Source organism: Rhinopithecus roxellana, chromosome 7, assembly GCF_007565055.1.
Source record: "Rhinopithecus roxellana isolate Shanxi Qingling chromosome 7, ASM756505v1, whole genome shotgun sequence".
Taxonomy (NCBI): domain Eukaryota; kingdom Metazoa; phylum Chordata; class Mammalia; order Primates; family Cercopithecidae; genus Rhinopithecus; species Rhinopithecus roxellana.
Genome location: NC_044555.1, coordinates 151170088 through 151312647, shown reverse-complemented (window position 1 = coordinate 151312647; position 142560 = coordinate 151170088). Strand labels below are relative to the sequence as shown.

The 142560-nt window shown below is 42.6% G+C and overlaps 7 protein-coding genes, 1 non-coding gene and 1 pseudogene across 11 annotated transcripts; 4 read left to right on the top strand and 5 right to left on the bottom strand.

Annotated features, from left to right (window-relative positions):
• Positions 1 to 14966: 14966 nt before the first annotated feature.
• LOC115898729 lies at positions 14967 to 19235 on the bottom strand. Of its 2 annotated transcripts, none has more exons than XR_004058419.1 (3): positions 17146 to 17243; positions 16632 to 16678; positions 14967 to 15179 (listed from the first exon to the last, which is right to left on the bottom strand). XR_004058419.1 is itself a non-coding variant. In XM_030934518.1 (3 exons), exons 1-3 carry the CDS (start codon positions 19018 to 19020, stop codon positions 14981 to 14983), a joined length of 756 nt encoding a protein of 251 aa, XP_030790378.1. In that variant the 5' UTR covers positions 19021 to 19235; the 3' UTR covers positions 14967 to 14980. The 2 variants fall into 2 exon arrangements, 1 of the variants encoding a protein (XP_030790378.1); XM_030934518.1 differs by lacking the exon at positions 17146 to 17243 and adding an exon at positions 18511 to 19235.
• A 13028-nt stretch (positions 19236 to 32263) lies between these two features.
• Positions 32264 to 35965, bottom strand: LOC115898730. Its single transcript, XM_030934519.1, has 4 exons — positions 35913 to 35965; positions 35331 to 35505; positions 33744 to 34764; positions 32264 to 33381 (listed from the first exon to the last, which is right to left on the bottom strand). The coding sequence occupies exons 3-4, from the start codon at positions 34296 to 34298 to the stop codon at positions 33301 to 33303; spliced, it is 636 nt and encodes a 211-aa protein (XP_030790379.1). The 5' UTR covers positions 34299 to 34764; positions 35331 to 35505; positions 35913 to 35965; the 3' UTR covers positions 32264 to 33300.
• Positions 35966 to 38142: 2177 nt separating this feature from the next.
• Positions 38143 to 44338, bottom strand: HNRNPH2 (heterogeneous nuclear ribonucleoprotein H2). 2 transcript variants are annotated; one of them, XM_010359648.2, is made up of 2 exons: positions 44157 to 44338; positions 38143 to 40347 (listed from the first exon to the last, which is right to left on the bottom strand). In XM_010359648.2, exon 2 carries the CDS (start codon positions 40292 to 40294, stop codon positions 38945 to 38947), a length of 1350 nt encoding a protein of 449 aa, XP_010357950.1. In that variant the 5' UTR covers positions 40295 to 40347; positions 44157 to 44338; the 3' UTR covers positions 38143 to 38944. The 2 variants fall into 2 exon arrangements, with proteins under 2 accessions (XP_010357950.1, XP_010357951.1); XM_010359649.2 differs by having other exon boundaries at positions 44169 to 44338.
• An 8-nt stretch (positions 44339 to 44346) lies between these two features.
• On the top strand, positions 44347 to 53940 carry GLA (galactosidase alpha). The gene is made up of 7 exons (XM_010359651.2): positions 44347 to 44766; positions 47759 to 47933; positions 49948 to 50125; positions 50984 to 51075; positions 52798 to 52959; positions 53177 to 53374; positions 53644 to 53940. The coding sequence occupies exons 1-7, from the start codon at positions 44573 to 44575 to the stop codon at positions 53932 to 53934; spliced, it is 1290 nt and encodes a 429-aa protein (XP_010357953.1). The 5' UTR covers positions 44347 to 44572; the 3' UTR covers positions 53935 to 53940.
• A 2005-nt stretch (positions 53941 to 55945) lies between these two features.
• LOC104659583 (60S ribosomal protein L36a) lies at positions 55946 to 60658 on the bottom strand. Its single transcript, XM_010359652.2, is given in 6 exon segments — positions 55946 to 56018; positions 56287 to 56409; positions 59754 to 59821; positions 60013 to 60118; positions 60529 to 60558; positions 60560 to 60658. Coding segments are annotated over 6 exon segments (432 nt in total). The 5' UTR covers positions 60644 to 60658; the 3' UTR covers positions 55946 to 55997.
• Positions 60659 to 65392: 4734 nt separating this feature from the next.
• BTK (Bruton tyrosine kinase) lies at positions 65393 to 102415 on the top strand. 2 transcript variants are annotated; one of them, XM_010359645.2, is made up of 19 exons: positions 65393 to 65550; positions 76619 to 76789; positions 77314 to 77412; positions 80863 to 80931; positions 82482 to 82563; positions 89453 to 89581; positions 89904 to 89971; positions 90709 to 90896; positions 91314 to 91376; positions 92094 to 92148; positions 92735 to 92814; positions 92994 to 93121; positions 93853 to 93927; positions 94483 to 94654; positions 95174 to 95390; positions 96736 to 96800; positions 97456 to 97574; positions 98095 to 98252; positions 101910 to 102415. In XM_010359645.2, the coding sequence occupies exons 2-19, from the start codon at positions 76649 to 76651 to the stop codon at positions 101979 to 101981; spliced, it is 1980 nt and encodes a 659-aa protein (XP_010357947.1). In that variant the 5' UTR covers positions 65393 to 65550; positions 76619 to 76648; the 3' UTR covers positions 101982 to 102415. The 2 variants fall into 2 exon arrangements, with proteins under 2 accessions (XP_010357947.1, XP_030789802.1); XM_030933942.1 differs by lacking the exon at positions 89453 to 89581.
• A 460-nt stretch (positions 102416 to 102875) lies between these two features.
• Positions 102876 to 106203, top strand: TIMM8A (translocase of inner mitochondrial membrane 8A). Its single transcript, XM_010359646.2, has 2 exons — positions 102876 to 103332; positions 105192 to 106203. The coding sequence occupies exons 1-2, from the start codon at positions 103201 to 103203 to the stop codon at positions 105351 to 105353; spliced, it is 294 nt and encodes a 97-aa protein (XP_010357948.1). The 5' UTR covers positions 102876 to 103200; the 3' UTR covers positions 105354 to 106203.
• Positions 106204 to 111055: 4852 nt separating this feature from the next.
• On the top strand, positions 111056 to 114916 carry LOC115898651 (annotated as a pseudogene).
• An 11426-nt stretch (positions 114917 to 126342) lies between these two features.
• LOC115898846 lies at positions 126343 to 126449 on the bottom strand. Its single transcript, XR_004058510.1, has one exon. It is a non-coding gene; the product is annotated as a U6 spliceosomal RNA (small nuclear RNA).
• Between the last annotated feature and the right edge of the window lie 16111 nt (positions 126450 to 142560).

Sequence of the window (142560 nt, the reverse complement as noted above, 5' to 3'; positions counted from 1 at the left end):
TCTGCCTGACTCTCACTTCCTGACCTAAAGATTTTCACTGAAAATAGGTGCATGTTCTCCAGATGTTTCTGTACATGTAATTTACTACTGTATAGCTACATATAAAGAAAAATATTAGGAGGGGGTATAGCTCAGGGTTAGAGCACTGGACTGCAGACCAAGAAAAATATTTACATAAAATATACAAAATACACATATTCTTCAAAACTGTAGTCATGTTATACATATTCTTCTGCAATTTTCCTATTTCACTTAATATGATACCTCTGATTTTCATTGACATTTCATTAGCTAATGTTTACTGACATAAATATTGCTCTTTCAGTGAATTTTCTTTTGACATCATTGACCCACTGTTGGTCAGTAAGTCTGCATAACATATCACAAATATAAGCCCCATTAGTTTGCAAATATTCTCTCTACTTTCTTTTTCTTTTTTTCTTTTTTTTTTTTTTTTTTTTTTTTTTTTTTTTTTTTTTTTTTTTTTTGAGACGGAGTTTTGCTCCTGTTGCCCAGGCTGGAGTCCAATGGCACGATCTCGGCTCACCGCAACCTCCGCTTCCCAAGTTCAAGCGATTCTCCTGCCTCAGCCTCCTGAGTAGCTGGAATTACAGGCATGCACCACCATGCCCGGATAATTTTTTGAATTTTTCGTAGAGATGGGGTTTCTCCATGTTGGTCAGGCTGATCTCGAACTCCCGACCTCAGGTGATCCGCCCACCTCAGCCTCCCAAAGTGCTGGGATTACAGGCGTGAGCCACCATGCCCGGCCTATTCTACTTTTCACATAACTTTTACCTTTTTTTCTGCTATACACAGTGTGTTAAATTTTTCAATAATGTTAATTAAAATTATACAGCTTTGTAAATTTAAAATTATTACAAAATAAAGTTTAGCTTTAAAAATAAATAATAAATCACACCCATTAGGATGGCTATTTTAAAAAAAGAGAAAATAATAAGTGTTGGTGAGGACGTGGAGAAATTGGAATATTTGTGTATTGCTTGTAGGAATGTAAAATGGTGCAGTCACTGTGGAAAATAGTATGGCAGTTTCTCAAAATATTAGGCATAGAATTACCATATGATCTAGAAATTCCACTTCTGGGTATGTAGCCAAAAGAAGTGAAACAGAGACTTGAACATATATTTGCACACCCATGCTCACAGCATTACTCACAATAGCCAAAAGGTAGAAACCACCAAATATCCATGAATGGATGAATGGATAAACAAAAGATAGTATATCCATACAATGGAATATTATTCAGCCTTCAAAAGGAAGGAAAGTCTGTTACATGCTGACTTTGAAGACATTATGCTAAGTGAAAGAAGCCAGACACAAATGGACAAAACCTGTATGATTCCACTTACATGAGCTACCTGGAGTAATCAAATTTATAGAGACAGAGAAAAGGATGGTTGTTGCCAGGGTCTGAGGAAAAAGAGAATAGGAAGTTATAATTTAATGGGTATAGAGTTTTATTCAAAATGAAGAGTTCTGGAGATGGACAGTGGTGATGGTTGTACAACAATGTGAGAGTACTTAATGCCACTGAGCTGTACACTTTAAAATGATTAAAATGGTAAATGTTATGTTATATTGTATAAATAAATAAATAAAACAGTTCATTATAACAGAAATTGAGCAATACCCTGGAGAGCATCAAGTGCCAGCACCCAGGGAAATTAGAGCATTCAGAGCCCTGGAGGCTTCAGGACACAAACAGAAAAGCTTTAGAGTAATTTCAGTTTTCACTATTTAAGCCTCTCCTAACTACCAGCCCACACTCAAGGATAGGGATTATGCAAGTGCATGAACACTAGGAGGCGTGGCTCATTGAGATCATCATCTTAGAGGCTGCTTACCTCATTTGTCCATGTCTTTATATTGGCTACTGGGAAGGCTTCCTATATCATAAGAATTAGTCACATATATTAATAGTTTGCAAATATTTGCTGTCATCATTTTAGACAAGCTTTACTGATTTTTTGCCATATATTGCGTTTTAAATTTTTTAGTAATAATATAATTTAAAAGTAATACAGTTCACGATTTTAAAAAATTAAGCCATACCCTGCCCAGCATCAATTACTCAGACAGATTGGAGTACTTAGAGCCCTGGTGGATTTCAGACACCATGGGAAAAGCTTTAGAGTAATCCCAGGTTTCACTACTAAGCAAACATTTATAAGACAGTTTCCCTGATTTACTTAACATCTCCTAACTTCCTATACCCTGATCTGAATTACAGATTTAATAATAAGTAACTTGAATAGCTAAGATCAAGGGAGATCCCAGGAGCCTGGAGCTTAATCCCTCACCCACCAGGCTCCCCAGGGTAGGAGATGTGATGAAATCACCAATGCCCACACTAGCTGTTCTAAGGACCAGTGACTGGTTCCCTTAACATTTTAGGAGAAAGATATAGTGTCACCCCCTGCCTGAGTGAATGGCCCATGTCATGGGCCTGGGCACACTGCAAACTCTGACCCCTTTGCTTTGACTCCAGGCCATGTACTTCCACCAATCCTCTCAGCTCAGTGCAATTCTCTGTGTACCTTGTAAAGAATGAATGCTGTTTTGTTTATTTGTTTGTTTGTCTATTAGCCAGATCAGTGGTTCTCAGACTGTGGTCCCTAGAGTGGTAGCATCAGCATTACTAGGAACTTCTTAGAAATGCATATCTTTGGGTCCCACCCAGATGGTCTGAATCAGAAACTCTAGGGGCAGGGCCCAGCAATTAGTGTTTATACACCTACAGATGATACATGCTGAAGTTTGAGAACCTCTGCTCCACTCCATAAATGACTGATAGAGTTTTATATGTTATCACCTCTCATGAGCCTCAGTCTCCTCAGTGAAGGTGACAGATCCCCCTGCTTTACCACAGTGGCAGGAAAAAATGGGAAAACCTGTGCAGATAGTATCTGGTGATACTTCTGCATTGTAAGAGTAATTACCTTCTGGGGCTGAGAAAAAAAATAGAAAATCCCTATGCCATTTCCTTGTTTAAAAAATTATGTTTTCTTGTCCTCCTTATTTTACCTTTTACATGACTCTAAAAGAGAATATAATGAGAAAATCAACAAAGAATGTCTGGCACATAAAAGGACTTCAACAAATGTTAGTCCTGGTCTACCCTGCTTTCTTTCTCACATAAAGAGAAGACTTTGATATAAACTGCATAGAGCTATTATAGCTATTATAGCTACAGAGCTATTATAGATAGCATCTGGAAATGTAAGCAAGAAATGAAATACACAGGTAGGCCAGCTTCGTGAAGGTCCACAGGCACTCAGGCACCCAAGCACCTGCCCTCCCCACTGCAGCCATTGCCAAGATTTATAAGAAGAAAGTCAATTAAGCTAAAGAGGTGCTAAATAAAGAGCCCAAGAGAAGATCTGAAGGTAGTAGTTCAAGCCTGCTCCTGCAGAAGTTAAAATTAAATCATAAACAAAAGGCAAAGTGAAAGCATAAACCTTAAGTAAAAAGTACAAACATAAGGGAAAGGAAGGTCAAAAGGGAAACTCACTGGAGTGGCTAAACAAGACACTAAAGATGGCAAGAAAGGGAAAACATAAAAGGTGAATCCAGCCTCTGATGCAGCAGGATGAAAAGAAGTCAAGTCTGAATAGCATATTTACACCCAGTATTATCAGGGGTCCCAATACTTACTTCTACAATATGGGGGAATGGTTTTTATCAAGGACTTTGAAAATCCAAGTTTTTTAGTAGCTCCAAGGAACACATTTTTAAGAAGGAAGAGATTCTACCTCATTCCATTTTTATTTTATTTATTTTATTTTATTTATATTTAGGTAAGTGTCAATGCTTTGTTTAGAAGAGGAAATCATGCACTAGCTGCCTATTTTTCTGTAAAGCTAGAAATTAGTGGGATGTTGAGCCGGGCACGGTGGCTTACGCCTGTAATCCCAGCACTTTGGGAGGCCAAGGCGGGCAGATCAACTGAGGTCAGGAGTTCGAGACCAGCCTGGCCAACATGGTGAAATCCCGTCTCTACTAAAAATACAAAACTTAGCCGAGCGTGGGGGCAGGTGCCTGTAAACACAGCTACTCGGGAGGCTGAGACATGAGAATTGCTTGAACCCAGGAGGCAGAGGTTGCAGTGAGTGGAGATCACACCACTGCACTCCATCTCAAAAAAAAAAAAAAAAAAAAAAAAAAAAAAAAAAAAAAGTGGGGTGGGCGGCTATTGAATTAAAGGAAGCTTTGACTGTCTTATGTGTCAACTTAATTTTCCATAGGTTGGATGCAAGGGTAGTTTTTATTTCCCTTTATATGAAGCATAACGAAATGGTAATTTAGAATCACAATTTTGCAGTTAATATGTCATAAATATTTCAAATTACTTATTTATGTTATTTTACTAGTTACCAAGCAAGAAAGCTATCAAAGGCTATTGGGGTTGTGTCAAAAGCATTCAGGAGCCAACTTTAAAATGATTGCAACAGCAAATTTTAGCATCATTAAAAATAACAACTGCAATGAACTGATGAATCGAAACACATCGAATATGTTAAAACTCTAAGAATTCATAATAATACCAAAAAAAAATCTTTATTGGCCATCTTTGAAGGATGATGCTAAGGGAATCCAAATTGCCCCTCACAGTGACCAGTTATTGAGAGAAATTTTCTATTTATAGAAGGTTTTTTAGGCCAGGCACAGTGGCTTATGCCTGTAATCCCAACACTTTGGGAGGCTGAGGCTGGTGGACCACCTGAGGTCAGGAGTTCGATACCAGCCTGGCCAACATGGCACCCCGTCTCTACTAAAATACAAAAATTAGCTGGGCGTGGTGGTGCACACCTGTAGTCCCAGCTACTCAGGAGGCTGAGGCAGGAGAATCACTTAAACCCGGAAGGCAGAGGTTTCAGTGAGCCAAGATGGCGCCACTGCACTCCAGCCTGGGCAACAGAGTGAGACTCCGTCTAAAAAAAGGGGGTTTGGGGGGTTTCTGTTTGTTTGTCTTTGAGACGCAGTCTCGCTTTGTCACCCAGGCGAGGGTGCAATGGTGCGATCTCGGCTCACTGCAGCCTCCGCCTCCCAGGTTCAAGTGATTCTCTGCCTCAGCCTCCCGAGTAGCTGGGATTACAGACATGCACCACCACACCCAGCTAACTTTGTATTTTTAGTAGAGATGGGGTTTTGCCACGTTGGCCAGGCTGGTCTCAAACTCCTGGCCTCAGGTCATCTGCCCACCTCTGCCTCCAAAAGTGCTGGGGTTACAGGAGTGAGCCACTGCACCAAGGCTTTTTTTTTTTTTTTTTTTTTTTTCTTTTCCACTAATAAATGAAGAAGGAATTACAGAAATTGAATATCACCATCTTACAATTCCCTAAGGAAATAATGAATCTAGGCTATGACCATTGATGGCCACTAACATCTCAAAAAAAAAAAAAAGAGCTTCAGTCAGGTAGTATGTACCTCTTGAAAGAAATACAAACAACAATTATGAAATATTCCTTCCAGAAAATCAACCCTGAGTCAGAACAAGCCTCTAGATCTCCCAGTTTACAGGAAAATAGGAAACAAAAGAATATGTTAATCAATACCACAGGGATGCAGTCAGCAAATTCCAGAATGTGGAAAATTTTACAGGCTAAACAACCTGTTTTCTTCAACAAAGAAGTTGAAATAATTTTAAAATAAAGCTGGGTGTAGTAGCGTATGCCTGTAATTCCAGCTACTTGGGAGGCTGAGGCAGAAGGATCACTTGAGCCCAGAAGTTCAAGACCAGTCTGGACAACATAGCAAATCCCCACCTCAAAGTAAAATAAAATAATTTTAAAATAAAAATACACAGAGAACCAACAAATCAAGAGAAACTTTTAAAAAGTCAATAAAATACAATATACGGACTTTGAATCCTGTTTTAAACAAATTATAAAGGAAAAATTAGACAATTAAGAAAATTAGAACACGAAATGAAGATTTAATAATTTTAAGGAATATTGTTAATTGTTTGATGAATAATAATAATACTGAAGTTATGGATTTTTAAGTCGAAACTCTTTAGAAGGATTAAATGAGATTACTTATGAGTTTATAATTGTTGAACTTGGTTGGTGAGAATATGGCAATTCATTACCATTCTATCTTTATGTATGTTTGAAAAAGTCCACAATAAAAAGAAGTACATATCTATAGTACTTTAAAATTCAACAATCAAAAAACAACACCATTAAAAATGGGCAAAGGACATGAACGATACTTCTCAAAAGAAGATACCTATGAGGCTAGCAAATAGATGAAGAAGTGCTCATCATTACTAGTCATCAGAGAAATGCAAATGAAAACCACAATAAAATACCATCTCATACCAGTCAAAATGGCTTTTGTTAAAAAGAAAAAAAAAGAAAAACAGGTGTTGATGAGGCTGCAGAGAAAAGGGAATACTTATACACTGTTGGTGAGAATGTAAATTAGTTCAGCCACTATAGAGAACATTTTAAAGATTTCTCAAAGAACTAGAGTTGAACGACCATTTAACTCAGCACCCCATTACTGAGTATATATCCAAAGGAAAATAAATTGTTCTACCAAAAAGACACACACACCCATATGTTCATTGCAGCATATTTACAATAGCAGACATGGAATCAACCCAGGTACCCACCCACCAATGGTGGATTGGATAAAGAAAATGTGGTACATATTCACAATGGAATACTACACAGCCATTAAAAAAGAATGAGATCATGTTCTTTGCAGCAACACCAATGCAGCTGGAGGCCATAATCCTAAGCAAACTAATGCAGAAACAAAACCATATATCTCGTATTTTGACTTATAAGTGGGAGCTAAACATTGGGTGCACATGGACATAAAGATGGAAACAACAGACACTGGGGACTACTAGATGGGAGACTGGAGGGGCATGAGGGTTGAAAAACTACCCATGAAGTACTATGATCACAATCTGGGAGATGAGATGATTTATACACCAAACCTCAGCAACATATAATTTACCCATGTGACAAATCTGCACATGTACCCCCTGAACCTAAAATAAAAGTTGAAAAAAAAAGCATTCATATTCATATATCTTCTTTTAATACACAAAATCATAATAAACCATGGAGGAGCATTATCTTTTTGTGCCTTTTTTAAGATGCACATTGTGATAGTTGTGTAATTCTTAAGTAGATTATAAATTATCTTTAAAAGAGTTTAGTGGTAATAATCTAAAATTGTGTCATTACTACAAATATGCTCTTTGTGGAGTATCTAATAACATGCTTTGCTTAATAACTTGAAAGAAAATACAAAAAGATTCAATTAATGTCCTTACTAAGATTTAAGCTCATCACAGACATAAATGCAGCATTGGTCTAGTTTGATGGAAATGATTTGGCAAAAGCTTAATAATGGGAACAGAAAAGAGAGTATAATTAAATGTGTTCTGTAATTAAATGTTTGCCCTACTTGGAGACTTAGGACTGTCCACTTCCACTCTAATTCATAACTTACTGCCAAAGCACCATGTTTCCTATTACCTTGGGTCATTTGTACCTGCCATTCCTTCTACCTGGAATCCTCTCATTTGTCCTCTATATTTGATGGGCTAACTTCTGCTTATCCTTCAAATCTCTTCTTACCCATTGCAATGGACTAAATGTATCCCTCCTTCCCTCAAAAAATCCACATGTTGAAATCCCAATGCCCAATGAGATAATATTAGGAGGTGGGGCCTTTGGGAGGTAATTAGGTAATAAGCATGAAGCCCTCATTAATGGAATTAATGCCCTTACAAGAAGAGGCCAGAAAGCTAGTTTGCCCTCTTTCTACCATGTGAGAGTACAGTGAAAAGTTAGCAGTCTGCAACCCTGGGAAGAGGGCCCTCACCAGAGTCCAACCATGCTGGCACCCTGATCTTAGACTCCAGAAAGGTGAGGATTAAACTCTTGTTGTTTACAAGCCACCCAGTCTGTGGTACTTTGTTATGACAGCCCAAATTGACAAAGACATTTACTTTGGGAAGGATTCGCTACCTCAGTGGTGTGCCAGAGTCAGCTTGGCCTGACTTACAAGAGCCAATTATGAACAACTCTTCCCAATTCTTTGTTCAGTTGCATCAATATAGCACATTGAAATTGGCCATGATGAACAGGGCGCGGTGGCTCATGCCTGTAATCCCAGCACTTTGGGAGGCCGAGGTGGGCGGATCACGAGGTCAGGAGATTGAGACCATCCTAGCTAATACGGTGAAACTCCATCTCTACTAAAAAAAAAAAAGAAAGAAAGAAAGAAAAGAAAAGAAACAAACAAACAAACAAAAAATAGCCGGGCTTGGTGGTGGCCACCTGTAGTCCCAGATACTCGGGAGGCTGAGGCAAGAGAATGGTATGAACCCCGGAGGCAGAGCTTGCAGTGAGCCGAGATCACACTACTGCACTCCAGCCTGGGCAACAGAGTGAGACTCCATCTCAAAAAAAATAAAAAATAAAAAGGAATTGGCCATGATGGAAGTATTTACACCATGGAAGTCAACAAACACTACAGATCAGAGTTTCTATTTTTTTTTTCAGAGAACTGATTGTTAAACATTTTCCAACACACCACTGCCCTGCTCCTTCCCCACCCCATCCCAAGTGTGGGTTAAATGGCTCTGCTCTAGGCTCTGATAATGCCCTAAACTTACAACCATCACTATGTTCTGTAGATTACTTGTCAGTCTTCCCCTCCAGGCTGAAATTTTCTTGAGGGTGAAGATGCTATATCTCTAAAATCTTACTTAGCATCTGGCTTACAGAGATATATAGGGAAGTTTAAACTTTCTAAAGCTCTTCATGGTCCAGGCTCCCTCTCTCTCCTCCCTATCAAACAGCAGATGCCTATCGTACTTGCCTCTCTGATTCACCCTCTTCTAGGCTGCCATTGCTCATATCTTCTCACAACTAACATCAAGGGACTGCAATAGCATGCAGATCCAGTAATACCTGGCATAGCAGATTTCCAAATCCACTCATATACAGGAGATAGAAGTGGTACCACAAGCAGAGTTCTGGCATAGAGGAGAACCCCTGTAAAACAGATGTGACCAGAAGCCTCAGAGTTCTAGCTCAGCTAGCCTTCCTTGTCTGTGACTATAAATTCTTAGACTGCTAGAAGCACCCCGGAAATTCCAAGAGTATTTAAGTCTTGCTACTCCAGTCTTGCTACTCAAACTATGATATGAAGACAAGCAGTATCAGCACCACGTGAAAGCTTATTAGACATGCAGCTTAGGCCCCACCCAAGACCTATTGGATAAGAGCCCGCATTTTAACCACATACCCCAGGTGATCTGTTACACATTTCAGTTTGAGAAGCATGGGTGTATAGAACATCAAATTTACTGAAACCGAGCAATTAGGGGCTTAGAGCCATGGAGTTCAGAGTATTAATGTTAGTGGCCCTTCATAATAACAAATACTATTTTTGTGTCATGAAAATATGGTAAAGATTTATATTCATTTTGGCATTGAATCAAAAAAGAACTCTATGACTTAGCAAGCTCAAATCAATGTAACCCTGAATCTTGAAAGCACACCATCTCAAAATGAAGCACCATAATAAACACCACAGTTAAACAAGCCTGGATTTAAGTCCTTCCTGCTCTACTCACTAGTTGAGTGATCCTAAAAAAAACTATCTAACCTTTCTAACTGTTCATCTCCTCATCTGTTAAAATGGTGATAATAGTACTTTATTTTCAGGCTGGAAATGAGAATTAGATAAGAAAACCTATATAGTAACCGGTGTGTTGTAGGTGCTCATTTAGTGTAAGTTCTCTCCCTCCCTACTACCTGCTTTCTGAAAAAAAAAAAAAAAAAAAAAAAGAATCATAATAAAACCAACAGCCCAGCTGGGTGTGGTGACTCATACCTATAATCCCAGCACTTTGGGAGGCCGAGGTGGGTAGATTCCTTAAGGTCAGGAGCTCGAGACCAGCCTGGCCAACATAGCAAAACCCCGTCACTACTAAAAATACAAAAATTAGCCAGGTGTGGTGGTGCACGCCTGTAATCCCAGCTACTCAAGAGGCTGAGGGAGGAGAATCGCTTGAACTCAGGAGACAGAGATTGCAGTGAGATGAGACTGCACCACTGCACTCCAGCCTAGGTGACAGAGTGAAACTCTGTCTCAAAAAAAAATAATAACAAATAAAAATAAAAAATAAAAAAACCAGCCCAACCATGTCATGGAGAACCTCTGGAAATTTAACAGCAAAAAGGAAAATAAACAATATTTTGTACATTATGTGATAATACTATTTCTGCATGATATAACAAGTTGTTCTAATGGGACAAGGTGTGAAAATAAAATATAAAAGCCGTTGGAAGCCCCAAGACATTAAAGGCTTGAGAGAGATGTAACTATGATCTGAGTCATGTAGCATGTATTTATAACTTCTGCTTCTTAGATTACAGATTAACTCTCTTCCTCATTGTTCTTGTTCTGTAAATAACTAGGGAAGATCAGAGACTAGACTTCCCCCTTCCGATCACTGATCTTTGTTAGAGACCAGTTGCCTCCTTTATTGTCCTGCATCTAACTCAGATCGGATAACACACCCAAACGGGTATCCCATGACAGTTATATCTTCAGTGTGGAATGTTAAATAAACCTTTCCTGAAATAAAAAGACCACCTCGACCAGTTGTATCATTGTAATTACACATTAAGGCTTCCATAGAAAGACACTGAAATTCTGCTAAACTTCCCCGAACCTTATCTATATAAACGATCTTGAACTTCTACTCTTTGGAACACTGACTTGCATTCTTTGAAATCTGTGCTTCCTGGGCAGGCTGTCCTCAACCTTTTCACTTGAATAAACTTCCAAACTATATTGTGATCTTTTTGGTTATTTTAGGTTGACATAGAGTTGAAAGAAAAAACATTACATTCTTTTTAAATGAATTGGTAAGATTTCCTTTCATTCTTTGGACTTTCTAGATCAGTGTCCGGAGTAAATACTGTATTCATTCATGCTCTCTGGGAAGCACACTTTGGTCTTGTGTCTTCACCTATCGAAATACATACATGGAGAAGGACAGGGCAAGATGGCTGAATAGAAGGCTCCACTGATTATCTCCCCAACAGGAACACCAAATTTATCAACTATCTACAAAAAAGCACCTTCAAAAGAACTAAAAATCAGGTGAGCACTCACAGTACCTGGTTTTAACTTCATATCACTGAAAGAGGCACTGAAGAGGGTAGGAAAGATCATCATGAATTGCTGATGGCACCTTTCCCCCATCCCCTGGCAGCAGCCATATGACATGGAGAAAAAATTCACGTGCTTGGGAGAAGGAGAATGCAGTGATCTTGAGACTTAGTATTGAACTCAGTGATGCCCTGTCATAGCAGAAAGCAAAACCAGGCTGAACTCAGTTGATGTCTGCCCATAGAGGGAGCGTTTAGACCATCCCTAGCCAGAGGTGGTCAGAACTTGAGTTCTGACAAGCCTTGTCACCACAGGCTAAAGTGTTCTGGGGCCCTAAATAAACTTGAAAGGTCATCTAGGCCATAAGGACTGCAATTCCTAGGCATGTCCTAGTGCTGAACTGGGCCCAGAGCCAGAAGACTGAGGGTCCCGTGATCTATTGAGACACAAGCCAGGGAGGCTTAGTGAATGCTTATGCCACCCCACCTCCAACCCCAGGCAGCACAGCTCACAGCTTTAAAAGAGACCCTTCCTTCCATTTCTGTAGAGGAGAGGGAAGAGTAAAGAAGACTGTCTTGTATATCGGATACCAGCTCAGACACAGTGGGATAGGGCACTGGGCAGAGTTGTGAGGCCCCTATTCCAAGCCTTAGCTCCCAAATGACATTTCTAGACACACAGTGGGCCAGAAGGGACCCCACTCCCTTAAAGGGAAAGACCCTGTCCTGGCAGAACCCATCACCTGCTGACTGAAGAGCCCTGGATCGCTGAATAACCAGCAACAATATCCAGAAAGTACACTATGGGCCTTGGGTTCTGAGATGTGCTGGTTTCAGGAGAGATCCAGCACATTCCCAGCTGTGGTGGCTGTGGTGAAAAACTGCTTCTGTTTAAGAAAAGCAGAGGGAAAAGTAAAGAGAACTTTCTCTTGCACCTTAGGTATGAGCTTGGTCCTTGGAAGTAGAGCACTAAGTGGGTTCTTGGGGTCCCTGATTCCAGGCCTTGGCTCATAGACAGCATTTCTAGACCTGCCCTGGGCCAGAGGGGAGTTCACTGCCCTGAAGGATGAGTCTCAGGCATGGAAGCCCTCACTACAAGCTGACTGAACAGCCCTTGGGCCTTAAGTGAATATTGATGGTAATCTGGAAGTACTTCCCCATGGGCCTGTGGTGGCAGTGACTATGGAGTGAGGCTTATGTGCCTGTGGGAAGGGGAGGGAAGACAGACACAAGTCTAACTGGCTTTGCCACCTATTGATTGTAGAGCCCTAGGGCTTTGAGCAAACATAAGTGGTAGCCAGGTAGTGGTTACAGAGGGCCTTGGGCAAGACCCGGTGCTGTGCTGGCTTCAGGTTTGACCCAGAAAATTATCAGTGGTGCTGGCCACAGGTGAACTTTTGTCACTTAACCCCCAGCTCCAGGAGGCTCAGTACAAAGAGAGAGAGAAAGAGACTCTGTTTGTTTCAGAGAAAGGAAAGGAAGAGAAAAAGAGTCTCTTCCTGGTAATCCAGAGAACTCTTCCAGATCTTATCCAAGACCACCAAGGTAGTACCTCTAATGGGTATGCAGAAGCCATAGTGTTACTGGGCTTAGGGTATCCCCTAATGCATACAGCTTAGATCACAACATCCAAGTCCTTTTGAATACCTGGAAAGCCTTCCCAAGAAGGACAGGTACAAATAAGCCCAGACTGTAAATAATACAATAAATACCTAGTTCTTCAATGCCCAGTCACAGATGAACATCCACAAGCATCAAGACCATCTAGGGAAACATGACCTCACCATACAAAATAAATAAGGCGCCAGGTACCAATCCTGGAGGAAAAGAGACATGTTGTCTTTCAGACAGAGAATTCAAAATAGCTGTATTGAGGAAATTCAAAGAAATTCAAGATAACACAGAGAAGGAATGCAGAATTGTACCAGATAAATGTAACAAATAAATGGAAATAATTTAAAAGAATCAAGCAGAAATTCTGGAGCTGAAAAATGCAATTGGCATACTGAAGAATACATCAGAGTCCTTTAATAGCAGAATGGATGATGAAGAAGAAAGGATTAGTGAGCTTGAAGACAGGGTATTTGAAAATACAGTCAGAGGAGACAAAAGAAAAAAGAATTTAAATAAATGAAGCACAACTACAGGATCTATAAAATAGTCTCAAAAGAGCAAATCTGTTATCGGCCTTAAAGAGGAGGTAGAAAAAGAGATGGGGTAGAAAGTTTATTCAAACAGATAATAACAGAGAACTTCTGAAACCTAGAGAAGGTACCAATATCAAAGTACAAGAAAGTTATAATGGTGGTTTGACCCAGGCAAAGTGGCTTATGCCTGTAATCCCAACACTTTGGGAGACTGAGGCAGGAGGTTCACTTGAGGTCAGGAGTTCCAGACTAGCCTGGCCAACATGGCGAAACCCCGTCTCTACTAAAAATACAGAAATTCGCTAGTGTGATGGTGTGCACCTGTAATCCCAGCTGCATGGGTGAGGCACAAGAATTGCTTGAACCTGGCAGGGGGAGGTTGTAGTGAGCCAAGATCACACCACTGCACTCCAGCCTGGGTGACAGAGCAAGACTCTGTAAAAACAAAACAAAACAAAACAAAACAAAAACGGCCAGGCGCGGTGGCTCTTGCCTGTAATCCCAGTACTTTGGTGGGAGGCCGAGGTGGGTGGATCACGAGGTCAGGAGTTCAAGACCAAGCTGGCCAACATAGTGAAACCCTGTCTCTACTAAAACTACAAACATTAGCTGGGCATGGTGGCAAGTGCCTGTAGTCCCAGCTACTTGGGAGTCTGAGGTAGGAGAATCATTTCAACCCGGGAGGTGGAGGTTGCAGTGAGCCGAGATCACTCCACTGTACTCCAGCTTGGGCAACAGAGTGAGGCTTCATCTCAAAAAATAAATAAATAAATAATAAACAAAACAACAACAACAAAAAAAAAACCTGCAATGAGATACCATCTTACCCCAGTTATACCCCAGTTAAACTGATTTTTAACCAAAAGACAGGCAATAACAAATGCTGGCAAGGATGTGGAGAAAAGGGAACCCTTGTACACTGTCGGTGGGAATGTAAATTAGTACAACCACTATGGAGAATAGTTTGGAGATTCCCTCACAAAAGTAAAAATAGAGCTACTTTGCGATCTAGCAATCCCACTTCTGGGCACATAATCAAAAGAAAGAAAATCAGTATATTGAACATATATTTGCACTCCCATGTTTATTGCAGTACTATTTATAATAGCTAAGATTTGGAAGCAACCTAAGGGTCCACCAACAGATGAGTGGATAAAGAAAATGTGGTACTTACACACAAAAAAGAATGGGATCCTGTCTTTTGCAACAACATGGATGGACCTGGAGGTGATTATGTTAAATTAGCCAGGCACAGAAAAACAAATATTGCATGTTCTCATTACTTGTGGGAGCTAAAAATTAAAACAATTAAGCTCATGGAGATAGAGTAGAAGGATGGTTACCAGAGGCTGGGAAAGATAGTGTGTGGTGGGGAGGAAGTGGGAATGGTTAAGAGGTATGATAAAATAGTTAAAAAGAATGAATAAGACCTAGTATTTGCTAGCACAACAGGGTGACTATAGCCAAAAATAATTTAATTGTACATTTTAATAATAACTAAGAGTCGAACTGGATCATTTGTAACACAAAGGATAAATGCTTGATGTGATGGGTACCCCATTCTCCATGATGTGATTATTACATATTGCATGCCTGTATCAAAACATCTCATGTAACACATAAATATATACACCTACTATGTATCCACAAAAACTAAGAATTAAAAAAAATTAAAAACCAGACACAAGCATAACAGACAGGAGGTAGTAGACACTGAATGCTGGGTGGGCAGCCGAGCTCCCAGACAGCCTTTTGCAATTCAGGGCCACCATCATCTAAGCATCTTCTCTTCACATGTGTTTGTTTCATTATCAAATTGTTGTCTGACCACCTCTTCACCTCCCACTCTGCTCTGTAGACATCAAGAGAAACCTTGTCAGCGTTTAGTCGATGTTACTGTTATTTCCTCACCACTGGATCCTTTGGATTTAGCATAGGACCCAGCACTAAGTAGGCATGTTCAGAAAATATTTGTTGAATGAATAGGTAACAGGTAGGTAAAATTAAGGGGACTGTGGTGATTTAAAAAAGATGTACAAAATTATTTGATATTATTCCCTCTAAAAGTGTACGCTAATCTCCTTCCCCTTAAGTGTGGTTCGGACTTAGTGACATGCTTCCAACTAATAGAATTTGGCAAAAACAACAGTGTGTGACTAGATCATAAAAGACATCACAGCTTTCTCCTTTATCTCTCTCTCAGATCACTCCTTCTGGAGGAAGCCAGCAGCCATATCATGAGTACACTCAAGCAACCCTGTAAAGAGACCTACATGGTGAGGAACTGAAGCATCTTGCAAACAGCTCTGTGCGCTATCTTGGAAGTGGATCCTTTAACTCCAAACCTTCAAATGACTTCAGTTTTGGCCTACCTCTTTTTTTTTTTTTTTTTTTTTTTTTTTTTTTGAGCCCAGGCTGGAGTGCAGTGGTGCAATCTTGGCTCACTGCAACTTCTGCCACCCAGGTTCAAGCGATTCTTCTCCCTCAGCCTCCTGAGTAGCTGGGATTATAGGTGCCTGCCACCATGCCTGGCTAATTTTTGTAGTTTTAGTAGAGATGGGGTTTCACCATCTTGGCCAGGCTGGTCTTGAACTCCTGACCTCATGATCCACCCACCTCAGCCTCCCAAAGTGCCGGGATTACAGGTGTGAGCCGCCACACTCGGCCTCAGCTGACCTCTTAATTGCAACCTCATGAGAGACCTGAAGCCCAAAACACCCAACTTAACCACTCCTAGATTCCTGACACTCAGAAATATATGAGGTAATAAAAAAATTATTATTTTAAGCAGCTAAGTTCAGGGGTAAGTTGTTATGCAACAGCAGATAACTCATAAGAGACTTTCAAACAAATTGCTCCCTTCAAAAGGCAGATATATACCACTACAGATACTAGTGGAAGCAATGTAGGAAGTTGCCATTCTATGCCTCCTTGTTTTATTCTGCCCACAGCATATACTGCATGTCTATGCTTCTTCATGTATTACTCAATCAGCTTCTGTGAAGGCCCTAGCATAGTTTACGGTAAAATTGAATGAGCAAAATGAACACACTTGCTATATGAGACCATCAAAAGGGGACTAAAAATCTGCTCAAAAAGAACCAAGAGACAAGAAATCAGAGTGGCTGAAGAAATAAAAAGTGGTTTCAAAGAGGAAGTAAAAACATTTTCAGTATATTCTGCAGAGAATAAAATTGTTTTCCTAATCAACAAAAACATAAACTAATATCAATTGAGAAATACTAAATGGGAAACAAATGGAAGAGTCAACATTATATGTAGGAAATGTTCCTATCCAACTCACATAAGCTTCCATAAATTTGAAGATGGTGCTATCAGCAGTAAGGTCTTCTGCAACAGAAGGAAAAAAATGTAATCACAATCAATAAAGACAACTGTCAATTGGAAATAAACATGTGTTATGTGCCTACTACGTGCCAAGCAAGGGAATCTGCGTGGGGAAAAGTGGCTCACTTTTTAACTACATCCAACTTTGTAGCTACCACCCAAGTACAGAACTCTCCTCCCCAGGGTAGGCACCACATACCCACCCTCTCCTCTTTTCCCTCCTCACATCTTCCCTCCACAAAATAGATAGGGGTAGGGGAAAGGAATCTGGAAATAGAGCTGGAGGGGCAAATTTATGCCAATGCTGCTAATGAGACTTCATAATAATAAACACCATTTATGTAACTTGAATATGTATTCAAGATTTATATTCATTTTGTCATTTAATACCAAAACAACTTTATTCCTCCACCCTTCTCTAATCTCCAGCAATCTGTTTCTTTACCAAAGACAAGGCTGGCGTGTCTTACCCTCCCCAAGACTTGTTTCCTTCTCCTCTAAAAGTAGGTATCAATGCTCTTTCATGGGTTTGATCTGAGGATGTGGTGACATCATGTGTGTGCCAAGGCCAAGTCCTGTGAAAATTCAACCCTAGCATGTTAAAGGATTGTGGAAAATGAAGGAGTCTTTTGAGGGAGCAGAAAATGGTGCCGTTCGCCAAGAGCACAGAGTTCTTGGAAAACAGGACTGAAAATGTGGTCTTGATCCACCATGGGGGGAGCTTTGACTGCCAGCCCAGTACTCTACAAATAATGTCAGAAAACCCAGGATAGCAAATATACCATTGGCTAGGGTTGGGGATACTTTGGCATGAGAATGCCAAGAATAGTAATATTTCAAATGATAATGATGTAGAAATGGTATCTTTTGTGTCCTTCCTCTTATTTCAAGATCTTACTTCTTATGGTTAAAATACATCATGTCTTACATTCTAAAATTTTAACTCCTAAATTTAATCTCAAATAAAGCTGTGTACATATAAACATCTGCATTTTGCCCACAACTTTTTGACAGCAATGTTATTCCAAGAGCTTGGAGGATGGGGAAAGAGACAGCCAGGGCAAGCAGTATGTCCTTCTGTTGGTAGTCATAGTGATTATAGTCAATAATAATTATTGTATACTTGAAATTTGCTAAGAGAGTAGATCTTAAGTGCCTTTACCACACATACACACACAAAATGGCAACTATGTGAGGTGATGAGGTTGTAATTAACTTGATTCTGGTAAATATTTCACACTGTATACATATATCAAATCATCACAGTATATACTTTGGATATACACAATATTTGTCACTTATACCTTAATAAAGCTGTGGATAACAGAGAAATTATTCTGACACTTATTGAAATGGTAAGGAAGACTTTATTCAAGACTATTACAAGAGGGAAGAGAGATTGCATTCAACTCCAAATTCAGCAAAAATAGCTATAGATGTATTGCCAATGAGAAGAATGAAAAGGTCAGTGGATAGAGAATTAACAAAAGGAGATATCAAGGGTAGAGGGATTCTTGCTAAAATTGTCTAATAGGATTCTTGGTAAAGGGAAGCTAAGGACTTAGACATCAAGGGTGGGGAATAAGAAACTTGATCTCATATCAAAGGTGACTAGATATAAAAGGTGGGGAGATTCTCCCTAAAATAACTTAGCAGGATTCTTGCCTAATGGCAGGTCCTGGTTAAGCAGAATGCTCAGATGAGCCCAATTAAAGTTTGGTCAAGGAAGGTGTCCTAGTCTGTATATGCTGTTATAATGAAATACTTAGATTGGGCTGCTTTGTAGATGCCGCTAACACACAGAGACCTCTGCCACCAGCCACAGTCAAACCCACCATGTTCTTCAACATCGCCACCCATGGTGAGCCCTTGGGCTGCATCTTCTTCTGTTTGTAGACAAAGTTCCAAAGACAGCAGAAAATTTTCATGCTCTGAGCACTGGAGAGAAATAATTTGATTATAAGGGTTCCTGCTTTCACAGAATTATCCCAGACTTTATGCGTCAGGGTGGTGACTTCGCATGCCATAATAGCACTGATGGCAAGTCCATCTATGGGGAGAAATCTGATGACGAGAACTTCATCCTGAAGCATACAGGTCCTGGCATCTTGTTCATGGAAAATGCTGGACCCAACGCAAATAGTTCCTAGTTTTTCATCTGCACTACCAAGATTGAGTGGTTGGATGGCAAGCATGTGATCTTTGCCAAGGTGAAAGAAGGCATGAATATCGTGGAAGCCATGGGGCACTTTGGGAGCAGGAATGGCAAGATCGACAAGAAGATAACTATTGCTGACTGTAGATAACTCTAATAGATGTGACTTGTGTTTTAACCACCAGATCATTCCTTCTGTAGCTCAGGAGAGCACTCCACCTCATTTGCTCACAAGTATCCTATAATCTTGGTACTCCCACTGCAGTTTTTTGGGTTCCATATTTTCCTTATTCCTTCCATGTCTAGCTGTATTGCAGTTAAGTTTATGATTATGAAATAAAAACAGGCTGGGCGCGGTGGCTCAAGCCTGTAATCCCAGCACTTTGGGAGGCCGAGATGGGTGGATCACGAGGTCGGGAGATCGAGACCATCCTGGCTAACACAGTGAAACCCCGTCTCTACTAAAAAAAAAAATACAAAAAACTAGCCGGGCGTGGTGGCGGGTGCCTGTAGTCCCAGCTACTCGGGAGGCTGAGGCAGGAGAATGGCGTAAACCCGGAAGGCAGAGCTTGCAGTGAGCTGAGATCCGGCCACTGCACTCCAGCCTGGGCGACAGAGCGAGGCTCCATCTCAAAAAAACAAAACAAACAAACAAACAAAAAAAAAAAACAAACAAAAAAAAGAAATGTGGTGCAGGCTGGGCACGGTGGCTCACGCCTGTAATCCCAGCACTTTGGGAGGCCGAAGCAGGCGGATCACGAGGTCAGGAGATCAAGACCATCCTGGTTAACACAGTGAAACCCCGTCTCTACTAAAAATACAAAAAATTAGCCGGGCGTGGTGGTGGGCGCCTGTAGTCCCAGCTACTCAGGAGGTTGAGGCAGGAGAATGGTGTGAACCCAGGAGGCAGAGCTTGCACTGAGCTGAGATCGTGCCCCTGTACTCCAGCCTGGGCAACAGAGCAAGACTCCGTCTCAGAAAAGAAAGAAAAGAAAAGAAAAGAAAAGAAAGAAACATGGTGCATAAACTTTTGTAATACCAAATGTGGGGCAATTTTTTAACTGCCTGTCAGTGAATTAGGAAACGCTGAACTGGGAAGGAAGTGTAGAATACAATAGAGCCAAAAAATGATGCTCAAGATGGGATGCAGAAAATATGTATTGAGAGCCACCTCTGTGCAAGGCGCAGTTAATCTTTAATCCATACCTAAGTCATAGTGATACGTGTCTGTACTTGTTTTTGTTTGCCTTATCCTGGGGAGTGAGACCCAACTCCTTCATTCCCCCAGGTATACATCCTCACAGCCCCTCTGAAATGGCAAAGAGTTCCAGTCTGAAGTCTGACCTTCCCAAGTGAACAAGCTGTTCTTAAAGCTGGGAGGAAATAAACATGTGCCAAAAAGTAGGTTTTGGATACAGAGACAAGCATGACCATCTAAGACCCAGGAGTGCAAGGAATGGAGGGCAGAAGCTGAAAGGGGAACATCTGAGGCTTAGACCCTTCAGAGAAGCCTTCCAAGATGCTGCTGCCTAGAGCTGAGAACTAGGAATCCTCCTGGCAGTTAATGAACTTCCCAGGATCCCATGAATAGGATACAATCCATACTCTCTAAATATTTATTTTCTTCCTTCTGAGACTCTATCCTCACTTCCTATACTAACCTCAAAGCTGCTTGCTAGTAACACAGGTCCCTAGCAGGGCCATGCCTCATTTGTGGGAGATAAATAGTTCTACTCTAGGATCAACAGCAACCCCTCACACGATGTCTAGCAAAGAGTCAATGCTCAACAAATATCTGCTGAATGAATGAACAAATGGATAGATGGATAGACAAAGGTTTGGTTAAAGCCTTGTCTGGAGATTATGGGCCATCAGTGTTTGATTTGCTTCTGTGGTTAGGCTGAGTCATTTTGGTTTCAAGCAGATAGTTGGTTAACAGTGACTGCAATAGGGCTAAGACAGAGAAAGGCTAGACTATTTGTCACACGCTCTTTAAATCTGAAGCAAAAAGAAATAAAATCAATGGATGGGGATAAGGGATATTGCTTCTGTCACATATTAGCTGAGTGGTGGTCTAGAAACTGGTTCTCTTTTCCACAATCAAGTTTTCTCATTCTCCAAAATCCAATAGTGTTTATTACCTCAGAGTTGATTAGACCTCCTTAAAAACAACTAGCCCTATGTTTGACACAGAGCAATCATTCAGCAAGTATCAGTTTTCTTTCCACCAAAACTTCCCTACAGAAGATAAAACTTTGTGATCAACTAAATAGTGCAGCTAGCTAAAAAGCTCTCAAAAATGAGTCAGTAAGGAGAGAAATAAATACGCATCTGTGTTATGGTTGACATTCACTGTTATTCCTATGTAGTAGGAATGAGTCATCTGGTAGAGTCTGCGGTAGGAAGAAAAACCATAGCCCTATTTTTATTTACTCAGATGTCTGTAATGTCTTATTACATCTGCTCAAGGAAAGATATAGAACATTTGTCAGTGCCAGACCTATCACCATACAAGATATAAGACCTTGGTGAACTCAAGATGCCTCTCCTGTCTTCACCTCGGTAACAGGATAGCAACAAGTAGCTGTGTCAAACCAACCATCCAGGAATGTTGTGGAAGCCAATAAAAAAGCCTTCTCCATTCTTATATGGTAAGAAACATGTTATGTGAGCCCAAGGACAGATTTAAGAGTCATATTGCAAGTATAAGTCCTCCCCCTAGTTGTTATAGTAGTAACAATAAAAAGAGTTATTTAATATCTAATGGAGCAGGGCTAGATGTCAATCCAAGAATCAAAAGTCACGAGTTCACAATCTTTGGAAATAAGAAAGCCATCCAAAATTAAGTGGCCTCTGTGTGGCAGGCAAAGTGCTTTACCAATATTATCTCATTTAATTCTTAAGACAATTGGCTGGGCATGGTGGCTCATGCCTATAATCCCAGCACTTTGGGAGGCCGAGGTGGGCAGATCACCTGAGGTCAGGAGTTTGAGACCAGCCTGGCCAACATGGTGAAACCTCATCTCTACTAAAAATACAAAAATCAGCCAAGCGTGGTGGCGCATGCCTGTAGTCCTGGCTACTCGGGAGGCTGAGGTTGGAGAATCTCTTGAACCCAGGAGACTGAGGTTGCAGTGAGCCAAGATCACGTCATTGCACTCCAGCCTGGACGACAAGAACGAAATTCCATCTCAAAAAAAAAGACAATCGAGGAGGTAGGCATTATTACACCCACGCTCTGGATGAGAAAACTGAGGATCATAGAAGATAAGTCATTGTCTCAGGATCAAATAGCTAACAAGTGGTGCAGCAGGGACTCAAAAGCAAGTCTGTCTGATTCTTATGACACCAGTTCTTTTTTTTTTTTTTGAGACGGAGTCTTGCTCTGTCGCCCAGGCTGGAGTGCAGTGGCTGGATCTCAGCTCACTGCAAGCTCCGCCTCCCAGGTTCACCCCATTCTCCTGCCTCAGCCTCCCGAGTAGCTGGGACTACAGGCGCCCGCCACCTTGCCCGGCTAGTTTTTTTTTTGTATTTTTTTAGTAGAGACGGGGTTTCACCGTGTTAGCCAGGATGGTCTCGATCTCCTGACCTCGTGATCCGCCCGTCTCGGCCTCCCAAAGTGCTGGGATTACAGGCTTGAGCCACCGCGCCTGGCCGACACCAGTTCTTAAAGAAATACCACAACAGAGCTGGGCACAGTGGATCATGCCTGTAGTCCCAGCAATTTGGGAAGCCAAGGCAGGAGGATTGCTTGAGTCCAGGAGTTCGAGACCAGTCTGGGCAACATAGGGAGACCCCCCCATCTCTACAAATAACTTAAAAAATTAGCCGGGCATGGTGGCACATGCTACTCGGGAGGCTGAGACAGGAGGACTGCCTGAGTCTGAAAGGTTGAAGCTACAGTGAGCTGTAATCACACCACTACACTCCAGCCTGGGTGACAAAGGCTCTGTCTCAAAAAAAAAAAAAAAAAAAAGGAAAAGAAATACCAGAACAGAAGTGAAGGCCCGAGGATACATATCTAATTCAAGTGCAAGGGAAAAGGAAGAAATGTTCACTCCTAAGAGCTATTCTTTAACCACAGACTTCTTCAATCCTACTTTCCTGAATAAACTGTACAGTTGAAGGGATATGAACATTTAATTGGCAGGGTTAAGTGTAGAGTCAGCATGAGTGCCTGATGTGCCATCAACTCTCTCTCAAAAGGACACAAAAAGTAAAGAACAGAGAGGAATGGAAAGAAAAAGAAATATAGGAAAGGGTCAAGGGAAAGGGAAAGGAGACTGACAAAAGGAGCTAACCTTTGTCTTAACCTTTTTACTGAGATACAACATTCACAGAATAACATGCACAAATCTCAAATGCACAGCTTAATGAAATTGATACATGTATAGACTGGTGTAACTAGACCAAGATATAGAACATCTCCATCACCTCATAAGATTCCTTCATGCCCCTTCCTAGTTAATCCTCACCTCCAGAGGTAACCACTGATCTGAATACTGAAAATGCACATTAATTTGCATTTCCTATAATATATAAATGTAGTAATACAGCATATACTCTCCTTTTTAATCTGACATATTTCACCCAGCATAATTATTTTGAGATTTGTCCATGTTGGTGTATATATGAAGGATTTATTCCTTTTTATTGCTAAGTAGTATTCCCTTGCATTGATATACCACAGTTTATCTACTCACTTGTTTACGCACATTTGTCTGTTTCTAGTTTGGGGCAATTATAAATAAAATTGGTAAGAACATTGGTGTACACATCTTCATATACACATAAGCTTTCATTTCTCTTGAAATGAAATTCCTAGGAATGGAGTTGTTGAGTTATAGAATGCTCTACTTTGGATATAGTTTGTCCTCACCAAAACTCATGTTGAAATTTGGTCCCTGGTCGGGCACGGTGGCTCAAGCCTGTAATCCCAGCACTTTGGGAGGCCGAGAGGGGTGGATCACGAGGTCAGGAGATCGAGACCATCCTGGCTAGCACGGTGAAACCCCGTCTCTACTAAAAAAATACAAAAAAAAAATCTAGCCGGGCAAGGTGGCGGGCGCCTGTAGTCCCAGCTACTCGGGAGGCTGAGGCAGGAGAATGGGGTGAACCTGGGAGGCGGAGCTTGCAGTGAGCTGAGATCCAGCCACTGCACTCCAGCCTGGGCGACAGAGCAAGACTCCGTCTCAAAAAAAAAAAAAAAAAGAAAAGAAATTTGATCCCTAATGTGGAATGTTGGGAGGTGAGGCCTAATGGAAGATGTTTGGGTCATGGGAGCAGATACCTCATGATTGGCTTGGTGCCATTCTCACGGTAGTGAGTGAGTTCTCCCTCTTTCAAAACCAGATTCATTCCCTTAGGAATAAATTAGTTCCCCACAAGAGTAGGATTTTATAAAGCCAGGATGCCTCTTGGGTTTTGCCTCTTCACATGTGTTCACTTCCCCTTTGACCTTCTTTGCCACGTTATGATATGTCAAGAAAGCTCTCGGCCAGGTGTAGTGGCTCATGCCTGTAATCCCAGTACTTTAGGAGGTCAAGGCAGGCAGATCACCTGTGGTCAGGAGTTCGAGACCAGCCTGGCCAACATGGTGTAACCCCATCTCTACTAAAACTACAAAAAAAATTAGCCAGACATGGTGGCGTGCACCTGTAGTCCCAGCTACTCAGGAGGCTGAGGCAGGAGAATTGTTTGAACCTGGGAAGTGGAGGTTGCAGTGAGCCAAGATTGCACCACTGCACTCCAGCCTGGGCGACAGAGCAAGACTTTGTCTTGAAAAAAAAAGAGAGAGAGAGAGAGAAAGCTCTCACCAGAAGCTGAGGCCATGCCCTTGAACTTCCCAGTCTGCAAAACTAAATAAACCTCTAAATAAACCTCTTTTCTTTATAAATTACACAGTCTCAGGTATTCTGTTATAGTAACACAAAATAAACTAAGACACAGAGTAAACATGTTTAGCTACAGTATATTTTAAAAACACTGAGTCTTAGACCTCTATTCCCTTCCTAGCCTGGCTTTTTTATTTTACGGATGTTAACTTTATTTTTCCCCACAAAATGAAAATTATATGTACTCTCTATAGAAAATTGGAAAATACAGCAAACTAGAAGGAAAGGAAATCAAAACTCTTGTAACCCAGGGTTCAAATAAGCTCTCTCCTTTCTGAGATTTGGCATTGACTCGAGAATGCAGCTACAGAGTTTCTGGAAAAGTCACTGGACAGACCATCAAGCATAGAACCAACTTACAAATCCATGGAGATGGTCTCTATGAAAGAGTCAGAGTCTAATATACTGAAAGGCTTGATTTGAACAGAGCCTCTACTCAGGCCCAGAAAGGCAAACAACTCCATGTTCACTGCCAGCCTTCCTAAACATTCTTACTACATAGCCCAGTGGGCAAAGAAACACAAAGCACAGTTTATCCCTATTCTGGCAACTGAGCTTGTGCCTACTGAAGAAAAAAAAAATGCTTAGATCACCTTTTAACATGTGCTACACCCATACAATAGAATGCAATGTAGTCCTTAAATGTGATTATACAGATCTATGTTTATCAATGAAAAAGTATGATCAGGACCTATTTTTAGGATATATTTTAGAGTGATGGTTAAGATCATAGGCTTTAGAGTCAGACTACCTGGCTCCAAACCCAGCTCTTTGTCCTTAAACAAATGACACAACTTCGCTGTACCTCCATTTCACCATCTGTGACAAGGGGGTAATAATAATAATACCTACCTCATAGAGCTGCTTAGGGGATTAAATAAAACACTAGAACACTTAGAGAAGCACTTAGAAAAAATAAAGCTTGGCTCATAGTAAATTTACCATCAACAACCAGAAGTGAGCCATCAACATTTCTCAGCAGTCCTTCTATATTTCTCTGGTCAACCTACAATCTGCCCTCACCCTTACAACTTATTGAACCTTCTCCATTCTCTTCAGCCTTCCAATTCCTCCTCCTTATTATCTCTACATGCAGATGACCACACCCTCATTTACAGAAAAAATAATGGGGTTGGGGGACTCTTCAGAAGGAAGTTATCTCTCATCTTCCTAACACCAAAATAAATCAACTATACCTGCACACATCCTACCAGCAGTTAGTTCCTCAATTAAGACAGATACTCTTGCCTTCTAGTGAACACTAATTCCTCCACCTAAGCTTTCGATTCCAGATGATCCTCTTTCTTAACAAATGTACACTACGATTTATCCTATCTCTCTGCTGTATTTTTAACCACTCACTCCCTACAGACCCTTAATTGTAAACTTTACACATCCACAAAATTTCTCCCTATTAAAAAAAGTCTTCAGCTGGGTGTAGTAGCTCAAGACTGTAATCCCAGCACTTTGGGGGGCTAAGGCAGACAGATTGCTTGAGCCCTGGAATTCGAGACCAGCCTGGGTAACGTGGGGAGACTCCGTCTCTACAAAAAATACAAAAATTAGCCCAGCATGGTGGTGTGCGCGCCTGTAGTCCCAGCTACTCAGGAGACTGAGGTGGAAGAATTGCCTGAGCCCAGGAAGTCAAGGCTGCAGTGAGCTGTGACTGTGCCACTGCACTCCAGCCTGGGCAACAGCGTGAGACCCTGTTTCAAATAATAATAATAATAATAAATTCAAAAGGCCTCTCTTGACCCCTAGTCTCGCTTCTGCTTCTACCCTGACTTTTCCATGCCCTTCACAGCCAAACTGCTTCAAATAGTTGCCTATACTCTTTGTTTCCATTAAATTGCCTACTGGCCGGGCGCAATAACTCACACCTGTAATCCTAGCACTTTGGGAGGCTGAGGTGGGCGGATCACCTGAGGTCAGGAGTTCGAGACCAGCCTGACTAACATGGCGAAACCCCTTTTCTACTAAAAATACAAAAAATTAGCCAGGCATGGTGGCGCGCGCCTGTAATCCCAGCTACCTGGGAGGCTGAGGCAGGAGAATTGCTTGAACCTGGGAGACGGAGGTTGCAGTGAGCCGAGATCACACCATTGCACTCCAGCTTGGGCAACAAGAGTGAAACTCCGTCTCAAAAAAAAAAAAAAAAAAAAAAAAAAAAAAAAAAAAAAAGTGCCTTCCTCTCTCTGCTAACCACACTCCAATCCATTCCATTCTAGATTTCTGCCCTGTCATTCCATGAAAATAGATCTGTCAAGGACACCAGTGCCTCCATATTCTTAAATTTTACCAGTCTACATCTTATTTGACCTCTGAGCAGCAATGGACATTGTTAACAGTCCATTCCCTACTTCTTGAAACAGTTTCTTTTTTGGCTTCAATGACACAAGTCCCTTCTAACTGTCTTTTAAACCTCCCTGCTGCTGTTTCCCAGTCTCCTTTGCGGCCTGACCCTCCTGTACTCAACATGAAATACTGGAGTTTCTCAAGCCTCCCTCTTTGATCTCCTACATTCTCATTCTGATACTCTCTGGCCTAGACAACCTTATCCCCACACATGGCTCGAATTATCACCTATATCCATATAGCACACAATTTATATATCCAGTATATAGGCCCCTTCTGAGCTCTAGATCCATCCATCCATCTATATAACTTCTCTTGGGTGTTCTCAAAGATACGTCAAACACATCATGTCTAAGACTAAACTCACAATCCTCATACCTGAACTTAGTATTCAATGTGATCTTAAAGGTCCTGCTTCTTAATGCTGTTACTCCAAACATCCAGTTGTACAAGCCAGAAACTGAGAAGTCACCCTTGATCGCTCACTCTCACTGTAAGATATAGGGGGGTGGGGGTAAACAAAGTGCGGATTTTCCTATACTCTCTATTTAACACAGAATGCTTCTGTAGCCCCAGATGTATGGAAGAATTTTCCCGTATATCAAGCAATCAATTTTGCAGTGGATGCCAGCTGGATGTCATCTAATTGAATTCAGTTGTCACTACCTACCTGGAGATAGTGTCAGATCCCACAGTTTGAGAGCTCAGGCTCACAAGACTGCTCTCCACTTCAGATGCCAGGTTGTAAGCTGTGCTTCTGACTGACCCACTATAAATCAGGGTTACCATGACCCTCTCATCGGGTTTGATTAATTTGCTAGAGAGGGTAACAGAACTCTGAAAAACATGTTTACAGGTTTATTATAAAGGATACTACAAAGCATATAGATGGACAGCCAGATGGAACAGTCAATAGGGCAAGGTACAGGATAAGGGGCACCAAGCTTCCATGCCCTTTCCAGGAACAGCACCCTCCAGGAACCTCCATGTATTCACTATCCAGAAGCTCTCCAAACCCATTTCTTTCTCGTTTTTATAAAGGCTTTACGGCCAGGCACGGTGGCTCACGCCTGTAATCCCAGCACTTTGGGAGGCCGAGGTGGGCGGATCACATAAGGTCAGGAGTTCGAGACCAGCCTGGCCAACATGGCAAAACCCCGTCTCTACTAAAAACACAAAATTAGCTGGGCGTGGTGGTGCATGCCTGTAACCCCAGCTACTTGGGAGGCTGAGGCAGGAGAATCGCTTGAACCCAGGAGATGGAGGTTGCAGTGAGGCGAGATCACACCGTTGCACTCCAGCCTGGGCAACAAGAGCGAGACTCTGTCTCAAAATATAAAAATTAAAAATTAAAAATAAATAAAATAGAGGCTTTACTACGTAGGCATGATTGATTATATCATTGGCCACTGCTAGTCAATTTAACCTGCAGCTCCTCTCCCTTCCCCAGAGGTTGGGGATGTGGTAAAAAAGTCTCAACTCTCTAATCCTGCCTTGACCAGCCCCCTATCCTAAATCTACCTAGGAGCCTCAGCCACCAGTTATCTCTTTAGCATGCAGAAGATACTCTTTTTTATTTCTATTTTTATTTTTTTGAGACAGAGTTTCGCTCTTGTTGCCCAGGCTGGAGCGCACTGGCACGATCTCAGCTCACTGCAACCTCTGCCTCCCAGGTTCAAGCGATTCTCCTGCCTTAGCCTCCCAGGTAGCTAGGATTACAGGCATGCATCACCACACCCAGCTAATTCTGTATTTTAAGTAGAGATGGGGTTTCACCATGTTGGTCAGGCTGGTCTCAAACTCCTGACCCCTGGTGATCCACCCACCTCGGCCTCCCAAAGTGCTGGGATTACAAGCATGAGCCACCACACCTGGGGCAAAAGATACTCTTATCACCTCAGAGATTCTAAGGGTTTTAAAAGTTGTAATACGGGAAAATGAGGATAAAGACTACCATGGTTTGAATGTTTGTCTTCTCCAAAACTCATGTTAAAATTTAATTGCCCGATGGGCATGGTGGCTCACAACTGTAATCCCAGAACTTTGGGGGGCCGATACAGGTGGATCACCTAAGGTCAGGAGTTCGAGACCAGCCTGGTCAACATGGTGAAACCTTGTCTCTACTGAAAATACAAAAATTAGCTGGGCATGGTGGTGGGCGCCTGTAATCCCAGCTACTAGGGAGGCTGAGGCAGGAGAATTGCTTGAACCTGGGAGGTGGAGGTTGCAGTGAGTTGAGATTGCACCACTGCACTCCAGCCTGGGCAACAGAGTGAGACTCCATCGCAAAATAAATAAATAAATAAACAAAATAAAAATAAAAAATTTAATTGCCATTATAATGAATCCACCTTTGCAAAATTATAACTGAGGAAATTATGACAGTGAAAGAAATCAGACCTAACCAACTCCACCTTGCTTCTAACCTTTAAGCTGTCCTTGTTCATTCTTGGGCGTAGGTCAAACTAACTTTGGGAAGGAATTCAGTTTGTGGTTTGATTCTGAAACAAAATGAATTATAGGCCTTTCCCAAAGAAAAGACCCCCTTCTTGCCTGGGGACTAGTCTGCCTTTGCAGGACTAACAAATTAGCTACAAGATTAGAAATTACAGTTTAGGGGTCATGCAGCCTCTGGCTCCAAGAGTCTGAACCTCCCCAAATTGCTCCTGGGGATAACATCACTATTGTAAAACCTAAAATCAGTGCTTGAGATACTTTTCAGACCCTACAGTCCATGGATCAGCTGACACCACCCAGACCTGTAATCTGGCTCAACCAGTTCTGCCATCCCACCCAGGAACACAAAACTGCAAGAAAGACTAACTTCAACCCCCTATGATTCCATCTCCAACCTGACCAATCAGCACTCCGTACTTCCCAAGCCGCTACCTGCCAAATTATCTTTAAAAACTCTGATCCCTGCCAGGCAAAGTGGCTCACGCCTGTAATCCCAGCACTTTGAGAGGCTGAGGTGGGCGGTCCACTTGGGGTCAGGAGTTTGAGACCAGCCTGGCCAACATGGTGAAACCCCATCTCTACTAAAAAATACAAAAATTAGACTGGCATAGTGGCGGGCACCTGTAATCCCAGCTACTCGGAAGGCTGAGACAGGAGAATCGCTTGAACCCGGGAGGCAGAGGTTGCAGTTAGCCGAGATCACACCATTGCAGTCCAGCCTGGGCAACAGAACAAGACTCTGTCTCAAAAATAATAATAATAATAGTAACTGATCCCCCAAATGCTCTGGGAGACTGATTTAAGTAATAATAAAACTCTGGTCTCCTGCACAGTCGGCTGTGTGTGAATTACTCTTTCTCCATTGCAACTCTCCTGTCTTGATAAATCGGCTCAGTCTACGCAGCAGCCAGGTGAACCCACTGGGCAGTTACAGTAACAATGTTAAGAGGTGAGACTTTTAAGAAGTGATTAAGTCATGAGGGCTCTACCCTCACAGGTGGGATTAATGCCATTATAAAAGGGCAAGATCGGTCTCCTCTTGCTCTATCTCTTAGCCCTTCTTTCTATCTTCTGCCATGTCACGATCTAGCCTTCCTCTCCTCTGGAGGACACAGTGTGTGCAAGGACCATCTTGGAAAAAGAGAATGGCCTCACCAGACACCAAATCTGCCCACACCTTAACCTTAGACTTCCTAGCTTCCAGAACTGTGAGGCAATAAATTTCTGTTTATAAATTACCCACTCTCAGGTATTGTTATAGCAGCACAAAACAAACTAAAATAAAGACTAAATGTGTACTTCACAATATCACACTCTCACCCTCCCAATTCCAATCCATTGCCAAGTCCTGCAGATTTTACCTCCTAAGAAACCCTAAAATATACCAATCCACTCCATGTAAACCACAGCTACTGTAGCGCAAGGTACTATTACCTCTACTCTAGATTGCTGAAATGGCTCCTAATGAAACTCTCCAGTACATTCTGACTCCTTCCCAATCCTTTATCCACCACACTGTAGCCAGGGCAATATTTTCTTTTTCTTGTCTTTTTTTTATTTTTAAGACAGAGTTTTGCTCTTGTTGCCCAGGCTGGAGTGCAATGGCATGATCTCAGCTCACCACAACATCCGCCTCCCAGGTTCAAGTGATTCTCCTGCCTCACCCTCCCGAGTAGCTGGGATTACAGGCATGAGCCACCACGCCCGGCTAACTTTTTGTATTTTTAGTAGTGACAGGGTTTCACCATGTTGGCCAGGCTGGTCTCCAACGCCCAACCTCAGGTGATCCGCCCGCCTCAGCCAAAGTGCTGGGATTACAGGCATGAGCCACTGCGCCTGGCCCCCAGGGCAATATTTTCAGACAAATCTGATTCTTCTCCCCATCCCACAGGACTTCCAATGGTTCTCAGGATATAGATTGAATGGCTTAAGGTGGCTTGTAAGGCCCTGCATGCCCTGACCCCCACCATACTGCTGTCCCTACTGCCTGTTGAACTCCAGCCACTTTCATTCAGTCTCTTTTACTCACCATGCCATCTCTGAACACATAGCCTCAAACCAGCTCCTCCAATTCTCACCTCCAATCTCATTAGCCACTATTCTTCCTTTAGCTCTCAGCTCAATAATTGCTTCTTTGAAGCAATTCCTGACCACCTTGACTAGTCGAATACCCCTATTTTATAGGCTCTCATTGTACCATGTACCCTCCTTTTCATACTTGTCTTCATTGCAATACACTTGTATGGCTATTTGCTTGCGACTTGGCTCCCCACTGTACTATGAGCTCTTTGAGGACAGGGACTTAATAGGTATTTTTGCTCAAATTTCCTCAGCACCCAGCATAAGGCCTAGCAATAAATTGGTGTTTTTTTGTTTTGTTTTGTTTTGTTTTGTTTTTGAGTCGGAGGCTCACTCTGTCACCCAGGCTGGAGTGCAGTGGTGCAATCTTGGCTCATTGCAACCTCCGCCTCCTGCATTCAAGTGATTCCCCTGCTTCAGCCTCCCAAGTAGCTGGGATTACAGGCGCACACCACCATGCCCAGTTAATTTTTGTATTTTTAGTAGAGAAAGGGGTTTCACCATGTTGGCCAGGCTAGTCTCGGACTCCTGACCTCACGTGATCCACCCGCCTTGGCCTCCCAGAGTGCTGGGATTACAGGCATGAGCCACTGCACCCGGTCAATTGGTAGACTTTTTAAAAAGAATTGTACCCCAGCAGGTCAGGCTAATATATACTACTAGAAGCACTGTCTGAGAGTGTCTTCTGCCAAAGGGAAACAGAGCCAGACACTAGTCAAAAGCAGTAAAGACGTAAAGACATATTTTGAGTACTATTGTAATAGGGGAAAAGAGACTTTAGTATAGAATTAAGCTCAATCCAAAGACAACTAGGACAAGTGTGGATTTACAGTCAAGCAGCAGAGTGAGGGAACCAGTAGAAAGAAAATTCCTAAGGGGAGAGAGACATCAAGGGTAGGGGGATTCTTGCTCAACTGACTAAACAGGATTCTTGCTCAAGGCAGGACAAGGTGATCAGATATCAAGGGTGGGGGAATTACTTAGCAGGATTCTTGCTAAAACTGGGCTAGGCAGGCCGAGGACAGGGCCCAAGGACAAGGCATAGTTGAAAAGAAGGCTCAGGGGAGCCTGTCCAAAGTTCGCTCAAAGAGAGAGTCTTTGTTACTTCCTCAGGCCAGTGTATGTTTCTTTATCTTTACGTCTTACTTTGCTGCTAGTCTCCCCACAAAATAGATCATATCCCCACTACTCTTTACTTATTATTCCATAGGCATTTTAAGAGCTTGAGTTATAATTTATATTTCATAAAGTTCTCCCCTTTTTCAATTGCAAATTCAATAGTTTTTAGTAATTTATAGAGTTGTGCAAACAATCACCACATTTTCATTATCTCTAAAAGACGCTCCATGCCCATTTGCAGCCACTCCCAGTTCCCACCCCATAGCTGCTTTTGAAAGCCATCATATTTGCCTGAGGATGAAAGGTACAGCCTCACTGGAAAAGCAAAAATCAAAACTACCACGCGTGAAATAATTTGAGAACCACCAAGCACTAATTGTGCATTTCTGATTATTTGCTCAAAAACATTAAAAGACAAATCAATGTGAACTAAGGAGTGGGAGGAGGTTTCAAGGAAAAGGTAGAACATTTTAAGGTTTTTCTGCAGAGGAAAAAGTGCGCAAAAAAAAAAAAAAGGAAAAGGAATTTGAGTTGAAAAATACTCCAACGAACGAACCAACATGTTTTCAGAACTTTTTGAAGTTCCAATATGGTGCTGTCATGTTCGGTGAGCTGTCTGTCCTTGATCCAGCAAGCAATGCGAGTTTCTAGAACAGAAGGATAAGGATTTATCGCAAGCCATAAAAGTTGAAGAAACACTCAACTGAAAATAAACATGTATTGAGCGCCTACTGTGTGTCAAGCAAGGAGCTCTGCGTAGGATAAAAACGGCTCCCCGCAGTTCCCCCTGCCCCGGCCAGGTGGCTGCATGCCCCCTTCCACCTACTCCCTGGACTGCCCTGGGGCTGAGAACGCCCCTGGCGCGAGAAGCTGGACTCCCCCAGGGACCGGCCCGAGATCACTCGGAGCCCGGGCGCCCGGCACAGGTCAGACGCAAGGGGGACATAGCTGGGGTCGGCCCTTCCTTCCCTTCTCCTGTCGCACGACTAGGCCTGCGCCCGGTCCCCACCTGCCGCCCTCCCCCTCCTCCCAGTGAGACCGAAAAGAGCCTGAAGGGCCTGGGAGGGCGGGTGAGATTCCCAGGCCTTTCCAGATGCCCTGCCATGTTTGGCAAAGCGATTGTCTTCCCTCTAGGAGCTCCGCGGACACCCGACCCCTCTTCCTCTCCTTCGCCACTTTCCGTCATTCGCCACGCTGGCCACTTCCCCTCTGCTGCCTCCCGCTGAAGCCCCAGCCCGGCCGCGGCCGCCATTTCCCGGCAGCCTCTTCCCTGTGCCTTTCCCTGAAAGGAAATGTACTGGGGCGGGGCGGGGGGCGCTGTGTGAGGGTCTCCGGAAAGCCGCCGGGGAGGAGAGATGTATTTTTTCCAAACTCTCTCCGCTCTCCCGAAGCCCCCTACCTCACCCTTTCTCCCCGCCTTCTTGTGGGCTTGGGAGCAAGAGAGGAGGAACTGGTCCCAGCACTGGTCACCGCCACCCTCACCCCACAGATCCTGGGGCACGGGTACCCTTACACCACCCCATAAGGATCCCAGCCATGTCCTCTGTCCTTTGCCAGAGCTCATTTCCTCCTCTCCTCCAGCTTCCTGCCCTTTCCCCAAGACAAAGTTGATGTTTACCCTCCCTGAGACTCAATTTCCTCATCTCTAAAGTGGGATGACACGTAAAGACATCTTGTATATGTGAAACATGCCCTGTGCAAAAGAGGGGGAGCAGGAAGAGGGATGGAGGGAGAAAAAGGGCCCTGGGAAAAGGGCCCTGGAATGTACGGGTAGACGTTGTAAAGAATGTATGGGTCAGAGCATTAGGATAGGTCAGTGGTTCAGAAAATAATTACTGAATATATTATTTTGATTCTTAGATGTTAGCTCTCAGTACTTATCTCTTCTTTCAGAAGCCTAACATTCTCTTCTCAGAGGGCCAGAGCAATGTGTGTTCTGTGCATTTATCTGTGCTGACCACTGCCGTGACGGAGGTGGTGGGGCATCCATTCACAGGCTGCAGGCACAGGGACAACATAACTGTGGAGTCCTAATTAGAAAAAAGAAGTCAGGCTGGCTGGAGCAGGGGAAGGCAAAAAGAGAAAGCAAATAAGCTACAAATTTGTCTTTCTTCATGGTCCAGAACATGTAAACAAAAAGAGGAAGCAGATAAGCTATAGGTCTGCTTTTCTTTATAGCCCAGGATATGCGGCTTCCTGCACAGATAACATACATAACTCACAAACTTCCTGCTCACTATCAAACGCCTCAATTTATTAAACACCCCAGCTGACAGAAGAATGCAAGTTAGCTCCCTACTGCCTTGGCTTTCTCAATCAGCCCAAAAACCATCCTGTAAAATCTCCAGCAAGCCTTTGTTTCTTTGCAGTCAGCTCCTCTCTTGCAGGCTGCCCGTTGCCTTCTCGAAATGTATTTTCCAACTTTCTCTAATAAATCTGCCTTTCTTTACCTACAACTGTCTTGGTAAATTCTTTTACCCCTGCACCACCAGCCCAGTTAGTCGACACTCCCCCGCGACGATAACCCCTCACCTTCCCAGCGGAGTCCTGCACCATGTTAACCTGAGCCCCTTGGACTTGCCTGCTTTGCACTCACGAGAAGACAATTTTGGTCAGTGTGGGAGCAGCTTGTAAAGGGCTCTTGTGACACTCCCGGCCTGGTATAAGGCACAGCAAGTGGAATTTCCTTCCATCAGCAGCTGTTTTGCAATAGCCCTGGAGGCCCATCTTGAAGACATCTTCATTTTAGCTGACAGCGCTAGGAATTCTACCTGATGGAAAAGGAGCTTGATTTATAAACACGTTCACAATGCATTTTCATATCACTTTGCTGGGTAGAGAAGGCAGAGAAGATACGCCATGCTTACACATGGAATTGTCTTTGTTTTGGTTACCTCCTTTAGGGTTGGATGAGTGAATGCAGGAATCAATGAATGGGTGGATAAGGAAATCCATGTATCCATCAGCCAGTAGTTTCCTGCAGCAGAACCACCCTGAGCACTTGTTAAAACACAGCTTATTGGCCAGACAGAGGTTCACACCTGTAATCCCAGCACTTTGAGAGGCCGAAGCAGGAGGATCTCTTGAGCCTAGGAGTTCGAGACCAGCCTAGGCAACATAGTGAGATCCCGTCTCTATAAAAATCATTTTAAAAATAACTGGGCTTGGCGGCACTCACCTGTAGTCCCAGCTACTCGAGAGGCTGAGGTGGGAATATCGCTTGAGTCTGGAATTCAAGGCTGCAGTGAGCCGAGATCGCACCACCGCACTCCAGCCTGGGCAACAGAGCGAGACCCTGTCTCAGAAAAACACAAAAAACAAAACACAGCTTGTTGGGCTCCACCCCCAGTTTCTGATTCAGTCGTTGGGGGAAAGGGGATGGGGCGGGGGGGCAAAAAAGGATCTGCATATCTAACCAGGTGGAGGTTCATGCTATTACTGATTGGGCACCACACCCAGAGAACCACTGGCACAAGCCATCCGATACTCTTAGGCCATGATAATTGTGGCTGCAAATTTTCTGCCTGATCCTGCCAAATAGCTCACACACGCAGTTGAAAATAAATCCTCTGACTCAGTGTTTGGGGGGGTGTTGTGGGTGGGCTGCCCACTCTACCTCCCAGCACTTTCCTGGGTAGTAGTGTTAGATGTGAGTGTTGGAGCATGAGTGGTGTTGTGTGTGCACATGTGTGCACACCAGCTGTACTGCTGTCCCTTTGGAACCTCTAGTGCTGACCACTGACCTTCTACAGGTTCTCTCCTTTGCTCCCCAGAGCCCTTCTGAGTTTTCTTATCCAGCGAAGAAGAGTAAGTGAACATCTAAGATCACAAGGAGCCCTTTATTGTCTCCTGGGATTTGGTGCCATCTAGTGGCTAACTTGAGAATCTTTGCTCAGACTTAGAGAAACTTCTGGAAAATTAACTAAGTAGCCTGGGAAGGCAAAAACACCTACTTGTTTACCCTCTGAGAAAGGCTTCCTGGACAAGGACTGGCTCAACATGATAGGAGTCAAAATGGGTTTCTTGCTCTCCTGAAAGCTGTGATAAAAATTAGAAGTCATCAAAGAATCTCAATCACGTCCCACTGCATCTTCAGCTTGAATGATTTTCCAGAATTGATTTTCATTTCCTGAATGAAATGGAGTCAGGTAATACCAACTTGGTATTTGCCTCCTATCTCATTTCTCTGGGCCCCAAGCTCTGAACAGCCCAAGTATAGCAATACAGTTCCCGAGGGGTCAGTGAAACTATAAAGAGATCTGTAGTTCAAGGTACAGTTGGTACTGATCAGAGGGACATCAGGGTCTTAAAGTCATTGAGGGGTGGAATTGTTAATGACCACTGTGATCCAGACAAAAATCTAAGATATCAGCACACAATGCCACAGGTGCTCAGAATCCTCATGAGAGGTGCGAGGTATTGTAAACATGTGGTTTGGACTTTAATAGAAAACTTAAACTACTTGTTATGGGAACAAAGGGGAGGCGATCAGGGATCATAAAGGAAGCTGCTCCTTAAAGTTGCTGTTTGGGAAACTGTGATGGGTCTCAAAACGTGGTCTTGAGACCAGCAGCATCAGCACGTTCTCAAGCAACATCCCAAAACTACTGAATTGTAAACTCTAGGGATGGGGCCTAGAAATGAATGTTTAAACAATCCCTGCAGATGATTCTGATGCACATGAAAAGTTTGAGAACCGCTGGTTTAAGATAAGCTTTAGATGCCCTAAAATACACCTGAGAGTGTTTAGAGAATCTCCTAATGAATTCATGGAGGAGACAATTTATTTCCTTAACATAAGCCTGCTTCTTTTTTATGTTTTGTTTTTGACACATAATAATTGTAAGCCTACTTCTTTTTTAACATACAAAGGTGTCTTCTAGTTTGTGATGAAATACAAAGGATTATTTATTCTCTTTCACTTCTTTGGATTTTAGAGAATACTATCTTGGTAAGTGGCTCCAAAAGTCCTGTAGACATGGTAAGTTTTTTTAAAAAAGAAGAAAATGTTCAACTTTAATATTAATCAAAAAAATACAAATTAAAATTGCAATGAGATATCATTTCTCAACTAACAAACTGGCAAAGATCACAAAGAATAATGTGCATCAATAAGGAGGGCATAAGGGGTAAAATAAAGCACACACTCCAGGTAAAAAGATAAAGTACCAGAATCTTTCTGGTAACACAAATCAGAAGCCTTAAAAATGAGTATATCTTTGACTCAGCAATCCCATTTCTAGGGATGTATCTTAGAAATAATTAATGATATATACAACAATGAACATATAAAGATGCTAAATATATTGTTTATAATTTTAAAATTAAAAATTTTAATTTTGAGGGAATTATAAAGTCAATCAGTGTGCCCATATGACAGAACAAAATAAAAATCAATCAACACAAGATTTTTTCCAGTTTTTAAAAGGAAGATTTATTTAACAAGTTTCACTTAGTACAATACATCTAAATGGAAATCACAATACAAGGAAAGATTTAAACCAAAGCCTCAGAATTTCATACAAACGACACGACCAAACTTCTAAAGTATTGGTATTACATCTTAAAATTGTCCCGTATCCTTCAAAAAAAAAAAAAAAAAATGTACACTCACGTGCCTTACAGGATATTAAACCAAAAAGCTAGAATTAACAAACATGCCAAATGTTTTCACTTTGAATCGTAGACACAGCTCCTATATTTGAGTTTTACAGAAAAGCATGTTTCTCAACATGCATCCGAAGTTTTCAATGTATTTGTGGTATAAGAGCAACATTTAACATAAGTGAAACTGCATTAACCTAAATACGCTTACTGCTTAGGTACACTCCTACAACATAACTAACTTGAGGAAAGCTAAAAATTGTTTTAACAGTTATGGTCAATACTGAACTTTGTTATTATGTCCTAGATGAATGTTTCAGTGTTCAAAATTACTGAGCTTGAAGTTTTAAAATAATCTCAACTTCCACTTTACAGTAAGCATGAATCACAAGCCTGTAATGCAAAACTGTTAAACTTAACTCTTGTTTTCTTAAAAAAGGAGAAAGAAAGATAAAGAAAGAGAAGCTGACCAAGAGTGATCAGAATCAATTATATTTCCCATTTACCAATCATACTGGATATACTAGACATCCCTCCCATTCTATTCAACTCCCACAAATGTACAGCTTTTATATATGGAGTAGCTGTTTGGTGCTCCTTCTCTACCTAAGCAAGGTTTGACTGATAGTCACTGGAGTTTTCCTGCAGAACTTGGTCATATCCACTCATACTGCTCTGACCACCATAACCACCTCCATAACCACCACTCAGCTGCTGGCTAGCAGGACCTCCATAACTAGACTGGTTGGATAAGCCCATCCCTCCCATCATTTGGCTACCATAAGCGCCACCACTTGCCCCTGCTGTGGAATTCAAAAAAAGTTCTACATAGCTGTGATCGTAAGCACCCCCACTTGTTCCTGCAGTAGAATTTAAGAAGAGCTCCACATATCTGTGTTGCATATTAGCTTTGTCTTTTGCCATAGCTGCCACAGCATCTTCATGAGTAGCAAATTCAACATCTGCCTCACCAGTAACTCTGCCATCGGGTCCAATTTCAATATGTACTCTCATGGGATTAAGAGGTGAGAAGAAATTATAAATATCATTCTCAGTGGCTCTGTAAGGTAACCCCCTCATGTGTACACAGTGCCCTGTGGTGCTCTGGAAACTGGACCCACCATCTCCGTATCTATGATCAGACATTCCTGAAAAACAGTAATTGAGGTCTCTTCCAAATCTATCAGACCCAAAGCCATATCCATCATTATAGCCACCATAGTCATCATAGCCTCCATACCCTCCACCATAGGCACCACGCCTCATCCTTTCAAACCCAGCTCCTCTGCCAATGCTATTATACCCTCTGCCAGCCCCCGGCCTATCATAGGGACCTGGCCGCTGCATAGCCATGAGCTTTCGAGGGGGATCATAGTGGGTTCGAACTTCAGCTCGGCTACTCTTGAAGATCTCAATGTACCTGTGCCCTATTCTTTCCTTGTGTTTCTTTAAGGCCTTCTCAGCTATCTCCTGCGAAGCAAACTGCACAAAGGCTTCCCCTGTGCTTCGCCCCTGAAAGTCCACTGGCAGTGTCATCCCATTTGGCACAATTTCCAACCCTGAAAAGAACTGAACAATCTCTTCCTTGCTACAGCCAAATGGGAGTCCTCTAAGCCGGACGAAGCCATCGTTGGCAGTATCAGGGCTATTCGGACCTGTATGCTTCAACACCCAATCCATTTCAACACTGTTAGACTTGAATACTTCAACGTATCTGTGTCCCATGGTTTCTCTGTCCTTCTTCAAAGCCAGTTTCACTTCCTCTTCAGATTCAAGTTCAACAAATGCTTCACCACTTGGTCTGCCTTCTCTGGTGTAGATGAAACGAATACCTGATGTGCCATTTTGGATCTTGCAATCAGAGAAGAAGCGCATCACTTCATCAGCTGAGCAGGACCAGGGTAGGCCCCTGACCTTCACCACGAACCCCTCCCTGCCTTCCGTGCTCAGCATCATGGTGACTGTTGGGCTCTTGGTGGCAAGTTTGGCTCAATGCAATTTTAGTGTAGCTGAAAAAAAAAATTAGAAGACTACTGTCATGGAAAAATGCCTGTGATATAGTAAGATAAAAAAGCAAACTATTAATAGAAAATTCAACTATGCTGACAACTTTTCTGTAAGATGTCTGTATAAACAAAAAGAGTTCACCAAATTTTTAACTCATTCATTTTTTAAGTTATTTATTCAACGCCTATTACGTGTTGGATACCATTAAACATTAATAGCAATTGGCCGGGTGTAGTGGCTCACGCCTGTAATCCCAGCACTTTGGGAGGCTGAGGCGGGTGTACCACCTGAGGTCAGTAGTACCACCTGAGGTCAGTAGTACCACCTGAGGTCAGGCGGGTGTACCACCTAGAGGTCAGAGACCAGCCTGGCCAACATGGTGAAACCCTGTCTCTACTAAAAATACAAAAAATTGGCTGGGCGTGGTGGCAGGCGCCTGTAATCCCAGCTACTCGGGAGGCTGAGGCAGGAAAACCACTTTTATGTACCCAGGAGGTGGAGGTGAGCTGAGATCAGGCCACTGCACTCCAGCATGGGCCACGAGAGCGAAACTAAGTCTCAAAAAATAAATAAATAAATAAAATAAGAGCAACAAATCAGTAGGATAGGTCAACAAATAAAAGATGGCTATATCTGAATATATACACATAAAAAACTTCACTAGATCAAAAGATTAAACAACAATTAAAACATTAAAACACAAAACACAGGTTATATAAGTTCTTTATATAATATCCTTATTATATACAAATGTATGCAAATCAAAATCAGGGAAATATTTGGGCTTCAGAGATAAATGAAAAAAAGACATTATTGGGAAATCACACATTCATTTTAGAAACATTTTTTAGTTGCCACATCCAATACTCAGCTCTGGCATACAAGAATCAATAAGCCCAGAAAGGGCTTATGATCCTACAGGGGCACCAAATATCATTATTAAAGATGTAAATGCAAATATACATTATACTTGCCATGACCCTCTGGGTGGGGTATAAGCATAGTATCAAGGAGAGACTAGTTGATCAGTTCTATTGGTTGGAGGTCAAATGGTTAAATGAAACAGACTAACCTGCCCAGGGATCCATAAACGATTTTTTAAAATTATGATAAAGCACAAATAGGAGAGGGAAAAGCAAGAGAAAAGGCTGGCAAGGCATAGATCAGATCCCAAAGACTTTTATGCAGCACTAAGACTGCATAAAAAAATTGGAAAAATAACATGGAAAATCCATAAACCTACCACTCAGAGTAACCACTAATATGTTCTTTCTAACTTAAAAAAAATCCCAGTACAGCAAATTTAAAGAATTAAAACTGTACAGAAGTATATACACAGTATATACACTAAGCACCTTTTAAGACTTTTAAACCAGGGAGTATGGGATGACTTCACCAAAACTCTTTCAGACAGATCACCCTGGCAATAGTGTGGTACTCAGAGGTGGAACTAGGGAGATTAGTTAGAACTTGTCTCTTAAATATATGTTAAAGGAATCGCCTAAGGCAACAGGAGTAAAATGGAGAAAAGCTGTATCTACACATACCAAAAAAAGTGGAATCTGCGGGACTTGATAATAGATTAAGTATGAGAGAATACAGGTATAGAAGGATACAGGAGAGCAATCTGGGAAATGTTCAAATTTAATCAATCTTCCAGCAAGTTAAAACCAGAACTAATCATTATTTTTCACCCATCAAGATAATGGAAATTAAATGGTGACAGTAAATCAGTGCTATGCAGAGTTCACAAACTAATAATACACTACTAGAGGAGTGATAATTGATATAAACTATTTCCTTTTTGATAAATCCCACTATATCCTGAAAGCAATTTGATAATACGTATCACGCCTTTTGACAGCAAATACACTTCAATTATGTGCCCTAAGGAGATGATCTGAAATTCAGACAAAGATTTATGGAGCTATATATTCTTTGAAAAGTACTTTATTAAGAAAACTGGAATATTATGCATTTAATTTTAAAAGTTACAAAAATATTTAATAATATGAGAAATTACTTATGCTATAATTATAAGTGACCCAAGAGCACAGCTGCTTTACAATCTCAACTATGTACAAAATACATGTTCCCATACCCTTTGACACTGCTAGAATCCTTCCAGGAATCTAGTCAACAGAAATACTTACAAATGTTCCTTGCAGCACTGTTAGTAAAGGCAGAACATTGGAAACCTAAATAGCCATCATTAGAGGAATGGCTGAATGAATTATACCTTATCCTTAAAATGGAATGCAATGCAGCCATTTAAAAAAAAAATCTATCTGCCTTGACCCAGAAAGATCTCCAAAATACATTAAATGAAAGAACATACATAGTATGATCCTACTTATAGTAAAAGATTAGCATGCATGTATATACGTATGTAAATAAATAAAAGAAGATCTGGAAGCAAACTTGTTTTTGAGAGAACTGAAGGGTAGGGGGAGTGAAGTGGGCTTTTCGCTTTTTACCCTATATACTTCTATACAGTTTTAATTCTTTAAATTTGCTGTACTGGGATTTTTTTTAAGTTAGAAAGAACATATTAGTGGTTACTCTGAGTGGTAGGTTTATGGATTTTCCATGTTATTTTTCCAATTTTTTTATGCAGTCTTAAATTTCTACAGAAATAATTACTTTTACTTCAGCAAAAAAGTAACATAAAACAAATTAAAATGTTTGCATTTCTGGGATTTGGTATAGGAAATTTTATAAAATTGTCCAATTTTGAATGTGGATGGTTATCTGATATGGTCTGGGAGCACTGGGCCTCTTGGAAACAAAGTACAAAGTGTAATAACGGCCATAAAACTACACTGAGGAAACGATTTAACATTTACTGATTGCATATTATGTGCCTAGCACACTGCATATGCAGTGATAACAGTTTTCCTATTAACCATCCTAAGGTCTCAGTGACAGATTTACAGGCTGTTTTTTATTACATTTTGTACGATTTTTTTTTTTTTTTTTTTTTTGCTTGCCTTATTCCTGAGATAACCCATCCCATTTAATTCCCTGCACCACTCTCTCCCTTAAGAGCCCTTCTGTAGGGGCAGAGAGGTTCTACTTCATTACTGCGTCTCCTGGGAAGGCCATCAGGACTGCTGGCTCAAGTGGGAACCAGGACTCTTTGTGAGTTAAGAATTTGTGTATTCATATGCGTGTTACACACATTTTTAAAAAAAACTGTAACGACATAAGGTTTAGTCGTCTCTGGGTGGTGAATTACGTGTATTTTTAAATTTTATACTATATTGTTATTTTTCAAATGTTCGAAATTGAGTATGTAGATTGTTGTTATCAGCAGAAAAATAAACATTATTCGAATACTCAATTCAGTAAAGTAATTTATTGGGCGCCTTTGTCAAGCACGCATTTGCCTAGATGTGACTCTACAGATAAAATTCACTTGGGGCCTCCCCCTACAGACAATCAGGCAGTGGAGACTGAGTGCCTGAATAGATAGACCAGCACTCAGACCACTATTTTCAGTATCTGTTTTTCTTAACTCAGGCCTGTGGTTTTCAAACGTTTTTTGCCTTACGGTCACCCTTAGGGGTCACCCGAGACCGGCCCAGATAGACAGATATACAAAAACACATACACAGTCATGAGCGTCCACCATTTCCCCACCAGGCGCAGCACAGGCGGCTTCCCGGCACTGAGATGGGGGGGAGGAGGGAAGAGAGCGCGAGGGGGGAGGGGAAAGCAGAGAACGAAAGAGGCGGAGGCGGCCCCCGAACCCCGCTTTGGTCTTCATCATCACCACCCCTGGGTCCCCAGTTCCCACCCACACACCAACCTCTAACGATACCGGGTAATTTTCCTCCTTCTTCCCTCAAACGGCTATAGCGAGACGGTAGACGACGACCAGAACTACTTCTGCTCACGTAAGCGAGTAATCACGTGAGCGCCTACGTCATGTGAGATCTCGGTCACGTGAGCAACTCTCGGCTTAAACTCGGGATCACTAAGGTGCCGCACTTCCTTCTGGTATGGAAATAGGGCGGGTCAATATCAAGAAAGGAAGAGGGTGATTGGTTAGCGGAACGTCTTACGTGACTGATTATTGGTCTACCTCTGGGGATAACCGTCCCAGTTGCCGGAGAAACAGTAACGTCATTATTTAATAAGTAATTGGTGATTGGTCCGCCCCTGAGGTTAAACTTAAAAGCCTAGGTTACCCGCGGAAATCTATGCTGTCTGATCACTGTGACAATGCGGCTGAGGAACCCGGGACTGCATCTGGGCTGCGCGCTTGCGCTTCGCTTCCTGGCCCTTGTTTCCTGGGACATCCCTGGGGCCAGAGCACTGGACAATGGATTGGCGAGGACGCCTACCATGGGCTGGCTGCACTGGGAGCGCTTCATGTGCAATCTTGACTGCCAGGAAGAGCCAGATTCCTGCATCAGGTATCAGATATTGGGTACTCCCTTCCCTTTGCTTTTCCATGTGTTTGGGTGTGTTTGGGGAACTGAAGGGTCTCAACGGGAACAGTTGAGCCCGAGGGAGCGCTCCCCGACCCGACTCTGCCGCTGCTTTTTTATCCCCAGCAAACTGTCTCGAATCGGGACTAGCCCTAAACTTTCTGTGTGACCTTTCCTGGGATGGGGGTCCGGCCAGCAACCCCTGTTTGTTTCTCTCTCTCTCTCTCTCTCTCTCTCTCTCCCCCCCCCCCCCCCCCTTTCTCTTTCTCTTCCTCTTCTCTCCTCTCTCTTTCTCTCTCTCCCTGCCCGGTTCTCCTTTTTCACTGCTCCTTGCAGAGCAGGGCCACCCCATAGGCAGTGTGCCCAAAGTAGCCCTGCCCGGTTCTATTCAGACCCTTCTTGTGAACTTTTGTTCTTCCTCTGCCGGATGCTAACCGTGAGAACATCTAGGATGGGTAGGAGGAATGGGGGCTAAGATTCGTGCCATTTTTTCTCCTTTTGGGGTCGTGCATTTCTCGGCAGTATCTCGAGAGAGTTAGAGAGACCCTAAGGTCGCTGAGATCTCTCCCACCTCGCCTATGAGCGTGGCATCAGGCTGGAAGGTTGGCATGAAGGAACTTTATACATTTACACCTTTGGGTGAGGGTTGAGGCTGAAATAGATAGGTATTGAACGTGTCTGACCCTCACAATCCTTAACTGTACATTGGGATTACAACCTTTTAATTTCAGGGAGCTGGCAAAAAAAGATCTGAAAAATAGTTCTTATCTCACACAGGTGAACTTTCAAGGAGATAACCTATTTAAAGTACATAGCACAGTGCTTGACCATTCAATTGCGCGTACAGAGCAAATGTTCCCTAACCTGGAATCGATGGGAAAATGAATGTAAACCTACAAATCTGAATGAATATGTGTATTTTTCTGGAGAGAGGATATTTACCTTTCTTCAGATTCTCAAAGGGCTCTGTGACTTTAAAAAGGTTAGGAATCACTGATAGATATTGGTAAAAGGTGGCAGTCACAGTACATTTCTGTGTTCTTAAGTTATTCGTATGAATATCTTTACAGATTAAGTCAGGATGTTGGTCAGACCTCACAGAAGAAATTGGCCTTCTAAGTTTCATGTGACCCTGTGGTACAGTATGTGTGGCAATTTTGCCCGTCACGGATTTTTTTTTTAGTGGTATTTGCATCTGATTAGAAAACTAATGCATAATCATTGCAAAAAATGTAGATAAAGAAGAGCAAAATGAAAATAAAGATTTCCCCCCACCGTTCCACCACCCAGAAATAATCATGGTTAAAATGTTAATATACAACCTTGCAATTGTTTTCTATATAAATGAAAACATAGATTTCTTTTTTCATTATTTTCCATAAAAAATGGATCATGTTTATGTCATGTTTGGCTAATGACAAGATCCTGGCACCCAGCCTGGGCTCAAATTCTGCCTCGTTGTTACTTAACCCTGTGACATTGGGTAAATTACACTTTTTTTTTTTTTTTTGAGATGGAGTCTCCCTCACACAATTCTCCTGCCTCAGCCTCCCGAGTAGCTGGGACTACAGGGGCCCGCCACCACGCCTGGCTCTTTTTTTTTTTTTTTTTTGTATTTTTTAGTACAGACGTGGTTTCACTATGTTAGCCAGGATGGTCTCCATCTCCTGACCTCGTGATCCGCCCACCTCAGCCTCCCAAAGTGCTAGTGCTGGGATTACAGGCGTGAGCCACTGCGCCCGGCCTTAGGTTTTTTGTTTTTTTTTTTTGTTTTTTTTTGAGAGGGTGTTTCACTCTGTCACCCAGGTTGGAGTGCAGTGGTGTGATCTCTGTTCAGTGCAAACTCCACCTCCCGGATTTAAGCAATTCTCCTGTCTTAGCCTCCCGAGTGGCTGGGATTACAGGCGCGCCACCACAACCAGCTAATTTTTGTATTTTTAGTAGAGACGTAGTTTCACCATGTTGCCCAAGCTGGTCTCGAACTCCTGGCCTCAAGTGATCTGCCCACCTCAGCCTCCCAAAGTACTGTTATTACAGGCGTAAGCCACTGCGCCCAGCCTTCCTTTATCTTTTAATTAATGTGCATGTATGTAATCTTTTAGGTGAACCTTTTGTGATGTTGTGCCACACCTATAATCCCAGCATTTTGGGAGTCCGAGGCAGGTGGATCACTTGAGGCCAGGAGTTCAAGACTAGCCTAGCCAAAATGGCAAAACCCTGTCTCTACTAAAAATACAAAAATTAGCCAGGTGTGGTGGCACATGCCTGTAATCTCAGCTACTCAGGAGGCTGAGGCAGAAGAATCACTGGAACCTGGGAGGCAGAAGTTGCAGTGAGCCAAGATGGCGCCACTGCACTCCAGCCTGGGCAACAGAGGGAGACTCCATCTCAAAAAAAAAAAAAGATAAAAAAGAAACCTAAGTACTTTTGGGCTTTGTTAAGGATTTTGTTAAATATATAAAGGATTGCAGGGAGAATTAACTTATTTTTAATATTGAGTATGCTTATCCAAGAGCAAAATAATATTTGTCCATTTATTCAAATCATTTAGAAGCATCATAGTTTTAACATATGAGCCTTGCACATATCTTAAATTTATCTGTAGGCATTTTAGGTTGTTCAGTTGTTCTTGTGAATGGGATCTTTTTCTCCAAATAGGATTATTGGTGATATCTGTTGATTATGTTAACTTTGTAGTTTCTTACTTTACTGAACTGTCTTCTTAGATCTAATAATCTTTTCAATTTCATCATATATTTCTCATTCCTATTTTATTTGAAGTTTTTAGGGCAGAAGTATTAAGGGGATAAGAGAGACAAAAGAAAATCTGGAAAAACAATTCATTTTACCTTACATTGCTTGTGATTACTACCACACTATTACTGGATTGGAAAAAATTGTGAAATTCCAAGGTGCCTAATAGGTACCTAAGTGTTCACTTAATGAATTGTAATGATTATTGGAATTTCTCTTTCAGTGAGAAGCTCTTCATGGAGATGGCAGAGCTCATGGTCTCAGATGGCTGGAAGGATGCAGGTTATGAGTACCTCTGCATTGATGACTGTTGGATGGCTCCCCAAAGAGATTTAGAAGGCAGACTTCAGGCAGACCCTCAGCGCTTTCCTCATGGGATTCGCCAGCTAGCTAATTATGTGAGTTTATAGATAATGTTCTTTTTCATTCAGAGGACTTTAAGCACTTCTGTACAGAAGCTTGTTTAGAAACAGCCCTCATGGCCGGGCGCAGTGGCTCACACCTGTAATCCCAGCACTTTGGGAGGCCAAGACAGGTGGATCAGCTGAGGTCAAGAGTTCGAGACCAGCCTGGCCAACATGGTGAAACCCCGACTCTACTAAAAATATAAAAAATTAGCTGGGCATGGTGATGGACGCCTGTAACCCCAGCTACTCGGGTGGCTGAGGCAGGAGAATCGCTTGAACCCAGGAGGTGGAGGTTTCAGTGAGCCGATATTGCACCATTGCACCCTAGCCTGGGCAACAAAAGCGAAACTCCATCTCAAAAAAAAAAAAAAAGGCAAGAAAAGAAAAGAAGAAAAAGAAACAACCCTCATGACACTTAGAAAGTAGAATAGCTGGCTGTTATCTGAACATCAAATTGTAAGGCTTATCGTGGACTTTGCATTCCATCAGCAGACATTTTTTTTTTTGAGACGGAGTCTCGCTCTGTCGCCCAGGCTGGAGTGCAGTGGCGCGATCTCAGCTCACTGCAAGCTCCGCCTCCCGGGTTCACGCCATTCTCCTGCCTCAGCCTCCCGAGTAGCTGGGACCACAGGTGCCCGCCACCACGCCCGGCTAATTTTTTGTATTTTTAGTAGAGATGGGGTTTCACCATGTTAGCCAAGATGGTCTCGATCTCCTGACCTCGTGATCCGCCTGCCTCAACCTCCCAAAGTGCTGGGATTACAGGCGTGAGCCACTGCGCCCGGCCTACAAATGTTTTGCAATAGCTGTTGAGGCCCATCTTGGAGTTCTCCTTCTGCTAAAACGACTGAACTCTCTAGGAGGAAAAAGGAACTTGGTTCTTGACATAAGCGTGCATGCATTTCCATATAACCTTTGGGAAGCTATTGCAATGGTACTATAAACTAGAATTTTAGAAGACAGAAGGAAAATATTCTGGAGATCATTGAAGAGAAATAGAGTCCAACACTAGTTAAAGATGATGAAGACAGATTTTTTTTTTTTTTTTTTGACAGAGTCTTGCTCTGTCACCCAGGCTGGAGTGCAGTGGCACAATCTCAGCTCACTGCAACCCTCCACCTCTTGGGTTCAAGTGATTCTCCTGCCTCAGTCTCCCAAGTAGTTGGGACTATAGGCGCACACCACCAAGCCCAGCTAATTTTTATATTTTTAGTAGAGACGGGGTTTCACCATATTGGCCAGGCTGGTCTTGAACTCCTGACCTTGTGATCCGCCCACCTCGGCCTACCAAAGTGCTGGGATTTCAGGCATAAGCCACCACGCCCAGCCGATGAAGACAGATTTTATTCAGTACTACCACAGTAGAGGAAAGAGCCAAGTTCAATTCCAAATACAACAAAGACAGGTGGAGATTTGTAGCCAATGAGCAGATTGAGGGGGTCAGTGGATGGAATATGTAAGAAGACATCAAGGGTAGGGAGCTTCTTGCTAAAGGCAGACCGTGAACTTAAACATGAAGGGTGGGGAATGAGGGAAATTGATCAGATATCAATGGTGGCAGTATTGACTTAGCAGGATTCTTGCTAAGGGGGCTTGCTAGGACAGACATAGGAAGCCAAGGTGGAGGTCTAGTCGAAAAGAAGGCTCATCAGAGAAGTCTAACCAAAGTTTGGTCAAGGAGAGTCTTTGCCAAGGTAAATGTATCATTGCCCTCAAAAGGTAACTTTCAGGATCCCATCAGGAAGATCAGCATGGCTGCTAGCTTCCTCCTCAGTTCTGGGCTATAGCTCACACGCATAGTTTGAACTAGCGCAGCAGAACTGGGGGATTTATTCTTTGTCTGCCAACAAACTCATCTGGGTGATTTTGGGGGTTTGTGGGAAAAAGCCCCCAATACCTGGTGAAGTCACCTTGTCTCTTCCCCCAGCCTGGAATGGTTCTCTCTTTCTGCTACCTCATGATTGTGCTTCTACGATGGTGACTCTTTTCCTCCCTCTCATTTCAGGTTCACAGCAAAGGACTGAAGCTAGGGATTTATGCAGATGTTGGAAATAAAACCTGCGCAGGCTTCCCTGGGAGTTTTGGATACTATGACATTGATGCCCAGACCTTTGCTGACTGGGGAGTAGATCTGCTAAAATTTGATGGTTGTTACTGTGACAGTTTGGAAAAGTTGGCAGATGGTATGTTTCATTCCAGAGATTTAGCCACAAAGGGAAGAACTTTGAGGCGAAGGTAGCTGAGCCAAAGAACCAATCTTCAGAATTTTAAATACCCTGTCACAATACTGGAAGTAATTATTCTCCATGTGCCAGAGCTCCCATCTCTTCTCTTTCAGTTAATTAATTAATTAATTCATGTACAATCCATGCATGCCTAACCATAGCTAATATTGTGCACTTATAATTCAAGAGGGCGCTAAGAGTTAATTAGTGATTGTAACTCTCTATAACACCATTTAGGAGAGTCCAGGTTGTCAGTTGGTCACAAAGAAAGAAGCATCTTCATTCCTGCCTTTCCTCAATATACACACCATCTCTGCACTACTTCCTCAGAACAATCCCAGCAGTCTGGGAGGTACTTTACACAATTTAAGCATGAGCAACTGCCTGTCCCTGCTGCTAGTTTAAACATGAACCTTCCAGGTAGCCTCTTCTTAAAATATACAGCCCCATCCGGATGTGATGGCTCATGCCTGTAATCCCAGCACTTTGGGAGGCTGAGGCAGGTGGATCACTTGAGGTCAGGAGTTCGAGACCACCGTGGCCAACATGGTGAAACTCCGTCTCTACTAAAAATACAAAAATTAGCTGAGTTTGGTGGCACATGCCTGTAATCCCAGCTACTTGGGAAGCTGAGACAGGAGAATCCCTTGAACCCGGGAAACGGAGGTTGCAGTAAGCCAAGATCGCACCACTGCACTCCAGCCTGGACGACAGAGTGAACTCCGTCTCAAAAAATAAAAATAAAAAAAATATATATATAGCCCCAGCTGGAAATTCATTTCTTTCCCTTATTTCACCCATTGTTTTCTCATACAGGTTATAAGCACATGTCCTTGGCCCTGAATAGGACTGGCAGAAGCATTGTGTACTCCTGTGAGTGGCCTCTTTATATGTGGCCCTTTCAAAAGGTGAGATAGTGAGCCCGGAATCCAATAGAACCGTGCTGATAGACAGAACTTGACAACAAAGGAAACCAAGGTCTCCTTCAAACTCCAACATTACTTAATATCATCCTACCATCTCTCCCAGGTTCCAACCACTTCTCACCATCCCCACTGCTATAATTATAGTCTAAGCTACCATCACCTGGAAAGTCATCCTTGTGTCTTCCCCTTTATTTCACCATTCATGTCCTGTCTATCAACAGTCCTTCCACCAGTATCTCTAAAATATCTCCTGAATCAGCCCACTTTCTTCCATCTCCACTACATGCACCCTGGCCTTCTATCGGCTACTATCAGCTCTCACCCAGACTGCTGTGACAGCCTGATCTCTCTGCTTCCACTCTGTCCCAACCCCCATCTATTTTCCAAGCAGCACTAGAGTTATCTTATTAAAATGTAAATATCAGTTGTTGTTTTTTTTTTTTAAGAAAAAACCCTGAGACTTAGCAGAGTTATAAAAAATATAAATGGCATCATCAGTTCCCTGCTTAAAACACTTAACTGGCTTCCAATTGCACTTGGAATGAAACCAAACCGCACTGATCCAGCCCTTGCCTGCCTCCCCAATGTCCAAGGGGTCATGGCTCTTTCCCTGGCTACACTGGTTTTCTTTCTGTCCCTCAACACTGCAAGCCTATTGCTGCCCCAGGGCCTTTACACTTGCTTTTTTTCTGCCTGAAACAGTTCTTCCCCAAATATTTTTAAAGGGCCGGGCTCCTTAACATCGAAGTCTCAGACCAAACGCCACATATGCAGACAGTTCTTCTCTAACTACTTTAAAATAGCCCTCTGTCCATTCATTCTTTATCACATTAACCTGTTTAATTTCCTTCTCAGAGCTCTGCACTATTTGGAAGTATTTGTTGACTTGTTACCATGTCTCCCCACTAGAGTGTAAGTTTCATGAGGGCAGGGACCTTGTCTGACTTTGACTGTATCCCTAGCATATGGTTAAGTGTTGAATGGTTATTTATGGAATGAATCCCTATTATTCCCTCGTCTCTGCAAAACAGTCTTTTTTCTCAGCATCTTAAACCTGATATCCCACCTGCCTATCTACAAACTTTTTTTTTTTTTTTTTTTTTTTTTTTTTTGCGACAGAGTCTTACTCTGTCACCCAGGCTGGAGTGCACTGGCACCATGTCGGCTCACTGCAACCTCAGCCTCCCAAGTAGCTGGGATTACAGGCGTGCACTACCACATCTGGCTAATTTTTGTATTTTTAGTAGAGACAGGGTTTCACCATGTTGGCCAGGCTTTTCTCAAACTCCTGACCTCAGATGATCTGCCTGCCTTGGCCTCCCAAAGTGCTGGGATTACAGGTATGAGCTACCGCGCCCAGCCTCTACAAACTTTTTATTCCATTAACAAACTATATGCCTAGGATTTAAGTTTTCTTAATGCTTGATGGAGTCCTATGTAATTTTGCAGCTTTTAATTGTACTCATTAAGATCATTTTAGTTCTGATTATAGAAGTAAATTAACTTTAAGGGATTTCAAGTTATATGGCCTACTTCTGAAGCAGACTTCTTACAGTGAAAATTCATTATAAGGGTTTAGACCTCCTTATGGAGACCTTCAATCTGTAAACTCAAGGCTACAAGTGCCTCCTTTAAACTTGACTGTTTTCATCTCACAAGGATGTTAGTAGAAAGTAAACAGAAGAGTCATATCTATTTTCACAGCCCAATTATACAGAAATCCGACAGTACTGCAATCACTGGCGAAATTTTGCTGACATTGATGATTCCTGGAAAAGTATAAAGAGTATCTTGGACTGGACATCTTTTAACCAGGAGAGAATTGTTGATGTTGCTGGACCAGGGGGTTGGAATGACCCAGATATGGTAAAAACTTGAACTCTCCTTGTTCAAGACCCTGCAGTAGCCTTGTTTCCTATTTTGATATTCAAGGTAAATAGAGGTAAAGTTCCTGGGAGGAGGCTTTATGTGAGAGTACTTAGAGCAGGATGCTGTGGAAAGTGGTTTCTCCATATGGGTCATCTAGGTAACTTTAAGAATGCTTCCTCTTCTGTTGTTTGAATTATTTCATTCTTTGTCTCAGTTAGTGATTGGCAACTTTGGCCTCAGCTGGAATCAGCAAGTAACTCAGATGGCCCTCTGGGCTATCATGGCTGCTCCTTTATTCATGTCTAATGACCTCCGACACATCAGCCCTCAAGCCAAAGCTCTCCTTCAGGATAAGGATGTAATTGCCATCAATCAGGACCCCTTGGGCAAGCAGGGGTACCAGCTTAGACAGGTAAATAAGGGTATATATTTTAAGATGGCTTTATATACCCAGTACCAAGTTTGTCTTGGGCCTAAATCTATTTTTTTCCCTTGCTCTTGATGTTACTATCAGTAATAAAGCTTTTTGCTAGAACCATTATTTTCAAAATAATGCTACAGTATCATTTTAATTTTTCCTACAAGTGCTTGATAGTTCTGACATTAAGAATTAATGCCAAACTAACAGGGCCACTTATCACTAGTTGCTAAGCAATCACACTTATTTTCTTGGTTTTTCAGGGAGACAACTTTGAAGTGTGGGAACGACCTCTCTCAGACTTAGCCTGGGCTGTAGCTGTGATAAACCGGCAGGAGATCGGTGGACCTCGCTCTTATACCATCGCGGTTGCTTCCCTGGGTAAAGGAGTGGCCTGTAATCCTGCCTGCTTCATCACACAGCTCCTCCCTGTGAATAGGAAGCTAGGGTTCTATGAATGGACTTCAAGGTTAAGAAGTCACATAAATCCCACAGGCACTGTTTTGCTTCGGCTAGAAAGTACAGTGCAGATGTCAATTAAAGACTTACTTTAAAATGTTTATTTTGTTGCCAACTACTACTTCCCGTCCACCTTTTTCTCTATTCACTTTAAAAGCTCCCTTTCCACCAGGCTCAGTGGCTCATGCCTGTAATCCCAGCGCTTTGGGAGGCTGAGGCAGGCATATCACCTGAGGTCAGGATTTCAAGACCAGCCTGGCTAACACAGTGAAGCCCCGTCTCTACTAAAAATATAAAAATTAGCCAGGTGTGGTGGCGTCTGTAGTTCCAGCTACTCAGGAGGCTGAGGTAGGAGAATCACTTGAACCCGGGAAGTGGAGGCTGCAGTGAGCCAAGATCATGCCACTGCATTCCAGCCTGGGCAACAGAGTGAGACTCCATCTCAAAAAAAAAAGTTTTATTTCCTTGAATAAAATTTTCCAATGTTGAAACTTTGGTACTAAAACTATTAAACCCGTATTTACTCATCCAGATACCCACCCCCCTTGTTGAGATTCTCTCCCAATTATCAAAATGTGTAACATATTTAACTACAAAGAGCTATAAACATCACTAAGACTGAAATGTAATAAGGATTTATAGCCCAGGTGCGGTGGCTTACGCCTGTAATCCCAACACTTTGGGAGGCTGAGTCGGACAGATCACGAGGTCAGAGGATCTAGACCATCCTGGTCAACATGGTGAAACCCTGTCTCTACTAAAAATACAAAAATTAGCCAGACGTGGTGGCAGGCACCTATAATAATCCCAGCTACTCAGGAGGCTGAGGCAGGACAATCACTTGAACACGGGAGGCGGAGGTTGCAGTGAGCTAAGATTGCACCAATTGCACTACAGCCTAGGCAAGAGCAAAACTCCGTCTCAAAAAAAAAGATGTATAATTTGGAACTGTTAGGAGGCATTTTAATGAATGGTTGTCTCTTAAGATTCTTCCACCGAGTTTAGCCAGACATGGTGGCTCACACCTGTAATCCCAGCATCTTGGAACACTGAGATGGGAATTTCACTGAAGGTCAAGAGTTCCAGACCAGCTGGGTAACAAAGAGAGACTCCCACCAAAAAACCAAAGTAGTCAGGTGTGGTGACAGGCACCTCTAGTCCCAGCTACTCAGGAGGCTGAGGCAGGAGGACCACTTGAGCCTGCAAACTCAAAGCTGTAGCAAGCTATGATCCATACCATTGGCATTCCAGTCCACATGAGAGGGAGACCTTGTCTCAAAAAAAAGAAATTCCACTGGAGAGTTTCATACACCAGAAAACCTGTTCTTTGTAGTTATTTTGGCATAAATATGTCTACTTTAAAATGTGAGGAGGAATGTCAAAATGTTTAAGAGTGTAAGACCTGGCCGGGCGCGGTGGCTCAAGCCTGTAATCCCAGCACTTTGGGAGGCCGAGACGGGCGGATCACGAGGTCAGGAGATCGAGACCATCCTGGCTAACACGGTGAAACCCCGTCTCTACTCAAAAATACAAAAAACTAGACGGGCGATGTGGCGGGGGCCTGTAGTCCCAGCTACTCGGGAGGCTGAGGCAGGAGAATGGCGTAAACCCAGGAAGCGGAGCTTGCAGTAAGCTGAGATCCGGCCACTGCACTCCAGCCTGGGCGACAGAGCAAGACTCCGTCTCAAAAAAAAAAAGTAAGACCAAGTCCATAGACAACATTATATATATTACACAGCGTAACTGTGTCTGGAGAACAATGCCAAAAGTCTTTATTAAATTAACTGTTATACCAAAGATCTGAGACTTAACTCTTAGCAAAAACATCTCATATTCACTATGAATGTGTAGTACTGACTTCTCACTATTAACCTGAAATGTGTCTACTCACATAACCAATAACCACTGCATAACGGCAAACTGCATCTCATAAGGCCCCCAGTGATTAAAGTGCCAAATTAGAAAATTGCAACATACGATGTGAACTCAACCAGTCAGCTTCAATCCAAAACAAGTAGTACCAGGAAGAGGCATAAATTTCCCCACAGGCAGAATTGTGTTGATGGCTCTAGCTTATTCCCTCCCAAAAGATGAATGGCAAACAAATGAACTGAACATAAACTCAAGATTTTATTGTCTTCATAATAAAAGATGACACTTAGAACTGGATCACTTGGCCCTGTAACAGAACAGAAAAAAGTTGAGTTTTGTATTTTGCCATTAACTACTGCCCCATCAAGAACATTATCTGTTCCTAAAATGTTCACCATGCTGTTAAGCTTCCTCATTTTTCCTTTCCTCCTTGTAGCAGAAAACCTCACATACCTTTAGCTATAGATCTAGTATTTTTAGAGGATTACCCCTGAGCTCTATGCCACAATGAATGTTCACCTTTTCAAATAATAAAGCTATGAAAAATATTGCACCTTCCACCCGCAATTATATACCTTTCTCTTCTTATCTCCTCCCAGTTCAAAATGCTTGCATCTTTTAATAGCCAGCATTCTCTTAGATCTGCAGTTGGGCTCAACGCACTCAAGCCTTAGCACAATCTTCTTTGTAGTTTTAGCCTGGAAAAAAATTAAAGCCTTAATAAATAACTATAGAAGATCACTTTCTTCAAAAATGACTGCTTTAAATAGTACTCAGTGTACTCTTAAGCCATAGGGAGAAAATAATCTAAAAATCAGTGAATTTAAGAGAAAATGTGTAGAACTTGAGGACTAAAAAAAATAAAGGCTGGGCACAGTGGCTCATGCCTGTAATCCCAGCACTTTGGGAGGCCAAGGCAGGCAGATCACGAGGTCAGGAGTTCGAGACCAGCCTGACCAACATGGTGAAACCCCGTCTCTACTAAAAATATGAAAAGTCAGCCGAGCGTGGTGGCACGCGTCTATAATCCCAGCTACTCGGGAGGCTGAGGTAGGAGACTCACTTGAACCCGGGAGGCAGCGGAGGTTGCAGTGAGCAGAGATCGAGCCACTGCACTCCAGCCTGGAGAGACAGTGCAAGACTCCATCTCAAAAAAAAAAAAAAAAAAAAAACTCTCTATATATAAAAAGAGAAAACGTGGTAATAGCAAAGATGGCATGTCATCCAGTTTGAATCCAAACCCCATTCAGATCAAACATCCTAAAGATTCCTATCAAATGGGCCACCCTGAACTTGTGGCCATTCAGCAGCTCTGCACAGTTCTTTAATCCCAACAGTTTGTGAGGCTGAGGCAGGAGGATCACTTGAGCCCAGGAGTTTGAGACCAGCCTGGGCAACACAGTGAGAACCCCATCTCTATAAAAGATCAATAAATTCTAAGACTACCTAGAATTTATGTGCATTCAACTGAATTATTTAACTCAAACTACACTCCCCACTAATACTCAACTTTTTTGATTGTTCCTTTTTTTTTTTTTGAGACGGAGTTTCGCTCTTGTTGCCCAGGCTGGAGTGCAATGGCGTGATCTCAGCTCCTTCTCCTGGGTTCAAGCAATTCTCCTGTTTCAGCCTCCTGAGTAGCTGGGATAACAGGTGCCCACCACCAAGCCCAGCTAATTTTTTTGTTATTTTTACTAGAGACGGGGGTTTCATCACGTTGGCCAGGCTGGTCTCAATCTCCTGACCTCAGGTGATCCACCCGCCTCGGCCTCCCAAAGTGCTGGGATTACAGGCACTTAGTCAGCCACCACGCATGGCCTTGATTGCTTCTTTTTACCTCAACAGAACTATTGTTTACAAGTTTCGTATTTACCAAAAAATTGCAAACATGCTACAGAGTTCTCATAAACCTTACAACCAGTTTCTCATCTTACATTAGTATGACTCATTAACAAACCAACACTGATGCCTTATTAACTCAAGTCCATGCTTTTTAAAATTTCCTTGTATTTTCCTAATGTCCTTTTTCGGTTCTAGGACCCCATCCAGGACACAACCTAACATTTAGTCATCATGTCTCTAGACTCCTTTGGCTGTGGCAATTTCTCAGACCTTTTTGATGATCTTGACAATTTCAGCACTACCGGTCAGGTATTTTGTAAAATGCCCCTCTTGGGATTTGTTTTTCTCATGATTAGATAGGGTTATGGATTTTTTTTAGTGTCATTTTCATCACACCTTATCAAGGGTATATATCAACATGACTCATGACTGTTGATGTTAACCTTGATTACCTGGCTGAAGTAGTGCTTGTTAGGTTTCTCCACTGTAAAGTTTTATTGCATTTTTTCTTTGAGATACAAACAATCCAATTACACTCTAAGTTATTTTAAAATATGCAACTAAGTTATTGACTTTAGTCACCCTGTCATGCTATCAATTAGTTGGTCTAATTCATTCTAATTTTTTGTACCCACTAACCATCCCCACCTCCCCCCACTACCCTTCCCAGCTTCTGGTAACCATCCTTCTACTCTCTATATTCGAGTCCACTTGTTTTGATTTTTAGATCCCACAAATGAAAACATGTGATGTTTGTCTTTGTGTGCCTATTTCACTTAACATAATGATCTCCAGTTCCACCCATGTTGTTGTAAATGACTGGATATCATTCTTTTTATGGTTGAATAGTACTCCATTGCGTATAGGTGCATTTTCTTTTTTTCTTGTTTTTTTTCTTTTTTGAGATGGAGGCTTGCTCTGTCGCCCAGGCTGGAGTGCAGCGGCGTGATCTCCACTCACTGCAGCCTCTGCCTCCCAGGTTCCAGCGATTCTCCTGCCTCAGCCTCCCGGGTAGCTGAGATTACAGGCCCGCACCACACGCCCAGCTAATTTTTGTACTTTTACTAGAGACGGGGTTTCACTATCTTGGCCAGGTTGGTCTCGAACTCCTGACCTCAGGTGATCCACCCACCTCGACCTCCCAAAGTGCTAGGCACAAGCCACTGCGCCCGGCTGCATATAGGTACGTTTTCTTTATCCATTCATCCCCTGATGGACACTAAGGTTGCTTCTAAATCTTAGCTATTATAAACAGTGCTGCAACAAACATAGGAGTGCAGGTATCTCTTGGATATGCTGATTTTCTTCTGGGTATATACTCAGCAGTGGGATTGTTGGATCATATAGTAGGTCAATTTTTAAATATTCAAATTTCTTAATAAGCTTGCCCCTTTAGCAAGAGTTCTGCTACTGCTGCTAGCTTGCAGTTCTTAACAGGCCAAAACCTAGTTAGAACCTGTCTTCTAAACAAGTTATCCAAATGTGAAAAGGTATAAAAAGCATTCTTTCTGCCACCCTGAGACCAAACCACTTACTGCAGCCAAATGAGCACTAAAGTCATTCCTTAATACTTTCTGGAGCTAAACTGCATGAGAGGCAAAGTGCCAAAAGAAATGCTGTGTTGGAGAGAATGCTCGGTTCCAATCATCGTGCTAATAATTACTTTAATGGTTAGCCAAATCACCTAAGGTTTGAGAATAAACAGAAACTCGCTCAGCCTGAGAATATAGAATTCAGGAGGCTAGCAGACAGGCCTAAATGGCTATTCTATAAGAGTTTTAAGACTTCACGAGAACAGGTAGCTGACTGCAGGTTTCTGTGATGAGAAACAACAGAACTTAGTGCAACCAACAGTCGAGGATTCAGACATGACAACAGATAAGGAACAAGGCAAATGAAAGGACTTACAAGCGTACTCACACCTCAGTTCTTAGGAAAGCAGGGCACATTCCTCAATTTTTTGCCTCTTCAGAAGGGAAAGGATAAAAAATCGTAAACACTGAAATAGTGCAGTATTGTGGACTAATCAGACCTGAGTTGCATTCCCAGCTCCATCACCTACTAGATATATCACTGCAGTCAACTGTGAAAACTTCGCTAAACTAACGCTATACCTTTATCATGAAGTGTGTGGACTAGAGACAAGTATACATCCTTACTGCAATTAAGTGGGAAACGTCAAATAGTAATTACCACTCACCTTTTTCCGGAAAATCGGCTTAGTTTGCCCACCATAGCCACTCTGCTTCCTGTCATAGCGCCGCTTTCCTGGGAAAACGAATTGGTATTTGTTATAAAATACCGAAGATCAGCAAGTAATTCTTACAGATTTTATCTTAATTTTGCAGCAGAAATATTAACGCTCAAGTCGGGCGTGGGGGGGGAAGAGACCTGGACCCGTATGTTACTCTACAACACAAATGTCACAGTAACACCAAATTATGCAGAATCCATCTTACCCTGGGCATACAGAGAATCCTTGCCCTTCTTGTACTGTGTCACTTTGTGGGGTTGGTGCTTGCCACACTTCTTACAGAAAGTCCGGCGGGTTTTAGGGACGTTAACCTAGTAAAGAAACCGTTCAGAACGTGCAGTGTTATTTGACCACAATGGCACAACGCCCTACCTCACCCAGCTAAAGCTAAAGCACTCCACGAGTACTCCTCACTACATGCTAACTCCGACTACAGGGTGGGTCAGCCCCATGTGCTTCAAGCAGAGCTTCCTCCCTCCGTCGAGCACCAAAGAGGGAAAAGATCTTATTAACTCCACCCCCGGCTAACTCTACCTCTTTGAACCCATTACTTCAATTCCTGGCCCGGTAGCCCGGTCCCTTTAGGGTTGATCCCGGCAAAATTGGGTTGCTCCGGTATATCGAGTCCACACAGGAGCCTGGACCCATCCCGGCATAGCACCGGCGACGAAGGGGGGAAAGATTAAGCTGGATGTTACCCGGCCCCACCAGCAAGCCCTACCATGCTTGCAAGAGCGATATCGACACGGGAAGAAAGAAAGAAGCCGCGCCGCAAACGGAAGTATATAGGAGGTTCCCGATCGCACTTCCTCTTGGGAGTCGGTAGGAGCAATCATAGAGTGTAAGGCTCGGCGCAGCGCCCTCCGGCTGCTGAGAGGACTCAGTTCCGAGCCGCGGGCGGGAGCTTAAGGAAGGACTCCGCCTAAAGGGTGGTCCACTCACCCCAACTTCCTCCCGCCCCGCAGCTTTGCAGCGTTTCGTCACTTTATCTCTTTTGGTGGACACTGCTACATAGTGGCGTTCAGTGAAGGGAGCAGTGTTTTTCCCAGATCCTCTGGCCTTCCCGTCCCCGAGGGAAGCTAGGACTAGGGTCGAAAGGAGGGGTCCTCCACCTCGACGTTCCATTCCTGTTCCACCTCAAGGTCACTGGGAACACCTTTCGCAGCAAACTGCTGATTCAGTGAAGGCCTGGAGGGAGCCAATTGCTCTAGTTCATCAATCACATGGCCAGTTGGTCCATTCAACAAATGGTCATTAGATGCCCATTATGTGTGAGGCACTGTTCGGGGGAGGGATACAGTAATCTAATAGGCTTATAAATGTACAATTATGAACCAAGTACTTTGAAGAAAAGGAACAATGATTGGCGTTAAAGCAGCACCCTTCTGTTGAGGGAGTAAGTCAACTGCTCTAGGTTCTGAAAAGTGACAATGAAATTGTTTGGCTCCTGTAATAGCAATCATCAAGCCTAGAAGTAGAAAGTATCCAGTGGCTCTTCCCTTCCTTGCAGACCTGACAGAAGGCATATACTAGGTTTCAAGAGAGTCCAGCATAGAAAGACTGCAGGGTGCTAAACATTTTTTTTTTTTTTTTTTTTTTTTTTTTTGAGACGGAGTCTTGCTCTGCCGCCCAGGCTGGAGTGCAGTGGCCGGCTCTCAGCTCACTGCAAGCTCCGCCTCCCGGGTTGACGCCATTCTCCTGTCTCAGCCTCCCGAGTAGCTGGGACTACAGGCGCCCGCCTGGTCGCCCGGCTGGTTTTTTGTATTTTTTTAGTAGAGACGGGGTTTCACCGTATTAGCCAGGATGGTCTCGATCTCCTGACCTCGTGATCCGCCCGTCTCGGCCTCCCAAAGTGCTGGGATTACAGGCTTGAGCCACCGCGCCCGGCCTTGCTAAACATTTTAAATAGATTGTGTCATACAATTCTCACAGTAATTCTAGGAGACAGGTGGTACTATTATTCCCATTTTACAGGTTAAGAAATTGAGGTCGTAGAATGTTAAACGATTTTCCCAATGTCAACAGTATTTAGTGAATCTAGGATACAAACCCGGGTAGACTGGCTCTAGAACCTGGGTTCCTTTAACATTATAAAATACTGCTGTTGTGGCCTGGTAATTATAATAGCTAAAAAAAATATATATATATATATATGGCGCACTTACTATATGCCAGGCATTCTCCTAACCACCTTACATACTACCCCTTTTAATCCTGACAGCAACCCCAGGAGGTATGTACCAGTATTAGTATTTAACAGGTGAGGACACTAAGGCACAAGAGATGTTAAGTTTACTTACCTGAAGTCACACAGGTTGTTATTTTTTTTGTGGAGCTGGAATTTGATCCTAGGTAGTCTAACACTACAGCCTTGCACTTAACCACTACATCATACAAAGGAAGCAGGGGCATCTGCAGTGTAGAGGATGGTGAGGAGACAGAATTGGGCTGAGACACAGGAGGAGGTGGCAGTGGAGTAGGGACTGACGAACCATGACAGTCTGGGGTATCTTGCTTGCACAACCCTCCAGGAACACGCGTGGGACCTGAGCTGATACTCTGATCATCCCCTTTTTTGTTGGGTGGTCTCTGGGAATGAGATAATAAAAATATTACCACTACCTGCTACATTTCCTGAAAGTTTCTTTGCCAAACTTCCAGCATTTTCTTTTTCTTTCCAGATTCTTAAGCAGTCTCACTGGCCTTTAGGGGTTTATGTTAGTAACATGGAAATATGAAGACCATGAACATGGCCCCTCTTCATTTAATCAACCTTAGTTCTTTCTATCATACCTCGTGTTACTTGGCTTTGTGGGGTTTTTGCTTGTTTTTGCTTACTTAAAAATATTTAATTGACAAAAATTGTTTATATTCAAGGTGTACAGCATGATGATTTGATATGTGTATACACTGTGTAATGATTACCACAGTCAAATTGATTAACACATTTATCATCCATCACCATCCATAGTTACCATAGGGGTGGTGAGGACACTTAAAATCTGCTCTCTTATCAAATTTCAATAATACAATGTTATTGACTATGGTCACTATATTGTACATTAGATCCCCAGAGCTTATACATCCTATAAGTGAAAGTTTGTACACCAATGCTGACACTGAGGTGGGAGGATCACTTGAGCTGTTCTCTGTTTTGGACATGTTCCTGCTCATTAATTTCCCCTAAGACAAGGTACTCAGAACTGGATGCAGGACTCTAGGTGTGGTCTGGCTTTGCAGAGTAGGTGGCATGTTACCTTCCTCTGTCTAGATATTTTACTTCTGTAAGGAAGCCTCAGTGTCATGTTGGCTTTTCTGGAAGCCGTGTTAACTGACATGACATGCCTTTTGATTACTATCAGCAAAAACCCCTGAACCATTTTCACAAATGCTACTGCTACTCCACTTTCTCCTGGAGTCATTTGAAGTTCAAATTTGGGGCCCAATTGTGATACATCACCTTTAGCCCCGGTAAAATACACTTTGTGGAATTTGGCTTCTCACACCAGGTGATCAAGATCTTTTTGGAAACTAATTGCCCTCTTCTGTCATCCAGTCTAGCACACAGAGCCTTGCACCATTCATAAACTAACTGGGCTACTTTTTATATTTTCCTCAAAGATCATCAGCAAAAATGTTGAACAGGATAGCACCAAGAATAGAACCTTATATTGCATTGGGAATCTGTTCAGGTGACACTCAGCTGTTCATTTGTGCTATCTGAGTACAGTCCTCCTGTCAGTATGGATGAGTGTGCTAGGGGAGTGGTCGTGGGCAGAGGGTGAAGAAGAGCCTACGTCTACTTGCTCTTTTCCCTTGTGCTCCTCTCTCTCTTGTTTAGCTCTCCCACTGGATGCCTCTCACCTCCCAGTCCCCACCCCAAGATGGACCTTGAGAAGGGACAGGGCATGTGACAACAAGTGACATAAGATGAAGAAAAGAGGAGGGAAGGTGAATGCCTGTGACCAACCCTCAGGCAGGTGAGTGGAGCAGCTATTGGGGGTGACTAGCAAAAGGATAGAAGTTGTCAATAAAGTAAGGCAATCGTACAACACATGCTGTCCATCTATCTTGTGCAAATGTGAGGATCAACAACTATATCATCAGTCTACAAATGCTTTAAATGTTTTTATTTAAAGTCCTGTTGGTGACCGGGAGAGGTGGCTCACCCCTGTAATCCCTGCATTTTGGGAGGCCGAAGCAGGAGGATCGCTTGAGCCCACGAGTTTGAGACCAGCCTGAGCAACATAGTGAAACCCCACCTCTACAAAAAATACAAAAATTAGCCCAGCACAGTGATGTGTGCCTCTAGTCCCAGCTACTAGGGAGGCTGAGGTGAGAGGATCGCTTGAGCCCAGGAGACGGAGGCTGCAGTGAGCCATGATCATGTTGCTGCACTCTAGCCTGGGCTTCAGAGCAAGACACTGTCTCAAAACAAAACAAAACAAAACAAAAAAAAAAAAAAAAAAAAAAAAAAAAAAAAAAAAAAAAGGTCCCAGGGCCTGTTGGGGGTTGGGGGTGAGGGGAGGGATCTTAGAGGATGGGTCAATAGGTGCAGCAAATCACCACAGCACACGTATACCTATGTAACAAACCTGCACCTTCTGCACATATATTCCAGTTTTTTGTTTGCTTGTTTGTTTGTTTTTTGGACTAAATAAAGAAAAAAAATAAGGTCCTGTTGACTTAAAAGCTCGGATGACCTTGTAGTGGGACCTGTGATCTGTTTCTACACTAGGATACAGTGCCATGGGGCAAGGAAATATGGTAGTGCCCAAGATGTCAAGGTGGGCAGGCAGATCAGTCAGCAGGGGCTCCAGTGTCATGGCCTGCATTCAATACTGGCTGCATTTCCTAGAAGAATCCCTGGGGGAAACATTGCAGTTGGAGCATAAAGTAGGGGGCCCCTGAGAAAACCTCCAGGCTTCAAGTGACACTAGTCTGCTTTACTGGTTTACACGACTCAAGAGAAAGGTGTACATTGAGAGATAATCCCTGAGGCTGAATCTTAAAAGAAGAAAATCAACATCCACAGAAAATGGGGAAGGGCACATTTTTATCTGTAGGGGAAAAATGCTTTCTTAGAAAATGACTCAGCAGGAGGAAGTCTTGTCTCTACCTCTGTCTGGCTCTGTCCTTTGGGGTCCCTTCACTATCAAGTTCAACTGTGTGTCCCTGAGACTCCTCTGCCCCGGAGGACAGGAGACTCGAAAACGCTCTTCCTGGCCAATCTCTTTGCTCTGTGTCTGCCAGCCCCTAGCATCTCTCCTCTTTCCTGTAAGCCCCTCTCCCTGTGCTGACTGTCTTCATAGTACTTCAGGTATGTTGTCCCTTTACCTCTAGGAGGATAGCTTGATGACCTGTCTGTTCAGGCCAGCCCCATCTAGAGTCTCAGTGGCCCCAGTCATGTTGAGAAAGGTTCTTTCAGAGACAGACTCAAGATAGTAGTGTCAGAGGTCCCAAGCAAATGAAGGGCGGGGACAGTTGAGGGGGTGGAATAGGGACGGCAGCAGGGAACCAGATAGCATGCTGCTGAGAAGAAAAAAAGACATTGGTTTAGGTCAGGAAACAAAAAAAGGGAACTGAGTGGCTGTGAAAGGGTGGGGTTTGCTCAGACTGTCCTTCCTCTCTGGACTGTAAGAATATGTCTCCAGGGCCAGTGTCTGCTGCGATCGAGTCCCACCTTCCAAGTCCTGGCATCTCAATGCATCTGGGAAGCTACCTGCATTAAGTCAGGACTGAGGTGGGTCTGGGGTATGGCAGGGGCTGGGCAGCAGCAGCAATGTACTTTTCTTGGGACCCCTAAAAAACAGAGAGACAGCATGGCTGGTGCCATTTATCAGCTAGCAGAGGAGGCTGACGGAGGGTGGGAGTGTCATCAGCACAAGGCCCTGGCAGTCCCGTCTGGTGATTAGAGTGGCCGAAAAGGTCCTTTCCGACAAGAGCTGTGGGTGGGGTGAACAGGAAGAGAAAAATGTGACATGAGGTGACCATCCGAACAGGTAGCAAATGTTAGAAAGGGGTACCGCTGGCAAACTTAGTGGAAAAGTAATATTGCAGGGAGCAGTCAGATAAAAACAAGCTCTTCTGTCAAATAGTGCTTGAAGACTCAATAGGGATACATGGGTCAATGAAGCCCTTAGAAAAAGAAATACTAAGAGGCAGATTCTCTGAGAACATGGTGAAAGCTCATGCTCCACATTATGCAGTTGACCTTTGTGAGCTAGGGAAAGGCCTGGCTAGGCCAGGGTGTAGGCTACCTGCCTTGAGCTGTACCAGGCCAAATGTTGCCAGGATCAGAGCCGGCTTGTTGAAAGGACTGTGTGAAAGCTGTGCCAGCCTCGTGGTAACAATGAGTAAAAGACTGGGCCAGGAGAAAGCAGCCTCTGCCTTAGCCCGGACAGTGCGGCCAACCCCTGAGGTTCTGGCAAAGGTTTCTCCTCTTATCATTGCCCTCCATGTGCATGGTTTGCTTTTCTCTTGTCTTCATTATTTCTCCTTTCCTTTCCTCCTCTCCAACCTCCTCCTCTTCCCACTCGTCCTCCTTTCTCTACCTGTATCCCTTCTTCACTATACCCTCCTCTGTTCTGTTGATTACCATAGACTCTGACATACAGTTAGCACTTAATAAATAATTGCTGAATTACATTGACTTTTTCTTGCTCCTTTCTTCCCCTGCTCTTTTCCCTTTTCCTTTCCCTTTCCCTTTCCTCCTCCCTGCCTGCCTAGTACCTTCCCCATAAGGTGGTTGTGAGCAGTAAATGTGCAAATACATGTAAAGCATTTAGAACAGGGCCTGGAAATGGTAAGTGCTGGATCTCAGTATTTGCTATAATTTTTACTCTGCCTCAGACCTGCCAATGTCCCCCAGAGGGTCTACCTAGAGCAAACTAGAGCAAATTATAGGACATTTAGAATAAAAGTGATTGGTGACCCCAATCAAGACATCCTTGGATGAGTTGCCCAGACTCCAAATGAAATTCCAATTTCTTGGCCACCTAGCTCTCAAAGCTGAAAGTCTCTGTCTCATGCCTTGCATGTCTAGAGGCAGGGCAGCAGCAAGGCCCAGCGGCTGTGGGGGGTCTACACAGCTCAGTGGCTGTCATCTTTGCTCATGTCAACCTAAAGCATTATACCCAAACAGTGTCCCTTAGGGCTTGCCCTATCTATTCTGATTCCTTTTATATTCAAACTATTTAAACTGCTTGCTTGTGTTGAAGTCCAAATTTCCACTGCATATGGCTGTTGATGCTTTTGTTTGGAATTCTTTTTTTTTTTTTTGACACGGAGTTTTGCTCGTGCTGCCCAGGCTGGAGTGCAATGGCACGATCTTGGCTCACCACAACCTCCGCCTCCCGGGTTCAAGCGATTCTCCTGCCTCAACCTCCCAAGTAGCTGGGATTACAGGCATGCGCCACCACGCTAATTTTGTATTTTTAGTAGAGACGGGGTTTCTCCATGTTGGTCAGGCTGGTCTTGAAATCCCAACCTCAGGTGATCTTCTCGCCTGGGCCTCCCAAAGTGCTAGGATTACAGGCACCAGCCACCACAACCAACCTGAAATTCTTTGTAAACTCCTATGGTGTGAACTAATGTAACTTTCCATCCACTTATGGGGGATTGGTGCAATTTTAAATTATCACTATGATTTGCTATTTCCATTCGAGCAAATTTCCTATAGAGTTTCCTTTCAGTGGACTAGACCCATATCAGGAAGTGACTTAGGTATAAAGGGAAGATATAGCTTTCAAGAACCAAAGTTTGGGTGTTCTCCAAAGAGTTATCAGATACCCCCTTCTACTCCCGCAATGATCTGATTGCTGAGATCTGATTGCTAACTACTGAAAATAAGGAAGAACTAGAATTTTCAGTGACACAGTGCTCAACAAGAAGCTAGAAAAGAGGCCTTGACATATTTGACTCCAAAGCTACTTGGTTATGCATGAAGCCATCTGGGGAGGGGAAGGAGGAGGGAGAACTCCTCTGAGGACCCTGAAACAATTGGGCCACGTGTGACTTTCAGTTTCTATGGAGATTCATGTGCAGTGGCTGAGGGTGATCTGAGAGCATTGGAAACCTAGAAGCTTTAATCCCAGGCTCTTCTATCTGCTCTTAGAAAGTTCTCACAAGATATCTTTAGGATTATATTGGTTATTTGAATCTCAAGGAGAAGCTGATCTCACTGCCCTACCTCCCTGAACTGAAAACAAACTATAGTCTGTTAGCTCACCCTAGAAGAAGGAAATTCTAGGGTCAAGAGAAGTTAAGTTTTAGACAAGTTGGAGGTTGGAATATACTGGAGTTTAAGATCATTGACTCAATAAAAAAAAAAAAAAAAAAAAAAAAAAAAAAAAAAACAGACTTGTCTGCAGTAAAACCAGAGTTTTAAAAATGATTAGAGGCCGGGCGCGGTGGCTCAAGCCTGTAATCCCAGCACTCTGGGAGGCCGAGACGGGCGGATCACAAGGTCAGGAGATCGAGACCATCCTGGCTAACCCGGTGAAACCCCGTCTCTACTAAAAAAATATAAAAAACTAGCCGGGCGAGGTGGCGGGCGCTTGTAGTCCCAGCTACTCGGGAGGCTGAGGCAGGAGAATGGCGTAAACCTGGGAGGCGGAGCTTGCAGTGAGCTGAGATCCGGCCACTGCACTCCAGCCTGGGCGACAGAGCGAGACTCCGTCTCAAAAAAAAAAAAAAAAAAAAAAAAAAAAAAAAAAAAAAAAGATTAGAAATGGACCAGAAAAGAGATAAGGATAATGAGAAAGGGGGTTCTCTAAAACTATTTGGAGCTGAAATTGGGACAATGTTTCTGGAAACTATTTTGGCAGTATGCATCAAAATGCAAAATGCACATACTTTTTTGACTTGGGAAATGATGCTTGTATAGAGATCCTAATAACATGGGAAAATAATTAGGAATAATGTTAAATAAGAATCTTAGATATTTTTTGGAAAAAGGTACCTTGAATGGATGGATAGATAGATAGATACATACATACATACATACATACATACATACATACATACATAGATGTTACGAAAAATAGGTAAATTAACTGAATGTGCAATATGATCTCAAATATTATAAGAAACATGCACAGAAAAACATGGAAGGAAATATGCCAAAATATTAATGCCTCTGGATGAGTTTATAATTGATTTTTTCTTTTTTATATCCCTGTACTTGACATATTTTCTACAATACGCATGTTTTATTTTACTATATTTTGTTTTGTTTTGAGATAGGGGGTCTCCCTATGTTTCTCAGGCTGACCTTGAACTCTTGGGCTCAAGCGATCCTCCCACATCAGCCTCCTAAGTAGCTGGGACTACAGGTGCACACCACTGCACCCAGCTGCGTGTGTTATTTTGATATCTATGGAAAAAATAAATAAAATGTTTAAGCCAAGGAAAACAAAAACTAGGTTGAAAAAGAAGGCCAAAGGGGCACACAAGTCCAGAGAGAAAGACAGACACCCCAGCAGTCACCTTCAGAGCAGAGGGAACATATTGAAAGTATTACCACCGATCTGATCTGGCACTGACTATAAAATTGCAGATTGGCTCTCTGGCTCTCCTTCCATCATCAGTTGGCCAGAATATATTGTCGCTAGTGCAAGACAAAAAGAAAAGATGAATCACAGAGACCTAGAAGTTTCCAAAACCACAGAAGAAAATGTAAAATGCTAAAAACATAAGGCCAGGCGTGGTGGCTCAAGACTGTAATCCCAGCATTTTGGGAAGCCACGGCAGGCGTCATGGTGTGCGGCTGTAATCCCAGCTACTAAGGAGGTTGAGGCACGAGACTTGCTTGAAACTGGGAGGTAGAGATTGCAGTGAGCCAAGATTGCACTACCGTACTGAAGCCTGGATGACAGAGCGAGACTCTGTCTCGAAAATAAATGAATGAATGAATAAATAAATAAATAAATAAATAAATAAAACATGAACTGCTATGGAAGAACCAGAGAGCCCTACGGCCTCCTGTAAATGACTATAGCAGGAGAGTTTCCCTGGTCAGCATGCAGCCAGAAAATTGAGTTTGGCATGATGCCTTCATCACACATTTGGCCCCCGGTAGCCCTGACTATGAAGCTTATCATAAAATAATTAGGTTTCACTGGGGCCCGAACAAAAGCATCTTGGGAATTTAACAAGATTAATTAGGTTGCTTTGTTGCTGTGGTTATGATTTTTTTCTTTTTTCTTTTCTTTTTTTTTTTTTTTTTTGAGATGGAGTCTCACTCTGTCACCCAGGCTGGAGTGCAGTGGCACAATTTCGGCTCACTGCAACCTCCGCCTCCTGGGTTCAAGCGATTCTCCTACCTCAGCCTCCTGAGAAGCTGGAATTACAGGCGCGCACCACCACGCCCGGCTAATTTTTGTATTTTTAGTAGAGACGGAGTTTCACCATGTTGGTCAGGCTGGCCTCGAACTCCTGACCTCGTGGATCCACCTGCTTTGGCCTCCCAAAGTGCTGGGATTACAGGTGTGACCCACCGCGCCTGGTCGGTTATGATATTTTAAAGAAGACTTCTCTTCTGGTCCCAAGGCCAAGGAATTCTCAATTGAAATCTCAGTTAGAACCTGAAGGATGCTTCTTGGGACTGGGAAGAGATTTTCTGTAGGCCAAATTTAGGCTCCCACTAGAGATAGTTGATAATTCTACCACATTTCATAGTGAAGCATCGGGAAGACAGGACTGAAAAGGCAAGAAGGAATGATGCAAAGTGCATAGTCCAACAGACAAGCTGGACCTGGGTTTGCCACTTTGTCTAAGTAACTGAGAATTCATTCTGAGATAAAAAAAATCACAATAATGTTCACAGCAGCATGGTTTATCATTGAAAACAAACAATCTAAAGTCCATCAACAGGAGAATGAATAAATAAATTGGAAGGTATTAATCATATAGAATATTTTATGCATATAAAAATGAATTAAAACATATGAAGTAGAACTACCCAGATAAATAAAATCTAACATATTATATTGAGGGGAAAAAAGCAAGTTGCTGAAGAATGTGTACCATATATATATATAAATTTATATATATAAATATATATATATATAATTTTTTTTTTTTTTTTTTTTTTTTTTTTTTTTTTTTTTTTTGCGACGGAGTTTCACTCTTGTTGCCCAGGTTGGAGTGCAATGGCGTGATCTGGACTCATTGCAACCTCTGCCTGCCGGGTTCAAGCGATTCTCCCGCCTCAGCCTCCTGAGTAGCTGGGAGAGTAGCGTTGGCCCAGCTAGTTTTTGTATTTTTAGTAGAGACAGGATTTCTCCATGTTGGTCAGGCTGGCTGCTCTCGAACTCCTGACCTTGCCGTCCACCCACCTCAGGCTCCCAAAGTGCTGGGATTACAGGTGTGAGCTACAGCACCTGGCCATATGTAAATTTTAAACATGTAAACCAATACTATATATCTTTTACAGATACTTACATCTGTAATAATAATATGAAAACATACTTAGGAATGATAAACACCAAATTCAAGATATTGGTAATCTCTGAGGAGGGAGAAGACTAAGATTTTGGAGTACATAAAGGGGTCTTGATTATATAGATAGTATTTGAGTTCTTAACACCTGAGGCAATATGGCACAATGTTAGGATTTTGTAGAGCTAAGCGGTGAGTCCATGATTGTAATGTTATAGACTCTGTACTTTCTGTTTGAAATATTTCATAATATAAAACAAAGTATATTTGAGGCCACGTGCGGCAGCTCACACCTATAGTCCCCGCACTTTAGAAGGCTGAGGCAAGAAGATCACTTGCATCCAGGAGTTTGGGACTAGCCTAGGCAACAAAGTGAGACCCGTGTCTCTAAAAAAAATTTAAAAATTAGCTGGGTGTGGTAGTGCACACCTGTAGTCCTAGCTACTTGAGAGGCTGAGGTAGGACGATCGCTTGAGCCTGGGAGGTGGAGGCTGCAGTGAGTGGTGATCCTGCCACTGCACTCCATCCTGGGAGACAGAGTGAGACCCTGTCTCAAAAAAAATAGAAGGTATATTTGATCAAAGTTTTATATTCACAGTAAGCAATAAGAACCCTAGGGACAGAGAAGGGTGGATGTTCCACCTAAACACTGTGCTTTCATTCCATCAACAATGAAACATCCAGGAAAGGAAACAAGCAACTCTAGAAATTCACTAGTTAGACAGAATCTCCTTGGGCATGATTTAAAGAGAGAAAATGTAAGAAAACCTGGAAAGACTAAGAAGAGTTCTCATGTGGAAAAAAATATAATTGACAGTTAACAGGGACAGATCATCCTTACCAGCCTGGAGGAATACTGCAGAGGAAAGAGCTTAGGATGTTAAATACTCTCTTATCTCCTGTATTTACCACCATTTCCTCTCTTGCTGAACACTCCTAGAAAATGGAAAGGAGTTTGTCCCAACTGCTCTTTTATGATAGCCCCAAGGCAGATAGCATCAACTTCATCAAAGACCAAAAAACAAATAAACAAACAAAAATCCCTCCAGTAGGCAATGAAACACCACAAAAAGAGCAAGGGCTATAGATGATATACCAAGAGCTATAGATGGATGAGGTTGGACAAGTCACATAACCTCTGTGAGTGTCAGTTTCCTCATTTGTTTGTTGTGAGGAATAAATGAAATAATACCTGTAAAATGCCTGACAGGTAGAAGTCACCAAAAGGAACAGAAATTCCATTCCATCCCCCTAAGGAAAGACAGGGAATGGCCAGAATCTTCCTAACCAAATGAGTAGTAGTTTCAAGGAGAGATCAAGAGAAAACACTACTTCTTGGATATTTTGGCTAAGTAGTTATTTGAAGTACAGTTGACTGGTTATTTTAAGTCATATCTCATAGACTCTTCCCAATCATAGTCTGGCTGTGTAGTTTTCTGAATTGCTCTGGTATTCTTCTTCTTCTTCTTCTTTTTTTTTTTTTTTTTTTTTTTTTTTTTTTTTTTTTGAGACTCCAGGCTGGAGTGCAGTGTCACGATCTTGGCTCACTGCAACCTCCGCCTCCTGGGTTCAAGTGATTCTCCTGCCTCAGCCTCCCAAGTTGCTGGGATTACAGGTGCCTGTCACCATGCCTAGCTAATTTTTTGTATTTTTAGTAGAGACGGGATTTCACAATGTTGGCCAGGCTGGTCTCTAATTCCTGACCTCAAGTGATCAGCCAGCCTTGGCCTCCCAAAGTGCTGGGATTACGGTCATGAGCCACCACACCTGGCCTTATTATTCTTAATAGTATTTTATCTTATGAGCAAAGATAAGAGCCCAAGATGGTTTAGTTTACTGATTCTGCAAGTGCTATTTCTATTAATTCTTTGGCACAGTGCAGTTTGTATGATGAACTCTTGTTAATAAGCTTCGTCTTTCTGAATCCTGCTGCTCCATAGGGAGCTAGGAGGCTGCAAAAGGTGGCCATGTAAAAATCTTTGCATTTATAGTTTAATAAAGAGAACATTATAACACTGGAACTTTATATTTTAAATGAAGAGCTGTGTGTCTGTTATTTCTCCTCCCCCATTTCTTTCTTTCTGTGAACAACAGTGGCGTGTGTGTGTGTGTGTGTGTGTGTGTGTGTGTGTGTTTGAGACACTCATGTCACTTCCATTTCCACCCTTCACCCCGAGTGGAGCTCAGGGTCGGCATATTTTGTGGTCAAACTGACTCTGTAGGCTACTGAAATTGTTTTTTTTTTTTTTTAAATGGGGCCTTTACTGGCCAGGCATGGTGGCTCATACCTGTAATTCCAGCACTTTGGGAGGCCAAGGTGGGCAGGTCACCTGAGATCAGGAGTTCAAGACCAGCCTGGCCAACATGGGAAACCCTACCTCTACTAAAAATACAAAAAGTAGTCAGGCATGGTGGCATGTGCCTGTAATCCCAGCTACTTGGGAGGCTGAGGCAAGAGAATTGCTTGAACCCAGGAGGTGGAGGTTGCAGTGAGCCAAGATTGTGCCATTGTGCTCCAGACTGGGCAACAAAGCAATACTCCGTCTCAAAAAAAAAAAAAAAAAAAAAAAAAAATGAGTCCTTTAACAATAAGTACCCACAGAAACTTTACCCTCTAACTACTTTTTAACTCAGAGCTGTGTGTTACACACCAACCTTCTGGAGGACTCAAAGATGGATCCGTTTCCTTTCACATTATTGAGTGATGGACCAGTGGCGCCTAAGGAAGAGCTACCACATTTTCAGGCTGTGTGAGTCTGGACTGGATCACAAGAAATAGGAGAAAGGCAGTCAAAGAAGGTGATACCAAATCATGGCAATTTTGGTAGACCTCTAGCTCAATGATCTAGAGGTGGAGGCCATTTCACCTTTTGCTCAGAGGGGCGATGGCTAGTGAGAGACTTGCTTACTTCCTCATAGTCAGACCAGCACCAAACCCTGCCCCAATACAGATACTTGAGAGAGAGGAAGACTTCCTCTTGTACAAACTGGATTTGTTCTAAAACAGAAAAAGAGTAGAGGCAGCTTCCAGAAGGACCTGTCTTATAGGAAGTAAGAGCAGGGGCCAAGAATGAAACAGATGGTGGGTCTAAGCAGGAAATGTATCCACTAAGAGCCTACAACAAAACTAAAGGTAAAATGCTGCCTGCGATCTATTCAACTAAGAGAAGTACACCAGACGTGGTTTGCTGGGATGCTTCTGACCCCCATTTACTGGTCATGGTACTCAATTTGTTTAGGGTTTTATTTTTTATCCTGTAATTGGAGTCTTTGATTGTGAAGAGGTACTTAATTATAATTTGCCACAAGAACGATTGTGGTATGATTACAGGGATCTCAATGAGTTGGTAGTTCCTGAGAATAGAGTAGTATTATTTGGTTACCACTATTCCTGAGTAAATGCATAATTGTAATGTTAAAATGAACCTCTTTGAGGTTAGAGCTAAAACTGAGTGTTGGAAAGGGCTGATTGTAAACTCATCAATTTGTCACTCCAGTGAGAGACCATTTAAACTAGGGAGTCAGGGTGTGTGGCAGGGTGGAGGGAAAGGTTTGCACTCTTGCCCAATTTTTCTCGAAATCTAATTTACAGAATATTGAATTAATCCACCTCCAGAAGATGGTGGCATACACATGGTAGATAAGTGGCAAAGCGATCGTCCAGAACACCCCTGGTGTTCCTTTGACCTATTTTCGTCTCCCCAGCATGAGAATAGAACCTCCTACACCACAGGAAAGAGCAAAATAACAGTGTGGATAGCCCCCAGGCTTTGATAAAATTCACTCCCTTGCTTTCCTAGTGTGAGCAATAATCTGCTTAAAAAGTAGAAAATAAAAAACCAAAAACTGCTGACTTTATTCATTCTTCTTCCATGGTGCCACCAAAAGCATAAGGAGTTACTGAAAAAAAAAAAAAAATTCCCACCCCCCACCCCGCCATAGGAAAAATCCCTACCTCTAATAAAACCTGAGTGGAGGGCTGGTGGTTTTTTCATTACTTACTTAGTGTTTTTTGTTGTTGTTGTTTTTGGTTTTGTTTTTTGAGACGGAGTTATGCTCTTGTTGCCCAGACTGGAGCATAATGGCACAATCTCGGCTAACTGCAACCTCTGCCTCCCGGGTTCAAGCGATTCTCCTGCCTCAGCCTCCCAAGTAGCTGGGATTACAGGCACCCGCCACTACGCCCGGCTAATTTTTGTATTTTTAGTAGAGATGGGGTTTTGCCACGTTGACCAGACTGGTCTGGAACTGCTGACCTCACAGGTGATCCACCAGCCTCGGCCTCCCAAAGTGCTGGGATTACAGATGTGAGCCACCAAGCCCAGCCTAGTGTTCTATTTTTATGACAGCATTTGTTTTCACTTTATCTTTCCAATGAAAGTTTGGAATTAGTAATAATATAACATTGTGCATAAACTGTAAGTGAATAACTGATATGAAGTGTTGCTTGGTGTGAATAAAAAAGCCAATGGTGACTTTGGGGATTTTATTTGTCTTTCTGTGTTTCAGTTACCTAAATGGAATCCTTCTGGAGTATTGTAGGTTTGGGGAGGCTAAATAAGTTGCGTTTCATAAATGAACAGAGGTGGCATTTATATCAGTAAGACAGCTAGTTGCATCAATTTTGTCTGATGCTGTCTAAAAGAACTAATTTAAGCTAAATGGGGAAAAGGTCAGAAAACAACAACTACCCCCCCCAACACACACACACACCAACAACAACAACAAAAAATATGTTTTCAACTTTAGAACAAAGCTTCTATTCTTTGTAGCTCTGTCAGTGTGTATGGGCAAAATCAGTTGGGCAGCAGTTAGTGTGTGTCCATAACTGCAGGTGCAGCCTCCATATCCTTATTAGTTCCCTTGGTTACAGACCCCAGTGGGACAATGTTTGAAAAATTACATTCACTGTCTAGGAAATTGGGAACTGAAAGTCCAATATTTGCCTCAGTGGAGTTCTGGCACCTGCATTATCCCTTCTGGGTATATCAAGATCAACAGCTGCATAGATACTTGCTTTTCACAGATTCTACACATATCATATAAAGGTGAATAGTGTAAAGCTACCTCTACACCTTACTAAGCACACAGGTGTGTGCCATTTAACATCTAGAGCATTCCATTGCCTTATACAAGAACCCAGTTTATATGAGCTCACAACATCAAACCAATCCCCCTAATTCAGTGTGCATCCATTATACCTGAAACCTGACAGAGCTGGGGGCTGTGGGAGGAGGGTGGTAGGAAGAAATTATTTTGTGAGCTGTGCACATTTTTGTTCCATTTGAAACTAGGTAGCTAGGCTGAGGGGGAACCAAGAGGGATGAGGACTAATGTCCTGGGTCCTTAGGAACTTTCATTATCAACAGCACACAGGTGAGCTCCAGAAAGAAGAAGCTATGGCCGCAGTGATTCTGGAGAGCATCTTTCTGAAGCGATCCCAACAGAAAAAGAAAACATCACCTCTAAACTTCAAGAAGCGCCTGTTTCTCTTGACCGTGCACAAACTCTCCTACTATGAGTATGACTTTGAACGTGGGGTAAGTTTCTCGACTATGAAACCTGAGTTTCAAGATGTCAAGGACTTGGCCTTAGATCTTTCTTGGGGAAGAGGTAAATTTTCATTGGTAGGAAGAGGGGGGTAGAATGGACCTAAGTCCCTTCAAATTCAGCAAAGTATTTCCTAGCCTATAACTAGCTAAAGCCGGCAAGTCAAAGGTCCTAAGAAGCCACAAGGAAAATATTACCGTGGAATCTTGGAATTGATGAGCACTCATGAAATGATTATTGAGAATGAAATCGAAGAGTTGGAAATTGCTTCCTTACTTCCTATGAGGAAGGCACATACAGTCATTCACTCTTCCATGGTATTTGCCCTCCATTTGGTAGTCAAAGATTAGATTTATAGATCTGGAAGGATTTTTTTTTCCCCCACATGACAGGTCCTGATGTAGCCTGTGGGTGCCACCTCACTATGTTGAATGATTAGATAACAAAATCTAATCATCTGGTTGCTTAATCTCTCTTAATCTTTCTCCGTTTTCTTCCTCATTCTATTTCTCAGAGAAGAGGCAGTAAGAAGGGTTCAATAGACGTTGAGAAGATCACTTGCGTTGAAACAGTGGTTCCTGAAAAAAATCCTCCTCCTGAAAGACAGATTCCGGTAAGAAGAGACCAATGTCTGAGACGGGGAACAGCAGATTTGAAGAAATTTGCAACATTTAAATTCTCTGTAAATAGACTGGTGATGCTGTGCAATGTGGAACACAGTCAAGTTTCCTTTAAAAAATCTTCACTCTACCACATTGGTTATAAAGAATCTTAGCTTCTTTCTTTCAGATTCAGAACATCTCACTAAACCTGGAAAATTTGTTAACACAAACTTTTAAATGATGCTATATCAAGTTTTCAAACTAATCAGAGATCATTGGTTTTATTCCCTCAGTTACCAGGATCAGATTTAGAGGCTTGAGTATGTCTGAATGCCAGAATCCTAGGGCTCTGAGTCACATGATATTCTTTAATACCTTACTATTCATTCTCCTCTCACTTTCCAGAGCAAGAGGCATAAAACCTACTGACTTTTGAGTTCACTTTTAAAAAATATATATCAATTTCAGTATTTCTTTCTTTCTTTTTCTTTTTTTAAACAGAATCTTGCTCTGTTAGCCAGGCTGGAGTGCATTGGTGCCATCTTGGCTCACTGCAACCTTCATCTCCTGGGTTCAAGCAATTCTCATGCCTCAGCCTCCCAAGTAGCTGGGAGTACAGGTGTGCAACACCATGCCTGGCTAATTTTTCATATTTTTTTAGTAGAGACAGAGTTTCACCATGTTGGCCGGACTGGTCTCAAACTCCTGGCTTCAAGTGATCCGCCTGCCCCAGCCTCCCAAAGTGCGGAGATTACAGGAGTGAGCCACCCACTGTATCTGACCATTTTCGGTATTTTCTTGATCACAAGAGAATTGCATATTTATTATAGAAACTCTGGAATATATAAAAAACACAAAAAGATTAAAATGATGCATAATCCTGTTACCCAGTTAAAACAACTATTAACATATTGGTGTACCTAGACTTACAGATGTTTTTCTTCACTAAGAACACATACACATACACTTATATATATGTTATACATTTAAAACATAGACTCATAGTACACATCTTGCTTTGTAACCTACTTTTTCAATGTAACGATACGTGGGAAACTTTTCCTCATGGCAATAGATATTCTCTAATAACATGATTTTAATGACTGCATGGTATTCCCTATTATGGATGTATTGTAATTTGTTTAACTAATCTCCCATTATTACACATTCTGTTTGTCTACAAGTGCTTGATAGTATAAACCATGTTGAGAGGAACAATCTTGCATACATCTTTCTGTACTTTTTTTATTCTTTTCCTTATGATAATTTCCTAGAAGTAAAATTTTGTTCTTCTCTTTAAGAAAATCTGTGCACTTTGGTTATTTTTATCTTTTTATTTCATTTTCTAGAAGTGGAATTGAATTTCATACACACCTACAAGCTATATATGAGAGTGCCTGTTTCTGTACATTTTTTCCAACACTTGATATTTTATGTTGTTGTTATTATTATTATTTGAGACGGATTCTTGTCTGTCACCCAGGCTGGAGGGCAGTGGTGCGATCTCTGCTCACTGCAACTTCCACCTCCAGTTCAATTGATTCTCTTGTCCCAGCCTCCTGAGTAGCTGGGACTACAGGTACCCACCACCACACCCGGCTAATTTTTGTATTTTTAGTAGAGATGGGGTTTTACCAGGTTGGCCAGGCTAATCTCGAACTCCTGACCTCAAGTGATCCTCCCACCTCGGCTTCCCAAAGTGCTGGGATTACAAGCGTGAGCCACTGTGCCCGGCCCAACACTAGATATTTTAAATACTAGTTAATTTGACAGCCAAGAAAAATAGCATTTCAGGCGGGGCACGGTGGTTAACGCCTGTAATCCCAGCACTTTGGGAGGCCAAGGCAAGTGGATCATGAGCAGGAATTTGAGACCAGCCTGACTAACACGGTGAAACTCCGTCTCTACTAAAAATACAAAAATTAGCTGGGCATGGTGGCGCGAGCCTGTAATCCCAGCTACTCGGGAGGCTGAGGCAGGAGAATTCCTTGAACCCCGGAGGTGGAGGTTGCAGTGAGCCGAGATCGCACCACTGCACTCCAGGCTGGGGGACAGAGCAAGACTCCATCTCAAAAATATATATATAGCATTTTATTGCTAACTTATTTTGCAATTTCTTTTATTCATAAAGTTGGTCTACTGCTCGTTTATATTTTGTGAATTGCTCATTAATTTTTGGTCCTTTTTTTTTTTTTTTTTTGAGACGGAGTCTCGCTTTGTCGCCCAGGCTGGGGTGCAGTGGCCGGATCTCAGCTCACTGCAAGCTCCGCCTCCCGGGTTTACGTCATTCTCCTGCCTCAGCCTCCCGGGTAGCTGGGACTACAGGCGCCCGCCACCTCGCCCGGCTAGTTTTTTGTATTTTTTAGTAGAGACGGGGTTTCACCGTGTTAGCCAGGATGGTCTCGATCTTCTGACCTCGTGATTCCCCCGTCTTGGCCTCCCAAAGTGCTGGGATTACAGGCTTGAGCCACCGCGCCCGGCCCTTTTGGTCCATTTTTTACATTGAGATGTTTACCTCATTTCTAATACTTTTAAAGAGATCTTGATATAAGAATATTTATCCTGGCCGGGCGCGGTGGCTCAAGTCTGTAATCCCAGCACTTTGGGAGGCCGAGACGGGCGGATCACGAGGTCAGGAGATCGAGACCATCCTGGCTAACACGGTGAAACCCCGTCTCTACTAAAAACTACAAAAAACTAGCAGGGCGAGGTGGCGGCGTCTGTAGTCCCAGCTACCCGGGAGGCTGAGACAGGAGAATGGCGGAAACCCGGGAGGCGGAGCTTGCAGTGAGCTGAGATCCGGCCACAGCACTCCAGCCTGGGTGACGGAGCGAGACTCCGTCTCAAAAAAAAAAAAAAAAAAAAATAAAGAATATTAATCCTTTAACTGTAATGTATGCTGAAAATGTTTTTCAGTTTATCCTTTATCTTTCAATTTTGTTTATGATGCTTTTTGCCATATAGGGATTTAAAGTCTATGTCATCAAATTAGTTCAGCTTTTTCTCAATAGTTCTAAGTTTTATCATTATGTTAGAAAAAGCTTGCCTCCCACAAGGTTATATAAATAATTGCTTATATTTACTCTCAGTCATTCATGGTTTTATTTTTTATATTAAGCTCTTGAATTTATCCGGAATTTTCTTTGGTGTATGGTGTAACATAGCTACCTAACTCCTCTCCTCCCCACAACATTAGTGGTTAAATATTTGTCCCAACAACAATTTTTTAGAAACCTTCATTTTCCCAATGATTTGAAATACCTGAGTCTCTCTTGACTGGGTATGCGCTGGGTCCTATTGGATATGTGTCCCTTTTGACCTATAGAAAGTAATCACTAAGAATCAGCCTTGTCTGTGCAGGAGAAACTTCTGAAGCCACAGCAAAAGGCTTCCAGCACCTAAGGAAATTCAGAAAAGAGTAATGCATCAACCAATAGCCATTTTTTCTTATTTCATTACAGAGAAGAGGTGAAGAGTCCAGCGAAATGGAGCAAATTTCGATCATTGAAAGATTCCCTTATCCCTTCCAGGTGAGTTACTTTCTCTTACCAAGTCTTGAAAGGCCCCTGTAACACAATTAGAAGGTGTGGTGGGGTGCAGGGCAGAGGGAAGCCTACGAGCACCCAGTGAATAGAAGTTGAGGTGGACAAGGATGCTGAACCAAGAAATGAGACCGGCATGGGTTGAGAATGTTTGCTTTTCTATTTACCTAATCTAATATAGTTTCTTTTAGTCTCTATACCTCAAAAAGAATACATAGCAGCACCAATTCTATCATAGTCTGTCTTGTCTATGATAACTGCATTGAGAAAGATGCTCTGCTTGTTGAGTGAGCATTTCACTTCCTTCTGGTTCTGATTATCTGTCTAATGGTGGTCATGTGGGTTGAAGACAGAAAAGAGGAGTAGTATTAGGAAGTTCAGTATGAGGAAGACTTATTAGACTTATGCATAAACCTAAATTCTGTTGTAATCTGGAAGAGCTGAAGTGCCACATATGCATCTGTTTAGGAGAGCAAGAACTACAAATTTGGTCTTCAGTTTGGCTTGCTTACATCCTGAGAACTCTGTTAGGCCACATGTCATGTATATAGCAGCCTCTGCAACAGTGAAAGCCAGAAAAGGAAGTGGAAAGTCTCAGGGGAGGGGGCTTTCTGTCATGGATTTATGAGCACAGCAAGACTAACAAGCAAAAAGAAAAATGTAAAAGGATCTTGTTCATGTCCCTGACTATATCAAAATTACAAAACCTTTGAAAGAGGGGTATTTCAGACACAGTTTTTACTACCAATGCCTTTCAACAAGATGACATTGTTTGGCTGCACTAGTGAATAATGCTGAATAGCAGATAATTTTAAATTAATTTATATTTGACTTTATAATTTATTATGTGATGTCTATAAACTCTGTGAGGGTTGGAATCACATCTTATATATTTCGTGCATCTTCATAACACCTAGCATGATGCCTATACATGGTTAAAAAATACTATTTGACTTGATGATATTGCTTATTATATAACTTGCCCTTTTTGAAGTAGGTTTGTAGTTCCAAATTTGATTTATTTTGGCTAATATTGGTGAGGGGAGGCCACTAGGTAGTGGAGGTGGAGGTAATTAGCCATGAATTAAAATTTTACTCCATATTATCCAAGTGAATAACCCATATGTACTAATCAAGACAATTTATATAGATTATCACTTCAATTATCTTCTATACAAAGTCAGAATTTAGTAATAAGATAAAATACCCTTTGTTGGATAAACAAAAATGTTATGTCCAGCAAGGGCAGACTGAGACATTATAAAATAAGTTTATGCATGAATTGAAACACAAGTCAGGAGGGACCTAAGAGAATGAAAAATTCTAAGAGCTTTCAAATGCTACATCCCTAGATATGAAGAGTTCAGGAATCCTTCAGATAGTTCACATAACCTGAACACCACTGCTGACTGAATATTCTGCCTTTCTTTGTTTTCTACAATGAATATACAAATTGTCCCCTAAGATTAGTACCTTGAAGGTCTTTCTCCTTTTTTTCTGAATCCTAACCGCTGAAGTCTGTGTTTTCATTGATCCAGGTTGTATATGATGAAGGGCCTCTCTACGTCTTCTCCCCAACTGAAGAACTAAGGAAGCGGTGGATTCACCAGCTCAAAAACGGTGAGAATTATTTGGAAAATAAATGTTTCCGAAGAAAGAAGGAAAGGAAGGAAGAGGAGATAGGTGGGAGGAAAAGGAAAGAAGGAAGAGAGAAATGAGAAAGGAAAAGGAGAAACGTAGAGAGAAAAGAAGAAAAAATGGATAGAAGGGGAGAAAAGAAAGAGAGAGGGAGGGGAGGAGGGAGACAGGAAGGAAGGAAGCAAGGAAAGAAGGAAGGGGATGAGGGAGGAAAGAAAGACAAATATAAAAGAAAGAAACAAAGGAAAGTTTGTATTTTGCTTCAGTATTAGTAATACAACTGAGCTTAGTATTCTATCATATGAATAAAAGATAAAATATTAGACTAAGAGTTTCCCAGTTCTACCACTATCTCTCTAGTGCAATTTTGTAATTGTGGGCACTTCCATTTCTCTATTTATTAAAAAAAAAAAGTCCTATTTTTCACACTGAATACAAGGGTGATGTGGCATTCAATGGTTATGCAATATTTAGAATCCTAAGCATAAAATACCTAGCTCCAAAAAATTAAATAGATGATGTATGAGAGTGCTTGAAGTCAGAGTCAGAGAACCTGGTTTCAAGCCCTCTTTTACCACTTACAAACTGGGTGATTTCTGGCAAGAAGGTCAACAAGCTTCTTTGATGCTCAGTTTCTTCTTCTCAAAAGAGAATAATGGTAATTCATGCCACACCTACCTCTGGGGTTGTTGTAAGGATCAAATGAAGTAATAATACATGTAAAAGCACATGGAAAACTGTAAATCACTGTACACGAAAGCACTGTACATCTCTTTGTTGTGGATAAATATTTCCCAAGGAAATATTTTATATTCCTTGCTTTGTGAGGACCTAAACTTGAACAGTTTCAGCATTTCACATCAACCATACAGTGTGTTCAGATAAACTTGACTGTAAATGCTTGCAGCACAGGATGCATGCACACATATTTGCGTATATATATAGCCACATGTCAAGTGACTGAGAGATTAACTGGTTGAGTTGACATCAGGAAAGGCTGCCTAGAGAAACAGGAAGGATGGCAGACTGATAATGGTATGGTTGGGTTATTGCATGACAGCTCTTTGTCTTAATAAACATTTAGATTCTGATACTCACTGGCTGTCTATACCAGCCTTGTACACTCCTTTGAATGCAAGTTTGATTGGTCAAAATTATATTAGTCAAGTCTTTCAAACTGAAAGGGAACAGGAGGAATGAAGATGAAGGATCATCTATTCAGTTATTGCTATATGCCAGACGTTAAGCTAAATACCTTGTATATATTATCTCATTTAATTTTCACAACCTTGGGCTAAAAACAACAACAACAATAACTAACACTTAATGAGCACTTACTATGTAGCAGGCTCTGTGCCTAGTGCTTCAAATGTATTACTTATTTGATCTTTGCAATAGCCTTAAGAAGTATGTATTATTCCCCTATTTACAGATAAGGAAACCGAAGCTCAAAGATGTTATGTAACTTGCTCATGGGCACACAGTGAATGGTGGAGCCTGAATTCTTATCACATCCCTGTGTCTGTATAACTCCAAAGCCCAAGCTCATTACATAGTTTTGTGCTGCTTGGTTTCCAAGTCCAGAAATTTCACATGTAGTCGGTTGCAAAATATTCTATTGTAAAGCTATGTTGAATATTACAAATAGGTGATATCCTGCACTACACAGTTCAGTTCTTGGCATATTTTAAGATAAGGGGTCTGCTTTAGCCCTTGGGCTACAAAATGAGCAAACTCTTTAATACTGCTTATTGTGATACAGGCTCTTCTTTAAGTTCTTTACATATATTAACTTTGTATTGACCATTTGAGGCAGTTATCCTATCATCCCCACTTTACAGATAAGAAAACTGAGGTACAGAGAGGTTAAGTAACTTGCCCAAAGGCACTCAGTAAATGGCAGTGTCAGGCTTTGAATTCAGGCTCCAGACTCCATGTCCTGAACCAGTATACTATTTCCAGCCAGAGAAATAATTTGCAGAGACTGGGATAGGAGCTCTGCAGGACATATATATTTGTACTTCTTTAGTTCTCTCCATAATACCTCATACAGCGCCTTGCACACAGAAAGGGATCAATAGTTGTGTTAACTGATTTATCCGTGGGAGTAAACAACCACCACCAACTTGGGCTCCACATCGATAAATGGCTAGGTTTTAGCCTGGAAATGGGGAAATGTAAGGCAGACTAGCTGAAGGAGAAATAAGGGAGAAACTGGCATGCTCAAGTTGGTAACTTCTTTACACTTCATATACTAATTTCAAAACCAGTCATAGTTTAGTCCAACAAATATTTATTTATTTATTTTGAGATGGAGTTTCACTCTCGTCACCCAGGCTGGAGTGCAATAGCACAATCTCAGCTCACTGCAACCGCCGCCTCCCAGGTTCAAGCGATTCTCCTCCCTCAGCCTCCCGAGTAGCTGGGACTACAGGTGTGCACCATCATGCCCGGCCAATTTTTGTATCTTTAGTAGAGACAGGGTTTCATCATGTTGGCTAGGCTGGTCTTGAACTCCTGACCTCAGGTGATCCACCCGCCTCGGCCTCCCAATGTGCTGGGATTACGGGCGTGAGCCACTATGCCCAGTCAAGCTTGGTTTCTTAACTCAGATATTAACCTTACAATCTTGATTATATGCTGCTCTTAAAGTTCATTAGCTAAGTAAATTTACAACAGGCTAAAAATAAAGCCAAAATAAATAAACAGAAACACCACCACTTCAGCTGGGTCATCAGTGTGACCAGGGAGTATGGCTAGGCACATCTTTGCCTTCTCTTCCCTTATGTTTCAACAAAGGCATTTTTTTTCCCCCAGTAGTTCCACCTGGGTACAGTCTTATTGAACCCTCCTGGGCTAACAACAGGAGCCAAAAAGTAGGCACCTTCCAACAAATACCATGACTGCTGGGAGATTTAGGTGCAAGTCCTAACAATCCCAGGACAGTCCCAGGTGCTGCCAATGTCAATAGTGAGTCACCCTAGGAGCCACAAAATAATGATGTTATTCCACTCTTTTTATTTTTTGTTTGCTTTTATGTTTTTATTATCCTGCTCTTGGGTAAAATGCACCAATAAGAAATCATTGACATGAAAAGGGGACCTCATGAGAATACTGGTTACCTTTGCAGGGATATTGACTGAAGAGGCATGAGGTGCTGGATCTCAAGGAGGTTAAATGGGTGTGGAAAAATATGGTTTGCTATACACATTAGATCTGTGCACTTTATTATATGTAAATTATACCTCAATTTTATTTATTTATTTTTCTTTATTTTGAGACAGAGTCTTGCTCTGTCACGCAGACTGGAGTGCAGTGGCACAATCTTGGCTCACTGCAAACTCCGCCTCCTGTGTTCAAGTGATTCTCCTGCCGCAGCCTCCCGAGTAGCTGGGATTACAGGTGTGCACCACCAAGCCTGGCTAATTTTTGTATTTTTGGTAGAGACAAGATTTTACCATGTTAGCCAGGTTGATCTTGAACTCCTGACCTCAAGTGATCTGCCTGCCTCGGCCCCCCAAGGCGTGAGCCACTGCACCAGGCCTATACCTCAATTTTAAAAGCACAGTCTCAGATACCTCATATCCAGCTGCCACATTTTCTCATTTCTCATGGTGCTTGCCATGCAAATGTTGTATTCCTGAGGGCTTAACCACAGACTCTGTCTCCATTTCCTTAAATATGGCAGTGGGCCCTTCTATGTTCCAGCACCACAAATATTTGCCTATACTTATTCTTGAATCTTTGTTTGGTCAAGCTCAATAGAACCTATCCTAATTGCAAATTCAAAAGTAGGCAAATGACCTGACCTCACCAAAATGAATAGAAGAATGGCGTTGGCAAATCTCCAACAAACAGTATGAAAAGGAATGATTCATGTATGCCTGAAACAGAATTTTAGACATTAACCTGATAAATACGGATAGAAAAGACCAACCCATCAAGCACTTGGAGAATGTGTACTATTAGGGCTTCCCAATAGGGCTGGCCATGTGCATTAGTGAAGCAAGCAGTCTCCCCTAGCCCTCCCACTTGGACACCCTGCTTTTGCGATCCTTTCCTAAGTAGCTGGAAATACCAGTTTTGGATTAGCCAACAAAAGAAGGGGTGTCATCTTCAAGGGACCTCTTAAGAGGCAGACATTATCTGAGAATGTAGGGAGGTTTCTTAATGAGTGTGCTAGGGGTGGGGAAAGCAAGAAGTCTTATTTCCCCTCATTATCGTATTAGCAAGCTTAGTTTATTAGAGTGGCTAGTTGTCAATTAGGTATTCTTTGGCATGTCTACTGGTGCCCAGCCCTGCAGAAGACAGAGCAAACCTGAGGGTCTTCAAATCCCTAGGTGACGGGGAGTGGCATGGGGGGAGGGGCCAGAGGGTGGATGTGGTAGGATTAATCAATCCTGGCAGGGAGAAGTATCAATGACATTGTTCACAACTACCAGTGCTTAGTAATAACAAAAGGCAGACTTTGGGTTGGTTTTACTATTGCTTTAAAATTCCCTCTAGTGGCTCATGCCTGTAATCCCAGCACTTTGAGGGGCGGGGGTGGGGGTGAATCACGAGGTCAGGAGTTCCAGACCAGCCTGGCCAATATGGTGAAACTACGTCTCTGCTAAAAATACAAAAATTAGCTGGGCTTGGTGGCGCATGCCTGTAGTCCTAGCTACTCGGGAGGCTGAGGCAGAAGAATCGCTTGATCCCAGGAAGCGGAGGTTACAGTAAGCTGCGATCATGCCACTGTACTCCAGCCTGGGCAACACAGTGAGACACCATCTCAAAAGAAAAAAAAAAAAAATTCCCTCTATGCAGTGCAGTCCCTTATAGTCTGCACTCTATCTGAACAGCTCCCACCATTCTGTCCTTGGTACATTGGTGAAGAGGAGTGCTGAAAAAGTCAGGGTGAGGGTGGGCAGGGGAGAATGGTCTCCAAATCTATGTGGAGAAAAGCATCAAAATGGCTCTTAAAAAAAAAAAAAGAACTTTTGTTCATTTGCCTGCAAAATGCACCGGCTACTAGAAGCTTTTAGGCTTTCCCGCAAAGCCTTAAGTGAATGAAGTGTGACTAGCAAGTCATTAAGGATTTGAGTTGTTTCTTTTTCTTTTCTTTTCTTTTCTTTTTTTTTTTTTTTTTTTTTTTTTGAGATGGAGTTTTGTTCCTGTTGCCCAGGCTGGAGCACAATGGCGCGATCCCGGTTCACTGCAACCTTCGCCTCCCGGGTTCAAGAGATTCTCCTGTCTCAGCCTCCCGCATAGCCGGGATTATAGGTGCATGCCACAACACCCAGCTAATGTTTGTATTTTTAGTAAAGATGGGGTTTCATCATATTGGTCAGGCTGGTCTTGAACTCCTGACCTCAGGTGATCCACCTGCCTCTGCCTCCCAAAGTGCTGGGATTACAGGCGTGAGCCACCACACCCAGCCGAATTTTAGTTGTTTTCTACAGTGGAAAGTTTTGTTTTGCTTTTGTCTTTTTTTAAAAAAGTTATGCCAGCCACTGGACCTGGTGGTGAGTGCTTCTAGTCCCAGGTATTTGGGAAGCTGAGGTGGGAGGATTGCTTAAGTCCAGGAGTTCAAGGCCTGCCTGGGAAACACAGGAAGACCCCTCATCTCCAAATAATAATAATAATGATAATAATAATAATAATGATGATGTTATGTGCGATTCTTCTTAGCCGTAAATGCTGAAATGTGTATGTTCTCAAATGTGCATGTTCTTGGACCAGCCTGGGTCTTTGCTCCAGTGTTTGCTGCTGTCAATTATTTCAGTTGTCTTTTCTTATCTCAGTTATCTGACACTACGAACCCTGGGTGACTTTTCTTTCTTTCTTTTATTTCTTGAAACAGAGCCTCGCTCTGTCACCCAGGCTGGAGTGCAGTGGCGCAATCTCAGCTCACTGCAACCTCCGCCCCCAGGTTCAAGCGATTCTCCTGCCTCAGTCTCCCGAGCAGCTAGGATTACAGGCGTGCTGTAATTTTTGTACTTCTAGTAGAGATGGGGTTTCACCATCTTAGCCAGGCTGGTCTTGAACTCCTGACCTCATGATCCACCTGCCTCAGCCTCCCAAAGTGCTGGGATTATAGGCGTTAGCCACCGCGTCTGGCCGACTTTTTTAATTGACTTCATGTTAAGGTTCTTGATATGCCATAGTATTATAAACACCAATACTAATTCCTCCTCTCTGCATCCGCTCTATTCTTTGCAAAATACTTTTATTCTGGGAGATCTTTTGGGCCTCACAACTCCATGAGGGAAATGAAGCTGCTGTATTACCTCTGGCAATGAGCTCAGTCTACTTCAGTGGCCCTAGGAAGAGTCAAATCATGTTGATTCTAGAGGCAAAGTCACCTTCATTTGCCCTTGAGATCAGCTCTGTTGACTATTCTATATAGAAAGCCTCATGCAGAAGTTCTCACTGAGGCTAATTATCTCTAAAGGATCACTCAAGGAACTGAGAAATCAGTATTACAAGCTGGGGAGATTGGCTTGGGCACATTGTTTCCCTTATCTGGGAAACAAGCACCATGATGAATACCTGCCTTATAGGAAGATTGTAATGGCTACTGGGAAAACATAGATAATATATTTCTGTTATTGGGCTCTAGAGCCATCAGATAGTCTTATCTCGTTGCTTGGGAGATAACTCCTCATCACAGACCACTAAAGAAAACTGCATAGGAAGTGTCTGGGACCAGGGCACAGTTAGGCAGGCCAGTCATGTGAGCCAACCGGTCCTGAGATCTGCTTTCCTTCAGGTTGGCCAAGGAGGAGAGAGTTGTTTGAAGTTCACCACTAAGCTCAAAGAGGAAAACATGCAAATGGTGGCTTCTCCTCCATGTCAGACATGATCTCTCTCTTCTCTCCTACTACAGTAATCCGGTACAATAGTGATCTGGTTCAGAAATACCACCCTTGCTTCTGGATCGATGGGCAGTATCTCTGCTGCTCTCAGACAGCCAAAAATGCTATGGGCTGCCAAATTTTGGAAAACAGGAATGGAAGTAAGATATCTGATCAATGTAATTTCTTCCTCCTTTGACTCTGTTTCTATCACTCTCCCAAGGGTCTGTCAAGCCCAGGGACATAGCATAAGGTTGTACATTTTGGGTGCTAAACAAAGGGTCCTGGGGGAGGGAGGAGGTACATGGGGGCTGAAATCCAGTTGGTAATCTGCTCTCCGAGCTATGTGACCTGGCATGCCTAGCTACTTTTTCTAACTTTCCTAAAGGCACTCAATATGGACGGCAAAGTCCCTAACCAAACCTGTCCTTGGGCCCTTTCCTAAAGTACATTCCATATCATCACTGGCTTCTTGTTTTGCAGGCTTAAAACCTGGGAGTTCTCACCGGAAGACAAAAAAGCCTCTTCCCCCAACGCCTGAGGAGGACCAGGTATACAGGGAAACTGGGTGCTGCCACTGCTTAAATGGAAATTTAGAGTCAAACTCTGAGAACACTCCAGAGTCTTAGAATTACCCTGGGACTTGGCAGTGTTAATTGGTATTCTTGCTAAGACAGGGAATTTGTTCTTCTAATTAGGATTTTCTCTTCAGTGAAAAGATAGAAGGCTCTATCTTTAACCCTGTAATCCAATCACCTGTTTAGAACAAAGCCTGATTTTTTTAATGGAAAGTTTTCTGGTTTTTTTGTTTCGTTGTTTTTGTTTTTTTGACACGCAGTCTCTCTCTGTCGCCCAGGCTCGAGTATAATGGCACAATCTCGGCTCACTGCAACCTGCACCTCCCAGGTTCAAGTGATTCTCCTGTCTCAGCCTCCTGAGTAGCTGGGATTACAGGCACGCACCACCACACCCAGCTAATTTTTGCATTTTTAGTAGAGATGGGGTTTCATCATGTTGGCCAGGCTAGTCTTGAACTCCTGGCCTCAAGTGATCTGCCCGCCTTGGCCTCCCGAAGTACATTAATTATTAAACGCTCCATAGATGGTCTTTATATGCATGCAAGGCTGAGAACTCCTGCACTGGTGCTTAAAAATAGTTGTTGAATGACTGCTGAGTAATATTTTATTATGCCTGGTTTGAGTGTCTTGAGTAAGCAGAGAGTTGGGAGAGAAAAGAAGAGTACTTGATATCTAGACAAACCCTCCTACCTTTTCTTCTAACTACACAGATCTTGAAAAAGCCACTACCGCCTGAGCCAGCAGCAGCACCAGTCTCCACAAGTGAGCTGAAAAAGGTTGTGGCCCTTTACGATTATATGCCAATGAATGCAAATGACCTACAGCTGCGGAAGGGTGATGAATATTTTATCTTGGAGGAAAGCAACTTACCATGGTGGCGAGCACGAGATAAAAATGGGTGAGTTCACACCAGCCCTTCCTGAGCCCGGTCCCCACCCATTCCCTACACGTGAAAAGTGCTGCAGCATAATTCCCCTGACCAGCATCCTCATCAAAGACTGTTCTTCCCACACCAAACTGAATATGCTGTCCCTCCAAGTACTTCCCAGTGTGCAGCTCTCTATACATGGCCTCTACCACCTCTCTGAGCCTCTGTTGTTGGGCACATATAACCAATGTGACATGTGCAGAAGCTCCGCACCTCACTGGCTCACTGCCTAACCATACATCAGAGACGTGGTTGTCTTTGAGGGAGGTGCATGATACATATACCTCCATTTGAGATTTGTTCTGAGCTCAGGGATGTGGGCATATGAATCTGTCTCCTGGAGGATGGGGAGATGCTGGATGAACTGCCACATTGTCTTCTTCACAGGCAGGAAGGCTATATTCCTAGTAACTATGTCACTGAAGCGGAAGACTCCATAGAAATGTATGAGTAAGTATGTTTATGTCAGTCCACAATCTTCCAGGAGGAACTCTCTCTCTCCCTCCATATATATATATATATATATATATATATATATATATATATATCTCACACACACACAAGTGTATATATGTATACATACACTGGTGTATATATAGGTATATTATGTATACATACACAAGTGTATATATATACACTTTTTTATACTTTGAACATTTTTTTTATTTCAAGATATATATTAAAATTAATGTCATCTGAATCAAATGATGCCACCACCTCAAATTAGTGTGTCTGTCTTACCTTTACCCCCCAAACACCCTCCACTTATGAGAGCTGGAGAGGTCACCATGCCCTCAAATTCAGAAGAATCACACTCAAAGAAAAAGGAGTTGATGACCTGATGAAAGAATTAAAATGTCAAACTGCTACTGTTGTTCTTTCCTCCCTAATCATGGAAGTGGATTGTTCTCAGGTGCCCCAGTCCCTGATCTCTTCCCTGCAACTCCCTGCTGCCTGCCTTTGCCTGCTACTCTCCATTTCCATGAATCTTCAATGCCAACCTGGGTTTGGGAAAGCGATACAGTGTGCTATGCATGTGACAGATGGTCAGTAAATAGGGTTTGAGTGAGTTGACTGAATCACCGGCATGGACAAACCCTGGAGGGTGCTGTAACCTCCAATCTGCTTATGACCAGGAGCCACTCAAGCAGCACTCTCCCTTCACAGGTGGTATTCCAAACACATGACTCGGAGTCAGGCTGAGCAACTGCTAAAGCAAGAGGTAAGTGTGGAGCCACTAGCACACAGCATTCTCCTTGCATAAGTGAGGATCTTGAACTGAGGGCCTGTTCTGCCCCCCACCTTTGGACAAGGCAGTGTCAAAGCTGCCATCGTCTGGGGTCCCAATTACACCATTTTTTTTTTTTTCTGAGACGAACTGTCAGTCACCCAGGATGGAGTGCAGAGGCGCGATCTGGGCTCACTGCAACCTCCGCCTCCCGGGTTCAAGTGATTCTCCTACCTCAGCCTCCCGAGTAGCTGGGATTACAGGCACAAGTCACCACACCCAACTAATTTTTGTATTTTTAGTAGAGATGGGGGTTTCACCATGTTGGCCAGGCTGGTCTTGAACTCCTGACCTCACGTGATCCACCCACCTCGGCCTCCCAAAGTGTTGGGATTGCAGGCATGAGCCACCATGCCCGGCCTGCACCTTTTAATATTAAAAGCAATGAGGCTGTAGCTCAAGCGTGGAACTTGGCAGTAAAATCAGGGGTTGTTCTATTTTCTCTCTCAAGTTTGGGCAGGTGGGATGCAGGTGTGAGCACCACTTCCTCCTACAGACAGCTTCTTTTTTGTTGTTTCAGGGGAAAGAAGGAGGTTTCATTGTCAGAGACTCCAGCAAAGCTGGCAAATATACAGTGTCTGTATTTGCTAAATCCACAGGGTGAGTGCTACTATTCCAAGGCCCTGAGGACAAAGAAGAGGGGTACCCTCCCAATAGCTCCTTGATAGTGTGCCCGTCCCACTTCCTCTGTCTCTGAAACTCAAAACTCATCTCACTTCACTTCCTGGGTTCTGCTGACCTTTGTGCCCAAGTTACTGACTAAGCATCCACTTCTTCAGGGACCCTCAAGGGGTGATACGTCATTATGTTGTGTGTTCCACACCTCAAAGCCAGTATTACCTGGCTGAGAAGCACCTTTTCAGCACCATCCCTGAGCTCATTAACTACCATCAGCACAACTCTGCGGGTGAGTACCAGGGGCAATTGAGAAGGGGGTTACGGACACCAGGATAAGCAATGTAAGACAAGGTGATAAGAGAAAGAATCCACCTCACAGGACAGTGTGAATTCACTGTGAAGGGAAATACCTGTGATATTGGGTAGAAGCTGGTAAAGAGGTGGTCAGAGGCAGGCCTACACCCAACAGGGACTGACTCTTTATTTGGTGACTGATGCTCAGTGTTAAGAGAAGACACAAAAGAGGCTGGTGGCTGATTCATCAGCAAGTATTCATCGAGTTCCTACTGTGTACTCAGCGATGTCCTCAGTTCTAGAGGAGAACACAGGAACATTCTGAGTTGAGGTCCTTGTCCTCAGAACATACAGGTTAGACAACATCAGAAGAAAGTTTCTAAGCACTGTAAAAATTCTAAAAACTGAGAGATCAGTGAGGGCATGGATATGGGGGAAAACTTCATCAAGAGGGTAGGATGTGAGCTAAGCCTCAGCTGGGAGGTGGGAATATATTCAGTTAGGCGGTGTGTTTCAATTAGTATTTTTTCTTTTTTGTCCCTGAAAAGTATTTTGTGAGAGGAGAAACCTCTGGAAATATGTGGGTTCACAGAGGTCTTCTGGGATTCAAAACGTACTAGAAAGATACACACCAGAAGTGTGAGGCTTTAAGTGAGGAGGCACTTAAGTGTGAGGCATCCCACCTCCTACACCACGCCAACAGCATGACCTCTATCTCTGTTTCAGGACTCATATCCAGGCTCAAATATCCAGTGTCTCAACAAAACAAGAATGCACCTTCCACGGCAGGCCTGGGATATGGTAACTCCTTATTTCTCTGGGATAGGGTGGACTGGCCAGTTGCAAAAACTACCTTTGCTGGCCTTGCCTTAGGGAGTGTCCTTGAGGTACCCTGTTCTGCATCAACTGCCTCGAGGACGCTCAAGACAGATCCAAGCAAAGGTTATTCACTGATTTTCTTCCTCTAGTGGCTACTACTGGGACTGCAAAAACATAGATTCATAAAGGGCTTTGTCGTTGTCTTGGGTCTTTTTGTCTTTTATTTTTAATTGTGGAAAAATTTTCAGTACTATCCCTGAGTTCATTAACTACTATCACTGACATAATCATAAAGGGATTTGGGGAGGTTGCTTAGTCTATCTTCTTGCCTTATGGCCACCTTGAACCTAAAATTCCCAGATTCCTCTAACCAGTTAATCCCCTGTCTCTGAGATTGACTTAAGCAAACACAGATTAGTACTTCTAAAAATTTCCCTTTTACTACTTTTCCTATTTCTACCCCAGTAGGGATTCTTATCTATTGTAAGAATTATACATTCATGACCCCAAAGAATCACACCAAGACTTTGTTGTTAGGATCATGGGAAATTGATCCAAAGGACCTGACCTTCTTGAAGGAGCTGGGGACTGGACAATTTGGGGTAGTGAAGTATGGGAAATGGAGAGGCCAGTATGATGTGGCCATCAAGATGATCAAAGAAGGCTCCATGTCTGAAGATGAATTCATTGAAGAAGCCAAAGTCATGATGTGAGTTATAGCCCAAACTCAACTCTCAATCTATTTGCTGGAGTCTAGGAATTCACACAACAACCCACTGAGGTTTAAAGATGACTTACAGTGAGAGAGGTTTGGGATGAGGGATTGAAGTTAACCTTCAACTGGTGGTAGTCCTAACTGCTAAGATAATGGTTTCTGTGACTTAGATATTGGTTGAGAATAGTGGTGATCATGGGTGTGTACCATCTCAGTAGCATTTGGGGGTAGATGTAGAAAATTAAACTTTCAAAAGAAAGACAGATTCTAATTTAGCCTTAGCATTCTTTCATTCCTGGACTCATTTCCTTTTCAATTGATGGGCTCCAAATCCCTGCTTACTTCCACATATTAAGCACTTTTGGGATTTAGGGTGGAAAAGAGGAAAATAAACTTGCTGGTATGACTCCTTATCTGATGCTCTACTACTAGGTCAACCCCTTCCTCCACAGCCCCTTTATTGCTAGTATGCAGAGCCAAAAGGGAAAGACTAGATCCTTGCCTTTCCTGTAGGAATCTTTCCCATGAGAAGCTGGTGCAGTTGTATGGCGTCTGCACCAAGCAGCGCCCCATCTTCATCATCACTGAATACATGGCCAATGGCTGCCTCCTGAACTACCTGAGGGAGATGCGCCACCGCTTCCAGACTCAGCAGCTGCTGGAGATGTGCAAGGATGTCTGTGAAGCCATGGAATACCTGGAGTCAAAGCAGTTCCTTCACCGAGACCTGGTGGGACCTTAGAAGAATTGGCTTAGGACCAAGGGCTGATGGGGTGGAAGTAGCAGTGGAAGATATATCATACATGGTTGAGGGGGGCTGCTGGTGCCATCATTTCAATTTTATCTAGAAAATACTGTAAGTTAGGCATGCCTCTGCCCCAATGCTGAGCCCATCAAATATCTCCAGCCTCAGCTCCATGAAGTCTGCCATGGTGGGAATCAGAGCAGTCACTCACCCTCAACCCTCTACAACCTACAAGAAAATGGTGGGGTCTTTCAGTGGCCGTTCTGAATTTGGAACAGAAGGGACTGTGCTTTCCAATGGGACTGCTCCTGTCATGGGGTCATCATTTGGTTCCTTCAGAGTCACATACTGGGACCTGTGGATGTATTTGGCCCACGTGTGTTTTTGTTTTTTTAATGTTATATAATAATTAGCAAACCCTTAAAAAGAAACATTTAACTTAAAAAAAAAAAAAAAACCCTGGAATTTCCAGCTTCTCTTGAAAATCTAGACCATCTGGAAATACCAGGTCCACATTCTCACAAACCACTTCCTTTCCTTTAGACCAGGCGTGTACTCTCCATTTCCTGCAATCTCCATCCACTTCACTTCACTCTTGCTTAACTTGCCTGGCCCCTGTAAGCATCAGAGTTTGTGCCCCTGTTTCTTTCGGTCAGGCCAAGGCTCAAATTGTCCTAGTCTCATTGGCAGAAAAGCAGAAAGCAAAACAAACTTACTTCTCATTCTCCTTTTTTGTTTTTCTTTTCGAGATGGAGTCTCGCTCTGTCACCCAGGCTGGAGTACAGTGGTGCCATCTCAGCTCACTGCAACCTCCGCCTCCCGGGTTCAAGTGATTCTCCAGCCTCAGCCTCCCGAGTAGTTGGGATCACAGGCACCCGCCACCATGCCCAGCTAATTTTTGTATTTTTAGTAGAGGCGGGGTATCGCCATGTTGGCCAGACTGGTCTCGAACTCCTGACCTCAGGTGATCCACCCACCTCGGCCTCCCAAAGTGCTGGGATTACAGGCGTGAGCCACTGCACTCAGCCTCTCCCTTAATTCTTTCAGCATACCAGTGAGGGAATGGGGTAGTATGGAATTGCCCATGAGAATGCAATCGTTCTGTATGTCCTCAGTGCTTTACCTAGGACTACACAGCAGGTTGCTTTCCACATGGTGGAAATGAATCAAAATTTCTTGGTGGCATCAACAGATTCCTATTAGGTGGGAAGATGTCTGTAGTCGAAGGAGATGAGGCTTCCGTGCCTTCATTCTACTGGTCAGCAGAAGCTTTGTGCCTTTAACCTCTGTACTGGGGACGGAGTCTCACTGGTATCTGTTTGCACTACAGGCAGCTCGAAACTGTTTGGTAAACGATCAAGGAGTTGTTAAAGTATCTGATTTCGGCCTGTCCAGGTGAGTGTGCCTTTTTCATCTTTCCCTCCAGAAGTAAAAATAGCACAGTATGAAACATGGGTAGGTGTTATAGTTTTAATCCTCTCCTTTTCTTTTTTTTTCTCTCATTCTAGTGTTTTCTGCCTATCTTTCTATTCTTTTTCTTCCTCTGAGTTATTTAAGCCACCTCTTCCATCCTTTTGTTTTATCATCATATCCCTTTCCTCCCTTTCTCCCTTTATCTCTACCTCCTCTTTTTTTTTTTTTTTTTTTTAGCTATTTCCCCAATACCTTATCTCGATCTATTAATCCTGATGACTTTATTCCATTACTCCTCCTTTCTTAATCAAATTCCCAGTGACAACTGCAGATAAAAGGAAGGGAAGGAGAAGAGTAGAGAAAGAAAAGGTATAGAGAAGAGGAAGGGAGTACCTACTAGATCTTATTTCACTTCATCCTTCTTGTAACCATATTGTCAATCAGGAAAGCTCAATCAGATAAAAAACAGGAAATTCATTAAAAGTAACATTTGTAGAAGATACTAGTTGAGAAGGAGAGACTTTTGAGAAAGCCTGTAAGTGTGTGTTTGTAACACTCTTGTGAGCGTGCCAAGAAAATGTAAGCAAATACCAAGCTCTCCAAATCCTAATGACAACAAGTCCTGGATCCCTTGCAGGTATGTCCTGGATGATGAATACACAAGCTCAGTAGGCTCCAAATTTCCAGTCCGGTGGTCCCCACCGGAAGTCCTGATGTATAGCAAGTTCAGCAGCAAATCTGACATTTGGGCTTTTGGTAAGTGGATAAGATTACACAGATTATACGGCTCAAAGGAAAAGAAATGCAATGCGAAAATTCACACTTTGCAACCTCCACAGAGAGACTGTTCTTGCTTTCATTCATCCAATCCTTGGGGAGTGCTTACTGTGTGTCAGCCACCACAGGGGTTTCTGAGGATAAAAACTAAACTGGACATGATCTCTTGTCTTTTTAGAACTTAAACCATGTTAAAGAAAACAATTCATTCAGTTTTCGACAGCTTCTGAATACTGATTATGTACCAGGCACTCTGCCAGACCCTATAACTACAAAGACAAATAAGATGCTGTCTCTCTTCTAGAGGAGTTAATAGTCTAGCACGACCCTGATCTCCATCTAGTGTGGTCAGTACTATAGCAGAAATTTGGGCAAAATGTAAAAAGCACAGAGTGGGGAACCAACTGATTCTAATCTTTGAGGTTGATCTAGGAAGACTAGGACCCCCTGCTATCCAAAAAGACTGCAAACTAATTTAACACTTTTTTTCATCTTCTAGGAGTTTTGATGTGGGAAATTTACTCCCTGGGGAAGATGCCATATGAGAGATTTACTAACAGTGAGACTGCTGAACACATTGCCCAAGGCCTACGTCTCTACAGGCCTCATCTGGCTTCAGAGAAGGTATATACCATCATGTACAGTTGTTGGCATGAGGTGAGTGTGAGTGTTTTATGACCTCTTAAATTATTTCCTTGAATCTACTTGCCCATTTAGCTGGCCATTCAGCCACAGACTAATAGCTGCACACATTCTTTTTTTCCTTTTTTTTTTTTTTTTAAATATTTGAGACAAGGTCTCGCTCTTTCACCCAGGTTGGAGTACAGTGGCGCGATCTCAGCTCACTGCAACCTTCACCTCCCAGATTCAAGCAGTTCTCGTGTCTCAGCCTCCCGAGTACTTGGGATTATGGGTGTGCACGACCACACCCAGCTAATTTTTTTTTTTTTTTTTTTGTGACACAGTCTCGCTGTCACCCAGGCTGGAGTGCAATGGCGCGATCTTGGCTCACTGCAACCTCTGCCTCCCGGGTTCGAGCGATTATCCTGCCTTAGCCTCCTGAGTAGCTGGGACTACAGGCAAATGCCACCACGCCTGGTTAATTTTTGCATTTTTAGTAGAGACAGGGTTTCACCATGTTGGCCAAGCTGGTCTTGAACTCCTGACCTCAGGTGATCTGCCCACCTCGGCCTCCCAAAGTGCTGAGATTACAGGCGTGAGCCACCGTGCCCAGCCAATTTTATATTTTTAGTAGAGATGGCATTTTGCCAAGTTGGCCAGGCTGATCTCGAACTCCTGGTCTCAAGTGATCCGCCCACCTCGGCCTCCCAAAGTGCTGAGATTAGAGGCGTGAACCACCACGCCAGACCTTGCACACATTCTCTGACCTTGGCCTGCACCTCGATCATCCGATGGCCAGAGGCTTTCCCAGGCCCACTCCAATTCTCACTAGAGTGTCATTAATACACTCCAATGCCAACTCAGCTTTAGGGAGTGGGGTGTTGTGGGGCCATGTCATCTAGCATAAACAGGCAGCCAGAGGCACTCAGACAAGTGAATGGGCATTACAAAACAAAAGTCATGAAAGTTTGTTCATTCCTTTGTGTGTCATTGACCCTTTCTTCTACTTTATTAGCTGCCTACTGTTTCTGGCTGAGTCCTAAATGAGATCTTTTTTTTTTTTTTTTTTTTTTTTTTTGAGACGGAGTCTCGCTCTGTCTCCCAGGCTGGAGTGCAGTGGCCCAGTCTCGGCTCACTGCAAGCTCCACCTCCCGGGTTCATGCCATTCTCCTGCCTCAGCCTCCCAAGTAGCTGGGACTGCAGGTGCCTGCTACCATGCCTGGCTAATTTTTTGTATTTTTAGTAGAAACGGGGTTTCACCATGTTAGCCAGGATGATCTTGATCTCCTGATCTCATGATCCGCCCACCTCTGCCTCCCAAAGTGCTGGGATTACAGGCGTGAGCCACTGGGCCCGGCTAAATGAGATTTTTAAAAAAACCCTACTGCTTGAAAGAGAACTAAAATAGGTAGTGGGGTTTTTCTGTTTGCTTTGTTTTGTTTTTGCTTTTTAATATGGTGCATTGTGGGGTATGTGGGTAGGTGTAGTATTTTGGAAATAGAGAAATCTGTCCTACTACTATTAAACTGCTTTGCTCCTCTTACCTCGAGTTCTTCCCAAGATGCCTTCTCGACTTTTCAGTAGATCCTTGGCAACCTAAATTTCTAGTAGGAAATAAGTGCTCAACTCTTCAGAGTGTCTAACAAGTGCATATGTGAATCTGGAGCCCTCTTGGTGAGGTGAAAAGTGGGTATCTGGATCCGAGCATGGCTCGATTCCCTCGAACAAATGACAGATCACAGAGAAAGGGTACAGAATGGGAGGACTCCTTCTTTCTCCTGTGTGATGCAGGATTAAGGGTGATTGGCTATGCTCCCTCCCAACCAGGACCTTCTTACTCTGCTAATTAAAAATGATTTCAGACAGGTATTTTATCCACAGCCTGTTTACAGGAGTGGTCAAAATTGGATGTATATCAGAAACCCTAAAGAGCTCTTAAAAATGCAGATTACTGGCTGGGCACGGTGGCTTATGCTTGTAATCCCAGCAGTTTGGGAGGCCAAGGCGAGCAGATCACGTGGTCAGGAGATCGAGACCATTCTGGCCAACATGGTGAAACCGTGTCTCTACTAAAAATACAAAAATTAACCAGGCGTGGTGGTGTGCGCCTGTAATCCCAGCTACTCAGGAGGCTGAGGCAGGAGAATCACTTGAACCTGGGAGGCGGAGGTTGCAGTGAGCCAAGATCCTGCCGCTGCATTCCAGCCTGGGTGACAGAGTGAGACTCCATCACAAAAAAAAAAAAAAAAAAAAAAAAAAAAAGCAGATTACTGGGCCTTTTCTCCAGAAATTCTCATTAGGTGTGCCTGGAGTGGAACTCAGAAATCTCTTTTTAAACTTCCCAGGAAATTCTGATACTCAGCTAAGTTTAAGAATCACTGAATTAAGGAATCAAGAAATTGATGACCATTGGTTCTGACAGATTGAGAGCATTCTGGCATGAATGTTCCCTAAACCACCAAATACTAAATACCTTGGGGGCTTATGGGCCATGGCCATCAAAAAGAACCTAGTCTTAGGCTGGGCGCGGTGGCTCACGCCTGTAATCCCAACACTTTGGGAGGCTGAGGCGGGCGAATCACCTGAGGTCAGGAGTTCAAGACCAGCCTGGCCAACATGGTGAAACCCCGTCTCTACTAAAAACACAAAACTTAGCCAGGCATGGTGGCATGCACCTGTAATCCCAGCTACCTAGGAGGCTGAGGCAGGAGAATTGCTTGAATCCGGGAGCTGGCAGTGAGCTGAGCTCGCACCACTGCACTGCAGCCTGGACAACAGGGTGAGACTCTATCCAAAAAAAAAAAAAAAAAAAAAAAAAAAAAAAAAAAGACCCTTAGTCTTTGTGTTACCAGAGAGTGATAACAAAAACAAAACAAAACAAAAAACCCTTAGTCGTTTTGTTACCAGAGAGTGGTAACACAAGGTTCCAGGTACTCAGAATCCCTGCTCAGTGATACAGCCTGTGGTTTTCAATTTTTTTTTTTTTTTTTTTTTTTGAGACAGCGTCTTGTTCTATCGCCCAGGCTGGAGTTCAGAGGCCTGATCTCGGCTCACTGCAACCTCCGTCTCCCAGGTTCAAGCGATTCTCCTGCCTCAGCCTCCCAAGTAGCTGGGATTACAGGCGTGCACCACCATGCCTGGCTAATTTTTATATTTTTAGTAGAGACGGGGTTTCATCATGTTGGTCAGGCTGGTCTTGAACTCCTGACCTCGTGACCCGCCCGCCTCGGCCTCCCAAAGTACTGGGATTACAGGCGTGAGCCACCGCGCCCGGCCCGGTTTTGAAATATTAATCACTAAAAATTAAAAATTATCACATGAGATTTCTGTTCGCCAACCACTTGAACTTGTTTGGTAGCCATTTTTCACTTGAGGATCCAAAATAAGAATGTGTTGTGTACAGTTACATAATGAACTTGCCCTCAATTTTGATCAATGTGATTGTCAGTTTAATTTGCAAATTGTTCTTATCACACTAATAACCTGAGTTACTAAAGATGAAAAGTGCACAAATACTTTATGGACAGCTGCTATTTCTTTTCTTTTCTTTTTTTTTTTTTTTTCCTTTTGTGATCGACAGGGCATGCTACTGGGCATAGAGCATGTAGTTAATAAACATTGGCTGCTTACTCATTGCATTTCCCTTGAATTCTGGATTCTAGCCACTCTCACTTTACTTTTCTTTGGTTTTAGAAAGCAGATGAACGTCCCACTTTCAAAATTCTTCTGAGCAATATTCTAGATGTCATGGATGAAGAATCCTGAGCTCGCCAATAAGCTTCTTGGTTCTACTTCTCTTCTCCACAAGCCCCAATTTAACTTTCTCAGAGGAAATCCCAAGCTTAGGAGCCCTGGAGCCTTTGTGCTCCCACTGAATACAGAAAGGCCCCTCTCTACATCTGGGAATGCCCCTCTTCTTTGATTCCCTGGGACAGTGGCTTCTGAGCAAAGGCCAAGAAATTATTGTGCCTGAAATTTCCCGAGAGAATTAAGACAGGCTGAATTTGCGATGAAAACATTTTTTAGGAGGGAGGATGTAAATAGCTGCACAAAGGGGTCCAACAGCTCTTTGAGTAGGCATTTGGTAGAGCTTTGGGGGTATGGGGGTGGGTGGGCAGAATTTGGCAAGAATTAAATGGTGTCATAAAGATGGGAGGGGAGGGTGTTTTGATAAAATAAAATTACTAGAAAGCTTGAAAGTCTTTGGTATCTCTATTAATCATGCAGCCTCCCTGAAGCACCCTATCTCAGTATTCCAGAAAGCTGCTGTGTGGCATTAGTTTGGCATATTCCTACACTGAGAACTCACAGGATCCTCCGGGTTTAAGCCCTCTTGTTAACTCCTGCCTCTGAATCAGGGATGCATTATGCCAAAACAATGCCTGTCACAGCAGGCATGCAATATTATTTGAATGAATCTGAAAGTTGGGCACAAACTGCCAGTCTCATTTCCCTACGTCGGGAGAGGAAAACTTCATCAAAAAACGAAAGCCAGTGGCCCAGGATAGCCAAATAACCGACCCAGCTGTCCGGTCAGCGCACAACTCTGGTAGCTCAGAAAACGCGGGCCAATTTGGAAAGGGACAGGGGCGGAGCTGTTGGGCCAGCACGGAATGGACCACGTGGTCTGAAGTAAATTCCTTTTCTCCTTTGTTTTCTTTTTGGAATAACATCTCAACGGCACCTCGGCTCTGGGCTTACTAAGCCCTGCGATCTCAAGGCGCAAGGCTGGGCGCAACCAGAGGGTTGCGGGGTTGCGGGATTGCGGGCTCCAGGAGTGGGACCCGCCGACTCCGGGAACTAAGCACACGCGCCAAGGCTTGTGAGGCGGGGGGTGGAGTTAGGCGCCTGCCTTGCGCCGACGCAGTGCATTCACGGGGGCGGTCCCAGAGGCTGTGAGCTGTGGTTCCGGTTCCGTCGCGGAGACACGTGAAGGTCGGCGAGTTGGTGCGGAGTTGGTCTCTGCAAGCCTGGTCGCCCTGGGATGGATTCCTCCTCTTCTTCCTCCGCGGCGGGTTTGGGTGCAGTGGACCCGCAGTTGCAGCATTTCATCGAGGTAGAAACTCAAAAGCAGCGCTTCCAGCAGCTGGTGCACCAGATGACTGAACTTTGTTGGGTGAGGAGCCTGGGGCTGGGACCTGAACGGTGTACCTACTTTCCCTCTGTCCTTGTACCGCGGGACTCTCGACAACGTCGGGGATTCGGGGAGGGGGTAGGCACCTGGCAGCACCCCTTGATTTTCTCAGGTTCCTGTGGCCTAGCCGGATGGGAGAAGGGTGACTCCGGTTCTCTGGGGACTGTCATTCCGGACCTCGGCTTTGTTGGTGCAGAGGACTGGGTATCAAAGAAGACTTATGCCACTGGACACCCAGCACTTTCAGGCACCCGAGGTTGAAGCTGCCTAGTGCTGGTCACCAAGACTGATTGGAGTCCCCAGTACTGGGATTTTATTTTTGGCAGCCCGAATCCCAGAGAGTCAGTGAATCAGTGAATCTGCTATTCCTGGACTTCTCGGGATTTACCTTCATTACCTAGTTCTAACCCTCTCCGCTGAGAAATGAGTGGCTCCAGCCCACTAACTATAAAAGTGGTGTAATCTCTTCCAACGTACATACTTATTTGCTTTCTTGTTGGATTGTTGTGTAATACCAAGCCGTTTCGGGTCTGAAGGTTGAGGAATTGAGCCTGCCCTGTGAGGGGACTTTGGCAAAAGGGTGGAAGGCATTTGCAGCTTGACAACGTGTTCTGCTTGCCAAGGACAGCTCTCCCTTAATGCACACAATTCACCGAATTCAGAGGCCAAGGATAATTTTCCTTGGAATTAGAGGGTCTGAGGCTTGTGTACATGGCAGAGAATAATGAACGAAATTTTTGAACCACTTAACTTGAACTATATACAGTCATTGGTTTCCACAGGCCCTTTCCCATAAACTTACGGTATTGCCGGATTATGACACCTACCAGATGCTTACTTAACTCTGGTCTGCCTTGGACCAGAGTGCTTTGATTCTTTTTAAAAAATATCTGTGATTGGTTACTTTGGGGACAGTAGGGCGTGTGGTTAAGTACTATTGCAAGAATCTGTAAGCTGCCAGGCGTGGTGGCTCATGCCAGCACTTTGGGAGGTGGGTGGATCATTTGAAGTCAGGAGTTCGAGACCAGTCTGGGCAACATGGCAAAGCCCTGTCTCTACTAAAAATAGAAAAAATTAGTTGGGCGGGGTGGCACCCGCCTGTAATCCTAGCTACTCAGGAAGCTGAGGCACGAGAATGGCTTGAACCTGGCGGAGGTTACAGTGAGATCATGCCACTGCACTCCAGCCTGGGTGACAGAGCCAGACTCTGTTTCAAAAAAGAAAAAAACAAAAAAAAAAAAGAAAGGAAAAAAACCTGTAAGCTATGAACCCTTTAGGAAAATTCATACAATTTTCCATTCATCGTGACAGGATTCAAGAATCTCTAGCTTAAGTAGACAAGGTTATAGAATCTCAAGTCATAGATTTTTTTCTTCTTTGGTAAGTTTTAGTGTATCTTGCTGTAATGATTTATCCTTTCACCCTTTTATTCTGTAGTTAACTTAAAGGCATTTAGTGCAAACAGCATTGTGGAGTTACAACCAAATTCATTGAAAGGTTACTTCACTTGTATTTTGCCATTTTCTTGCTCTGGAATATCCCAGCTCTGCCATTTTCTGGCCCTATGACTTTGGGCAAAGTATTTCTGTGCTGCAGTTTCCCTCTTTGTAAAATGAGGATTTGTAATAGTATCTATTCCATAGGATTGTTGTAAGAATTTAATGTAAGGCTAGAGAACATTGCTATATACTTGGTCAGCTGCCAAATGTGAACTATTATTAACATATCAGATACTATTTTTAGGTAGTTTTTTTCTCTAAGCAACAAGAAAGGGACCCCTGCCCCCAACCGTCTTTTTCTTTCCAAGTTCCCTTTGTGATTCTGTATCTTGTCCTGAGCAGGAGAAGTGCATGGACAAGCCTGGGCCAAAGTTGGACAGTCGGGCTGAGGCCTGTTTTGTGAACTGCGTTGAGCGCTTCATTGATACAAGCCAGTTCATCTTGAATCGACTGGAACAGACCCAGAAATCCAAGCCAGTTTTCTCAGAAAGCCTTTCTGACTGATCTCAGCATTACCTCTTTGGAAAAGGAAGGTAGTTCAAGAAATGAAGAGCTGTTGATGGGATGATTGAAGAAACGGCTATGAGAGGATTTGCTCCCATCTTTTGTTACTCTTGGGACATCCTGTCATCTGAGAATGAACAAAGACCAATTTTTTGTGTGTGTGAAGCTTGAGGGTCATATGTTTGCTTGTATTTTTCAATGCTAATCTTGTGAAAATAATTGACAGGTGAATGGAAAACTCTATTTAGATGCATATTACTGTACATGGGACTATGCTTTTCTCAAAGCCCCATTAACTGCTTCCTATAATTTTGATAGTGGGACCACATACGTAAAAATCTCTCATTTGTGTGGGGTCATTTCTGGTTTCAGGGGAGATCCTTGTGTTTATCAGAAAGGGCAGAAGTGGGGGAAGAATCATTTGGTGTCCTTATCTAGTGTTTGATTATCAGTGCTGGAGAAAAAGATCTGTAAGAGTATTTATACAGTATACTTCAGTTTTCTTGATGATCTCCCTTTCCTATATGATGATTTGCTTAAATATCCATATTAAGTATAGTCTCAAGGTAGGATAGGTAGCCTTAGAGTCTAGAGGCCTTTACTTATAAAGGAATCTAGCCAGTGAATATAATTCTTATTACTAGACTGCCACAAGGAAGAAGTTAACTTACCCTGTATATCAGGGTACAAAAAATTCAATGATGTGCCTAAATAAGTTATAAAGCTTTAGGCCAATCAGAAGCTAACAGCAGTTTCAGGTAGAGGTGCATGCCTAATGTTAATTAGTGTAGACTCCATTTATTGCATTCTTTTGATCACTGAAATAAAAGCTATATAAGATTCACCTCTGTGATTGAGAAGGCATTCTATTGCAGTTATTATCTGCAACCCGGAGAGATTTAGCATGGGCTGATTCCAAGGCTAAAATACAGTCAGTCAGTCTGGGTGCCTGCTCTGTGTAAGGTACAGCACAGTATTCCAGGGGTTCCTGACCTTTTTGAGAGAAAAGAGAACCTTGAGATGAGATGGGAAGGGAAGCAGTTCTGTGTTGGCAGTCAAGTCCCTGAGTACAGTAGGGGTTGTATTGACTGGATTCTCCTCTTCTTATTTCAAATCCTTGTAGACTGGAGTATAGACCTAAAATGGACCTACTTGTTGGGAGCCTCTAGTGCAAATCCATGAAATCTGGGGAAATGAACATCTCTAAAAGCTTCAAGTTCCTGTTAGATTTTCCCCATAAAGGTACTACAAGGAAATTCTTTTTTTTTTTTTTTTGAGACGGAGTCTCGCTCTGTCACCCAGGCTGGAGTGCAGTGGTGGGCTAATTTTTGTACTTTTAGTAGAGATGGGATTTCACCATGTTGGTCAGGCTGGTCTCAAACTCCTGACCTCATGATCTGCCCACCTTGGCCTCCCAAAGTGCTGGGATTACAGGCGTGAGCCACCGTGCCCTGCTGGAAATTTTTTTAAATCATGATGAAAATACAGTTAAACATTTAAATTCATACCTGTGCCATTGTTTTTAGTGACAGGATTTCAGCAGTGCACAGAAGCAAAGTCCCTGCCCTTGAGGAGCTTGTGGTCTAGTTAGGGGAGGTAGACAATAAACATATAAATATGTCATTGTAATAAGTGCCATGGAGAAAAAAACCAGAGTAAGGGTGTTAGGGAATATTTATGGAGTGTGCTTATTTTATTTAAGATGGTTTGAGACGGCCTCCTTGGGAAGGTGGCATGTCAACAGAGACCTGGATGAACTAAGCAACCAAACCTTGTGGGTGTCTGAGAGAAGAACATTGCAGGCAGGAGTTAACAGTAAGTCCAAAGGCCCCAAGGTAGGAACTGCATGCATGATGCCATGGAGAACAGTCAAGAGGTCATTATGGCTGGAGTAAAGTAAATTAAAGAGAATGGTAAGAAATAAGGTTGGAGAGACCGGGTGCGGTGGGCTCATGCCTGTAATCCCAGCACTTTGGGAGGCCGAGGTGGATGGATCACCTGAGGTCAGGAGTTCAAGACCAGCCTGGCCAACATGGTGAAACCCTGTCTCTGCAAAAAATATAAAAATTAGCCAGGCGTGATGGCAGGCACCTGTAATCCCAGCTACTTGGGAAGCTGAGGCAGGAGAACCACTTGAACCCAGGAGGCAGAGATTGCAGTGAGCCGAGATGGCCCACTGCACTACAGCCTGGGTGAGAGAGTGAGACTCCATCTCAAAAAAAAAAAAAGAAATAAGGTTGGAGAAAAATGCATGCAATGGATCACGGCAAGGAGTGTGTGTGCACTGATTATGTGGGGTTTTGTAGACCATGGCAAGGACTTTGAGCTTTTACTAAGCAAGATGGGGAGCCATTTGAGGGATTTTTAACCGGTGAGTGATGTAATATAACTTAATTTTAGGAGGGTCTGGCTGCTCTTTGGGCAACATCACATGGTGAAGAAGTTGTAACAGTAGCAGTAGTAGTAAGAATAATGGCATTTTGAAATCCAGGAAAATGAGACTTTAAAATGCATATACCTTTTGTCTATATGTCCCTGTTGACATTTTTCCTACAAAATTTTAATGTGAGGCTGGGCACGGTGGCTCACATCTATAATCCCAGCACTTTGGGAGGCTGAGGTGAGAGGATGGCTTGAGCCCAGGAGTTTGAGACGAGCCTAGGCAACATGTCAAAACCCCATCTCTACAAAAAATGTAAAAACTAGCTGGGCATGGTGGCACATACCTATAGTCCCAGATACATGGGAGGCTGAGGTGAGAGGATCACCTGAGCCTGTGGAGGTCGAGGCTACAGTGACCCATGATCACGCTACTGCACTCCAGCCTGGGTGACAGTGAAACATTGCCTCAAAAATAAAAAAAAAGTGTTCTTAAAACCTCAAGTCATAGGAATGGTTCTTTAGTCTTTTCCTTATTATTATATGTATTATGTTATTTATTACTATATTATTCCTTCTTAGTTTTTTTTTTTTTTGAGATGGAGTCTCGCTCTGCTCCAAGCCAGTGGCATGATCTCATCTCGGCTCACTGCAATCTCTGCCTCCTGGCCTCAACCTCCTGAGTAGCTGGGATTATAGGCACACGCCATCACACCCAGCTAATTTTTGTGGTTTTTTTTGTTTTTTTTTTTTTGTTTTTTGAGACGGAGTCTCGCTCTGTCGCCCAGGCTGGAGTGCAGTGGCGTGATCTCGGCTCACTGCAACCTCCACCTCCCAGGTTCAAGCAGTTCTCCTGCCTCAGCCTCCCAAGTAGCTGGGATTACAGGCGCCCACCACCACGCCCAGCTAATTTGTGTATTTTTAGTAAAGACAGGGTTTCACCATGTTGACCAGGCTGGTCTTGACCTTCTGCCCTCAGGTGATCCACCCGCCTCAGCCTCCCAAAGTGCTGGGATTACAGGCGTGAGCCACTGTGCCCGGCTTAATTTTTGTATTTTTAGTAGAGATGGGGTTTCACCATGTTGGCCAGGATGGTCTTGATTTCCTGACCTCGTGATCCACCTGCCTCGACCTCCCAAAGTGCTGGGATTACAGGCGTGAGCCACCGCGCCTGGCCTCATTTAGTATTCTCATTACATATGCACACAAACTTAAATGTCTTTGCTTTACAGTATTGCTTGCTCAGCGAATGTATATCATGAGAAAGGTCTGTCAGATTCATACAGTATACTTGAGCACCAATTATGTGTTTTGACACTACTGGGCACAAAGACAATAGAAAAGAAAAGGTGTAACAAATCCCCTGTCTGAGGTTAATAAGCCCCAAAGCAACAATTTGGGCTTTTGTTTGTTTTGTCAATCTCAAAATGCATTTTCAGAACCTTGATAGGTGATACTGTTAACCCTGATGACATTCAAAGTCCTCATTTCAAATATTCAAGGTAGAAAATTCAAAACCGTTTTTGTAAAACAAAAGAATTGGATTAGCAGACCCTTTTCATGAAATGAAATCTTACTTAGAAGCCTGATATGTAAAGCAAAAAAGCCAAGCTGCTCTGTTGGTGGGTATCTGGAAGCCTGCCTACTGTTGTGTTGTCACCCACCTGCACGGCCAGTAATGCCTAAGGCTCGTCTTCAAGCCTCCAGGTTTTACCAAGCACACTCTGAAAGCGAGTCTGTGTACGATCATTAGGGATAACAGAAGGAAATCAAGCAAAAACTTGCCCTTTATTTACAATAAACTCCATAAGGAATTTGAATTCTAAAGTTAACAAATCAATGAACTCCATGTAAAATAATCTTTACCTGGAATAATGGAAAACAATCGATGGTCCTTTTCTTAAAAACCAATTTTTCCCCATTGCAATACCTTTTTTTTTTTTTTTTAAAGATGAGGTCTTGCTCTGTTTCCAAGGCTGGAGTGCAGTCATTCCCATGTAGTATGTACTTTTCCCAACTACTGCCATGACTCACTTGCCATTTTCAAGGAATAGCAGCCCACTGCTCAAATGTTAATCCGCTTTGGCAACACCTACACAGACACACACAGGATCAATACTTTGTATCTTTCAGTCCAATCAAGTTGACACTTGGTATTAACCATCACAAACTTCTTTATAAACCGATATGGAATGAGCTCCAATACATATTGTTAAATTTAAAAAGCAAGATTAAAGACTACCATTTGTGTAAAAAGGGGGGGATTAAAATACATATTTGCTTGAATAAGCATTAATTAACTCTTAAAGGATATTGTTAATATTGATTGCCTCTAGGGAAAAGAACTGGGTGGTTGGGGAGTAGGGGTGGGAGACTTTTTGCCATATATTTTTTCTTTATACCTTTTGGGTTTTGAATCATGTGAATGAATTATGTATTCAGAAAAAATACATATTATTTAAAAAAATACAATTTCTCTCCATTTCAGCACTATAAACTCTGTACTAAAAAGTGGGGACGTGTGATAGAAACCACTTTTAGGAATATAAAACCTATATATTCAACTACAATACTTTCAGATATCCCCTAGTCTCAAATAGATTCTTTTTTCTTTTTTTAAATTTTGTAAATTATTTCTTCCATGATGATTTGAATGGACTCTTTTTTTTTTTTTTTTTTTTTTTTGAGACGGAGTTTTGCTCTTGTCGCCCAGGCTGGAGTGCAATGGCATGATCTCAGCTCACTGCAACCTCCGTCTCCCAGGATTACAGGCATGGGCTACCATGCCCAGCCTGACTATCTTCCAACAAGTACAAATATTTCATAAATAATATCTGGCGGTTTCTAGCCAACTGAGTAATTTGTTACATAATAAGCCACCTCACATTTTTCAACAAGAAATACATTAAATTTGAATGGTAAAGACATTACACAATGAATTAGGACACTTTTAAATTTTGTTTTAAATATTTGGGGGAGGGGACAGCACACTTCTACTTAATGAAGAGAAACATTTTTACAGTGCAGAGGTCTTTTATGTTTTTGCACCTATTATGCTTGAATTCATAGGGAATAGGTTCCAGCAGCCCAGACTCCTTTCCATTGGTTCTCACAAAGTATGCTTCTCTGGGTAGAGCAGCCTGGCACTTGAGTTGAACCCAGGTACCTCTCTTTTTGGCTTCCTTCTTTTTCTGATCATTTTCCCTCATGCATTTCAGGAAGCTATCTTGGCTCTTAGAGCGCTTAATGTACTCAATCCGCACATTAATTCTCTTGGCAAGAATCTTGCCCTTAGCTTCTTTGTTTACAACAATGCCGACAGCATGCTGGTTAACATTGTAGACACTTACAGTTTTGCCATGGTAACACTTATGGGACATTCCTTTTTGAATAGTATGCATTCCCTCGATGTCTCTATATGTGTATATATATTTTTTCTATATGTATATAGAATATATATAGAAATATATATAGTCCATAATGAACATATATTTTTCTGTATACATATAAAAAATATATATATATATTTTATGAGATGGAGTCTCGCCCTGTTGCCGAGGCTGGAGTGCAGTGGTGAGATCGTGGCTCACTGCAACTTCTACCTCCCAGGTTCAAGTGATTCTCCTGCCTCAGCCTCCTGAGTAGCTGGGACTACAAGCACATGCCACCACGCCCGGCTAATAATATCGCCTTTCTTATAGATTCGCGTGTACATGTCCAAAGAAACAACTCCATATTTTCTTTTTTTTTTTTTTTAAGACGGAGTCTTGCTCTGTTGCCCAGGCTGGAGTGCAGTGGCGTGATCTTGCTCACTGCAACCTCTACCTCCTGGGTTCAAGCGATTCTCCTGCCTCAGCCTCCCGAGTAGATGGGATTACAGGCGTCTGCCACCACGTCCAGCTAATTTTTGCATTTTTAGTAGAGATGCAGTTTTGCCATGTTGGCCAGGCTGGTCTTGAACTCCACCTCAAGTGATCCTCCCACCTCAGCTGTTTTCTAAAAGGCCTAGAGAACATCTATCGGGTGCCTCTCTTACCCTTTGTGTTTGTCGTTTTGGCAAATTACTGGAAGGTGGCAGTTCTGGCCGAAAGGAAGCTCTTTTTTAAAAAAAGAATTGCACTTCCCACACAACACTGGCATATCAAATAGATTATTTACATCTAAGGACCTCGAGCAGGCCTGAGAATAGGGTAGGGTGAGTGAGACACTTGCTTCATGTGCAAAATTTAAGGGGGTACCAAAAAATTCAGTTATCAAGAGGAATGATTTTTTGTTTGTTTGCTTTTGTGATGAGTCGTGCTGTCACCCAGGTTGGGGTGCAGTGGCATGTTTTCAGCTCACTGCAAGCTCCGCCTCCCGGGTTCATGCCATTCTCCTGCCTCAGCCTCCCGTGTAGCTGGGACTATAGGTGCCTGCCACCATGCCCGGCTAATTTTTTTGAATTTTTAAGTAGAGACGGGGTTTCACCGTGTTGGCCAGGATGGTCTCGATCTCCTGACCTCGTGGTCTGCCCACATCAGCCTCCCAAAGTGCTGGGATTACAGGCCTGAGCCACCACACCCGGCCTGAGGAATGATGTTTTAATGAAATATATAAAAAATCAAATTAATGCAAACGTCCATGATGAACAAAATATCAATATTTTTAATAAAGACAGGACCAGTAACAGTGCCACACTGAACCATATTGGAGCCTGAGGCAAAAGGCAAAATACAGCTTCCATATACAGGTTTTTATGTATTCTTGAATAATTAAATTTTTCCTGGAACATTAAAGGAGTTGAAAAAATACTGAAAAAGATAAATTACAACTCACAGCAATTAAGTTTAAAACATGTTATTTACACCAAAGCTAGAATTTATTAAATTCTACTTTCTTGGCTTTAGTGGAAGCAAGCTCATTCAAATTTTTTTTTTCTTGAGACGGTGTCTCACTCTGTCGCCCAGGCTGGAGCGCAGTGGTGTGATCTCAGCTCACTGCAACCTCTGCCTTCTGGGTTCATGCGATTCTCCTGCCTCAGCCTCCCAAGTAGCTGGGACTACAGGTGCGTGCCACCACACCCAGCTAATTTTTGTATTTTCAGTAGAGATGGGGTTTCACCATATTGGCCAGGCTGGTCTCAAACTCCTGACCTTATGATCTGCCCACCTCGGCCTCCCAAAGTGCTGGGATTACAGGCATGAGCCACCGAGCTCAGCCAGGAAATATTTTCATTAAAATCAGAAGCTTGGATCCTTTCAGACTGGCCAAGACAGTTCCTACAATTGTGACTTTTCTGAGGTAAAATTATCTGGCGCTGAGAATTTTTTTATTTCTAAAAATCAAACAGAGCCTCTAAGAGAGAAGACCCAAAGCAAAACAATCATAGATCTAAATCAGCAAGGGCTGGAGGGTGGTGGTAACTTCACAAAATTGAAAAGTTGGGATCTTGTTATACAGAAACAACCAGCTATGCCTTGTGATCAAAATCCAGAACAATCAAATGGAAATTACAGTGAAGATGAACAAAAGGGAAAGCAGAAATGGAGAGAAGGAGGAGGAGAAGCAGGTGGAGAAAGAGAGCGAGAAAAAGAAGAGGAAAATGAAAAGGAGCTGGAAGATGAACAGGAAAATAAAAAAGGAAAGGGAAAATGAGCAACAATATCCCAAGAAAAGATTAGTCAGCAAATCCCTCATGGACACTCTGGGCAAAGTTGAAGTTAAACAGGTGCCCCACGTTACAAGAGTGTTTATCACTCTCATTTGAATTTGGCATGACACATAAACAGATAAGTCAATGGTTTTGTAAAAAGAGGAAGAAATGTAATAAAGAAATGTCCAAGAGAAAGCATAAGAAAAAACATAAGAGATGGAGGGGGAGGTCTCTCTGGGTTGCCAAGGCTGGTCTCAAACTCTTGCCCTCGGGGGATCTTCTTCCCACTTTGGCCTCCAGAAGTGCTGTGATTACAAGCATGAGCCATTGTGCCTGGCTGAGACTTTTTTTCTTTTTCCTTTTTTTTTCTGAGACCGAGTCTTGCTCTGTCTCCCAGGCTGGAGTGCAGTGGCGTGGTCTCAGCTCGCTGCAGCCTCTGCCTCCCAGGTTCAAGCGGTTCTCCTGCCTCAGCCTCCTGAGTCTAGCTAAGAAGTTTTGTATGACACCATTCTCACCAATAAATGGAGTTCTGAAAGGATAAACAAGAACATATTAACAATTGTTAGTTCCGTGGGGTAGAACTAAATGAGGGGGGTGCAAAGGAGTTCCTAAAGATCCTGTTTTTACACTACTGTGGTTTTAAAGTTTTTATAATGGATGTTAATTGATTTCATTTCAGAAAAAAATCAATAAAGAAATTTCCAACCTCTGGAAGTGTTTTGAGACTGAAAGGGAATTCCATTGTAGAAGTTAATGGGTTCAGTGCATTCTGGAACTTGTCACTCTATCTCTAAACATCCCTTCCAGGCCGGGCACGGTGGCTCACGGCTATAATCCCACCACTTTGGGAGGCCGAGGCTGGAAGATAATTCGAGGTCAGAAGTTCGAGACCAGCCTGACCAACATGGTGAAACCCCATCTCTACTAAACATACAAAATTAGCTGGGCATTGTGGCCCATGCCTGTAATCCCAGCTACTCGAGAGGCTGAAGCAGGAGAACTGCTTGTGCCCGGGATGGGGAGATTGCAGTGAGCTGAGATCATGCCATTGCACTCCAACCTGGATGACAAAAGAGAAACTCTGTCTCTAAATAAATAAATAAACACCCCCTAAAAAAAAAAGTCCGAAGCTTGGCTGGGCACAGTGGCTCATGCCTGTAATCCCAGCACTTTGGGAGGCTGAGGTGGGAGGATCACTTGAGGTCAGGAGTTCGAGACCAGCCTGGCCAATGTGGTGAAACCCCCGACTTTACTAAAAATACAAATAATTAGCCGGGGGTGGTGGCGCATGCTTGTAATCCTAGCTAGGCACGAGTCTAAGGCAGGAGAATTGCTTGAACCTGAGAGGCGGAAGTTGCAAAGCGGAGATCGCCCTGTTGTAGTCTAGCCTGGGTGACAACAGCGATACTCCGTCTCAAAAAATAAAAAATAAAAATAAAAATCACAAGCTTAGGTCTAATATATAGAATTTGGGGTAAGTTCTAGTAATCTGGTGCAATTTAAATGCAAGGTGGACATCGAAGAATCTCTAGAAATGAGGACCACAAGGTAGACATGGACTACGTAGTTATGCCACGCTAAGGAGTTTAGATTTTATTTTGAAGGTGATGGGGAACCTCTCAAATATTTTAAGCACCTAATTGCAGAAGATTACAATCACATGAGTGAGTGCTGAAGTCAAAAAGGAAAAATCTGGAATAGAGACTTAGTCGATTTCTAAGGTAGAAATGTAATTCCAAGACAGGCAGACTAGGTTCTGAATATGAGGAGTAAGAGGAAACAAAAGAGGACGACCCCTCAAGACTCACCATAAACAATCTGCTCTTTATCCATATTACATTACATCTTCTTCCTGACATGTGTGAAAGGAAGTAAGTTACTCTCTCTTTTCTAAAAAGCATGCCAAGCGCCTTTTATTTGTGGGGCAGAGTTCACCATAAAAAGTTGAGAACCACCGGGCGCGGTGGCTCATGCCTGTAATCCCAGCACTTTGGGAGGCCGAGGCGGGCGGATCACGAGGTCAGGAGATCGAGACCATCTTGGCTAACACACGGTGAAACCCTGTCTCTACTAAAAATACAAGAAAATTAGCCGGTCGTGGTAGCGGGCGCCTGTAGTCCCAGCTACTAGGGAGGCTGAGGCAGGAGATTGGAGTGAACCCGGGAGGCAGAGCTTGCAGTGAGCCGAGATCGTGCCACCGCACTCCAGCCTGGGCTACAGAGTGAGACTCTGTCTCATGAACAAACAAACAAACAAACAAAAACTTGAGAACCATGAGCCATTAATCTGATCAAGATTCTCATACCCATCCAGAATACATATGCACATGCGTAAGATGTATCCTTCTCCTCGCCCCCACTACAGTCCATTTCAAGAAAATCTTCTTTTAAGAAACTGGCAAGAAAACTGGTATTCTGCCAAATATGCCAAGATTCATATATAGATAGAAAGGTTCCCCATTACCTTCAAAATAAAATCTAAACGCCTTAGCATGGCATAATTATGTAGTCCATGTCTACCTTGTGATTCTCATCTCTAGAGATTCTTCAATGTCTACCTTGCATTTAAGTTGCACCAGATTACTAGAACTTCCCCCAATTTATTCTACATAAATATGAATGTATGTATTCATATGATATACAGTGACTGGTAGGTCGACTGTTTTGTTTACTTTTTTAGGCAAGCCAAAATATTTAAAGATAAAATAGGGCAGAAAAAAAAAATCTATTTACCTTCTTCTATGAAAGAAAGGAGGATGCCCTTCTAAATAAAAATTATTTAAGAATTCAATCTAATATTGGCATCTAAGCCAATGCTGCTTGCTATCCTAAAATTATTTTCCTTTTAAAATAATCTTTGATGTCCATTTCCAGTAATATGGTAGCCAAAATAACCTGAATGAAAGTCCTCCCACACTACAAAACACTTAGAAATACCAAATACGATATAAAATCCTTTTAAACGTACAACTGAACTTGCAAGTAAAGGAAATCCCCAGGGGTCAAAACAAAGTGGAAAAACCCAAAACCAGAACATTGGGTAGGAGTTAAAATGTCAGTTGCTCCACTAGGGGTGGGGGTGGGGTGCAGGTAATTTAGTTATCTCATTAAGTAAGATGGTCAGGTTTTTTTTTTTTTTTTTTTTTTTTTTTTTTTCCCATAGGTTATCGGGGAACAGGTGGTGTTTAGTTATATGAGTAAGTTATTTAGTGGTGATTTGTGAGATTTTGGTGCACCCATCACCCGGGTAGTATACACTGAACCCAATTTGTAGTCTTTTATACCTCACCCCCTTCCCACCCTTTCACCCTGAGTCTCCAAAGTCCATTGTGTCATTCTGATGCCTTTGCATCCTCATAGCTTAGCTCCCACTTATAAGTGAGAACATACAATGTCTGGTTTCCCATTCCTGAGTTACTTCACTTAGAATAATAGTCTCCAATCCCATCCAGGTCGCTGTGAATGCCATTAATTCACTCCTTTTTATGGCTGGGTAGTATTCCATTGTATATATATACCATGGTTAATTTATCCACTGGTTGATTGATGGGCATTTGGGTTGGTTTCACGTTTTTGCAATTGCAAATTGTGCTGCTATAAACGGGTGTGCAAGTATCTTCTTCGTATAATGACTTCTTTTCCTCTGGGTAGATACCCAGTAGTGGGACTGCTGGATCAAATGGTAGTTCTACTTTCAGATCTTCAAGGAATCTCCACACCTTTTTTTTCTTTTTCTTTTTCTTTTTCTTTTTCTTTCTTTCTTTTTTTTTTTTTTTTGAGACAGAGTCTCATTCTGTCGCCCAAGCAGATCGCAGTGGTGCGATCTCAGCTCACTGCAACCTCCGCCTCCTGGGTTCACGTGATTCTCCTGCCTCAGCCTCCCGAGTAGCTGGGATTACAGGTGCACACCACCATGCCCAGCTAATTTTTTGTGTATTTTTTAGTAGAGACGGGATTTCACTATGTTGGCCAGACTGGTCTCGAACTCCTGACCTCGTGATCTGCCCATCTCGGCCTCCCAAAGTACTGGAATTACAGGCGTGAGCCACCGCGCCCGGCCCCCACACTGTTTTCCATAGTGGCTGTACTCGTTTACATTCCCACCAGCACATAAAAGTGTTCCCTGTTCACTGCATCCACACCAACATCTACTGTTTTTTGATTTTTTGATTATGGCCATTCTTGCAGGAGTAAGGTGGTATTGCATTGCGGTTTTGAGTTGCATTTCCCCAATCATTGGTGATATTGAGCACTTTTTCATACACATTTGTATATCTTCTTTTGAGAATTGTCTTTTCATGTCCTTAGCCCACTTTTTGATGGGATTGTTTTTATCTTGCTGATTTGTTTAAATTCATTGTAGATTCTGGATATTAGTCCTCTGTCAGATGTATAGATTGTGAAGCTTTTCTCCCACTCTGTGGGTTCTCTTTACGCTGCTGACTGTTCCTTTTCTCGTGCAAAAGCTCTTTAGTTTAAGACCCAGCTGTTTATCTTTGTTTTTATTGCATTTGTTTTTGGGTTCTTGGTCATGAAGTTCTTGCCTAAGCCAATGTCTATAAGGGTTTTTCTAATGTTATCTTCTAGAATTTTAATAGTTTCAGGTCTTAGATTTAAGTCCTTAATCCATCTTGAGTTGATTTTTGTATAAGGTGAGAGATGAAGATTCAGTTTCATTCTCTTACATGTGGCTAGCCAATTATCCCAGCACCATTTGTTGAAAAGGGTGTCCTTTCTCCACTTTATGTTTCTGTTTGCTTTGTTGAAGATCAGTTGGCTGTAAGTATTTGGGTTTATTTCCAGGTTCTTTATTCTGTGCCATTGATCTATGTGCCTATTTTTATACCAGTACCATGCTGTTTGTCTGACTATGGCCTTATAGTATAGCTTGGAATCAGGTAATGTGATGCCTCCAGATTTGTTCTTTTTGCTTAGTCTTGCTTTGGCTATGTGGGCTCTTTTTTGGCTCCATATGAACTTTAGAATTGTTTTTTCTAATTCTGTGATGAATGATGGTGGTATTTTGATGGGAATTGCATTGAATTTGTAGATTGCTTTTGGAAGGATGGTCATTTTCACAATATTGATTCTACCCATTCATGAGTATGGGATGTGTTTCTATTTGCTTGTGTCATCTATGCTTTCCTTCAGCAGTGTTTTATAGTTTTCCTTGTAGAGGTTTTTCACCTCCTTGGTTAGGTCTTTTCCTAAGTATTTTATCTTTTTCGCAGCTATTGTAAAAGGGGTTGAGTTCTTGATTGGATTCTCAGCTTGGTCACTGTTGGTGTATAGAAGAGCTACTGATGTGTGTACATTAATTTTGTATCTGAAAACTTTGCTGTATTCTGTTATCAGTTTCAGGAGCTTTCTGGAGGAGTCTTTAGGATTTTCTAGGTAAACAATCATATAATCCACAAACAGCGACAGTTTGACTTCCTCTTTACCGATTTGGATGTCCTTGATTTCTTTCTCTTGTCTGATTGCTCTGGCTAGGACTTCCAGCACTACGCTGAAAAGAAGTGGTGAGAGTGGGCATCCTTGTCTTGTTCCAGTTCTCAGAGGGAGTGCTTTCAACTTTTCCCCATTCAGTATTATGTTGGCTGTGGGTTTGTCATAGATGGCTTTTATTACATTGAGGTATGTCCCTTGTATGCCAATTTTGCTGAGAGTTTTAATCATAAAGGGATGCTGAATTTTGTCAAATGCTTTTTCTGCATCTATTGAGATGATCGTGCAATTTTTATTTTTAATTCTGTTTATGTGGTGTATCACATGTATTAACTTGTGTATGTTAAACCATTCCTGCATCCCTGGTATGAAACCAACTTGATCATGGTGGATTATCTTTTTTTCTTCTTCTTCTTTTTGAGACAGAGTTTCGCTCTTGTTGCCTGTGCTGGAGTGCAATGGCACAATCTCGGCTCACCGCAACCTCTGCCACCTGGGTTCAAGCAATTCTTCTGCCTCAGCCTCCCAAGTAGCTGGGATTACAGGCATGCGCCACAACGCCCAGCTAGTTTTGTATTTTTAGTAGAGACGAGGTTTCTCCATATCGGTCAGGCTGGTCTCGGACTCCTGACCTCAGGTGATCAGCCGGCCTCAGACTCCCAAAGTGCTGGGATTAGAGGAGTGAGCTACCACGCCCGGCCCCTGGATTATCTTTTGGATATGTTATTGGATTTGGTTACTAGAATTTTGTTAAGGATTTTAGCATCTATGTTCATTAGGGATATTGGTCTGTAGTTTTGTTTTTTGGTTATGTCCTTTCCTGGTTTTGGTATTAGAATGATACTGGCTTCATAGAATGATTTAGGGAGGGTTCCCTCTTTCTCTATCTTGTGGAATAGTGCCAGTACAATTCTTTGAATGTCTGGTAGAATTCTGCTGTGAATCCGTTTGGTCCTGGACTTCTGTTTTTTGTTGGGGTTTTGTTTTGTTTTGTTTTGTTTTTGAGACAGAGTCTTGCTCTGTCACCTAGGCTGGAGTGCAGTGGTGCGATCTCAGCTCACTGCAACCTCTGCCTCCTGGGTTCAAGTGATTCTCCTGCCTCAGACTCCCAAGTAGCTGGGATTACAGGTGGGTGACACCACTCCCGGCTAATTTTTTTGTATTTTTAGTAGAGACGGGGTTTCACCATATTGGTCAGGCTGGTCTTGAACTCCTGACCTCATGATCCACCCGCCTCGGCCTCCCAAAGTGCTGGGATTACAAGCGTGAGCCACCGCGCCCAGCCCTTTTCTTGGTAATTTTTAAATTACCATATCAATCTCGCAGCTGGTTATTGGTTTGTTCAAAGTATCTAACGCTTCCTGATTTAAGCTAGGAGGGTTGTACTTCCCGGAAATTTATCCATCTCTTCTAGATTTTCTTTTTTTTTTTTTTTTTTTTTTTTTTTGAGATGGAGTCTCGCTCTGTCACCCAGGCTGGAGTGCTGTGGCCGGATCTCAGCTCACTGCAAGCTCCGCCTCCCGGGTTCACGCCATTCTCCTGTCTCAGCCTCCCGGGTACCTGGGACTACAGGCGCCGCCACGTCGCCCGGCTAGTTTTTTTGTAGTTTTTAGTAGAGACGGGGTTTCACCGTGTTAGCCAGGATGGTCTCGATCTCCTGACCTCGTGATCCGCCCGTCTCGGCCTCCCAAAGTGCTGGGATTACAGGCTTGAGCCACCGCGCCCGGCGATTTTCTAGTTTAAGCATGTAAGGCGTTCATAGTAGCCTTGAATGATCTTTTGTATTTCTGTGGTGCCAGTTGTAATATCTCCCCTTTCGTTTCTTATTGAGCTTGTTTGGATTTTCTCTCTTCTTTTCTTGATTAATCTTGCTAATGATCTATCAATTTTATTTATCTTTTCAAAGAACCAGCTTTTTGTTTCAGTTATCTTTTGTATTTTTTTTTTGTTTGCTTGTTTCAATTTCATTTAGTTCTGCTCTGATCTTGGTTATTTCCTTTCTTCTGTTGGGTTTCGGTTTGGTTTGTTCTTGTTTCTCTAGTTCCTTGAGGTGTGACCTTAGATTGTCTGTCTGTGCTCTTTCACACTTTGTGATGTAGGCTTTTAGGGCTATGAACTTTCCTTTTAGCACCGCCTTTGCTGAATCCCAGAGGTTTTGATAGGCTGTGTCACTACTGTCATTCAGTTCGAAGAATTTTTTAATTTCCATCTTGATTTCATTTTTGACCCAATGATCATTCAGGAACAGGTTATTTAACTTCGATGTATTTGCATAGTTTTGAAGGTTCCTTTTGGAGTTGATTTCCAGTTTTATTCCACTGTGGTCTGAGAGAGTGCTTGAGATAATTTCATTTTCCTTAAATGTATTGAGGCTTGCTTTGTGGCCTATCATATGGTCTGTCTTGGAGAAAGTTCCATGCACTGTTGAACAGAGTGTATATTCTGAGGTTGTTGGATGGAATGTTCTGTAAGTATCTGTTAAGTCCATTTGTTCCAGGGTATAGTTTAAATCCGTTGTTTCTGTCTTGATGACCTGTCTAGTGCTGTCAGTGGAATATTGAAGTCCCCCACTATTATTGTGTTGAGGTCTATCTTATTTCTTAGGTCTATTAGTAATTGTTTTATAAATTTGGGAGTTCCAGTGTTAGGTGCATATATGTTTAGGATTGTGATATTTGCCTGTTGGACAAGGCCTTTTGCTGTTACATAATGTCCCTCTTTGTCTTTTTTAGTTGCTGTTGCTTTAAAGTTTGTTTTGTCTGATATAAGAATAGCTACTCCTGGCTGAGCATGGTGGCTCATGTCTGTAAATCCCAGCACTTTGGGAGGCTGAGGCGGGTGGATCACAAGGTCAGGAGTTCGAGACCAGCTTGGCCAATATGGTGAAACCCTGTCTCTACTAAAAATACAAAAATTAGTTGGGCATGGTGGCGAGTGCCTGCACAGCTACTCAGGAGGCTGAGGCAGGAGAATAGCTTGAATCCAGGAGGTGGAGGTTGCAGTGAGCTCAGATTGCACTACTGCACTCCAGTCTGGGCGACAGAGTAGACTCCATCTCAAAAAACAAAAACAAAAACAAAAAGAATAGCTGCTCCTGCTCGCTTTTGGTGTCCATTTGCATGAAATGTCTTTTTCCACCCCTTTACCTTAAGTTTATGTGAGTCCTTATGTCTCTTGAAGGCAGATGGTTGGTGAATTCTTTTTTTTTTTTTTTTTTTTTTTTTTTTTTTTTTTTTTTTTTTTTTTTTTTTTATGGGACGGAGTTTCGCTCTGTTGCCCAGGCTGGAGTGCAGTGGTGCGATCTCGGCTCACTGCAACCTCCGTCTCCCAGGTTCAAGTTGGTTGGTGAATCTTATCCATTCTGCAATTCTGTATCTTTTAAGTGGAGCATTAAGTCCATTTACATTCAATGTTAGTACAGAGATGTGAGGTACCATTCCATTCATCATGCAATTTGTTGCCTGTGTATCTTGTTTTTTTTCTTTTTGTTTTTAATTTTTTTTTTTTTTTTTTTTTTTAAGACAGAGTTTTGCTCTTGTTGCCCAGGCTGGGGTGCGATGGCACCATCTTGGCTCACTGCAACCTCCACCTCCCAGATTCAAGTGATTCTCCTGCCTCAGCCTCCCAAGTAGCTAGGATTACAGGCAAGTGCCACCATGCCCAGCTAATTTTTGTATTTTTAGTAGAGATGGGGCTTCACCATCTTGGCCAGGATGGTCTCGAACTCCTGACCTCGTGATCTACCCTCCTCAGCCTCCCAAAGTGCTGGGATTACAGGTGTGAGTCACCGCATCTGGCCTGTATTTTTGTTTTATTGGTCCTGTGAGATTTATGCTTTAAAAAGGTTATGTTTTGATGTGTTTTCACGATTTGTTTCAAGATTTAGCGCCCCTTTTAGCAGTTCTTGTAGTGGTGGCTTGGTAGTGGCAAATTCCCTCAACATGTGTTTGTTTTTAAAAAACCTATCTTTCCTTCACATATGAAGCTTAGTTTCACTTGATACAAGGTTCTTAGCTGGGCACAGTGGCTCACGCCTGTAATCCCAGCACTTTGAGAGGCCTAGGCAGGCGGATCACCTGAGGTCAGGAGTTCGAGACCAGCCTGACCAACATGGAGAAACCCCATCTCTACTAAAAATACAAAATTAGTCAGGTGTGGTGGCGCATGCCTGTAATCCCAGCTACTTGGGAGGCTGAAGCAGGAGAATCGCTTGAACCCGGGAGGCAGAGGTTGCAGTGAGCCAAGATCTCGCCATTGCACTCCAGCCTGGGCAACAAGAGCGAAACTGCGTCTCAAGAAGAAAAAAAAGATTCTTAGCTGATAATTGTTTTGTTCGAGGAGGCTGAAGATAGGGCTTCAGTCCCTTCTAGCTTGCAGGATTTCTGCTAATAAATCTGCTGTTAATCTGATAGATTTTCCTTTATAGGTTATCTGGTACTTTTGTCTCACAGCTCTTAAGATTCTTTCCTTCATCTTAACTTTAGATAAGCTGATGACAATGTGCCTAGGTGATGATCTTCTGACAATGAAATTCTCAGATGTTCTTTGTGCTTCTTGTATTTGGATGTCTAAGTTTCCAGCAAGGCTGGGAAAGTTTTCCTCGATATTCCCCCAAATACGTTTTCCAAACTTTTAGATTTCTCTTCTTCCCCAGGAATACCAATTATTCTTGGGTTTGGTCATTTAACATAATCCCACACTTCTTGGAGGCTTTGTTCATGTTTTCTTATTCTTTTTTCTTTGTCTTTGTTGGATTGGTTTAATTTGAATACCTTGTCTTTGAGCTCTGAATTTCCTTCTTCTACTTGTTCAATTCTATGGCTGAGACTTTCCTGAGCATTTTGCATTTCTATAATTGTGTCCATTGTTTCCTGAAGCTTTGATTGTTTTTTATTTATGCTATCAATTTCATTGAATAGTCCTCTCTTCACTTTTTTTTTTGAGATGGAGTTTCACTCTTGTTGCCCAGGCTGGAGTGCAATGGCACTATCTCAGCTCACTGCAACCTCTGCCTCCCGGGTTCAAGCAATTCTCCTGCCTCAGCCTCCTGAGTAGCTAGGACTACAGGCATGTACCACCACACCTGGCTAATTTTGTATTTTAGTAGAGACAGGGTTTCTCCATGTTGATCAGGCTGGTCTCGAACTTCTGACCTCAGGTGATCTGCCCACCTTGGACTCCCAAAGTGCTGGGATTATAGGCATGAGCCACCATGCTCAGCCTTTTCTTCTTGTTTCATTTCTTTTCTTTCCTTTTATTTTTTTTCTTTTTTTTTGAGATGGAGTCTCACTCTGTTGCCCAGGCTGGAGTGCAGTGGCACAATCTTGACTCATTGCAACCTCCGCCTCCCAGGTTCAAGTGATTCTCCTACCTCAGCCTCCCAAGTAGCTAAGACTACAGGTGTGTGCCACCACACTCGGCTAATTTTTTTGTATTTTTAGTAGAGACGAGGTTTCACCGTGTTAGCCAGGATGGTCTCGATCTCCTGACCTCATGATCCGCCCACCTCAGCCTCCCAAAGTGCTGGGATTACAGGTGTGAGCCACCGTGCCTCTCCAATTTTTTTTATTTCCTTACATTGGGCTTCACCTTTCTCTGGTGCCTCCCTGAGTAGCTTAATTACTAACCTCCAGAATTCTTTTTCAGGTAAATCAAAGATTTCTTCTTGGTTTGGATCCACTGCTGGTGAGTTAGTGTGATCTTTTGTGGGTGTCAAGGAACCTTGTTTTTTCATATTACCAGAGTCAGTTTTCTGTTTCCTTCTCATTTGGGTAGGCTCTGTCAGAGGGAAGGTCCAGGGCTGAAGGCCGTTGTTCAGATTCTTTTGTCCCATGGCATGTTCCCTTGATGTAATACTCTCCCCCTTTTCCTGTGGATGTGGCTCCCTAAGAGCCAAGCTGTAGTGATTGTTACAGCTTTTCTGGATCTAGCCACCCAGCAAGTCTACCAGGCTCTGGGTTTGTACTCGGGGTAGTCTGCACAGAGTCCTGTGATGTGAACCGTCTATGGGTCTCTCAGCTGTGGATACCAGCACCTGATCTGGTGAAGATGGAAAGGAGTGAAATGGACTCTGTGAAGGTTCTTAGCTTTGGTGGTTTAATGTACTATTTTTGTGCTTGTTGGCCTCCTGCTGGGAGGTGGCACTTTCCAGACAGCATCAGCTGTGGTGGTATGGGGAGGAACAGGCGGTGGGCGGGGTCCTAGAACTCCCAAGAGTATGTGCCCTTTGTCTTCAGTTACCAGGGTGGGTAGGGTAGGACCATTGGATTGGGGCAGGGCTAGGTGTGTCTGAGCTCAGAGTCTCCTTGGGCAGGTCTTGCTGCAGCTGCTGTGGGGTATGGGGGTGAGGCTCCCAGGTCAATGGAGTTATAATCATAGAAGAATTATGGATGTCTCTACTGTGTTGTGCAGGTTGTCAGGAAAGTGGGGGAAAGCCAGCAGTCACAGGCCTCACACAGCTCCCACAGAATCCAAAGGGCTGGTCTCACTCCCACTGTACCCCCACCCAACAGCACTGAGTCTGTTTCCAGGCAGTGAGTAAGCAGGGCTGAGATCTTGCCCCAGGCTACCCACCTCCCAGCTGTGAAAGCAAGTATGGCTTTCCTTCTTACCCCGCCTGTGGAGTCTGCACACCAGATTCATGCCCCACCCCCTAACAAGTTCTGGCCAGAAGACTTCTCCATCAGTCCATCAGTTCGAACTGTCTTTTTTGTTTGTTTGTTTGTTTTTGAGATGGAGTTTTGCTCTGTCGCCCAGGCTGGAGTGCAGTGGCACGATCTCAGCTCACTACAGCCTCTGCCTCCTGGGTTCAAGTGATTCTCCTGCCTCAACCTTCCGAGTAGCTGGGATTACAGGCATGCACCACTACGCCTGGCTAATTTTTGTATTTTTAGTAGAGAAGAGGTTTCACCATCTTGGCCAGGCTGGTCTCGAACTCCTGACGTCCGGTGATCCACCCTCCTCACGCTCTCAAAGTGCTAGGATTACAGGCTTGAGCCACTGTGCCCGGCCTCAGTTAAAATTGTTACAAAGTTCGGCTGGAGATTTCTTTCCCCCTGTGACCTTTTCCAAGTGCCTCTGGCCACCCTACCAAAGGACCCCTGTAAGACCAGGCAGAAATGGTTTGCTAGGGGACCCAGTGAGCTCACAGGGCTTTTCCCGCTCTTTCCTCTACTCCTGTATTTCGCACAATATCTAAATTGACTCAGCTCCAGGTAAGGTCAGAATCTTCTCCTGTAACCTAGGCCTTCAGTTTCCCCAGTGGGGGTGTGTGTTCGGGGGCAGAAGATCTCCCTTTCCCACTTCCACAGTTTGGGCACTCACAGTGTTTGGTGTGTCTCCTGGGTCCTGCAGGAGCAGTCCGCTTTCTTCAGAGGGTCTGTGGGTCTTCTTGAGTTTCCTGATTTATTCCTGCAGTCGTTCTGGAGCAAAATTTCATGATGCAAGCGTCCACATGTTGCTCTGTTCGTCCAAGTTGGAGCTGCAATCTAGTCCTGCCTCCCATCTGCCGTGATCCACCTTCTTCTTCTTCTTTTGTATGGAACACTTCACAGATTTGTGCATTATCCTTGTGCAGGGACCATGCTAATCTTTTCTGCGTCATTCCAATTCCAGTACATGTGCTGCTGAAGCGAGCACACGTGCTTTGGTTCTGATGGCCTTGTAGAGGCAGGAGACAGAGCCTTCGGCCTAAGTCAGGCAGGGGTTTGGAACTGAAACACCTGTAGGAAGTTGGGAGTTTCAAAGGACTACACCTTCAATACGGTTGAACTAGACAAAAATTCATTCGCTAGCATAGGAAGACAACCTGAGCTCTAAAAAGGTAGAAAACAGGTCTCCCTCTGAGGCCTGCTTTCACATGGGTTTGGGATTCAAAATGTATAACTCCTACAATGTCCAGGAACCCTCTACACCAAACAATGAGTATAAAGTGTATACTCACTTAAGAGTATAACTATTGTTATTCCTACCTAGCGGAAGCAACATAAAACAGCTCTAGAGAGACATATCCCTCACGAGATACCCACAAGTAAAGCTGCACTGAACACAATTTAAAATAAAAAATTACAAAACACATGAAAAAACACCACACCATAATCAAATGTCTGAAGATACAACACATAGACCCTGAAACATGCAGACTCATCTAATATACACTATAAAATATGCTTAAAATGATTAAAGATATAATTGAAAATGTAAGAAAAGAACAAGACATTATTTTATTTTTACAGATTTGAGGATACAAATGCAGCTTTGTTACATGGATATATTGTGTAGTGGTGAAGTTTGGGCTTTAAAGTGTAACCATCACTCAAATCATATACATAGAACCCATTAGGTAATTTTTTTTTTTTTTTTTTTTTTTTTTTTTTTTTTTTTGCTACAGAGTTTCGCTCTTGGTGCCCAGGCTGGAGTACAGTGGTGCAATCTTGGCTCACTGCAATCTCTGCCTCTGGGGTTCAAGCGATTCTTCTGTCTCAGCCTCACAAGTAGCTGGGATTACAGGCGTGTGCCACCAAGCCCAGCTAATTTTTTGCATTTTTAGTAGAGACAGGGTTTCATCATGTTGGCCAGGCTGGTCTCAAACTGCTGACCTCAGGTGATCCACCCGCCTCAGCCTCCCAAAGTGCTGGGATTACAGGTGTGAGCCGTTGTGCCTGACCCATTAGGTAATTTTTTTATCCCTTACACCTCTTGCACCTCCCACCTTTCTGGGTCTACAGTGTCTATTATTCCACTCCAGTACACTATTTTTAAAAGGCCAGGTAGTATTGAAAAAGAATTCTAGACATGAAAAAATGTTTTAAATTTAAAAACTCAATAGACATGTTAAACCACAGATTGGGCACAATTAAAGAGAAAAGTAGTAACTGGAAAAATAGATATATAGAATGCAACACAGAGAGATAAAGAAATAAAAAATATGAAAAGAGGTAAAGAGACATGCAGGACAAATTTTGAAAGTAATATTCAAAGAAGTAATGATTGAGGGTATTCTACAACTGATTATTTAAAAATGTGAATTCTCGGGCCAGACGCCGTGGCTCAAGCCTGTAATCCCAGCACTTTGGGAGGCCAAGGCAGGTGGATCACCAGGTCAGCAGCTCAAGACCAGCCTGACCAAGATGGTGAAACCCCATCTCTACTAAAAATACAAAAAAATTAGCCAGGCGTGGTGGCAGGCACATGTAATCCCAGCTACTCGGGAGGCTGAGGCAGGAGAATTGCTTGAACCCAGGCGGCAGAGGTTACAGCGAGCTAAGATCGTGCCACTGCACTCCAGGCTGGGTGACAGACTGAGACTCCATCTAAAAAAAAAAAAAAAAAAAAGATTAAAATAAAAAGAAATGTGAATTCTCAAATTCAGGAACTGTGAGTCCTGGGCGAGATAAATACAACTAAATTCACATTTAGACCATTTTATTGAATCTTTAGAACATCAAAACAAATGATCCTGGTGATAATACTTAACATTTTCTATGTGCCAGGATTGTTCTAAACACTGTACCCAAGAGATAATCATTTTAATATATTGTTATATTTTCTTCCAGTGTTTTATCGATGTATGTATATGCACAATACAAAAATTCAAAGCAAAACCAGAATAAACCCACACATAAAAACTTGTATTCTTCTTTTTTTTTTTGCTCAACATTTTACCATAAGCATTTTCCTATGTTATTAAGCAGCAGCAATAGCTGCAATAACAGCATAAATAACAACTAACATTTTAGTGTTGTTGTCAGGAGTATGGGTTTTGAAATCAAACTTTCTGGGTTTGAGTCCCAGCTCACCACTTACTAGCCATGTGGCAGACAAGTGACTCATCCTCTCTCTGATTCCATGTCCTCAGTAGTAAAAACCTATATCCTGGGGTTATTGGGAGTTACTATTTACTTTTTGTTCTGTTTTTTTTTTTTTTTTTTTTTTTTTTTTTTTGAGACAGAGTTTCACTTTCACTGCCCAGGCTGGAGTACAATGGTGCAATCTCGGCTCACTGCAACCTTCGCCTCCCAGATTCAAGCGATTCTCCTGCCTCAGCCTCCCCAGTAGGTGGGATTACAGGCGCTCGCCACCACAGGTGGCTAATTTTTGTCTTTTTAGTAGAGACGGGATTTCACCATGTTGGCCAGGCTGGTCTTGAACTCCTGACCTCAAGTGATCCACCTACCTCAGCCTCCCAGAGTGCTGGGATTATAGGCATGAGCCACTGTGCCCCCAGTCTTGTGAGTTCCTGTTTACTAAGCTATCTGCTGGGCATTGTGCTAAACACATGAATAATGTCATTTAATAATAATAATAATAATAATAATAATAATAATAATAATAAAAACCCAGTGGGTTAGAAACTGCTCTTGGTCCTATTTTATAGATGAGAAAAGGGGCTTAGGAAGACTCTTAGGTGATTTGCCCAAAATCATATGACCAATGATGGAGGTTTGACTTGAGTTCAGATCTATCCCCAAAACCTATGCTCTCAATTGTTGTGCTACTCTGTTCTTTCATATCATTTTATTTTGTTTTGTTTTATTTTATTTACTTATTTATTTTGAGACAGAGTGTCACCCAGGCTGGAGTGCAGGGGCACTATCTCGGCTCACTAAAACCTCCGCCTCTCGGGATCAAGTGATTCTCGTGCCTCAGCCTCCCGAGTAGCTGGGATTACAGGCATGCGCCACCATGCCCAGCTAATTTTTGTATTTTTTAGTAGAGATGAGGTTTCACCATGTTGGTCAGGCTGGTCTCGAACTCCTGACCTCATGATCCGCCTGCCTCAGCCTACTAAAGTGCTGGGATTACAAGTGTGAGCCACCCCGCCTGGCCTCTTCCATATCATTTTAAAGGCTTCATAGTATGTACAAATCATAAAGTTCACCACAATATTCCTCAAATGTTGCACATTTAGATCCTTTCCATTTATTTCCTATTACAAATAACCCGGTAAAGCACATCTTTACCCATAAAATATTGTGTGCACTTCAGATAAACCCTTTTAGTGGAATTACTCTGAAGTGGACTTATTAAGTAAAAAAAGTATGACATTTTAAGGGTTTTCATGTATGGTACCAAACTGCTTTTCAGAAAGGTTGAAACCATTTACATACTCACTGGCAGTGTATGAGAGGAAAGTTGAGTTTTTAATTTTTTTTTTTTTTTTTTTTTTTTTTTTTTTTTTTTTTTTTTGAGACGGAGTCTCGCTCTGTCGCCCAGGCTGGAGTGCAGTGGCCGGATCTCAGCTCACTGCAAGCTCTGCCTCCCGGGTTCACGCCATTCTCCTGCCTCAGCCTCCCGAGTAGCTGGGACTACAGGCGCCCGCCAGGTCGCCCGGCTAGTTTTTTGTATTTTTAGTAGAGACGGGGTTTCACCGTGTTAGCCAGGATGGTCTTGATCTCCTGACCTCGTGATCCGCCCGTCTCGGCCTCCCAAAGTGCTGGGATTACAGGCTTGAGCCACCGCGCCCGGCCGAGTTTTTAATTTTTTTATTTTTATTTTTTGAGATGGAGTCTCACTCTGTCACCCAGGCTGGAGTGCAGTGGCGCGATCTCGGCTCACTGCAACCTCTGCTTGCTGGATTTAAGCGATTCTCCTGCCTCAGCCTCCCGAGTAGCTGGGACTACAGGCGCATGCCACCATGCCCGGCCAATTTTTTGTATTTTTAGTAGAGACCGGGTTTCACCATGCTGACCAGGCTGGTCTGGATTTCCTGACTTCATGATCCACCTGCCTTGGCCTCCCAAAGTGCTGGGATTACAGGCACGAGCCACTGCGCCTGGCATGTCATTTCTGTATGTTGGTAACGTTTCAAGTACTCTCTTCCAGCTACTTTGAAATATACAATATATTGTTGCTAACTCTAGTGACCCTACTCTGTTATGGAACATTAGAACGTATTTCTTCTAACTGTGTGACTGGATCCATTAACCAACCTTTTATTCATCACCCCCCTCCCACCCACACACCCTTTCCAGCCTCTAGTATCTATAATTCTCTTCTCTATTTCCATGAGGTCAACTTTTTTCTTTCTTTCTTTCTTTCTTTCTTTCTTTTCTTTTTTTTTTTTTTTTTGAGACAGAGTCTTGCTCTGTCACCCAGGCTGGAGTGCAGTGGCGTGATCTCGGCTCACTGCAAACTCCGCCTCCCGGGTTCACGCAATTCTTCTGCCTCAGACTCCCGAGTAGCTGGGGCGACAGGTGCCCGCCACCACGCCCGACTAACTTTTTGTATTTCTTTTAGTAGAGACAGAGTTTCACCATGGTCTCAATCTCCTGACCTCGTGTTCCGCCCTCCTTGGCTTCCCAAAGTGTTGGGATTACAGGTGTGAGCCACTGCACCTGGCGGAGGTCAACTTTTCTCATTTCCAACATATGAGTGAGAATATGTAGTATTTGTTTTTCTGTGCCTGGCTTATTTAATATAATGACATCTAGTTAGTTCCATTTATGTTGCTACAAATGACATGATTTCATTCTTTTTTTATGGCTGAATAGTATCCCACTGTGTATATATACCACATTTTCTTCTTCTTCTTTTTTTTTTTTAGAGAGATGGGATCTTGCAATGTTGCCCAGGCTAGAGTGCAGTGGCACAATCATGTCTTCAATATCCCACTTTCAGCACTGGACAGATTTTCCAGACAGAAAAATCAACAGAGAAATTTCAGACTTAATCTGCATCATAGAAAAAGTGGATCCAATAGATATTTACAGAACATTTCATCCAACAGCTACAAAATACACATTCTTCTCCTAGCACATGGATCATTCTCAAGGACAACCATATGTTAGGTCACAAAGCAAGTCTTAAGACATTTTTAAACATTGAAATAACATCAAGCATCTTCTCTGATCACAATGGAATAAAACTAGAAATCAATAATGAGAGGGATTTTAGAAACTATACAAACACATGGAAATTAAACAGTATGCTCCTGAATGACAAGTGGGTCCATGAAGAAATTAAGAAGAAAATTGAAAAATTTCTTGAAACAAATGATAATGGAAACACAACATACCAAAACCTATGCGATACAGCAAAAGCAGTAGTAAGAGGGAATTTTATAGCTATAAGCACCTACATCAAAAAAGAAGAAAAACTCCAAATAAATAATCTAACCATGCATCTTAAAGAACTAGAAAACTAAGAGCAAACAAAACCCAAAATTATTAGAAGAAAATAAACAATATAGACCAGAGCAGAAATAAAATAAAAATGAAAAAAACAATACAAAAGATCAATGAAAGAAAAAGTTGGTTTTTTAAAAAGATAAACAAAATCGACAAACCTTTGCCAGAACAATGAGGGAAAAAAACAAAGAAGACCCAAATAAATAAAATAGATGAAAATGGAGACATTACAACTGATTCTGCAGTAACTCAAAGGATCATTAGTGGCTACTATGAGCCAATAAATTGGAAAATCTAGAAGAAACGGGTACATTTCTAGACACATATAATCTACCAGAATTGAACCAGGAAGAAATCCAAAACCTGAACAGACGAATAAGAAGTAATGAGATTGGCCGGGCGCGGTGGCTCAAGCCTGTAATCCCAGCACTTTGGGAGGCCGAGACGGGCGGATCACGAGGTCAGGAGATCGAGACCATCCTGGCTAACACGGTGAAACCCCGTCTCTACTAAAAATACAAAAACTAGCCGGGCGAGGTGGCGGGCGCCTGTAGTCCCAGCTACTCGGGAGGCTGAGGCAGGAGAATGGCCTAAACCCGGGAGGCGGAGCTTGCAGTGAGCTGAGATCCGGCCACTGCACTCCAGCCCGGGCGACAGAGCGAGACTCCGCCTCAAAAAAAAAAAAAAAAAAAAAAAAGAAGTAATGAGATCGAAGGCATAATAAAAAATCTCCCAGCAAAGAAAAGCCCAGGACCCAAAGACTTCACTAGCGAATTCTACCAAACATTAAAAGAAGAAGTAATACTAGTCCTACTCAAACTATTCCAAAAAATAGAGGAGGAGGGAATCCTCCCAGTCTCATTCAACAAGGCTAGTATTACCTTGATACCAAAATTAGACAAAACATATCAAAAAAAATAAAACTACAAGCCAATTTCTTTGATGAATATAGATGCAAACATAGTCAACAAAATACTAGCCAACTGAATTGAACACATTAAAAAGGTAATTCACCCTGACCAAGTGGGATTTATCCCTGGGATGCAAGGTTGGTTAGACATACACAGATCAATCAATATGATTCATCATATCAACACAATGGAGGATAAAAACCATATGATGTGGGTGGGCATGGTGGCTCACGCCTGTAATCCCAGCACTTTGGGAGGCCAAGGTGGGTGGATTGCTTGAGGTCACAAGTTTGAGACCAGCCGGGCCAACATGGTGAAACCCTGTCTCTACTAAAAATACAAAAATTAGCCGGGTGTGGTGGCACACATCTGTAATCCCAGCTACTCAGCAGTCTGAGGCAGGAGAATCACTTGAACCTGGGAGGCAGAGGTTGCAGTGAGCTGAGATCATGCCACTACACTCCAAACTGGGCAACAGAGCAAGACTCCATCTCAGAAAAACAAAAACAAAAACAAAAAAACCATATGATGATTTCAATTGATGCTGAAAAAGCATTTGATAAAATTCAACATTTCTTCATGATAAAAACCCTCAAAAAACTGGGTATAGAAGGAACATATTTCAACATAATAAAGACAATATATGACAGACCCATAGCTGTCATTATACTGAATGGGGAAAAACTGAAACCCTTTCCTCTAAGATATGGAACACAACAAGGACGCCCACTGTCACCACTGTTGTTCAACATAGTACTGGAAGTCCTAGCTGGAGTAATCAGAGAGATATAAAGGACATCCAAATTGGAGTGGAAGAAATCCAATTATCCTTGTTTGCAGATAATATGATCTTATATTTGGAAAAACCTAAAGACTCCACTAAAATACCATTAGAACTGATAAACAAATTCAGTAAAGTTGCAGGATACAAAATTAGCATACAAGAATCAGTAGCATTTCTATAAGCCAACAGTGAACAATCTGAAAAAGCAATCAAGAAAGCAATTCCATTTACGATAGCTACAAAAAACAAACAAACAAACAAACAAAATACCTAGGAATTAACCAAAGAAGTGAAAGATCTCTACAATAAAAACTATCGGGCTGGTAAAAAGTAATTGTAGTTTTTGCCATTACTTGTTTTTTGTTTGTTTGCTTTTTTGAGACAGAATCTTGCTCTGTCACCCAGGCTGGAGTGCAGTGGTACGATCTCGGTTCATTGCAACCTCTGCCTCCTGGGTTCAAGTGATTCTCCTGCCTCAGCCTCCCAAGTAGCTGGGATTACAGGTGCATGCCACCATGCCCGGCTAATTTTTGTATTATTAGAGATGGGTTTCGCCATGTTGGCCAGGCTGGTCTTAAACTCCTGACGTCAAGTGATCCACCTGCCTCGGCCTCCCAAAGTGCTGGGATTACAAGCATGAGTCACCGCACCCAGCTGCCGTTACTTTTAATGGCAAAAACTGCAATTACTTTTGCACCAACCTAATATAAAACATTGATGCAAGAATTTGAAGAAGACACAAAAAAATGAAAGGGTGTTCCATGTTCATGAACTGGTAGAATAAATGTTGTTAAAATGTCAATACTGGCCAGGTGCGGTGGCTCACGCCTGTAATCCCAGCAATTTGGGAGGCCAAGGCAGGTGAATCACCTGAGGTCAGGAGTTCGAGACCAGCCTGACCAATATGATGAAACCTCGTCTCTACTAAAAATACAAAAATTAGCTGGGCGTGGTGGCACATACCCGTAATCTCAGCTATTCAGGAGGCTGAGGCAGGGAGTCACTTGAACCCGGGAGATGGAGGTTGCGATGAGCCAAGATTGTGCCATTGCACTCCAGCCTGGGAAACAAGAGCAAAACTGTGTCTAAAAAAAAAAAAAAAAAAAGTCAGTACTATCCAAAGCAATCTACAGATTCAATGCAATCCCTATCTAAATACCAATGACAGTCACAGAAATAGAAAAAAAATTCCTAAAATTTTTATGCAACCATAAACGACCCAGAATAGAGAGAACCATACCCAACAAAAAGAACAAAACTGTAGGAATTACATTACCTGACTTCAAATTATACTACAGAGCTATAGTAACCAAAACAGCATGGAACTGGCAGAAAAACAGACATGTAGACCAATGGAACAGCATAGAGTACCCAGAAACAAATCCATACATCTACAGCAAACTCATTTTCAACAAAGGTGCCAAGAAAATATGCTGGGGAAAAGACAGTCTCTTCAATAAATGGTGCTGGGAAAACTGGATATTCATAAGCAGAAAAAATGAAACTAGGTCCCTATCTGTCACCATCTACAAAAGTCAAATCAAAATGGATTAAAGACTTAAATCCAAGACCTCAAACCATGAAACTACTACAAGAAAGCACTGAGGAAACTCTCCACGATGTTGGACTGGGCAAAGATTTCTTGAGTAATCCACAAGCACAGTCCAAAGCGAAATGGACAAATGATTTAAAAAGCTTCTGCACAGGAAAGGAAACAATCAACAAAGTGAAGGGACAACCCATGGGTGGGAGAAAATATTTGCAAAGTACTCATCTGACAAGGGATTAATAACCAGAATATGCAAGGAGTTCAAACAACTCTATAGGAAAAAAAAAACTAATAATCCAATTAAAAAATGGGCCAAATATCTGAATAGACGTTTCTCACAACAAGACATACCAACGGCAAACAGGTTTATGAAAAGGTCATTGATCATCAGAGAAATGCAAATCAAAACTATACTGAGATACCAGCCAGGTGCGGTGGCCCACGCCTGTAATCCTAGCACTTTGGGAGGCCGAGGCGGGTGGATCACTTGAGGTCAGGAGTTCGAGACCAGCCTGGCCAACATGGTGAACTTCGTCTCTACTAAAAATACAAAAAATTAGCTGGGTGTGGTGACCCATGCCTATAATCCCAGCTACTCGGGAGGCTGAGACAGGAGAATCACTTGAACCTGGGAGGTTGCAGTGAGCTGGGATTGTGCCATTGCACTCCAGCCTGGGGGACAGTGCAATACTTGGTCATAGAAAAAAAAAAAAAAAGAGAGAAAGAAAGAAAGAAAAGAAAACCCCCTAAAAAACGATAATGAGATACCCTCTTACCCCAGTTAAACTGGCTTTTATACAAAAGACAGGCAGTAACAAATGCTGGTGAAGATGTGGCAAAAAGGGAATCCTCGTACACTGTCAGTGGGAATATAAATTAGTACAACCACTGTGGAGAACGGTTTGGAGATTTCCTCAAAAAACTAAAAATAGAGCTACTATATGATCCAGCAATCCCACTTCTGGGCATATACCCTAAAGAAAGAAAATCAATATATTGAACATGTATCTGCATTCCCATGTTTACTGCAGCATTATTTCACAATAGCCAAGATTTGGAAGCAACTTAAATGTTAATCAGCAGATGAATGGATAAATAAAATTTGGTACATATACACAATGGAGTATTTTCCAGCCATGAAAAGAGTGAGATCTTGTCATTTACAACAACAAAGGTGTACCTGGAGGTGATTATGTTAAGTGAAATAAGCCAGGCACAGAAAGACAAACTGCACATGTTTTCACTTATTTGCGGGAGCTAAAAATTAAAACAATTGAACTCATGGAGATACAGAGTAGAAGGATGGCCACCAGAGGCTGGGAATGGGGTGGTAGGGGAGTGGAGGGGAAGTGGGGATGGTTATTGAGTACAAAAAATAGAAAGAATGAATAAGGCCTAGTATTTGATAGCACAACAGGGTGACTATAGTCAACAGTAATTTAATTGTACATTTAAAAATGACTAGGCCGGGCGCGGTGGCTCATGCCTGTAATCCCAGCACTTTGGGAGGCTGAGGTGGGCAGATCACAAGGTCAGGAGATCAAGACCATACTGGCTAATATAGTGAAACCCTATCTCACTAAAAACACAAAAATTAGCCAGGCATAGTGGCGCGCACCTGTAGTCCCAGTTACCCTGGAGGCTGAGGCAGGAAAATGGCGTGAACCCGGGAGGCGCAGCTTGCAGTGAGTCGAGATCGCGCCACTGCACTCCAGCCTGGGCCACAGAGCAAGACTCCGTCTCAAAAACACAAGAAAAACAAAAACAAAAACCTAAAAGAGTATAACTGGATTGTTTGTAACACAAAGGATAAATGCTTGAGGTGGTGGGTACTCTATTTACCCTGATGGGATTATTATGTATTTCATGCCTTATCAAAAATATCTCACGTACCCACAAACATATACATCTACTATGTACGCACACACACACACAAAATGCAAATGAAAAAAAGAAAGCGAAAAGAGAAAAAAGAGGAAGAAAAAATTACTCTGTTTTCAGACTGGTTTTGTATTGGGGGATTCAATGCTTAGCCAGTTCGTTTACAGCTCTCCCTTGGCGTTCAGTTCCTGCTTACATGGATCCTGATGTCAGCCAGAGATGAAAACTTAGGTTCTTCTCAACCCTTTTCTGAGCATATTTCTGAGCATGAGCGCCTGGCGTGCATGTGACCTTTTTCAACTCTCTGGTATACACAGGAGCTGTTAAAATCCCTTATTTCTCCACATATTTCCTTTCCGATCTTCTTCCTTCCTTCAGTCTATTATTTGTTCTGACCGTTACCTCTTTCGCCAGGCTGCTCCAGACAATACTGTGCCTTCAAATACTTTCAGCAAAAACGACCTACTTCTGAGAATGCTCCAAGTTGAGTGAAATGAGGCAGGTCCTTGCACCAGTTCTTGAGAGAACCCCTAGTCAGGTTGAAGCATAAAACTGCAACATTTGGAAATAAGGTCTGCATTGCTCCCTCCAGCACTATAAAGTTATACCAGGAGTGTGGGATGCTACCTTCATGACTGCTGCTGATCTAAAGCAGGGAGTTGGCAAGCAGGTGATTAAAAACACCACAGCATTCTTTTACTGCAATGTAGCTGCTGCTTTCTTCATTAAGCTTTTCCTTGCTTGTTGTAAGTTTTCGACTAAATTCCAGAGTTCTGCAAAAATTTACAGTCTTTGACAGCTTGTTATTTGATTTTGGAGGGATGGAGCACTGGGGTTCCCTATTTCGCCATTTTCCATGACATCACGAACAAGTATAGTTGTCATAAGCTTTTGATTAGTTTCTAGAGCTCTGATAAAGTTGATTTTGACACTGTTTGCCAGTTTATTTTCTGCTTTTGTGAAGGGATAGACTTTTGGAGTTCCCTACTCTGTCATTTTTGCTAATGTTACTTAAATTCAGGAATCTTTTTTAGGGAAAATTGTCCATTTCAGTATTTTACTCCAACAGGGAGTCATTGCTGGAAGAAGACAATGTCTGACCACTCTGGCTTCTACAATGGTCTAGTCATAACTCTCAGATCCAGCAATTTGATTGGCGGAAGCTTTACCTTACAGAAGATGGGCCTTATTAAAACGATAAGCAGTAGCTCCATTAAAACAGGTACAACAATATCTAATTTTTTTTTTTTTTTTTTTGAGACGGAGTTTCACTTTTGTTGCCCAGGCTGGAGTGCAATGGCTCAATCTCCACTCACTGCAACCTCTGCCTCCTGGGTTCAAGCAATTCTCCTGCCTCAGTCTCCCGAGTAGCTGAGATTACAGACATGTGCCACCACGCCCGGCTAATTTTGTATTTTTAGTAGAGACGAGATTTCACCATGTTGGCCATTCTGGTCTTCAACTCCTGACCTCAGATGATCCACCTGCCTCAGCCTCATAAAGTGCTGGGATTACAAGTGTGAGCCACTGCACCCAGCCAACAATGCCTAAATTTTTAAAAGGTTGATTATATAGCTTTTATTCTCTTCCTCTTGCTTTCTTTTTCCCACTAGCACGTTTTCTTCCTTGCACTTTTCTGTATTTTTTTTTTTTTTTGGAGATGGAGTCTTGCTCTGTTGCCCAGGCTGGAGTGCAATGGCGCGATCTTGGCTCACTGCAACCTCCGCCTCCCGGGCTCAAGTGATTCTCCTGCCTCCATCTCCTGAGTAGCTGGGATTACAGGCGTGCACCACCATGCCTGGCTAATTTTTGTATCTTTAGTAGAGATGGGTTTCACCATGTTGGCCAGTCTGCTCTCGAACTCCTGACCTCGTGGATCCTCCCGTCTTGGCCTCTCAAAGTGCTGGGATTACAGGTGTAAGCCACCACACCCAGCCTCTGTATTTTGTAAAACGTTTTATAGTCAACATGCATTTACATTTTATAAAAAGACATGTAAATATCTTGTTTTATAAGTGGAATAAAAGAGATTTATGAATGTAATAAGAAAGAATTCAAGTTCCTTACTACAGCTTATGAAGAACAGTTAAATTTTAACTTATCTTTTCCCCGAAGAAAAATATAAATAATTGTAGTTTTACTTTATTATATTACAGTATTCTAGAATTGATAGATTACTACTTTTTATCCCTTTCTTTAGTTCACAGTGGTGATAGATACCTGAAGAAATGATTCTGGTGGGCTGGATTAATATTCAGCAAGTGTTCTTCACTTTACAACCTATTGGAATTACATTTAACCCAACGCTAATTTAAAAACAAGTTTGTGTCGAGAAGCCAGTAGAACAATATTTTTAAAACTTTTTTTTTTTCATGGATCATGGTCAGGTTTAGAATAAGTCAACAAGCATTCAGAATTTCTCATTTTCCAGAATATATTCAATAAAATCTCATTTTTTCCCATACACAGAGTCACATAAGCCTAGACACATATTTACTTACTTTTCTTTCTTGCTTGCTTTCTTTCTTTTTTTTTCTTTTTCCTTTCTTTTTTTTTTTTTTTTTTTTTTTTTTTTTTTTTTTTTGAGATAGAGTGTCGCTCTCTTTCCCAGGCTGGAGTGCAGTGGCGTAATCTCGACTCACTGCAACCTCCACTTTTCTATAATAAAAAAATTATCAGGAGTGTATCCCGGGCCAGGCATGGTGGTGGCTCTAGAATTGATAGATTAGCGCTATTACTGTAATCCCAGCACTTTGGGGGCCCGAAGTGGGAGGATCCCTTGAACTAAGGAGTTCAAGACCAGCCTAGGCAACATAGCAAGACCCCCATCCCTACAGAAAATTTTGAAACTAGCCAGCTGTGGTGGCATGCACCTCTAGTCCCAGCTACTCTGGAGGCTGAGGTGGGAGGATCACTGGGTCCCAGGAGGTAAAGGCTGCAGTGAGCTGCAATGACATAACTGCACTCCAACCTGGGTGACAGAATGAGACTCTGCCTCAGGAAAAAAAAAAAAAAAAGAATTATTTCTCCATACATTGGTCAGCATGATTTTCAGAAAACACAAATCAGATCATGTTACTATCCTGCTTCAAACCCTCCAATGAGAAACATATCTTGTTCATGGATTGGAAGATTCAGCAGAGTGTCAATTCTCACCAAATTGATGTAGAGGTTTAATGCTATTCCTATCAATATCCCCACAAGAGGCTGGGTGCAGTGGCTCACTCCTGTAATCCCAGCACTTTGGGAGGCTGAGGCAGGTGGATTACCTGAGGTTGGGAGTTCAAGACCAGCCTGGACAACATGGTGAAACTCCGTCTCTACTAAAATACAAAAAATAGCCGAGCGTGGTGGTGTGCACCTGTAATCCCAGCTACTTGGGAGGCTGAGGCAGGGGAATCCCTTGAACCTGGGAGGCAGAGGTTGTGGTGAGCCGAGATCGTGCCACTGCACTTCAGCCTGGGGGACAGAGGGAGACTCTGTCTTAAAAAAAAAAAATCCTCACAAGATTTTTTATTTTATTTTTATTTTTATTTTTATTTATTATTATTTTTGAGATGGAGTCTCACTCTGTCACCCAGGCTGGAGTGCAATGGCTCACTCGGCTCACTGCAAGCTCCGACTCCCGGGTTTACGCCATTCTCCTGCCTCAACCTCCTAAGTAGCTGGAACTACAGGCGCCTGCCACCACGCCTGGCTAACTTTTTTTTTTTTTTTTTTTTTTTTTGTATTTTTAGTAGAGACGGGGTTTCACCATGTTAACCAGGATGGTCTCGATCTCCTGACCTCATGATCCACCCGCCTCGGCCTCCCAAAGTGCTGGGATTACAGGCGTGAGCCACCATGCCCTGCCTATTTTTATTTTTTTGAGACTGATTTTTGCTCTTGTTGCCCAGGCTGGAGTGCAATGGTGCAATCTCAGCTCATTGCAACCTCCACCTCCCATGTTCAAGAGATTCTCCTGCCTCAGCCTCCTGAGTAGCTGGGATTACAAGCATGCACCACAACGCCTGGCTGATTTTTTGTATTTTTAGTAGAGACGGGGTTTCACCATGTTGGTCAGGCTGGTCTCGAACTCCCGACCTCAGGTGATCCACCCACCTCAACCTCCCAAAGTGCTGGGATTACAGGCGTGAGCCACTGCACCTGGCCAAGATATTTTATTAATACAGACAAGATCTTTCTAAAATTCATATGGAAAGGCAAAGGAATTAGAATAGCAAAACAATTTTGCAAGGGAAGAAAAAAGTGGGAGGAATCAATATACTTAATTTCAAGACATTAGAGAACTACAATAATCAAGACTCTGTGGTAGTAGTGGAAGGACAGACAGACAGGTAAGAGGAACAGAATGGACAACCCAGAAATAGACCCACACAAATATGTCCAACTGATTTTGACAAAGGCACAAAAGAACTCAGATGGTACTGGAGTAACTGGACAAAATGACAAAAATGAACCTTGACTTAGACCTCACACCTTATACAAAAATTAACTCAAAGTGGATCACAGACTCAAATTTATAATATAAAAGTATAAATTTAGGCTGGGCACGGTGGCTTACTCTTGTAATCCCAGCACTTTGGGAGACCAAGGTGGGCGGATCACCTGAGTTCAGGAGTTCAAGACCAGCCTGACCAATATGATGAAACCCCGTCTCTACTAAAAATACAAAAATTAGCCAGGCATGGTGGCATGTGCCTGTAATCCCAGCTACTCGGGAGGCTGAGACAGGAGAATTACTTGAACCCAGGAGGTGGAGGTTGCAGTGAGTCTAGATCACATCATTGCACTCCAGCCTGGGCAACAAGAGCAAAACTCCATTTCAGGCCGGGCGCGGTGGCTCAAGCCTGTAATCCCAGCACTTTGGGAGGCCGAGGCGGGCGGATCACGAGGTCAGGAGATCGAGACCATCCTGGCTAACATGGTGAAACCCCGTCTCTACTAAAAAAATACAAAAAACTAGCCGGGCGAGGTGGCGGGCGCCTGTAGTCCCAGCTACTCGGGAGGCTGAGGCAGGAGAATGGCGTGAACGCGGGAGGCGGAGCTTGCAGTGAGCTGAGATCCGGCCACTGCACTCCAGCCTGGGCGACAGAGCGAGACTCCGTCTCAAAAAAAAAAAAAAAAAAAAAAACTCCATTTCAAAAAAAAAAAAAAAGTATAAAACTTTTAGGAAAAAATACGAGAAAGTCTTCAGGATCTAGGGTTAGGCAAAGAGTTCTCAGATATGACATGATCCATAAAAGGAAAAATTGATTAATTGGGCCTCATGAAGATTTAAAACTTTTGCTCTTTGATAGAGTCTGCTAAGAGGATGAAAAGACAAGCTACAGACTAGGAGAAAATATTTCCAAACCATGTAACTGTCAAAAAATTTAGAATATATATATAATATATATATATATAATATATATATAAATATCTCTCGATACTCAACAGCAAAAAAAAAAAAAAAAAAAATCCATTTAGAAAATTGGCAAAAGGCATGAACAGAAAC

Excerpts from the sequence above, each read along its gene's own strand:
- LOC115898729 (XM_030934518.1), bottom strand. The coding sequence starts at position 19,020 with ATGATCTGGTGGTTAAAACACAAGTCACATCTATTAGAGTTATCTACA. Across the intron at positions 16,679-18,510 it reads TGGCGATGTTGAAGAACATG|AAGACCTTACTGCTGATAGC; the intron begins GTGGGTTTGACT and ends CTTCTGTTGCAG. Across the intron at positions 15,180-16,631 it reads TCAAATTTATGGAAGCTTAT|AGCAGAGTGGGAGGTGAAGA; the intron begins GTGAGTTGGATA and ends TGATGTCTACAG.
- LOC115898730 (XM_030934519.1), bottom strand. The coding sequence starts at position 34,298 with ATGAGCTCTGGCAAAGGACAGAGGACATGGCTGGGATCCTTATGGGGT. Across the intron at positions 33,382-33,743 it reads GAGGAGGGGGAGGGCGGCAG|AAACTCGCATTGCTTGCTGG; the intron begins GTGGGGACCGGG and ends CTTCTGTTCTAG.
- HNRNPH2 (XM_010359648.2), bottom strand. The coding sequence starts at position 40,294 with ATGATGCTGAGCACGGAAGGCAGGGAGGGGTTCGTGGTGAAGGTCAGG.
- GLA (XM_010359651.2), top strand. The coding sequence starts at position 44,573 with ATGCGGCTGAGGAACCCGGGACTGCATCTGGGCTGCGCGCTTGCGCTT. Across the intron at positions 50,126-50,983 it reads TTTGGAAAAGTTGGCAGATG|GTTATAAGCACATGTCCTTG; the intron begins GTATGTTTCATT and ends TTTCTCATACAG. Across the intron at positions 51,076-52,797 it reads ATATGTGGCCCTTTCAAAAG|CCCAATTATACAGAAATCCG; the intron begins GTGAGATAGTGA and ends CTATTTTCACAG.
- BTK (XM_010359645.2), top strand. The coding sequence starts at position 76,649 with ATGGCCGCAGTGATTCTGGAGAGCATCTTTCTGAAGCGATCCCAACAG. Across the intron at positions 89,582-89,903 it reads TTTGGAAAACAGGAATGGAA|GCTTAAAACCTGGGAGTTCT; the intron begins GTAAGATATCTG and ends CTTGTTTTGCAG. Across the intron at positions 94,655-95,173 it reads GAAGAAGCCAAAGTCATGAT|GAATCTTTCCCATGAGAAGC; the intron begins GTGAGTTATAGC and ends CCTTTCCTGTAG.
- TIMM8A (XM_010359646.2), top strand. The coding sequence starts at position 103,201 with ATGGATTCCTCCTCTTCTTCCTCCGCGGCGGGTTTGGGTGCAGTGGAC. Across the intron at positions 103,333-105,191 it reads AGATGACTGAACTTTGTTGG|GAGAAGTGCATGGACAAGCC; the intron begins GTGAGGAGCCTG and ends TGTCCTGAGCAG.